The 139,089-nt window shown below is 43.4% G+C and overlaps 1 protein-coding gene across 1 annotated transcript; it reads right to left on the bottom strand.

Moving 5' to 3' along the window:
* Window positions 1–38,275: 38,275 nt before the first annotated feature.
* On the bottom strand, window positions 38,276–101,751 carry GALNT6 (polypeptide N-acetylgalactosaminyltransferase 6). The gene is made up of 11 exons (XM_066584363.1): window positions 101,587–101,751; window positions 78,462–79,048; window positions 70,433–70,605; window positions 64,599–64,748; window positions 57,880–58,114; window positions 51,242–51,359; window positions 48,953–49,153; window positions 45,591–45,722; window positions 43,850–43,951; window positions 41,922–42,080; window positions 38,276–39,885 (listed from the first exon to the last, which is right to left on the bottom strand). The coding sequence occupies exons 2-11, from the start codon at window positions 78,944–78,946 to the stop codon at window positions 39,772–39,774; spliced, it is 1,869 nt and encodes a 622-aa protein (XP_066440460.1). The 5' UTR covers window positions 78,947–79,048; window positions 101,587–101,751; the 3' UTR covers window positions 38,276–39,771.
* Between the last annotated feature and the right edge of the window lie 37,338 nt (window positions 101,752–139,089).

Raw genomic sequence — 139,089 nt, 5'->3', positions numbered from 1 at the left:
AACCGTGCCGATATACGTTCGTGGGAATGCAGCCTAAGGAAGATCCACAGTAAGTTGAAGTTTAAAAAAACTCATCAGTCGTAAACCTGGCAAGGGGTACCTAATAAAACCCCATCCACTTTTATGGGCAACTATATCCCAGGACACTGACACTCGTGTCTTATATTGTGCTGATGCACTATGCAGCTTAAATTTAGGTACTGTCCACAAAAGGCAGCAATGTAAATCAACCTACTGTACGATTTGAATGTAAGATATCAATTTCTATTTATACCGAACAAGACAGGGAGAGATTACACCGCTCAATGCTTAGCAGGTAAAAATGATTTTATTAGACATCATACTTTATAATGCCACCAAATTCTCAGAGGGATACTGAAAAAATATGGAATATTGAAAAAATCGAATATTGCTGGTGCGGGTGCCATCTCGCAGGAGGACCCGTGAAAGTTGACCCGACACCAGGAAGTAGGTGAATGATGTCACCAGCTGCTGTCCCGCGACGCGGTTGAAGCTCTATACGTGGAATGTAAGTGTATGTGTGGTCTGTGTGTGTAAGGAAGTCAGTGTGTGTTTTCCGTCAGCACTCCGCACTTCATAGTGGGTGCCAAGATGCGCTCCAGCGATAACAGCGGAGATGCTGTTATCACTGGAGCAGCGGCTCGCGGCTAAGCTGCCATTGATTTCAATGTCAGCTCTGCCATGACATATAAGGCGCGGGGTCGACATTCAGCCCCTTTTTTGTGCCCCCCAAAAATGTAGGCTTATACTATGATACTTTTCATATCTGTAAACGACAGCAGTGATAGAAACAAGCGATTTACTAATTACATTACACATACTTTAGTGCTTTTGTCCCAGTGCTATATTTTCTCTGACACACATGGCCAGAGAATGGGGGGCTTTGTTGTGGCCTGATCCTTTGGGTTGCCTGGCATATCCATGATCCTTGATACTTGTTTTTCGAGGACGCCCACTCTGCACACACCTCCTTGTTTGGAGGCACGAACGGCGTCGTGCAATGGCGGTTGGCTGCACCCCTATTTTCCCCGCCTTTTTGGATCGTCCTAAAATTGTCTCTTTGGCGCCCCCAGATTGTAAGAAAGTTAAAATGGATGATTCTGTTTGTAACTTAAAATATTTTTTGTGGAATGATCCAATAGCCGCGTGAAACTCTCTCTCATTGTTTTGTTTTCTGCTTAGTAAATCGTCAAATATTTCCTTCAACATTCTGGAGTTTTCTCCAGAATAATTGACTGTGTCAGTTTCAGGGAAATCAAGGCTGCTGTTTGCATTACTGCAGCTAGGATCTTCACACGCACAATGTTGGGCCTGTGGTTCTAACTTTCGAGGACTATCCATCCGTAAAGATCCAAACCAGCCTTCGGGAATATTTTTCTTTCCAGTTGCAACCCAGAACAGGAGTTTCTTGGTCTGAGAGTCACATGGAAGAATATTTGAACAGCAGATGTTTTGCTGCAAAGTTATTGCATGCTGGTGTTTACACGGTCCACCGTTTCTGCCAACATAGCATTCACACAGACCTAATTGTAAGTCTACAGTGCACCAGATATCACTTTCACGTGACTTAACTTTATACAGGGCATTTTCGATTTTTCCAACTATAAGATCCTTACACTGTTTCTCATTAATTTTGTACCTAGATTGCAAATATTGTTCTGATCTTCCACTAACAATATGTATAATTTTTCTTTGATAATACAGGGACAAATCAGAAACAAGGAACTGCAAAAGCTGCAGAACGCTGTATGCTCTGTTCCGGAGCAAAATATTGTCTTTTAGAACGCGGATGGCAGCTTCTGTGATATTGTTTGTGTTGTTGCCCCGACAGGGCACGGCTTTGCAAAAGCATAATGCCCAATGCTCACGACGGCGGCACAGATTTTTCCGGACCCCCGCTGGCTTCTGCGATGTGCCGATGTGGCGCGCATGCTCAGAAGGCCGGCGAGCCCGGCAAATTCAAAATCTCCCTGCACCCGGCTGTCACAGTTAGCCGAGTGCAGGGAGATATGACTGGGGACCGCTGTATGCGGTTTCCAGTCATATGATCACCGTTATCCGATGGATAACGGTGATCATATAAAGTTAAAAAGTAAAAAAAAAAAGTTAAAAGTTTATAAAGTTAAAGTTTCATCTCCCCTTACGGATCATATCCGTAAGGGGGGATGAAATTACGTACCCAAGGTCCCCGGATTTGTTCCCTGATGGGATGTTAATCCGCGGACCTTACCCCAGCTTCTGCGCATGCGCCCGTCAGCATGATGGCGGACGCATGCGCAAAAGTGAAATATTGCCCAAGAAATTTAGAATCTCCCTGCTCCTGGCTACCAAAGGTAGCCAAGAGCCTGGAGATGTCACGGGGAGCCGCGGTATACGGTTACTGGTCACGTGATCGCCGTTATCCAATGCATAATGGCGATCACGTAAAAGTTCTTTAAAAAGTGGAAGTTTCATCTCCCCTCACCGATGCGATCGGTGGGGGGAGATGAAACATCTTCTCGGAGGCTTCCGCATTTGAATCCAGATGCGATTATCCTCCATGGACCCTTCCGGCTGCTGCGCATGCGCCCGCCGGCAAAATGCCGGACACATTCGCAGGGGGTGGGGAGCCCAGGAAATTTTAAATCTCCTTGCTCCCAGTGACCAATGGTCGCCGAGAGCTTGGAGCAGTGACCGGCGGCCTCGTTGAGCGGTCCCCGGTCACGTGATAAAGTAGCGATCTAACAGTAGGCCGGTCACACATGACCGGAGAGGAATTACGGGTTCTGCATGCGCTTGATCAGCGGTAATCCACAGATCAATCGCATGCATTGGATTACACAATTCCCCCCAATTAGTGGGTCAGAATTACGGAATCAACCCGCAGAAACAGAACACGGCATGCTATATTTTACCGCGGATATCCGCGACCTAGAGCCCATTGTGCTCTATGACCGTGGATATACTCGCAGTCCATGTGCAAATACATTGTGTACGGGCTGCGGGTACCCGGGTCATCTCTAAGCGACGGCGCGGGAAATAAAAACAAACAACGGTGTACTGCGCATGACCGCCTGTGTTAGTAGACAGTTATGCGCAGTACCTTATGCGGCCATACGCAGGGTCACAGCCGGGCTCACAGCTGGAATCCGCTGCGGGCCTCCACAAGCGGATTCCACCTACGGCCGTGTGAGCCCGGCTTTATTCAGACCGCTACCTGTAATCCGTAATTTACAAGAAGCCCCTGGAATGCTCGCCTTCATGCAGTTCCAGGAGCAGCTTGTTGAGCACCTTCTGTGTGAGACCGCCGCACCTCAGCAAGATTACAAAGCCTCACAGAGCGCCACTTTTTACATCCCATACCTGCCGCTGAGGTCACGAAATGCCCCCCAAAAAACATGAGAGGAGGGGGGATACATGGTTTTCTTGCCCCATGTGCCCAACCCAACCAGCCTCCGTAATTACCCCTGTCTTCGAACATAAAACGCAGTTTATATTATTACCTTTATCTAATATTTAGGGAATGCCAAAAAATGGGGATGGGGTGGGGGATTATTTTTAGAAAGTCAATTTTTTTTCCGTATAAGTGGGCAATGGGGCCTTGAATTTATTCAGTTGTACCCTGAAATCCATCGGGCATTCGCTCCATTATGGGCCTAGCCATGTGTCCTGTAAGTAGATTAGGGCCCCAATGGGTATGTTTCTGAACACGGGACAAACGAGGGTATCCATTTTGGGGTGAAAGTCTTCATTCCTATGTACACTGTACAAAAAAAACAGTTTTTAAAATGACAGAATTACCAAAAAAATGAAAATCGTAATTTTTTTCCTTCGGCTTGGCTTAGATTCATTTAAAAACTGTGAAGTCAAAAAAGTCATTGTACCCCTAGATAAATTCGTTAAGGGGTCTACTTTTCAAAATGGGGTCACTTGTGGGCGTTCTCCATCGTTTTGGTCACTCAATGGCTCTACAAGTGTGCAATAGGGCCTAAATCTCCTTCAAGCAAAATTTCTGTTCCGAAAGCCACCGGTTGCTCCTTTAATTTTGGGCCCCATTGTGCATACAGACGTAATACTAGGGCCACAATGGGTATGTTTCTGAGCACGGGACAAACAGGCTTATCCATTCTGGGGTGCAAATCCTCATTTTCATGTGTATTATAGAAAAAATTCCTGTCTTTAAAATGACATATTTGCAAAAATATGAAATTTTTGTTTTTCTCTTCGAAATTGCATTGACTCCTAAAAAAACCTGTAGGGTTAAAACACTCATGACACCCCTCAGTGAATACGTTAAGTAGTGTAGTTTTTAAAATGGGGTCACTTGGGGGGGTATCTATCATTTTGACTCCTATATGCCTTTCCAATCTTGGCTTGGTGTAGGAAAACAAAGTGTTCCTCAAAATGCTGAAAAGTAATGTTAAATTTGTACGTCTCCTAAATGGTGAAGAAAAAGGAAACCCAAAATAAAGTAAGCGGATGGAAACATATATCTTAGCAAAAATTTCTATATTATGTTTGCACATATTTGAGATATTGCAGTTGGATATGTGAAAAAATGACGATTTTTTTTTAATTTTCCCAATTTTGTGCTTTTAATAAATAGACACAAATTCTATCAGGTTTTTTTTTCCGCCTAAATGAAGTACAGCATGTGGCGAAAAAACAATGTCTGAATCGCTTGGATATGCAAAACCTTTCTGGTGTTTTTCCATGCTAAATTGACACGTGTCAGATTTGCAAAATTTGGCCTGGTCATTAAGGCGCAAACAGGCTTGGTCACTAAGGGGTTAAGAAGATTCTGCAATTGTATCTGTCAGCGTTCCCGGACGAGTCCATGAAGCAAATACTCCCAGAACTCTCCAATGTGTGAACTCTTTCCATGATGGGTGTGCACATACTAATGCAGAAGTTGTCTGATAAATGCTGCAAGTAATCTTAATACCTTCACTTTTTAGCACTTCTACTCTGGAAACAGCTCACCTAGTGCATTACTGTTGTGGCTGCTGTGAGCAGTTTTGCACTTTTTTTTTTTATGTATATCGGGCGTGCAGGCTATAGCGTTCTCAGGCTGCAGGCTGTACTTGAGTATAGGGGCAGTATTGGTCAGGCAGGGACAGTGGTAGTGTAGAATCCTTTCTATAAGAACCCCAACGGTCCTTCTTAGGGCTACCTGTGACCTGTGCATTTAACTCCGTGGTTGCTGGGAGTTGTAGTACCTCAGTATTGCACAGCAGAGCCAGCGTGCAGCCTTCATGTAAATATTTTTCGGTCCGCAGTTAGTGTAACGTCAGTGCTGTCTGCCTCTTAGTTTACGCCAAGAAACCAGAAATTTTTAACACCGCTCTGTGTTACACGCGTGCTGTCTCAGAAGTGTACGGTGTGTCAGACGCCCATAGATTGAAAGTGCAATACACACTGCATAGCCTCAGCCTGCATAGCATAGAAAAATAAGGAAATTTAAAAAAGAAATCTTTTTTACGGCTGACGGTGACCCAGTGCATTTGCCTGCGTGGCCTGTGGGACTTCACGTCCATCCAAACATTTGTACCGCTGTGTCTCTGCTCGATTCTTAATCCACCATGCTGAGGGGTAGCGGTAGAGGACGGGGACGCGGGCGAGGACGCAGAGTTCCAAGTGAGGGTTTGGGTATAGGCCGAGTTCCTGGTCCAGGCGAATCACAGCCGGCTGCTTCGGGAGTAGGAGAGAGGACAGTTTCTGGGGTCCCCATCTTCATATCACAATTTTTGGGTCCACGTGGTAGACCTTTATTAAAAACCGAGCAGTGTGAGCAGGTCCTGTTGTGGATGGCAGAAAGTGCATCCAGCAATCTATCGACCACCCTGTCTTCTACGCCGTCCACTGCTGCAACTCTGAATCCTCTGGCTGCTCCTCCTCCTTCCTCCCAGCCTCCTCACTCCATGAAAATGACACATTCTGAGGAGCAGGCAGACTCCCAGGAACTGTTCTCGGGCCCCTGCCCAGATTGGACAACAATGGTTCCTCTACCACCGGGGAAAGTTCCCGGGGTCCGGGGGATGAGGCTGGGGACTTCCGGCAACTGTCTCAAGAGCTTTTAGTGGGTGTGGAGGATGATGACAATGAGACACAGTTGTCTATCTTTGAGGTAGTAGTAAGGGCGGTAAGTCCGAGGGAGGCGCGCACAGAGGATTCGGAGGAAGGGCCGCTGGACGATGAGGTGACTGACCCCACCTGGTGTGATAAGCCAACTGAGGACACGTCTTCAGAGGGGGAGGCAATTGCAGCCGCAGGACAGGTTGGAAGAGGCAGTGGGGTGGCCAGGGGTAGAGGCAGGGCCAGAGCAAATAATCCACCAGCTGTTTCCCAAAGCACCCCCTCGCGCCAAGCCACCGTGCAGAGGCTAAGGTGTGGCAGTTTTTCACTGAGACCGCGGACGACCGGCGAACAGTGGTGTTCAACCTTTGTCGCGCCAAGATCAGCCGGGGAGCCACCACCACCAGCCTCACCACCACCAGCATGCGCAGGCATATGATGGCCAAGCACCCCACAAGGTGGGACGAAGGCCGTTCACCGCCTCCGGCTTGCGCCACTGCCTCTCCCCCTGGGCCCCAACCGGCCACTGAGATCTAACCCACCTCTCACGACACAGGCACGACCATCTCCTGGCCTGGACCCACACCCTCACCTCCGCTCTCCTCGGCCCCATCCAGCAATGTCTCTCAGCGCAGCGTCCAGCTGTCGCTAAGAGAATCGTTGGAGCGAAAGCGCAAATACGCCGCCACACACCCGCACGCTCAAGCTTTAAATGTCCACATAGCCAAATTGATCAGCCTGGAGATGCTCCCCTACAGGCTTGTGGAAACTGAGGCTTTTAAAAACATGATGGGGGCGGCAGCCCCGCGCTACTCTGCACCCAGTCGCCACTATTTTTTACGATGTGCCGTCCCAGCCCTGCATGACCACGTCTCACGCAACATTGTACGCGCCCTCACCAACTCGGTTACTGGCAAGGTCCACTTAACAACGGACACGTGGACAAGCACAGGCAGGCAGGGCCACTATATCTCCCTGACGGCACATTGGGTGAATTTAGTGGAGGCTGGGACCGAGTCAGAGCCTGGGACCGCTCATGTCCTACCCACCCCCAGAATTGCGGGCCCCAGATCGGTGCTGGTTTCTGCGGCGGTGTATGCTTCCTCCACTAAACCTTCCTCCTCCAACGCAACCTGTACCTCGCAATCAAGACGTGTCAGCAGCAGCACGTCGCCAGCAGTCGGTGTCGTGCGGCATGGCAGCACAGCGGTGGGCAAGCGTCAGCAGGCCGTGCTGAAACTACTCAGCTTAGAAGAGAAGAGGCACACGGCCCACGAACTGCTGCACGGTCTGACAGAGCAAACCAACCGCTGGCTTTCGCCACTGAGCCTGCAACTGGGCATGGTCGTGTGTGACAACGGCCGTAACCTGGTGGCGGCTCTGCAGCTCAGCACCCTCACGCACGTGCCATGCCTGGCCCACGTCTTTAACTTGGTGGTTCAGCTGTTTCTGAAAGGCTACCCACACTTGTCAGACCTCCTTGGCAAGGTGCGCCGGGTCAGCGCACATTTCCGCAAGTCCAACACGGACGCTGCCACCCTGCGGACCCTGCAACATCGGTTTAATCTGCCAGTGCACCGACTGCTTTGCGACGTGCCCACACGATGGAACTCTACGCTACACATGTTGTCCCGACTGTATGAGCAGCGTAGAGCTATAGTGGAATACCAACTCCAACATGGGCGGTGCAGTGGGAGTCAGCCTCCTCAATTCTTTACCGAGGAGTGGGCCTAGATGGCAGATATCTGCCAGGTCCTTGGAAACTTTGAGGAGTCTACCCTGATGGTGAGCGGCGATGCTGCAGTCATTAGCGTCACCATTCCCCTGCTATGCCTGTTGAGAAGTTCCCTGCAAAGCATAAAGGCTGATGCTTTGCGGTCGGAAATGGAGGCGGGGGGAAGACAGTATGTCGCTGGATAGTCAGAGCACCCTCATGTCCATATCTCAGCGCGTTGAGGAGGAGGAGGGGGAGGAGCCTGAGGAGGAAGAGACAGCTGGGCCCACTGCAGAGGGTACCAATGCTGCTTGCCTCTCATCCATTCAGCGTGTATGGCCTGAGGAGGAGGAGGAGGAGGATCCTCAAAGTGATCTTCCTAGTGAGGACAGCTATATGGTACGTACAGGTACCCTGGCACACATGGCTGACTTTATGTTAGCATGCCTTTCTCGTGACCCTCGCGTTAGATGCATTCTGGCCACTACGGATTACTGGGTGTACACAATGCTTGACCCACGGTATAAGGATAACCTTTCCACTCTCATTCCCGAAGAGGAAAGCGGTTTGAGAGTGATGCTATACCACAGGACCCTGGCGGACAAGTTAATGGTAAAATTCCCATCCGACAGCGCTAGTGGCAGAAGGCGCAGTTCCGAGGGCCAAGTAGAAGGGGAGGCGCGGAGATCAGGCAGCATGTTCAGCGCAGGCAGGGGAACACTCTCCAAGGCCTTTGCCAGCTTTATGGCTCCCCAGCAAGACTGTGTCACACCTCCCCAGTCCAGGCTGAGTCGGAGGGAGCACTGTAAGAAGATGGTGAGGGAGTACGTAGCGGATCGTACCACCGTCCTCCGTGACGCCTCTGCTCCGTACAACTACTGGGTGTCAAATCTGGACACGTGGCCCCAACCCGCGCTGTATGCCCTGGAGGTGTTGGCTTGCCCTGCGGCTAGCGTCTTGTCAGAGAGGGTGTTTAGTGCAGCTGGAGGAATCATCACGGACAAGCGTACCCGCCTGTCCACTGACAATGCCGACAGGCTTACACTCATAAAGATGAACAAAGCCTGGATTTCTCCAGACTTCTCTTCTCCATCAGCGGACAGCTGCGCTACCTAAAGACCTTTGTCAATCTATGTATGATATTCGTCCTCCTCCTCCGGCTCCTCCTCCTGAAACCTCACGTAATCACCGCGAACGGCCAATTTTTCTGTGGGCCAAAAGGCTCATATAACTTTTCTAAATAATATTTATCTGTTTCAATTCTCATTAAAGCATTGAAACTTCCACCTGAACCAATTTTTATTTTGACTTGGCTGCCTCCAGGCCTAGTTAAAAATTAAAGGGGTGGTCTCGCGAAACAAAGTGGGGTTATACACTTCCGTATGGCCATATTAATGCACTTTGTAATATACATCGTGCATTAAATATGAGCCATACAGAAGTTATTCACTTACCTGCTCCGTTGATAGCGTCCTCGTCTCCATGGTTCCGTCTAAATTCGCCGGCAGCTTGCTTTTTTAGACGCGCTTGCGCAGTCCGGTCTTCTCCATTCAGCACGAGCCGCTTCAGTGTGCTCCACGCTACAGCTCTTCTGCGCATGCGCAGACGAGCTGTCACTGCTCGGGAGCGCGCTGGAGCGGCTATTCTGTACCTTCCTCTGTTAGAGGAAGGTGCAGAGCTGCCGAGCTGTCCGGAGAAGCCGCCCAGCTGTCCCGCCGTCCAGCTGTCCTGGTAAGTGATGGGCCGGGGGGGCTGCCGCTGCGCCGGGCTGCGCCGGGGGGGGGGCTGCCGCTGCGATGGGGGGGGCTGTCGCTAGGCCGGGGGGGCTGCCGCTGCGATGGGGGGGCTGTCGCTAGGCCGGGGGGGCTGCCGCTGCGATGGGGGGGGCTGTCGCTAGGCCGGGGGGGCTGCCGCTGCGATGGGGGAACTAGCGCTGGGCCGGGGGGGGGGGGGTTGGCTGTCGCTGGGCCGCGGGGGCTGTGATGGGGGGGGGGGCCGCTGCGCCGGTTACCTTATGCCTGGCGGTGGGTGACAGGTCGGCGGTGTTCACTCCAGGGGTCCGGTCGGCGGCTGCGGGGCGCCTGGTTGCCATGGAGACACAGCTGGTAGTGTCTCGGGAGCGCGCACGTCGGGCTACAGCAAGCGATGCGAAAAGAGCTGGCGGCCATCTTGGGAAAAAGTTTTATAAGTTGCTGAAACGCTGGAACGGTAAGTAGAAACCAGCTAGGAAAGTAATTTACAGGGGTAATTAGTAATGTATGTTTAATTAGGGGGACTGGGCAAAAAAAAAAATTCACTGCTTCCTCGAGACATCTCCTTTAAGCCACAGTACGCTAAGCGATTAATGGGTTTCACCTGCCCTCTGGGTTGGGCATGGGCAATTTTTTGTGGGGTACATTTGTATTGTCGGTACACCAATTTTTCGGGCCCTCACCTACAATGTAATCCAAGTAATTTTTTTATGGGCTTCGCCTGCACTCATGCTACACCAGTGTGTCAGGGGTTGGCCTACACTTTTGCTACAGAAATGTAACTGTTCTGCCTACCTATACTTCTGCCACAGTAATGCTACTGGGGTCTGACTATACTTCAGCAGCAGAAATGTAACTTCGGTCTGCCGATACTTCTGCTCCTGAAATGTTACCTTGGTTGGTGTATACAGTTACTACTGTAATTTTACTAATACTGGGCTCTGCCCATATTGCTTCAACGTAAATGTTACTGGGGCATGTCTATACTGCTACTACTGAAATGTTGCACATACTATGCTCTCCCTACACTGCTGCCAGGGAAATGTTTTTCTGCTGCTTTGACCATACTGCTTCTACGTAAATGTTACTGGGGCCTGTCTATACTGCTACTACTGAAATGTTGCAAATACTATGCTCTCCCTACACTGCTGCCAGGGAAAGTTTTTTCTGCTGCTTTGACCATACTGCTTCTACGTTAATGTTACTGGGGTCTGACTATAGTGCTACTACTGAAATGTTACAAATGCTGTACTCTCCCTACACAGCTGTCAGGGAATTGTGAATCTGCTGCTTTGTCCATACTGTGTCTACATTAATGTTAATGGGGTCTGAGTATACTGCTACTACTGAAATGTTAAAAAAAATATGCTCTCCCTACACTGCTGAAAGGGAAATGTGAATCTGCAGCTTTGCCCATACTGCTTCAACGTAAATGTTACTGGGGTCTGTCTATACTGTTATTACTACTGAAAAGTTCCTGCACTCTGTCAATACTGCTGCAAATGAAATGTTACTGGGCTCAGCCTACACTGCTGCAACGGAAATGTTAAAGGGGTGTGTCTATACTGTTACTACTACTGAAATGTTACTGGGGTCTGTCCGCACTGCTGGAACTGAAATGTTACTTGGGTCTGTCAATACTGCTGTAAATTAAATGTTACTGGGGTCTGTCTATACTGTTGCTACTGAAATGTTACTGGGGCCTGTCTCTAATGATACTACTGAAATGTTACTGGGGTCTGTCTGCACTGCTGGAATTGAAATGTTACTAGGGTCTGTCCGCACTGCTGGAACTGAAATGTTACTAGGGTCTGTCCGCACTTCTGGAACTGAAATGTTACTGGGGTTGTCTACACTGCTGGAACTAAAATGTTACTGGGGTCTGTCTAGACTTATACTACTGAACTGTTATTGGGGTCTGTCTATACTTATACAACTGAAATGTTACAGGGGTCTATCGATACCGTTACTACTGAAATGTAACTGATACTGTGCTCTGCCTATACTGCAGCTACTGAAATGTTACTGGGGTCCGTCTATACTGAAACTACAGAAGTGTTAATAGGGTCTCCCTAGACTTCTGCAACATAACTGTTAGTGGGGTGTGCGTATACCTTAGCTACAGGAGTAATACAGGGGTCGGTGCATACTATGGATGCACTAAGTGTTCCCATCGCAGTGTTCTATGTACATGGCCCAAAAAAAAATTACCCAGTCTGACTAGGGCATGCAGTGTGGGCCAAAGCCCACCTGTATTTAATCTGACGTTAGCTCTGCTGTCCAGAGCACTGCAATGGGATATATTTATGTACCGCCGGTGGGTTCCAGGGAGTCACCCATGCTGTGGGTCCACACAAACTTCACATTAGGGAGCTGTACCTGCCTGTGTCTACTTATAAAAAAACCCAGTCTGACTGGGGCATGCAGTGTGGGCCGAAGCCCACCTGCATTTTATCTGATGTTACCTCAGCTGTGCAGGGCAATGCAATGGGATTTATTTATGTACCGCCGGTGGCTTCCTGGGACCCACCCATGCTGTTGGTCCACACGGAGTTGTACCTGCCTGTGTCTACTTATAAAGAACCCCAGTCTGACTGGGGCATGCAGTGTGGGCCGAAGCCCACCTGTATTTAATCTGACGTTACCTCAGCTGTGCGGGGCAATGCAATGGGATTTATTTATGTACCGCCAGTGGCTTCCTGGGACCCACCCATGCTGTGGGTCCACAGGGACTTCACATAGGGGAGTTGTACCTGCCTGTGTCTATTTATAAAAAACCCCAGTCTGACTGGGGCATTCAGTGGGGGCTGAAGCCCACCTGTATTAAATCTGATGTTAGCTCTACTATCCGGGTCACTGCATTGGGACAAACTACAGGAGCAATACAGCGCTAATGAGACGTGCACAGCTACGCTAGCATTGGAGTCCACTGTAGGTCCGTGATTGCTGAGGGTTTGTGCAGAGGCCTATGTCCTGGGTGCAGTGAAAGTCCGCTTCCTGTCTAGGATTGCTGAAGCTGTGGGCCGAGGACTATGTCGTGGGCGCGGTGCAAGTCTGCCATGTTTGGCCGCTCAGATCAATTTTTTGCTCATGTCTTGGGTTTCCTAGGACCCACCTATGCTGTTGGTGCTAACTTAGTTCCCATCGCAGTGTTTGACCTGTCTGACACAAAGACACTGACTGACTTGGGTAGGGGGCAGAGCGCAGACGGCTTTCCCCTTGCAGTGTGGATTGAGCTATGCGACACCTTGACAGAATGAATACTGTGTGGCACATGGATTCCGCATTGCTATGCCCACGTTTGCAGCTCCTGACGGAGGTGGCACAGGATTGGATTTCTCATTGCTTCTGTACAGCATTGTGGGCTATCACCACGCCCCTTTTAAAGAGGGTCGCTACCTGGCCCTGCCAACCCTCTGCAGTGTGTGCCTCCAGTTCCTCCTGATCGCGGACACCCTTATAAATAGACATGAGGGTGGTGTGGCTATGCAGCCAGCGTGTGGCATGAGGGCAGCTGAAGGCTGTGCAGGGACACTTTGGTGTGCGCTGTGGACGCTGGGTCGTGCGGGGGGGTTGGGCAGCGTGTAACCCAGGAGAAGAGGCAGCGGTGTGTCCCGCAGGCAGTGCTTGTGCTTAGTTGGAGGTAGTGTGGTGCTTCGTTAAGGTGTGCCTTACTAATGAGGGTTTGTGCGAAGTAAAAATTGTTAGGGGGGGGGGCACTCTTGCCACAATTGTGGCTTAATAGTGGGACCTGGGAACCTGAAATGCAGCCCAGCATGTTGCCCCTCGCCTGCCCTATCCGTTTCTGTGTCGTTTCCATCACTTTCTTGGGTTTTGCAAATTTTCACCAATGAAAACCTTAGCGAGCATCGGCGATATACAAAAATGCACGAGTCGCCCATTGACTTCAATGGGGTTCGTTACTCGAAACGAACCCTCGAGCATCGCGGGAAGTTCGACTCGAGCAACGAGCACCCGAGCATTTTGGTGCTCGCTCATCTCTAATAATTAACCGTGCAATTAGGTTCATTCTGAGGGTGTTGCGTTGTTATTGGCTAATTAATTTCTAAACATCTATAGGCTAAATACTATACCTGCTTTGCTTTACCACTAGTTACAGACATCTTATTTGGACAATCGGTATGTTTTTCGGAAGGTTTTTTGACTTTGTGATCACTACAGTATTATGATGGCACCTGTACATTTTCTAAAAAAATAATAAAAGCAATTAGAGTATACAAAAATACAGAAAACATTTAAATACTCAAAATGTTATGTACTGTATTTTTCTGGCTATAAGACAAATTTTTAGCACAGCGCAATCGTCTCCAAAGGCGGCAGTCATGTTATACACTGGCTATTGTCTTACCCGGCAGGTGCTGCAGGCAGCTGGATAGTTCCTGATTCCGTCAGTGAGGTGTCGCGTTGACATAACCAGAAAGTGTCCGGCTGCTGCCTGCCAGTGCTGGTGAGTATGGCCTCGTGTGTGTGTGTGTGAGAGAGAGGGGGTGGCTGAGTAAGTGGGTGAGCAGGCGGGCGGCTGTGGGAGGAGCAGAGTGTCTGTCTGTGTGTGGCTGCTGGGAGTGATGGTGGCTAAGTATGAGTGGATGTGTGCTGAGAATGGGTGTGATATTGCAGGAGCAACCATCAGTCAATCGCCACAGGGGTACTCTTATACGGCGAGTATATCCCAAATTATATATTAACTGGAAAGGTTGGGGGTCATCTTATACGCATGTTTTTTTTTTTCCTATAAGAAATTTCGCAGCACCGCTATAAACAGTGTCATACACCCATCCCATTTACTTTTCTTATGACCAAATTATGCATTTAAACTAGAGATCAGCGAGCATACTCGCTAAGGGCAATTGCTCGATCAAGCATTGGTTTGCTCGGGAGCAAAGATTCGGCTGCCGGCGTGGGTGAGTGGTGAGCAGGGGGGAGAGAGGGAGAGAGAGATCTCCCCTCCGTTCCTCCCAGCTCTCCCCCGCCACTCCACGCCCGCCGCCGGTAGCCGAACCCGCCCGTTGACAATGATGCAGCATGCTGCGAATTGGCCGACTCGCGTGGGGGATCGCGGGATCGCAATACCTATCTGCCCGTGGAGAATGACGCAGCATGCTGGGGGTCGCGGGATCGCAATACCTATCCGGCCGTGGACAATGATGCAGCATATTACGAATTGGCCGCCTCGCGTGGGGGATCGCAATACCTATCTGCCCGTGGACAATGATGCAGCATGCTGGGGATTGCGGGATCGCAATACCTATCCGCCCATGGACAATGATGCAGCATGCTGCGAATTGGCCACCTCGCGTGGGGGATCGCGGGATCGCAATACCTATCCGCCAGTGAACAGTGATGCAGCATGCTGGGGATCGCGGGATCGCAGTACCTATCCGCCCGTGGACAATGATGCAGCATGCTGCGAATTGGCCACCTCGCGTGGGGGATTGCGGGATCGCAATACCTATCCGCCAGTGGACAGTGATGCAGCATGCTGGGGATCGCGGGATCGCAGTACCTATCCGCCCGTGGACAATGATGCAGCATGCTGTGAATTGGCCGCCTCTCCGCCAATGCGCTGCGGAAGTCAGATCGCAATAAATCTGCGCTTGCCACAGAGCGTGGGATTCGCAAATGTATTTTATTGATGTAGCGTGAAAAAATGGCCAGAGGCAGCAGCTTACCTCGGCGATGGTGTCCGAGCGAAGCACGAGTATTCCTTTCAAAAACGCTGCCAAATGTGAGTTCAGCACGAAATTTGCAGTAGTCCGGCGTAAAGCTTGGCCAAAACCACACAATATATCCAAAAAATGCAGCGAAATGTTCAACTCCCTGGGCACACGAGTAGTCCTGTGTAACGCGCGGGCAAAGCACAGATCACGTGACTCACGTGACCCTCGTGCACGGCAGCTTAAGTGTAGTGCACATCTGCTTAACTGTAGTATGCTGTGCACAGCAATCCGCGTGCACGCTGTGCTTCACTGTAGTATGTTGTGCACGGCAATGCGCAGGCACGCTGCGTAGACACGTGGGGCTGAAGAGCCAATCAGGTGGCTCAAATCAGCAGCGCTGCTGAGCTGTGGCTGAAATCCTAAATATGCCCCCCGATCTCACCGCAGGGGGGGCCGAGTGGGGATTTAAGTGCCGCTGTCAGAACTGACAGCGGCATTTAAAGGGTTAATAGTCTCGAACGGCCAATCTCAGCTATTGCCCGGTGGTGTCAGCTGTAATAAACAGCTGACGCCTGCGCGGGCCGACCTCTCTTCATACATACCCCAACGGAGCGGGAAAGGGTTAAGGACCAGACACTTTTTAGGGGTTTTACCCATTTGGTGGTTTTACTGCCCAGTTTTTTTTTGCCTTTAGCTACCAAAATTATTTTTGCTGCGTTTTTTTTCCGTGACATATAGGGCTATTTTTTAAATATCTTTTTCACTGACTTTTATTTCCGTTTGTTACTTTTATTGGGGGTAAAAAGCTAAAAAAAATAATTTAACATTTACAGTTATTTTTTTTTAATTAGGATATTTACGCTAAAATACAGTATGGGAACGGGTTCCTCATTTTGTTTTGATATTTTCGATATATAGTATGTATGGTTTTGGAATACAGGGCGCATATAGCGAAGGTTTTGTTTGGCATCTGCTCTGGGTTATTTTTTTTTTCTTATATTGTTGGGTATATATTGTTTTAGGCCGCCTGCACACGAGCGGAAATCCCGCCGCGGGATTTCCCGCGGGATTTCCGCCGCTGAAAGTTTGCATAGGAGTGCATTAAAATACGCACTCCTATGCAGACGGCCGCGGTTTGGCTGCGCGAAATCTCGCGCGGCAAACAAACCGCGGCATGTCCTAATTTTCTGCGGGGCACGCACTCACCCGGCTGCCGGCTCCGGTCTGCGCATGCGCCGGCTGCGCGGCAGCCGGCACATGAAAGAGCCGGGGCCGCCAGGCGCGGGTGAGTACGCGCTCGTCCCTGCAGGCGCTCGGGTCGGATCGCGCGGCGAGAATTCTCGCTGCCGGATCCGACCCGCTCGTCTGCAGGCGGCCTTATTTTGTAATTTTTTTACTTATGTATATAATTATGGTTTTGGTTTTTTTTTAATACTGTAAATTTTTATTTGAAGTTTTCAGATTTTACAATATTGTAATGAACATTTAAATGAAATACATCACAGTTTCATTGTTATATCATAGAAGCTGTTTGTAGTAGTATGGATCGGGAAAGTGAGAGAAGAGAGCACACATAGTAGGCTTGTTTGGGCAATCCTCCCTCTAGGTATCCCGGTCCAGTCAGGAGTTTAGACTGTTGGTTAACAGTAACAGAATACTAACGGCCTGGCCAGGGCCTAACCTGAGTTTTGTTTGGTGGGGGAGTAGGGGGGAAATAGGGAAAAGTAGGGGAGGGGTGACTTCTGAGTCAGAAGGAATTTTCGTTCCCATGGGGTGGATGTCGTAGAGGGCGGTCTCGGGCCTCAACAAGGCAAAGCGACATAGGTAGATCGTTGTTATTCTAGTTCTCTTATGTGCTTAGGGAGGTTAGAAATCTATTGTTTTGCGATGGGTAGGAATAATCTAGCCATGGGGACCATATTTTTAAAAATTTCTCGTGTCTGTCGGCTAGAATAGAGGTCAGCTTTTCATTTATTAGGTACCAGTCCATCCTGCGCTTAAAGGGGTTGTCTCGCGAAAGCAGGTGGGGTTATACACTTCTGTATGGCCATATTAATGCACTTTGTAATGTACATCGTGCATTAATTATGAGCCATACAGAAGTTATTCACTTACCTTCCCTGCGCTAGCGTCCCCGTCTCCATGGCTCCGTCTAACTTCAGCGTCTAATCGCCCTATTAGACGCGCTTGCGCAAAAGGGTCTTCTGCCTTCGGCTCGGTTCGGCAGCAGCGGCGTTCTGGCCGCGCCCCCTTCTACGCGTCATCGCGTAGCTCCGCCCCGTCACGTGTGCCGATTCCAGCCTCCTGATCGGGCGATTAGACGCTGAAGTTAGACGGAGCCATGAAGACGGGGATGCCAGCGCAGGGAAGGTAAGTGAATAACTTCTGTATGGCTCATATTTGATGCATGATGTATATTACAAAGTGCATTAATATGGCCATACAGAAGTGCTGAACCCCACTTGCTTTCGCGAGACAACCCCTTTAACCTCACTGAAGTCCAGGGTAGCTTTGCGCCATGAATGGGCAATAACTTGCTTTGTGGCCAGAAACAGGAAGGATATTAACTTTCTGGAGTCAGGAAGGATATTGGTTATGCGTTTATTTAATAATGCTTCCCAAGGGTCTTTGCGGATGCTGAAGCCTGTGACAGAGTATATTAGGGAGTAAATTCGAATCCATAGTCTCTTAACCCGAGGACAGGACCACCATATGTGGAGCATATCACCCGAAACTTGACATCCGCGAAAGCAGTTGGGAGAGCATCCGGGGATTGCGTGGGCTACTCTATCTGGGGTTAAATACCAGCGGAATAAAATTTTGAATGAAGTTTCTAGCATTAATATGTTCCTGGCGCTACTGTTGGTAGACTCCCATATCTGAGTCCAATCCTCATCGGATAGAGTTTTGCCTAGGTCTCTTTCCCAACGCGTTATGTACGGCATTTGAGAGCGATAGGAGGAATGAACCAAATCTGAGTAAATCTGCGAAATGAGGCCTCTTACATGTGGGTATATCTGACAATATTTTTCGAATGGGGTTAAGGTCAATGGAGAGCTTGTGTTCTTGAGGAGTGAGGCTATAAAGTGTTTTAGCTGCAGGTATCGGAATATTTCCGAAGATGGTAAGTTATATTTTTCCTGTAGTGTAGGGAAAGGGGTAAGCCCTTTTGTTGAGAGCAATTGGTATATTTTGATGAGGCCTGACTTCGTCCAGTTCTTAAACAACTGAGGCGATTCTATTCCTGGTATAAACATTGGGTTTCGCAAGAGTGGCGCGAGGGGTAGGTGAGGAGATATTAGTTTTCCTGAATATTTTATTGAGTCCCAGATATGGAGGGAATGGTTGGTAACAGGGTTGTTGACAATGGGTCTATGTTTAGGTGGTATCCATAAAATGGAATCGGTGGTAAGGGGGTGTATTTCTGATGCTTCCAGTGATACCCAGAGAGAGGTGTTAGAGAAGGAGTGTAAGATGGCCAGTTGAGCCACCTGGGCCGCTTGGTAATATATTGAGTAATTAGGAACTCCCAAGCCTCCTTTTCTTCGATGTCTATATAAGGTAGATTGTGGGACCCTGGGAATACTGCCAGCCCACACAAATCAGAGGGACATTTGCTGAAGAGTCTTCAGCATGTATCCAGGCACCCGTACCAGGAGAGCTCTAAAATAGTATAATAGTTTTGGGAGAAATGACATCTTTAAGGCGTTAGCTCTCCCAATCCAGGAGATGTGATATCGGCTCCAACTTTCCAGTAGTAACCTTGTTTTGCAAAGAAAGGGAATGTAGTTTTGACTATATAAAGATGAGTAGGAGTTAGTCAGTTGGATGCCCAGGTAGCCCAAAGAGCCCGTCGTCCACAGAAAGGGGAAGTTTGTCGGGGGCAAACCCACCGTCTCAGGTAATAGTGTGAGGTTGAATGCTTTGGATTTTGTGTGGTTAATTGTTAAGCCAGAGATTGACCCGAATCTGGATAGTTCCGCCATGAGGTTGGGTATGGTAGTGTGTGGGGATGATATAAGCAGTAGTAAATCATTAGCAAACATTGAGAGTTTGTGATGAACTGAGGCAATTTCGATTCCTTTTTATGTTAGGGTTGTTACGAATTTTAATCGCCAGGGGCTCCATGGCCAAAATGAAAAGTAGTGGGGATAGTGGACAACCTTGTCGTGTTCCTCGATGGATTGGAAATGTGTCGGAGCAAAAGCCCCTATATCGCACAAAGGCCTTAGGGTGGGCATATAGTATTCATAGCCATGTGAGGAATTCATTGGGGAATCCCCACTTGTCGAGGACGGAGAATAAGTATTCCCAACCTAATGTGTCAAACGCTTTATGTATGTCTAGGGATAGAAGCATAGCTGGGATCTTTCTGGAACTACAAAGGTGGGTGAGGTGGATTATTCTTCGAATGCTGTCAGGAGCCTAACGGCCTGGGACAAATCCTACTTGATCTTTATCAACTAGCGAGGGGAGGGCCGTATTTAATCGCGTCGCTAGGATTGTGGTGAGGAGCTTTATGTCTACATTTATTAAAGAAATGGGGCGATAGTTTTGTTTGTCTAATAAATCTCTGTCTGGCTTAGGGATCATTGATATGGAGGCTAGAAGGGCTGTCTGGCCTACCTGGTGGCCATCCCTCATTGCATTGAAGTAATCAGCCAGATAGGTGCTTAGGATTGGTGAGAATTTTTTGTAATACGGGGCTGAAAAGCCATCTGGGCCTGGTCTTTTATTAGGTTTTAGTGCTTTAATAGCATGTGTCACTTCTTCATGGGTGACTTTGGATGCAAGATTGTCGAGGAATGTTTCTCCAAGTGTTGGTAGTGAGATTTCTTGGAGATAAGAAGCGATTTCATTTCTTGGAAGAGCACATTGTTGTGAATACAATTTGGTTAGGAATTTTTGGAATTCCCACGTTATTGTGTTTGGGTTTGCTGTAACTCCATTTTGATTTGTGCGTAGTTTGTAGAAGGGGTTTGTGTTGGGGTTCGAGCGAAGTCTATGGGCTAGAGGTGTGGAAGGCTTATTGTTAAGTACATAAAAACGCTGTCGGGACCATCGTATTTTCTGTTCTATTGTATCTGTAAGGCAAAGGTCTAGCTCCGTTTTAGCTCGAGATAGCGCTTGGAGATTATTTTTAGATGGGTATTTTTTAGCTGCTTCTTCAAATTGGGAGACTTGTTGTTCTAATTTTAGTTGTTGTGACATGCGTTCCTGTTTACGCTGGGCTGCTATTTGTATTAAGTGACCTCAAATCACTACTTTATGCGCTTCCCAAAGAGAGATGGGGGAGGAGGCAGACGGGCTATTCATTTCAAAGTATTTTTCTAATTGTGGAGTTAGTATGGATATTACCCCAGGGATCGATGAGAGGGAGTCATTGAGGGTCCAAGATGTGCTTTTAGGTTTAGACATTAAGGAGTTGCAGGTAATGTATAACGGGCTATGGTCAGACCATGGTACAGATAGGATTCTAGATTGTAGTATTTGAGGTGTGAAGGTATCGGGGATTAGGATGTGGTCTATTCTTCTATATAGAGAACTAGCTTGCCCGTCGCGCGTTGCTGCGAAGACAGACAGACATACATTCATTCGTTTTTATATATCTAGATAACAACCAATCACAGCGCAGCTTTCATGTTACCTCAGCAGTAAGAGAAATAACAACCAATCACAGCGCAACTTTTATTCTGCCTCAGCCATAGAGAATTAGATTCCGTACGTAAAATTTGGACGCTAATTGTTTTGCGCTTAGAATTGAATAACGGAGTTGGGACCCATTAACTTTTCCTATTTATGGCATAATCAATGCCCGTGCCAAATTTCAAGTTTCTATGTGAGAAAATTACATTCCGTACGTAAAATTTGGACGCTAATTCTTTTGTGCATAGAATCGAATAATCGAGTTGGGACCCATTAGCGTTTCCTATTTATGACATATTCAATGCCCGTGCCAAATTTCATGTTTCTATGTGAGAAAATTACATTCCGTACGTAAAATTTGGACGCTAATTCTTTGGCGCATAGAATCGAATAATGGAGTTGGGACCCATTAGCGTTTTCTATTTATGACATATTCAGTGCCCGTGCCAAATTTAAAGGTTTCTATGTGAGAAAATTAGATTCCGTAAGTAAAATTTGGACGCTAATTCTTTTGCGCATAGAATTGAATAATCGAGTTGGGACCCATTAGCGTTTTCTATGTATGACATATTTAATGCCCGTGCCAAATTTCAAGTTTCTATGTGAGAAAATTACTTTCCGTACGTAAAAGTTGGACGCTAATTCTTTTGCGCATAGAATTGAATAATGGAGTTTGGACCCATTAGCTTTTCCTATTTATGACATAATCAATGCTCGTGCCAAATTTCAAGTTTCTATGTGAGAAAATTACTTTCCGTACGTAAAATTTGGACGCTAATTCTTTTGCGCATAGAATTGAATAATCGAGTTGGGACCCATTAGCTTTTCCTATTCATGACATAATCAATGCTCGTGCCAAATTTCACGTTTGTATGACACCGGAAAGTGAGAAAATTACATTTTGTACGTAAAATTTGGACGCTTATTCTTTTGCGCATAGAATTAAATAATGGAGTTGGGACCCATTAGCTTTTCCTATTTATGACATAATCAATGCTCGTGCCAAATTTTAAGTTTCTATGACATTGGGAAGCGAGAAAATTAGATTCCGTACGTAAAATTTGGACGCTAATTCTTTGGCGCATAGAATTGAATAATGGAGTTGGGACCCATTAGCTTTTCCTATTTATGACATAATCAATGCTCCTGCCAAATTTCACGTTTCTATTACATTGGGAAGCGAGAGAATTCGATTCCGTATGTAAAATTTGGACGCTAATTCTTTGGCGCATAGAATTGAATAATCGAGTTGGGACCGATTAGCGTTTCCTATTTATGACATATTCAATGCCCGTGCCAAATTTCACGTTTCTATGACATTGGGAAGCGAGAAAATTAGTTTCCGTACGTAAAATTTGGACGCTAATTCTTTGGCGCATAGAATTGAATAATCGAGTTGGGACCCATTAGCGTTTCCTATTTATGACATAATCAATGCTCGTGCCAAATTTCAAGTTTCTATGACATTGGGAAGCGAGAAAATTAGATTCCGTACGTAAAATTTGGACGCTAATTCTTTGGCGCTTAGAATTGAATAATCGAGTTGGGACCCATTAGCTTTTCGTATTTATGACATAATCAATACTCGTGCCAAATTTCATGTTTCTACGACATTGGGAAGTGAGAGAATTAGTGGCAGTGATGGAAATCGAACGATCTACGTGGGGGGGGGGCGTAAGTTTCGACGACGCTCGCACGAGCGCCATTTATCGTAGGATATTTGTACTATGCCTATAATCTTCCCAGGAGTGTACTTAACAACTTGCCAAAGTTTCATGGCGATCGGATGAATGGTGTAGTAGCGCATAAAGGACAAACAGACAGGCACGCATGCACGCACGCACACAGACATACATTCAATTTTATATATATAGATCAATGCTCCTGCCAAATTTCACGTTTCTATTACATTGGGAAGCGAGAGAATTCGATTCCGTACGTAAAATTTGGACGCTAATTCTTTTGCGCATAGAATTGATTAATCGAGTTGGGACCCATTAACTTTTCCTATTCATGACATAATCAATGCTCGTGCCAAATTTCACGTTTGTATGACACCGGAAAGTGAGAAAATTACATTTCGTACGTAAAATTTGGACGCTTATTCTTTTGCGCATAGAATTAAATAATGGAGTTGGGACCCATTAGCTTTTCCTATTTATGACATAATCAATGCTCGTGCCAAATTTCACGTTTCTATGACATTGGGAAGCGAGAAAATTAGATTCCGTACGTAAAATTTGGACGCTAATTCTTTGGCGCATAGAATTGAATAATGGAGTTGGGACCCATTAGCTTTTCCTATTTATGACATAATCAATGCTCCTGCCAAATTTCACGTTTCTATTACATTGGGAAGCGAGATAATTCGATTCCGTACGTAAAATTTGGACGCTAATTCTTTGGCGCATAGAATTGAATAATCGAGTTGGGACCGATTAGCGTTTCCTATTTATGACATATTCAATGCCCGTGCCAAATTTCACGTTTCTATGACATTGGGAAGCGAGAAAATTAGTTTCCGTACGTAAAATTTGGACGCTAATTCTTTGGCGCATAGAATTGAATAATCGAGTTGGGACCCATTAGCGTTTCCTATTTATGACATAATCAATGCTCGTGCCAAATTTCAAGTTTCTATGACATTGGGAAGCGAGAAAATTAGATTCTGTACGTAAAATTTGGACGCTAATTCTTTGGCGCTTAGAATTGAATAATCGAGTTGGGACCCATTAGCTTTTCGTATTTATGACATAATCAATACTCGTGCCAAATTTCATGTTTCTACGACATTGGGAAGTGAGAGAATTAGTGGCAGTGATGGAAATCGAACGATCTACGTGGGGGGGGCGTAAGTTTCGACGACGCTCGCACGCGCGCCATTTATCGTAGGATATTTGTACTATGCCTATAATCTTTCCAGGAGTGTACTTAACAACTTCCCAAAGTTTCATGGCGATCGGATGAATGGTGTAGTAGCGCATGAAGGACAAACAGACACGCACGCAGACAGACATACATTCAATTTTATATATATAGATGTAGGGCTGAATAGTGTGTATAGTCTTTAGTTGTTGGATTTATCTCCCGCCAGGCATCTACCAAATGGTATTGTTGGAGGAGGGATTTAAAGTTGTGTGTTGGGGTAATGGAGAATGGGCTGGAAGGGTGGTTGAGTTCCTATCCAGATTCGGGTCAAGAATGCAGTTTGAGTCTCCGCAAAGAATTATGGTGTCTGATTTATTAGCCTCAACTAATTCAAAAAGTTTTGTGAAAACCTGGATTTGTCTTGAGTTTGGAGTGTAGTAGGAGATGATAGTTACTGGGACATCTTGGATGGCGCCTGTCAGTATTAGGTAGCGACCTTCCGGGTCTGCAATGATGGAGACGTGTATGAAAGGGACTGATTTACTGAAGCAGATGGTGACTCCCTTTGTTTTGGTTGGAGCGTTCGCTGAAAAGAAAGTGGGGTATTGGGGGAGAGGTAGCATGGGGCAGAGTTACTGGAAAAATGGGTTTCTTGTAGGCACACTATGTCTGCGTGTCTGCTTTTATAGTATCTGAATGCTTTTGAGCGTTTTTGTGGGGAGTTGAAGCCCTGTACATTGTGGGTAATTATTTTTAAGTCCATGGGCGGAGGTAGTAATTATAATATCTGGAAACCGTCTCAGGACCTCCACCCCATGGGAGGGGAGGTTGGGGGGGGGACAAGAGGAGGGAAGGAGCAAGGAGGAGGAGGGTGTGGCCAACATATCTTTTTATTGCTAGGAGCAATGGGTGAGATTGTCTCAGTGGTGACAGGTGGTAAATTCTTCATAGTTACCAAGCTGTGCTCAAGTAGGGAGCCATTTTAGCTCTGAGTTAGGGTGGCTTATAAGTGTTTGTAGTTTAGATTGGAAAGAGGTCGGGAAGACCCCAGGAGGGGAGGGAGTGGTGAGGGGGGGATAGGGTGAGCAGAGAGGGTAGAGGAGGGGGGGCAGATCTGAGTAGAGAATATAACCCAGCATAAAACATTTCAATGCTAACTGTTACTCTTGATCAATATATCATTAGAAAATAATGATCTGTCCAGGAGGAGAGTTATTCCTATTTCCAAAAGGTCCATTGGCCGGAGAAGATTGGACATTTTTCTGTCTTTTTGTTCTTCGGGGAGAACCTTATGTTTACAGTTTTGAGGTGAATTTAATTCACGGTAATTCAAAATGTTACTCGTGACTGGTGAAAGAAAAGGTCGGCAAGAGAAACAAAACTCTAACGTCCTGCTGACTCTAACATCTTTCATAATAACGACTCCAGGGGGTTGTGGATTCGTTGAGGCGTCTTTCATTCTGGTTCCTGGTGTGGTTTTTGCAGGTGGGGGGGATGTGGGAGATGGGGCTATGGAACCCGGTTGGGGCGGCGGCAGCTGTAGGTTCAATTCCTTGAAGTAGCACTGGGCACCTTCGGGTGATAAGATGGTGTGAACTTTATCTTGGAATGTAAAAGACAGCTTAAATGTAAAGCCCCATCTGTATAGTATCTTTTCTTGTTGCAGGATGGATAGGTACGGCTTGAGAGCTCTCCTCTTGGACAATGTAGATGGTGCCAGATCGGGGAATAATTGGTAGTCGAAGCCTTGAAATGTTAGTTTACGGGAAGATCGAGCAGCACGCATCAGCTGCTCTTTGGTTCTGTGGAAGTGGAGTTTTAATACGATGTCTCTTGGAGGACCGTTTGGATTTGGTGCTCATAGGGCTTTGTGAACTCTATCGAGTTCCAGTTGATCGATTGGAATGTTCGGACAGAGTTCCTGGAACAGTGCAGTTACTGTTGATTGTAAATCTTTGATGGATTCAGGGACTCCGCGGATGCGTATGTTGTCTCGTCGTGCCCTATTTTCGACATCTTCTAGTTTATTGTGAAGAAAATGTATTTCTTCATGTAGTTGTTCTATTTCTTTTTCATGGGATTCTAGGACTATGGTTGTGTTGTCCATTCTATCTTCAAGAACGATTGTCCTCTGACTAAGCTCTCGGATTTCGTTTGAGAGTTTAGTTATTATTTCGGAGGAGGTTTTTGTTAGCTCTTTTTGTTATAATTATGTTTTTTTACTATCTATGTCCCCCATGTCGTCATATAAGACCTCCTGGGGGACATGCACATGGTTTTTTGGTTTTTTTTTGACACTTTCCCACTGTAGCTGGCGGATCCATAAGAGCAGCATCCATAGGAGCCCCAAAACATCCCCTGTAGTGATAATAGTCACTTGCAGAGCTGGCCAGGGTCTACTAAGACCGTGTAGCTCTGCTGTAGCAGGGAATCCTGGCGGTCATGTGACCCCCGGGCTTGCGTATTGGAAGAAACACTTCCTCTTTCACTTTTTAGTACATATCACTCATTAAACACTGTGTACTAAAGTAAGGAGGCGGCAGAAAGACTTAAAACCCACTTCTCCCTCCTCCTCCGGGTCATCAGTTGTGACTAACAGCTGACAACCCGTCTACCTCTGATTGATTACAGAAGCAGGAGGCTTTAATCCCTACCATAATTTTACTATATTTACCGCGCTTGGTCCTTAATGGGTTAAAATCAAGAGCTGCAGCAGCAATTATAAGCACTGGCCACTACTCAGGGCTATCTGCTTCTGCCCCATACCCTGTGTTCTGTGGCACTGACAGCTGGCACCCGAACAGCTGACTGTTTGGGGTCCCAAACAGAGAACCCCAGCCGATCAGCTCTTAATGACCTATCCTGAGGATAGGTCATCAATAACAACTACTTGGAAAGCCCCTTTAAGTTGATCTATTAGACTGTGGCAGCACATAGTCATTTTGTAACATAACAATTCCAATTTCATCTTTAAAGTTATGTAAGGACAACTTGTATGCAGCATTTTTACCCTATGTGCCATAGTACTGGCCCACTGGTAACAGGGGATCCAATGATGGGTTCAATACAACACAAAAATACCCCAAAGGTCCAGCAGAAGGAGCCAATCGCTGGGATCTATTTTATATGAAATGATTTGTCCTGTAGGTGCTATGATAACAGGTTTAGGATACAATTAAAAGTTGACATGCGGTTCTGTCTAGTTGGAGAGTATTTCAAAAGCGGTGTCGTGTCTCCTTAAGGAGAGCCCCCAAAAAGTGTTTGGAAACACCTAAGGTGTGAGTGGGTCAGGGAATGGTGTATTGTACAATTATATGGTACATTAAACAATGTTATTGAACGCAACTCATTTCACATGTGTATGTCCGTGGAAAATGAACATTTACTTCTGGGAAGACTAGGGTGACAAAATGACAACCAAATAAAATGAAAACTAGCTGTTGGGAGGTGGTCAACACAGGGAGTGATATGCAGATCACATTCTAGATATTGGTTTTCTTTTGAATATTAAAAGTGGCTTTTTGACCATACTTTTTATATACCCCATTGTCTTTGCAGGTTACTAAAATGCTTTGCTTGCCAGTGGAATCCACTAAACGACCGCAATAAATCAGCAGCTGCAGATATTTTAGGAACAAGGCCATCTACCAGGGTAGTTAAGATACTGGTGATTACATAAGACTTGTGCAACACCTGCTTGATTCATATACTATGGCTTTGGCCTGCCAACAACTAACTTGAAGATTACCAGGTTCAGCAACACTTGGATGAGCCTGAGCTGCAATACACACAGAGCGCAGATAAGGATGGTGCTGTATTTGGCAAAACTACAAAGTGGTCATTCTTCTCCGTCAAGCACCACAACCCTCTGTGCTTAAGATTGGCAGTGACACTTAGTATTTTCTACAACAGGAGTGACCAAACAATTTTAGTATAGAATCTACTTTTAAAAAGCCCAACATATCGACTGACACATTAACGACACTGCTGCAAATATTTTAGATGCTACTTTTTCAGATGCTTCAGTGTATAGATAATAGTGAAGAGCCACGGTTACTTCTAGTTCTTGCTCCATCAGACTATGCTGTCAAGCCCTTTGCTGGATTGTATAGTAGCTGTTAGGGAATGTTTAACCCCTTATAGGGGTTGTCAATAAAAAAAAAAAAAATTCAATACTTACCTATTCCTCCCCAGGTAGTCTTCTTACCAGATCTTCACATCCCCAATCTTCTCCTGGCTCCTCCAGTCCCCTGCATCCTCTCACCTCCAGCCAGCCGGATCCTCTTCTTCCTGTGACTAAGTGTACATTGCCGGCATTCTGCTTCCTGCAGGTCAGTGTACCCAGTTATTAGTGATGTAGCATCCCCTGCAGCCTGCTCTAGTGCAACTGCGCATGAGCGCCATCTCAACTCTAGTGTTTCATATACTATATGAAACACTAGCGGCGAGATATTGCACATGCGTGCTAAAGCAGGCTGCCGAGCATTCGGTATTCCCTACTAGGCAGTAAACACTAAGTCACTCGTAGCGTTCCCTGCCCTGCAGGAAGGGAACTGCATCTAATGGACGCTCCAAAACACGAAGAGGATCTGGCCGGCTGGATGTAATGTGACCCGAGAACTGGAGGAGCCAGAAACTCGGCAAGAAGAAGCTGCGGTAAGAAGGCTGCCTAGGGAGGAATAGGTAAGTATTGATTATTTTTTTTTTCTAATGACAAAACCCCTTTAAAGGACATTGCCTATTCTGGCCGTTTGTACGCTACACTTTTCAAAAGCCACAACTTTTGTATTTTTCAGCCAATATGGGAGCTTTTTTTTTTGCGTTGCAAACTGTAGTTTTTAATAGTGTTATTTTTGGGTGCATATAATGTATTGTAAATAGAGATAAGCGAGCATACTCGTCCGAGCTTAATGCTCGTTCGAGTATTAGGGTGCTCGAGAAGCTCGTTACTCGAGACGAGCACCACGCGGTACTCGTCTCGATTAAACGAGCACTGACCATTGAATTCAATGGAGCCGGCAATACAGCCGGCTCCATTGAAAGCAATGGCCTGCCGGCGAGCGCGGGATGAATTGTCGGGAAGGGCTTAAATATATAAGCCCTTCCCTGCAATTCATCCAGAAATGTGTAAAAAAAATATATATATATACTCACCTTGTCCCGGCAGAACGATGTTAGCCCATTGAATTCAATGGAGCCGGCAATACAGCCGGCTCCATTAAAAGCAATGGGCTGCCGGCGATCGCGGGATGAATTGTCGGGAAGGGGTTAAATATATAAGCCCTTCCCTGCAATTCATCCAGAAATGTGTAAAAAATATATATATACTCACCTTGTCCCGGCAGAACGATGTTAGCCCATTGAATTCAATGGAGCCGGCAATACAGCTGGCTCCATTAAAAGCAATGGGCTGCCGGCGATCGCGGGATGAATTGTCGGGAAGCGGTTAAATATATAAGCCCTTCCCTGCAATTCATCCAGAAATGTGTAAAAAAAAAAAAAAAAAAAAAATATATATATATATATATATTCCACTCACACACCCATTCATGAATTTATGAATGGGTGTGTGACTGCTGCCTCTGATTGGCTCAGCGGGACCAATCAGATGAGAGGCAGCAGTCACTCACCCATTCATAAATTCATGAATGGGTGTGTGAGTGGAATCTGCCTCTGATTGGTCAGGCTGTGACCAATTAGAGGCAGCTCATTCAGCAGGCGGGGATTTTAAATCCCCGGCTGCTGAATACTACTCACAGCTGTTCAGAGCAGTTCAGGAGGACTGCCGCTGGCCGCGCTGAACTCCGTCTGCCGGGACCAGGTGAGTATATATATATTTTTTATTTTTACACATTTCTGGATGAATTGCAGGGAAGGGCTTATATATTTAACCCCTTCCCGACAATTCATCCCGCGATTGCCGGCAGCCCATTGCTTTCAATGGAGCCAGCTGTATTGCCGGCTCCATTGAATTCAATGGGCTAACATCGTTTTGCCGGGACAAGGTGAGTATATATTTATTTTTTTTTTTTTTTTTTACACATTTCTGGATGAATTGCAGGGAAGGGCTTATATATTTAAGCCCTTCCCAACAATTCATCCCGCGATCGCCGGCAGCCCATTGCTTTCAATGGAGCCAGCTGTTTTGCCGGCTCCATTGAATTCAATGGGCTAACATTGTTCTTCTCTGCCACAGCTGTTACAGCTGTGGCAGAGGAGAACGATCTTTATGCTGACAGTGGGGGGGGGGTCTCACTCTTGCCACTATTGTGGCTTAATAGTCGGACCTGGGAACTTGAGATGCAGCCCAACATGTAGCCCCTCGCCTGCCCTATCCGTTTCTGTGTCGTTCCCATCACTTTCTTGAATTTCCCAGGTTTTCACAAATGAAAACCTTAGCGAGCATCGGCGATATACAAAAATGCTCGAGTCGCCCATTGACTTCAATGGGGTCCGTTACTCGAAACGAACTCTCGAGCATCACTGAAAGTTCGACTCGAGTAACGAGCACCCGAGCATTTTGGTGCTCGCTCTTCTCTAATTGTAAAACTTTTATTTTTTCTGTTCTTCAGAGCAGGGAGAGATAACACATCAATACTGCATGCTCCCTCTGTGAACCCTTTATATGCTGTTATCTTCATAGACCATGGCATGTAGGGGGTTAGCAGCAGGCACCACTGTTCTTACCTATCCCAGCTGTTGTATCTGTCACAGCCAGCTCCCGCCGCGGGATGGCACAGACTCTGCTTCTGATCCTGCGCCATCCACAGGACGTAAGTTTACATCTGGTTGCATTAAGTACCCCACAGCCAAGATGTAAACTTAGGTACTGTTACATTAAGGGGTTTAAAGAGCACCTGCATATTTAATTTTCTTTTAAAATGTACAGAACAAGCAATTCTAAACACTTTTGCAATAGATTTTAATCAGATTTACTCCAAGTATCTCCATTTAACCTGCCTCCCCACCCTTACTGAGGACAAGCTCACTACACTACTCTCCAAATTGCATCTCACTACTTTTGCACTTGGCCTAATCCTATGTCACCTCATCTCCAACCTGACCAACCATCTTCATCTCAGTCTTAACCGACATGAGGCCACGGAGGGGAGTGGGTAACAGCAAATGGTAGCTAGGGTGGCTCCGCTGCTCCCCATCAACCAGATGCAACCTGCGGGGAAACGCCGCAGTGTGATTGGTGTTTCTAGTTTGGTGTTGGGTGCTACCCACAAAGTCGGGGCAGGAAAAGATAGTGGTTTGACAAGTTTATGACACCAGTCCGTATGTAGGCCAAAACCCACTCCAGACAAAATTTTAAAAAATGGGAAACAAAATAAAAGGCAAACTGTCCTTTTCCTCCTGTGTGGCACCACGGTGCAGATGTTGTAGGTGGTGGGAAGAGACTCCAGGAGGCAGGATTAAACAGTAAAATAATTGGACATTGTACTGACAGAGAGAGAGATCTTCACTTTAAAGGGAGACACAGGTTGTTATGCGGCTTTGAAAACTTTGCTTTACACTCCAGCTTTGCTCTCTGGGATTAACTATAAAGATTTTTTTCATTCTTTATTCATTTTCCTGCTTGCAATTTCTTATGTCCGACTTCCCTCTCTCTCTCTTCTGCTGACTTTCTGTCCTTTCAACATAAAGGGGCTTTAATACACACACTCCTTCCACTTCCTACTGCACTGGCTCCTCTCTTCTCATCATTTCTTCCTTTTTCACTTAGATCCTGACTTCTCCCCTGGGTAGCTCTTCTCTCTCTAAACGCCACTGCCTCTCTCTTTTTATACAATCACTCTAGCCCAACCCGTGAGGGGAACTCATTTCCCAATCACAGGCCACCTTTCTTCTTGACACCCGACTAACCAGTCCCCACACTGTTGCTTGGTAACTTGAGACCCAATGGGGTTGGGGGAACTGGTCAGTAAACAAGGCATAGTAGGAGCATAAAACTTAACTTTTGACACCCACAATAATTAAACACATTTTAACCATGAACTAACCACAGAAGTGCTGTAGTGACCCTAATCCTACACATGTATCAATCATACCCATCCTGAGAAAAACAAATACCTCAATCTGTTCCCTCTGTCCAGTTATTGCCTCATGGTTCTGCTTCTTTTTGTGCCCTGCCCATCCACCTTGAACCCTCCTCCTGCTTCTCCTCCAACCTTGTTTCCAACCCCACCACTCTACTGAAAGTAGCTTAAAATCTGCTAACAGAAAAGCCTCAAAACATTACTCTTTGTACCTCCTCCTCGACCTGTCTTCTGCATTTAACACAGTAGGCCACTCCCTCAGAATCCTGGCCCTTTCCTGGATTCCTTCGTACCTTACTAACTAAACATTTGGTGATACACACACACAGACCATCTACGCCTGGTCTTCGCTGTTGGGGTCTCTGAGGGCTGAGTGCTGCTGCTCTTCTCCATGTATACCTTTGGCCTAGGACAGCTCGTAGGATCTCATAGCTTTCAATACCACTTTTACACTGATGACACTCAAAATCTACCTCAGTGCTATCCAGAATCCCAGATTGTCTATCAGCTATATCATCTTTCTCCTCTTGCTTCCTAAAACTTAATGTGGAGAAAACTGATCATCTTTCTACCACCTCACTCAACACCCCCACCAGACTTATCACAATCGAAGCCTCCACACACTCACCAGTCCTATTAGTCCGCTGTCTTTGGTGTAACATTGGACGCTGCCCTTTCTATCAAACTGTACATACAAGCCCTCGCCACCTTCAGCTCAAAAAAATCTTTTGGATACTATCTTTCCTCAACAGAGTCAACAAACCATGCTAGTGCTGGCCCTCATCATTGCCAGTCCAGACTACTGCAAAACCCTTCTCTGTGGTCTCCCCCACCCAACGCTCTTGCGCCCCTCAAATCCATCTGCAACTCTGCTGCCTGAATAATCCTTCACTCTCCACATCACTTCCCTGGGTTTCCCCTCTGCTAATCCCTTCACTGGCTGCTTTTTGTCTAAAGAATCGAGTTCAAAGTATTATCAACAACATGCAAGGCCGTCCACAACGTTGTCCTCCATACATCTCTGACCTAAGATCCTGATGCCTCCCCAGATATAACCTCTGGTCCTTGCAAGACCTCCTGCTATGCTTTTCCCTTTTGTGGTTCTCTAATAATCGTTTCCAAGATTTCTCCCATGTATCATCTATACTTTAGAACTGGCTACCCCATCAGACTCCGGCTGCTTCCACAAGGGCTACAAAATCACGCAATTTTGTAGCAACGCGACAGTGCTACAAAATACATTTATGAGAAGCCCGTGGTTTTCAAATGGGTTCTTTCACATGAGCGACGTTTTGTAGCCCGCAACACTGCTAGAATACAAAATCACTGCATTCTTTATACAGCCGCAATTTGCCATGTTTTGTAGCCCACGTTTATCTATGGAGGCTTCCTTTTAATTGCATCACACGTAAACACGGTTTTCGTGCGGTGTTACTTTTCCACTGGAAATCCCTGGCAAAAGCCCTGGCTGCAATAAAAGAAAAGGGAAAAAAATACATCACCTAACAGCCACTGCGCTCGAGAACCATTCAGAGGCAGCACTTCATGGAGGCGGAGTTTTTCAAACCCTGGACCAGGATGAATTGCCTGAAGATAAGTGCCGGGGAGCTGCGGAAAAGTGTGGCAGCGGCTGTATGTTTTTTATGGCAGCCAGGGCTTATTTTTGGAGTAGGGCTTATATTTCATGCCATCCCCTCCACCCCTGAAAATCCTGATAAGAGCGCTACAAAAATCGCGATATCGCCGCAAGAAAACATAGCAATATCACACAGAACATAGGAGATATCGCTATTTTATCGCGGCGATATCACGTTTCCTGTGTGGAAGCAGCCTCATCACTACATGGGAAAGCTTCAAAAGTAACCTGAAAACCAACCTTTTCAGAAAAACCTAAAATCTACAGTAACCCTTCTGCCCCAACCCATTGTCCCCACTACACTGTAATGCCCTTATGGACAGGGTCCACTCTCCCTCCCTCTGCATCAGTTTTTTAGTCTTAGTAGATGTTTACTGTTCCTGTCGTTTTATATATATATATATATATATATATATATAATGTGATTACATGTAGTGTAAAAGAGTCAAACTCGTTTTTTATCATTTGTACAGAAACCTGGAATTAATGTCACTATAATTATAAGACTGTATGATGCATGCTATAACAATTGGAATTATGAACAACCACAGAGACTTAATGGTTCCTGATAATGGATGTCAATATATGTGTATTTAAAATACATATATGCACAAAAAAAAATCAAGCACCTGGAAGCAGTTGTTATTTTTCTGCCAAACTCAACAAGCCGATATGCAAATGATTAGTGTTGTTGTGGCATGAGTAGATGAACGGTCTTGCCACCGGAGGCCCTAAAAGTGGTTTCCCCCATGGCCTATAAAAGGCTCTCAGAGGCTACTTATGTGTAGTGACCTCTTCTTCCGCTTGTGTAAAGCTTGACAACCACTAGACATGCCTGTATGATGTAACCGAAGAGATTTCGCCCAGTTAGAGTTTGAGAAGGGGCGCTTTATTAGAATGCGAGAAGTTGGATGGTCATATTGACAAATTGCCCACCACCTGGGCCTTTCTGACCAGACTGTTAGTAGGTGTTGGGACTATTGGAATGCGTGAGAGCAGACAGACCAAGCAACTAGTATCAGGGTGCCTTTGACAGACAACTAGTAGAGAGGATCGTCCAACAAGCACCAGCAGCTCCAACTGTTGGCTCTTGGCTAAAGAACATTTGGTCTCACAAAGCCTTTTTGACACCCACCTATTGTTGCCTTTGTTTGCAATGGTGTAATGAATGACTAAACTAGACCGCTAAGTTTGCAGTGGAATAATGCTCAGCCACAGGCAGCAAGGGTGTCACAGGAATGCCTCTACAACCATGCCACACTTTTGTGACCTGCCCAATCACCAGATTTATCACCAATAGAACATGTATTGGATCATCGGGGTCGTAAACGTTTAACAGCCTACAAGTTTGCACAATCTAGAGGCTCAGTTACAGCAAATGTGGACCAATAGTCACAGGATACCATACGGAACCTGTATAACATCTTGTATCCAAGCTAGAGGTGGCCCAACAAGGTACTAGAGCCTCCATGCTTGGCTTGCCCGTATTACATCTAGTATTCAAGCTAGAGGTGGTACAACAGGGTACTAGAGCCTCCATGTCTGCCTGTACCACATCTTGTATCCAAGCTAGAGGCGGTACAACAGGGTACTAGAGCCTCCATGCCCGCCTATATCACATCTTGTATCCAAGCTAGAGGCGGTACAACAGGGTACTAGAGCCTCCATGCCTGTCTGTATCACGTCTTGTATCCAAGCTAGAGGGGGTGCAACAGGATACTAGAGCCTCCATGCCCACCTGTATCACATCTTGTATCCAAGCTAGAGGCGGTACAACAGGGTACTAAAGCAACTATGCCTTCCTGTATCACATCTTGTTTCCAAGATACAAGCGGGACAACTGGGTACTAGAGCTTCCATGCCTGTCCATATAACATCTTGTATCCAAACTAGACGCGGTACATCCGGGTACTAGAGCCTCCATGCCCGCTCGTATCACATCTTGTATCCAAAATAGAGGCGGTACAACAGGATACTAAAGCCTCCATGCTCGTTCGTATTACATCTTGTATCCAAGCTAGAGGCGGTACAGCAGGGTACTAGAACCTCTATGCCCGTCCGTATAACATATTGTATCCAAGCTAGAGGCGGTACAACGGGGTAGTAAAGCTTCTATGCCCGCCTGTATCACATCTTGTATCCAAGCTAGAAGCGGTACAACACGGTACTAGAGTCTCCACGCCTGCCTGTACCACATCTTGCATCCAAGCTAGAGGCGGTACAACAGGGTACTAGAGCCTCCATGCCTGTCTGTATCACGTCTTGTATCCAAGCTAGAGGGGGTGCAACAGGATACTAGAGCCTCCATGCCCACCTGTATCACATCTTGTATCCATGCTAAAGGCGGTACAACAGGGTTTCCGCAGTTTTCCGCAATAAAGTATCCTTTTTATCTGATATTGTAATCACTTACTTATATCAACGTTACAGTCACACATAGAAAGTTTCATTTGATTCCACCTACTACTTCTAGGCGTTTGTGTTACCATGAGGCCGGTCAGGGACCACGAGTGGCAGTGGCGCAGTTCGCCGCGGCATTCTGGGATAGTGTTGCGCCCACGTTTGGGTTGGCAAGCCGCGTGCTGTGCTTCGGTGTACAGGCGCGGCGTGTGGCGCGCGCCTGCTATGAGAGGCGTGCACTCTACCTCAGAGTTTTTAGTGGCTGACTTGGAGCTCCAGTCAGCCAGCTTGATTGGTCTCCGCCCAAGGGGCAGAGACTCCTAAATATAGTCTGGCAGCTGCTGATAGCAGTTGCCAGTAATTGGTCCCGTTCCCTTTGTGTCTGACTTCGGTCCTGCTCCAATGAAAGTTACCCTGTCTCGATCCAGCTCTGCCTGTGTTCTGTGGTTTCCTGTCGTGTTGGTTTATTCCATCAGCCTAGCCTGTCGGTACTAGTAAGTGGTCATCTGCATAGCTATGGTGGTTCCTTCCTGTCCTGCCACTAGGCAGCGTAGGGTCAGTGTTGGTGGCCTGGACCTGTCCACCTTTGGGGCTACCTCCAGGAAGGTACATTGGCGTTGGTGAGGTTCAGGGAGTCCCGTGCCGTGCGTACCTGTGCACCCTACTAGTACTGTAACAGTTTGATTTTTTTATTCTTGACAATGAGTGTACTTTATTTCCAGTTTAACTTTTTTATATGGTTATTGCGGACATACAATCACTGGGAGGTACAGTATAAGATGATGAACATAAGCTACAATATATTAAGTGCAAGACATACACTAATGGGGAAATTACATGATCGCACAAATTTTTAGTGGGGGAGGATTGTGGGTGAAGCTCTGGTACAAGCATAATTTAGTAGTAGCTGCCACAGAGCGGCCGTAGAGGCTCAGCAAAAGATTACTTGACTTGTACAGATATAACAGTACAACACAATGTGCATCAGCAAGCAAGTCTAATCTCCTCCTCTGAGGTGCCTAAAACATAATATTGCATGTGTGGTCCAAGTAGTATTTTTATTTATTTATTTAAAATCATTATGTTCACATCATGGTTATATTTTTATATTTGAAACACCAATATTTGTAGTTGCCTTTGCAGCAGCTTCCTGGAACAGATTGTAATCACAGTTCTATCATTTAAAACAAGTTTACACTCATCATGCTTCCATAATGTTAGGATATTATTTGTCAGATTAACATTGGATATTTCTGACATGGATCTGGCACAGTAATCTGCGGCAAAAGTCTCAGACCGTACTTTAAGCCAAGGATTTGCATGCTGATCTGCACAAAGATTTAACCTCATTAAATGGGGAAAATCCACCTGCAGCAACTTGACTTGGACTCTGTGTCAAGAATTGGCATATCAATTCTTTTAGAGTGTTAGGGCAGCAGTATGCAGTCTTAAGCTCTCGCTAACGACCTGAAGGTTGCTTGTTCAATCCCCGCTGGGTTCAGGTAGCCGGCTCAAGGTTGACTCATCCTTCCGTCCTGTGTAAAATGAGTACCCAGCTTGCTGAGGGGTAATAAATAAATTACCTGAAAGCGCTGCGGAATAAGTTGGCGCTATACAAACAAGTCCCTGTCCTTTATATTCTGCAACATGGATTTTATTTGAGTTTAAGGCACACAGGCGGATTTTTGCTGCGAAATCCGGAGTGTGCATCCGTCTCCAGATTCCACAGCAATAACCCTCCATAGCATGCAATGCAAAAAAGATTGTTTATGTATGCAAGTGGAAAGCAATTGCGGTTTCCGCTTGTGGATGGAAAAAAAAAAAATCACAGCATGCTTTTTTTCCCTGCAGTTCCAGCACAGACAGCTTCCATTGAAGTCAATAAAAGCCAGATAGGCTGCGGGAAAAGCATGAGTTTAGAAGACTGCACTGCGCATGTCTGATGGCGAGCTGTTCGAACCATCCGCAGTACAGAGTATCCGGAAGGAGAGAAGTACGCACGCACGCCGCCGCCTGCACACACAGGGTCACCCGCCGCAGTCATTGCCAGATTCCGTGGGGGAATCACCACGCGGAATCCGTGTGCATGAGGCCTAAGGGAATGTAAAAATGGCATGGATTTTTATATGGATTTCGATGCAGAATCCACAACAGTAAACCTCCATGTGAATGCGGCCTTGTATAAATCTTCATTTGTTACTTGCATGCCCTGACCTTCAACTTATAAATTCCTCTGTAATAGTCCTCTGTTCTGTGTCACTCCATGGAGCAATTAGTGACATTTCTGTAACCCAACTAAACCTGTGTGGTATCCCACTAGTAACGGTGACGTAATGAGAGTATGTTCCATTTACAACCCTACTCCTACCTTTTGGAATATCATGCCATGCCTCTGAACATACAAAATTCCAAGCCCCTTTGATATTGTGCTTCATTTTAGACAAAAAGTCTTTCTTACAACACAATGAAAAACAGTATTTTATTTTAACTAACAGACTGGAGCCGTAACCAGTTGCCATAACGGTATTTAACGTTTCATACACAATGATTTCAAAATTATAAATACACAGAATCATTTAGGACATTCTGCTCTATTCGAAGGAAGCCTAATTTAGGCATAGTCCTATCATATTTAATTAATCATAGAGTCACAGTGATTCAGCCTCATTATCCCCGTAAAGAGGAAACAAAAATAGAACCCTTCATCCTAATTGATATGTAGCAATAAAAATAAAAAAAATTAAAAACAAGACATTAAAACTGGGTGAATTACGCAAAAGATGCTGCAGTTGGGATTGATCGTGTACTGTATCTTATGATAAAGGGGCTATGGTTAAGAGACCTTGTCATCTACCGGCTGGGATATAGCATCCCATAATATTCTTATCATGGCTGTAGGTCTTCATTTTTGTCTCCTGTGTATTTAAGTTGTCGACAGATGGTCTTTAAACAAATCACATACTATCCCCTTTAAAAATGTACAATAGCATCTGTCAGCTAGAAGAGCCTTTAAAAAAAGGTAAAACCAAATGGTATTGATTAAGGTTCATGTTCTGTATAAATAATTCAGGACAAGAAAAAAAAAAACTAGACTATTGAGACTTTTTAGTATGTTGGGGATCACAAGTCCTGAAGGGTTGCAACTTTCCTATAGGCTGTGTCCAAAAGAAAAACAAACAAACACACAAAAAAAAGACAGACAAGGCGGCCAAGTGCGTTGGAGATGGTAGATGTATCCAGGATCCTATTCCTAACTCCTCCTTGCTGCAGGTTAAGGTTTGAGACGGTGGACTTGCAGCTTCATTTATCTTCTGCAGAAAGGATTATACTGGTAGGATCAACATGACTACACCCCAGCAGGACTGTCTACGGGAGACCGATAAATCCAGTGTAGAAAACCATCAAGCTTGACCATATATTCACGAAGGACACTTTGATATGCTCTACAGTTATGCCATGGCTTTCACGCTGTAGTGGATGTTTGTAAACTTTTAGATCCACAACAGATGGAAACCCAGTTTCATTAAGTCTGCTTTAGGTATGGACTAAGAGTCCTAAGTAAAAAGCAGCATGTCACTTCACAGAGGAACCTCATCAGGACTACAAGCATATGATCAATTGTATAACCCACACTTGTAGTGTATAAAAAAGCAGCTAGTGCAAATCAACCTTGTTCGTATCATCCAAAAAAAGTTAAGGAGCACCCCAGCACCCACACTGTTCTGAAATGTCCCACTTATTTCAGAGATTAGCTTTATAAATGCATTTTAATGGTGTTCTATTGCTGATTGGCTCTTCTTTCAAGGCACCATTCTAAAATGTAAACATATCAGTGGAAGACAAAGTTAAAGGTTCTTTGGCTCCTGTGGTAACTTTTATCTTCAGATTCCTCAGCAGGACACAGTGGAATGAAAGGCACTGAAGAGATGGAGCCTCAACTTGCAGTTCATATCCATGAGACTTAGCTGAAGCCCCATCGTTGGTGTATATCATTGTAGTTGCATTGTGTGGTGGTGGGATGGTCTCCTCGCGAGGTTAAACACAAATTTGCGCCAACGTTTTTCAGTAATCGGTCCTGGTAAAAGAAAAAAAAAAAAGGCACAAAACATTTACCAAAAGTACTCAGTCAGGTCTTTGAAGAAAAACACAAGGCAAAACTAATGGGGTAATAATTCTTTAAGGGGTGGTCCATTTGTTAACTACTGATAGCCCACTATTAGGAGAGGCCATCAATAGTATATCAACGTGGTCTGCCACCTGGGATCCCCACTGATAAGCTGATCGCTAGGCCAATGTTCTTGTGAACCAAGCCGATTTCTGCAGGAAGCAGACAGCTCTTTACCCACTGTAGTGGTGAGGCTTGCTATTACAGGCAAAGTTCCCAATGATACGAATGGGAACTTTGCCTGCAATACCAAGCCTAGCCACTACAGTGAGAACAGAGCTGTCTGCTTCCTGCTGAAATCAGCGCAGTGCATGAACAGAGTCTCCGCAAACAGTTGAATAGTAGGGTTCCTGGGCAGCATACTCCCACCAGTCTAACTTTCATGGCCGGTCCTAAGGATAGGTCATCAATAGTTTACAACTGGACAACCCCTTTAAAGTTAATTATGTTAGGAGGCATCATAGTTCATTTAGTGGCTAAAGATACAAAGCTGCTGAATGAGATAATTGTGACATGATTCCCAAACTCATTTCTTTGGTAGGAGTCGAAATATATAGCTGTTCGACACGTCTAATACCATTTTTCTTAACTCCTTAAAAGACCAGTGTTTTGGTCCAAAAGGACCAGACACTTTAGCAATTTTATACATGTCGTGGTTTTAGGTTTTGTCTTTTTTTTCTTGGCCTACCAAACTTAATTTTGTTTTTTCTTTGTGGCACAAAAGGGCTGTTCAATACCTTTTTTCACAGAAATTTTTGTTTGCTCTACCAGCAGTAATGTGTATAAAAAGAAAAAAAAAAGTCTATAGTCATTTCAAAAAATTACTACATGAACGCTAAACGTCAAATAAAGAAAGTGGTTTCCAACTTGGTTTTGGACATTTTGATATATAAATTTGTATAGTCCAGGGTTACAGGACAGCTATAGTGACGGTTTAGGTTGGAGTTTTTCTTTTTTTATTTTTTTTTTTTATATATTTGTATTTTATTTTTTAACTTTTTGTATATATATTATTAACTCATATGTCTCCTATGACATCATACAAGACCTCTGGGAGGACATTCACAATGTCTTTGTTTAGCAGTTTTCCACTTCAACTGAGGCATCCATAGGAGTCCCAGTTACAGGTGAAAATATTCCCCTATAACAACTGAAGTCACTGGGAGAGCAGAGTTGGGTCTTATAAGTCCCAGCAGCTCTGGGGTCACCAGTGAATACATGATCGCTGGATCCAATAGAGGATACGGTACTAAGGCCTCCTCAATTCACTACATAGCTCTCAATGGGCACTATGTAGGCTGTATAAGAGAAGACAAAAGCTGTTATAAACTGCTTCTGTCCTCTTCTCAGGGTCTTCAGCTGTCTGTAGGGTGGGGCCAAATCTAACCTGTGGAGTGCTCACATACACTGATGGCAAACATTGGGTAGGGCAACCTTTATAGTCATTGTATTCATGCAACTGTCCCACCAAAATATATCATTGTAGGGTCATGCACATAGCAGTAAGAGGTCTGCCATAGACTTGCATCGACCCTCTACTGTACCACCCAATGCTCCTGATTTAATTCATAGCCTTTTCTGTAAGAATTCCTATGAATCCAATAAAGAATAAAAATGGTGACATGTTCATCAGAACTCTGGATATATGGAGGCATTTTCTCACTAAGATGTACTGCCTCTACGTTAGCCTATTACCATACACATGGTGCCCAAAAGAGCCACACCATGGAGGCCATGCAATTCTGTGCTAGGAAGTCATAAGTCTCTGTGCACATGGATCAGACCTTTGCATAAGCCCATATATGTATGCCCTAACCTGACAGTGATCTCTCCCATCGTATACAATTAGCAGCATATGGACCGGTCAGTCTAGTTTTGTTGTTGACATATGGAGCTATTCTAATGAACAGCCATTAAATAATAGAGATTCTTGAACCATACTGTACCTTTGTGAACTCCCACTCTTCATTGCCTGGTACTGTTGTTCCTTTTCCCTTGTACTGGCATTCTCTGAGCTCTATCTGGCCTGGGCCGTACTTGGAAAATAAGCAAAGTTGCTTTCCTATGTTATGGCGCAGCTCCTTTTGTGTGGTATATTCAAAGTACTGCAAAACATAAAGATGATCTTTACTAGCCAAGCAAAAGAACAAGTGGCATAAGATACATTTTATAAGAACTTCTATAAAATAGAGCCCAATTGTGGAAGTGTGTAGAGCATTGTATTCCAATAGCCTGTAGATGGCACTGTTACTATAAAGATTGGGAAACACACTAAAAAAAAAAAAATTGTATAAAACCTGTAATACAAGAAAATGTTTACAAAGATTAAGTCTCAGCTAGGTTCATACTGCATTTGGTAATATGTACAAGTTTGAACAGTGCCATTAAATATACCGTAAACTCCACATATATGCAACTGTGTGCCTAGAAAGTTGCACGTCTACAATTGATGCCCATTGTAAAGTTGTAAAATAAAAAAAGTATACAGTGCCGTATAAAAGTTTGGTTCTGACATACAATTGTATTGAAAAGTGCATCAGATTAATCTCAAAACAGTGGATAAAAAACTCGGCCTTATAGGTACACATTTATGGTAAGTTCATGAAAAGAAAAATAAAAATAAAGTGACTGTAGCAAAAGGAGGGGGGGGGGGTCTTTTACATCTAAAGTAAGAAAGTTTCCACACTAACATAAAAGGGGATTATTTACTGTAAGAGCAGTGGGACTATGGAACTCTCTGCCGGAGGATGTGGGGAGGGCAAACTCGATAAAAGTTCAAGATGGACCTTTCTTGAGCGTTACAAGATTATATGTAATAGTCACTAATTACTTCAGAAGGGTCGGTGATCCAGGAATTATTCTGATTACCAGATTGCAGTTGGGAAGGAATTTATTTTTCCTTAAATTGGGGAAATTTAGCTTTTACATCATAGAATGGTAGAGTTGGAAGGGACCTCTAGGGTCATCGGGTCCAACCCCCTGCTCAGTGCAGGATCACTAAATCATCCCAGACAGATATTTGTTCAGCCTTTGTTTGAACACTTCCATTGAAAAAAGAACTCGCCACCTCCCGTGGTAACCTGTTCCCCTCATTGATCACCCTCACTGTCAGAAACTTTTTCTAATATCTAATTTGTGTCTCCTCCCTTTCAGTTCATCCCATTGCTTCATTGATGGTTGTTTTGCCTTCCTCAAGATCAATATTGGGGGGTAATAGGCTGAACTGGATGGACATAGGTCTTTTTTTCAGCCTAACATATTATGTTACCAGGAGAAGGAAATATTTTATTGATTCATTTCCGAGTACAGATCAACCAGTTTTTCCCATGTCATGAAATTCTTCATACCATAAAACCGCATTTAGCAAATATTAATACAACATGAGATCTCAAATGACTTGTTCACTTGGTTTATTTACATTTCGATAGAACGTGTTCTAGCATGCACAACATATAACTATGCACAGCAAAATATAGAAGAGGAGGGAACTACATAGGCTGGGCTGTGACAATGACATGCCATTTGTATGACAGTCACTGAATCGGAGATGAAAGATGTATCCAGGCCAGGAAGTAATTTGCTATATATACACACACATGTCCTAATATAACCTTTAGTTTTATAATACCGCTTTATTAATACTACCAGTCAAGTTGGGCCGGTTTATTTGCATTTATTTGGCTGTACACTGGAATTACATTACGTGAACAGTGCAAAAAAAATGTATGTGGCAATTAATGAGACAATTAAAAAAAAATTAACTTTTAGAAGTTACTACTAGCTTGGGTTAAAAGCATAGTTAGTTACATAATTGTTAATAGTCTAAATAAGAACTATTTGTGCTACTTTGCCACAACTGTTTGTCTGTGCATACCTGGTTTCCTCCCATTCCATGGCAAGGGTACATGATTAAGGGCTTTCCTCCGTGGTTGTTTTCACCAACATCTAAACAGCTCTGGGATCCTTCATTTTTAATCTGGAAGAAATATTATGACATCAGCATACAATATAATAGACCGTGTATTGTAAATCACTAATTGTAATACATCTATGTGTACGAATGGAGGATGTGAAATACTCTTGTATAGAATAGACAGAAGTATTATAGAGGGGATACCTTTATTGGCCACCCAGAAAAATTATATATGCAAGCTTTAGAGACTACTTGGTCCCTTTGTCTAGCCTGATGAAGTATCACCTCTAGAACACTTTTGTCTTATTTATACAAGAGTGTTTCACGCATGTCAGAGGATCGCAAGTGTATCCTATGGATTTCAATGGGAAACATTACATCGCACTTACAGCATGCGAGTGTCATGTGATGTCTTTAAAGGTCCTATTGAAAACAATGGGTGAGGCGTTCCGAGGGAACACCAAAGGATAGAACATGCTGCAAATTCTTTTCCTTGCAACATTGCTGCAAGGGGGAAAAAATTTGCAACGTACACCCAAGTCCTGTTACCTTGAGGGACCAGAGGCCCTATGCTGCATAAGAGGTCATCATTATCAAAAGTGCAACTAAAAACATTTTAAAAAAACATTTGAGACGTGTCATAGTGATATGTTAGAAGTATTGACTGGTGGGGGTCTGGGTGCCAAAAGACCAAGCTGAGGCCTCATGTCCACAGGCCCGCATGGTTTCCCCGTGTAGAATCCTGCAGCGGATTCCAACGGACCCGCAGACATGAGGCCAAAAAAGATATAATACTCACCTGTCCGGATGCTGCGGGGCTCTCCTCCGTGGCAGCTGGATCTTCTTTCTTTTGCCAGGCGAATGCACTCGGTACGCCGGCAGCGTTCTGGGCGCTTGCGCTGTGCTTTTTAAAAAAAAAATTTCAAACTCCTGCGCTCCAGCAGCACAGACGTAGTGACAGCTGCATCTGTACCGTGGATCCGGACGGCCTCCATTGTTTCATGAGTCGTCTGTGCGGGACAACCGCACGAAAATGGAGCATGCTGCAGTTGTTTTACCGCACATGCGATCCGCTCGCCAGGGAAAAATGACATCTGCAGGTATTCAATTATCTGCAGGTGCCCAATGATTACCTATGGGCGCAGATCGCATGGGTGGGAGACCCGCATGGTTTTTAAAATTTGATTTTTGCCGTGGACATGAGGCCTGAGGGGCTCAGCTGAGGGCTGTTCCCACTTAGCTTTTATTACTATTGTTGTATGGACTCAATAGACTTTCTATGGTGTTTCCACACCACAGTGAGCAGGGATGGGAACCACAAAGCTGGCACAGTGCTCAGCTAAAGTGTAGTTACCCTTTGAACACAAAAACAGTGGTTATAACATAGGTGAAAAGTCTTTGCTGTGGATTGATTAGTTGATATTCCACAAGTTAAAAAGTAAAGTGCAATAGGCATATAAATGGAGTTTAACACAATCTCACACATAAACCATGGGGTAAAAAAAAAAAATGTAAAAATACACACCAGTTTTGAGGGCATATTATAATGGTTGTAACTTTTGTGATAGCACAGGTATTCCACAATTTTGATACAATTTTGGTAAAGGTTAGTGCATTTATGTAAAAGCCATGGATTTCAGGATTGTGAAGATTTGCTGAGGTAGAATCAATAGGAGTGTAAAACCATTTGGACATCACTTACTGCTCCATAATATGTTGGTGAGAGGTCTGGTATGAACATCTCTGGGTAGACATTCTGCAAGTACCATGAAAAGTTCTTACACTTCAAGTCTTCTTTCAGCTTCAATCTTGCAAAAAGATCTCCATAGTTTTTCTGTAATTATAAATATATGCATAAAAGTGTAAGAGTTACACATTCCCTACAAGGCAACCTAACTTATCAGTAATCCCAGAAAGTTTTCTTCATATTGATTGTAACTTTCATTGCCTAAGTCCAGACATCCTTCATCTCTGAAGACAACAAGAAATATGGGCACACCAAGAAGTTAGTCTTGCAGGTAGGAGATTATATTGAGGGCAATGTAAACTCTATGTTATAGGATGGTGGTAGTGAGTGAAGTAAATCTGAAGCATTGCATGGAGTTTTAGCAGAGCTGTCAAGTCACCCCAGTTTAGAGTGCCCTCCCCTAGTTACCCGGTTTCGTACTCTACACAAGGGCAGCAGTCAAAAAAACCCAAAAACTTGCCTCTCTTTCACTCTTCGGTCACTGTCCCCCCAGGGAGAGAAGTGGGCTAGATAAGGTCTGACGGCAGAAGGTCAGCTGATATTTCCCAGTCACATGACTAGCGGAGGTGGGCCCTAAAAAGACCAGTGTATCTGAGATCTCTGTAGAAGATGCAGCCCATGGAGGGCAGGTCTGGAGGTGCACTATGTGTTTCTCAGGCAGGGGTGATTTTAACCCCTTTCCGCCACAGGATGTAAATGTACGCACTGGCTTTGGAGGGGTTCCCGCGAATGAATGTAAACTTGCGTCCTATGTTGATCACGGCATGTAAACTGTTCACAAAGGGAGAGCACTCACTCTGGGATCTCTACTGCCCTCTACCATGTAATTGTGGAGGGCCGATGACTTGCCATGGCAAACAGATGCCAGATAATAGTGTCTGCCATGGCCTGTGATCACTATGAGAAGCGATAATGCATTGCAGTATAGAAGTAGTGCAATGTAATAATTCAATCATAGCATCATACGTTCAGTTACCCTACACAGATATAAAGAATACCACGTTTGGTACCATCGAATGCATACAATAAATTGAACACTTTTTATCCTACACCGCAAATGCTATAAAAAAATAGAGCCAAAGTGCTTCTTTTGTTCGTTTCCCCTCTCAAAACACACACAATAAAAGTGATCAAAAAAGCAATATGTACCCAGGGTGGTACCAATAAAAACTACAGCTCATCACACAATAAACAAGCTCTCTGTTACGTGTGCTGCTGGGATCCGTAGTTCTAGGCTTCCTAGCAGCACAGCTACAGGTGGTTGAGGGTTAATTGAGCTGGCTGGGTGTGGTACTTCCTGCTAGCCAATCCCCTGGGTCTGTGCTCACATATAAACCCAGCTCCTGGTCAGTCTGTCTCTGGTGTTCAGGGTAAGCAGTCATGAATCCTTGTCTGTTGCAAACTTGCTGCGTGATTTGTGTCTGGCTGGTTCATGTCCGTTTGTACGTTTAAATTCTGTCAGTTTTGTGTTAGCTTGCTGTGTGACCTGCTATCTGTGTCCTGTCTGAACTGTGTCCGGTTCTGCTGAACTCCTGGTTAGTGTAGGGACTAGCAGTATAACCAGGAGCCCTGAAGTGGCCTGCTAGCTTTCACATCGATGTTGATTATAATCCACACCATGCCCCCTGTATTAAATTATATTATACGCTATGTTCCTTGTATTTCTGGGGACACAATGTGTATTCTAGCTTGTTGCGGGACACAGATTTTTATTTCTGAGGGCACAGTGTATCATTATATATCTCTGGAGCAAAGCGGGTGCAGCGGTTTTCAGGAGATACTGTGTCTGATGCCATTTTCTGAAGAGCAAGAGAGGTTTGGCCCACAAACTTCAGAGGCAAGAATTTACTGGAGAAGTCATGAAAGTCTTGAGTAGATGGAAAAGAAAAGGAAGGAGTCCAGATAATGTCACCTGTGAGTCACTTAAAAGGGGTTGTCCTGCCATAGCAAGTGGGGTTAAGCACTTCTGTATGGCCATATTAATGCACTTTGTAATATACATCGTGCATTAAATATTGGCCATACAGAAGTTATACACTTACCCCCTCCGGTGCTGGCGTCCCCGTCTCCATGGCGCCGACCAAAGCCACCTTCTCCCTGGATTAGATGCGCTTACGCAGTCTGCCCTCTTCTGTCCGGCTCCGGCGTGCTCGCGCTACAGAGGTCTTCTGCGCATGCGCAGAAGACCTGTGCGGCGCGAGCACGCCGGAGCAGCCCCTTCAGCACAAGCGCGTCTAATCCAGGGAGAAGGCGGCTTTGGTCGGTGCCATGGAGACGGGGACGCCAGCACCGGAGGGGGTAAGTATATAACTTCTGTATGGCCAATATTTAATGCACGATGTATATTACAAAGTGCATTAATATGGCCATACAGAAGTGCTGAACCCCACTTGCTTTCGCGAGACAACCCCTTTAAGATCATTGTGTATTCAGTCTTTGAGTCATATCAGTATTTCATTCACATGTGAGGTCCACTGCATTCCAGTTTGATGCACTACATCTCTCAGCATGTCCTTACCTTTGTTAAGGTTACACTAGGAGCTGTAGTTTCACTTGGTAAAATCTATGGCACACAATCGGTTGCTAATAATACTTTTGTGTACAAAGTATACCAATGCATTATTGGCAACCCAAGTATACAACACAACTTGACCACATTGTTTATCGTTCTCGCTCATTCTCACTCTCCCTTTGGGTTCTCTCCCTCCCTCTTTTTCTCCTCTCTCTTGTTCTATCATTTTTCCTTTTCTAGGGTATCTATAACTACCTTTGTTACTATCAGAAATGTCCATCTTCCTATGAAAGGCACTGCCAGGGTAACTTCTCCATTTTAGAAGCCAAGGCAAAACATGAAGTGTACCAATACTCACCACTGTACTAAATAGCAGTGGCACAGCTATAGGCGTTCCGCAGTCGCAGTTGTGACTGGGCTCGTAATCCAAGAGGACCTACAGGCTCTCCACGAATGATCAGTTAGCTTCTGTATAACTGAGAAGGAACTGTGCAGCCGTATAGAGGTACATGGTCTGCTCTACACACTTCCTGCACTCTTGTCTATAATCAGTGTAGGGATGAAACTGAACTCTGAAAGCAGGCAGGGCAATGCTGGAGCCTGGATGGGCTGGTAACCACTAGACCCCAGGTATGCAACATCTACCCTGCAATAGGGATCTTAAAATTTACTATTTGACTGCTCTATACCACTGGGAATCCTTACATGAATACCTTTATTTTATTAGGCTAAAAGGAGTATTAACCATTTCTTTATCCAAGCCCATTGTAGGACTTCATGGAATATAGAAATTCGTTCAACTTACCTCCCGCACCATTTTGGCAGCTTGTTGGTTCCTTCGATAGTAAATCTCTTTATAGTCGTCCATCCAAACTTCAGCTAAACGCACCTGGTTTCTAGTAATCACTTGGGTACCTTTGGGGAATGAATGAGGGCTTTTTGTGCGGAACACATGGCCAACAACCGAGCAAGGTATGATCTCCAGCTGTCCACCACATTGCCAGACCTAAAATGAGAATAGATCAATGAAAACCGAATCTCCAACTAGTCAAGTAGTCGAATATAAAAGGTGTTCCAAAAGTTATAAACAAAGAAAATCTTAAATGGTCACTAATTTTTCAAACAATTTGTGTGTGAGACAGCCAATGTAATAACTAGCAAAAGTGCAAATCACTTAAATTTACATAAAATGACATTTTTGTGCTCACAAATCTTTTTTTTTTTTCAAGCGATGGCCACTAGGAGTCTCTATTCCCTATGATTTTCTGTCCACTGAAGGTTAAGGGAAGTCCAAGGAGAAAAGAAAAAGGGGGAAATGGGAAAACAGAAAGGGGAAAAAAATGGTAAAGAAGAAAGGGGGAGGGGAAGAGGGTCAGAAGCAGAGGCTCACAGAGATACGACTGCAGGTGGGCGATTCAATTTCCCTCAGCTAGTGAGATCTTCGGTATGCTAGCTCAGTACTGCAGTACATAGTCCTACGTGATGCAGTTATTTATGTGTGCACTACAGAGATGGAAAGCAGAATCTGTATTTTCTCTGTGCACAATGTATAGAACACAGCAAAACAGCAGACTCCCCCCACCAGCTTAGAGAATTGAAACAGAGATGGAGCCTGGAAAGTAGAAAACTGGTGATAAATGCAGGATTGACGTGAAAATGTAATTGGCTATTTGTAGCCCTCCATCTTATATTCAAACAGCCATGAAAGTTCAATGTATAAATTATAAGGATTATATAACTGAGTCTTATAGACTTACTGGAACCATGTTAATATCTGGACATAGAATCACCATTGTCTTGTAATTCTACCACCATTGTCTATAGAGTTGTGATTCTATTGTCTAATCTTGCAAATCTTCATTGTCTTAAAGGTCCTTTTACACGGGACGAATGTCGGGCAAACGATGCCCGATACTCGTCCCTGTGTCTCCGTGCTCCTGCACGGGAGCTAGCAGAGGAGGCTGGTTCACGGAGTAGCCAGCAGGGGCGGGGCAGTGCAGGAGATTTCTCTCCTCTCACTCCCCTGCACCCCCTCCATTGAGAGAACTCAGCGGCCGTTCACTACTGAACTGCGGCTGTTTAAACTACACGAAAAGCTTAAATCGCTGATCTTTTATGCAGCATAAAAGATCAGCAGTGAAGCTTATCGCTCATTCGTGCCGTGTAAATGGACCTTAACGTTGAACTGGGGCCTTATGTATATTTGGAGCTTAGTGTTGTCCTCGTTTTAAGAATTAGTTTTGTTTGTCTGATCTGATCCCATTTGAGGAATGGCCACTTCGGATTGTGACCTTTTTAAGGCAAACAGCTCTATGCACTGATATTTGTAATGTAAATATTCAGGCAATAGATCATAGGGAGTATAAAAGACAGGAGAAGGTTTTGGGGAGTTAGATGCATTTTGGACCTGTGATGGGGAACGCCCTCTCAGTGTGGTTCCCAAGAGACCCCCAGTTCTCTGACTTTTCACCGCTGCTACTCCGGTTGATGCACAAAGCAGATGAAGTATACCCACGGCTCTGGGTGATGTGAGGATTCATGTAACCACTTCTAAAGAACTGTTTACGAAACATATGTGCAATATCATCTATTTTATGTAACTTTGTTTTATTTTTATCATTTATTGATTTGTATTAATAAGTTGTGTTGCATCAACCCGCTTGTCCTTCTTTAAAGCTGTATCCGAACTTGTTGCCTTTCAACTTGGCAATACAAGGGTACAAGTCATAATGGCCAGACAATATACACGCTTACGTGGAAAGTCACCCAAGTTCTTCCTGAACTTCGGAAGATCATCTCTAACTAATACATAGGACAGAACTATGCATATAGATGCTGATTCCCAAGTAGAGCATCCCTGTCGCTAATCAATGCCCTTTGTAAATAAAATAAACAATTAAAAAAATAAAAAATAAAAACTTAAAAAAAATGTATTAAGCCATATTTCTTAAGACTTTTCTAAAATTAATTTCATAATTACAGTTTTACATAGCTGCATGTGTCAAAGTATGTATTAGGTATAATAGTATTACAAGGAGGACATCTATTGAGTAAAAGGTTTGTTTCCTTGTAAGGTTAAGGGCTGAGGACATACCCTAAAAGACATTTCTACATTCTCTCCTCCCCATATTTCCATCTGATCATCATAAGATCCAATATGTTCAAAGTAAGTCTTGGAGATAGAAAAGAGACCTCCAGCAAAAGTTGGTGACCTAGAGAAAAAAAAACATTTGTTTTCAGCAGTTATTACAAGTGTCTTTATAATAGCTCAAACATGAAAGCCAAAGTTGAATTCAAGCAGTGGGTCCTTCATTCTAGTGATCATTGGAGCGCTCAGCTTGTAGACTTCACTGATGCATTTTTAAGACATAGCAGAAAATAGATAAAAGGAGAACATACATTTTAAATATTACAGATCAACAATAGGACATGAAGATAGGCCAGGGGCATAACTATAAATCTGAAGTAAAGAAAATTGCCTGTATGGTGCCATTTATGCCATGTAAATTGCTTGCAATAGCCAATTGGAGCTACCTATATGTGGGCAGATCAGTTTCACACTTTTAGGCTGGATTCAGACGAACGTATATTGGCTCGGTTTTCACGCCGGCCGATATACGGCGTCTCTCTCTGCAGGGGGGGGGGGCTGGAAGAGCCAGGAGCAGTGCTCTGAGCTCCCGCCCCCTCTCTGCCTCCTCTCCGCCCCTCTGCACTATTTGCAATGAGGAGAGGCGGGGCGGATTCTCGCTGTTTAGCCCCGCCCCCGTCCTGCCTCCTTTCATTGCAAATAGTGCAGAGGGGCGGAGAGAGGGTGGAGGAGGCGGCAGAGAGGGGGCGGGAGCTCAGAGTACTGCTCCCGGCTCTTCCAGCCTCCTCCCCTTGCAGAGAGAGACGCCGTATATCGGCCGTCGTGAATATGCGGCCAATATATGGTCGTCTGAATAAGCCCTTACACTGACTTTAAATTAGGCAAACAAACTTAAAAAGGTGCAACTCTGATCTACATTTGTTAGGTTCTCTGTTCGTTTCCATCATTCTTGGAGGCCATCATAGCATAGTTGACTATATGGTCAGGTTTTACACTTTCTGTGTTTAAGAACCCAAGAAACAATAGTAGGCTTTAAATAGTTGAGTTATATGCTACACTTGTGCTTAAACAAGGAACACATGTTTAACTGGCTAGTGCACCCAGTCCCCTCAATACTTCCTATAACATACATTCACATTGTTACTATTTTGCTATAGCTACACGTCAAATGAATCTAGTTCAGTAACTGCAGTTTTCAGATTTATATTCACTATTCAAATCTTTCTTAATGGCTAGTAGCTGCATTTATAGACTTAGCAAGTCAGAGTCTCACAGTGATGTTCTAGCCAGCGAAAGCAAGGGTGTGTAAGCAATGAATCAACGTGTGTTCTCATTAGCTAAGATAACATAACTCGTTGGCAGTGCAAGTGCATACGTCATCTTAGCCACACGGCTGGACTCACCCTCTGTCACTCTGCACTAGTAATAGATCATCACTGGCTCCATTAAGTAGGTAACCCATGTACCTATTTAACACCCAACTATAGATTATCACCAGGATTATCCAGCTACACAATGTAATATACGCAATAGAGGCAGGTGGTAAGTAACACTTTCTGAAAAACATCTGTAAATGCAAAAACACACATGGATCTAGAGTATAGCTTCAAATAATAGAAGTATTCAGAGCTCCAATAGCTGGAGGGGCCTGGTTTCATAAAAGTCACTAATAGTATACTGTAAGGCCATGACCACATCATCTAATATGTGCCTAGGAGTAAAAACTTTACAGCCAAAGCTTAGCAACTTCAGCTTAAAAATACAAAAAAAACTCAACCAGCAAGACGATACGAGTATGTGGATATATTCTGAATGTAATTCTCCTTAAAGAGTGCCTGCACTTTCCCTTTGGAGCACTCCTGCTCAGACATCCCATTTTGGCTCCACCATATAGTGCTATATGGGGCCATCTTCAGCTACCGGAAGGAGCTGAAAGCAGTTGATGGAGCAGGAGCGCTCCGAAGTAAAAGTACAGGTACACTTTAAGTTACAAGTGTTGGCCAAGTGATAAAGCTCGTCACACCTCCGATCCTTCTGGCCAACCAGGCTGTGTATATTGATGAGGATTAGAGAATTGATTTATTAATTCTTTATAGCCGACAGCTAGCTATGTGAATAAAATCCTCGGAAGATCCAGCAGTGGTAAAGTTCAGAGCAGCTCTAAGCTGGAATAAGCTTAATCGCCATTTGTTAAAGTAATAGAGCGTTGAAAGGAGTAAAGGAGTGTCACCACCTTGGCAGCTGGGTTAGCCAGATAAGGTTTTAATGAAGTATGCAATTACTCCCAAGAGACTTTATAGCTGTGGAGTTATTGAATACTGTACGAAGCTGTACTGCAAACACACATATTGTAGGTTTATCCATCTTATTGTAAATGTAGTTTATGATAATGACTAGGATATAAGATGTGGATAGTGAGGGACAGATAAAGTGGAATAGGTTCCCAAAAGGGATAAGTGGCAAAGTTGCTGTTTTTCCAACTGTATGCGACATTGTACTACAAAATCTCACCAAACAACGAGTAACAGAGAAGAATTTTGAATACATAGGGTGGATGACAGAAAAGTACCCCCACCACACACTCGGGCTGGGCTTACACAAATGGGTCGGATTCCGCATGTGGATTTCCACAGCGGAAGACTTGCAATACTTCATGGAAAATAATTGTGAAGGATTGTCTGAGCAGAAGAAAGATCACCCTCTCCCCTCCAACTGGCATTAAGGCTTTTCCATCTGTTCTTCTATCACGTTGTGAGCGTTTCTGACACTCATACGCAATGTTAATTGCATATGGGCTGCAAATCACTCGAATCCATAGAGATCTATTGCGGCCGTCCACGCAGAATACACGTTAAAATGGAGCATGCTGCAGCATTTCTTCCACGCGAGGAATATGCAATACATGCATGTGAATGAAAATTAGAAAAATACATGTCTTTGAATGCGCGCATTTTACTGCAGACCTTCCGTGTGGATGGCGATTCAAATCAGTTTGTCTAAGCCCAGCCTTATGTAAATTGTCTAAGGCCTCATGTCCACGAGGACAGATCCGCCGTTGGTGTCCCGTACGCGTGATCCACGCCCCATAGGGATGCATCGGACACCCGCAGGTAGTTAAATACCTGCAGATGTCATTTTCCCCTTGAGGCGCAGATTGCGTGTGCGGGAAAACAGCCGCAGCATGCTCCATCTTAGTGCGCGTCTCCCGCGGTGACGACTACCGCAGGCTTCTATTGAAGCCTATAGAAGCCGTCCGGATCCGCGGCACACCCGCAGCTGAATTTCTGCTCTCCAGTGGGAGAGCAGGAGTTTAAAAAAAAAAATGGAGTTTCCGGCGCATGCGTGCGACACGCTGCCGGCGTGCCGAGCACATCTGCCGGGCCGAAGAAAGAAGATCCGGCCGCGACAGAGGGAAGATCTGCAGCGTCCGGACAGGTAAGTAATTCTTCTTTTTAGGCCTCATGTCCGCGGGAAAGGAGGGACCCGCTGCCTGATTCTGCATGAAGAATCCACGACGGGCCTGATTTTCCCCGTGGACATGAGCCCTTAGGGTGTGTTCACAAGTTGTGGAAATGCTATGGAAAAAACGCCACTGAAGAGTTTATTAGTAAATGGGATTAAAAGCAAATCCGGTTCACATGTACATTTTCTACTGTAACTCTAATCTGCAGTTTCCGCATAGTGTAGACGCACTATGAAAGAAAATCTGTCTTTGTTGTCTATAACGTTCAACACAGCGCAGCTTTCATTTCTTATACTACTGAGGTTAAATGAGAGCTGTGCTGTTATTGATTACTACGGGCAGCAAACAGATTTAGACAGCCGTCATAGGAAAGTGATGCTGGACTACTTTTCCGTGGTCGATCCTGTACCATCTTCAGGTAAAGGAAGTATTTCAATATGTATAAGTAGTAGCAAGAGACCCAAAGTATTAAGACCTTTCAAATGCAAAGCTAATTTATACTGCAATCCTAAATGTCTCCATTACCTTTCTATAACTATGCTTTAAGAGTAGTTATCCTATGAGGAAGAGCCTTGTGAGGCACAGAGTGTTAAGGCAGCAGAATGCAGTCTTAGGCTCTCGCTCACAACCTGATGGTTACGGGTTCAATCCCCGCTCGGTTCAGGTAGCTGGCTCATGGTTGACTCAGCCTTCCATCCTTCAGAGGTCGGTAAAAGGAGTACCCAAGCTTGCTGGGGGGTAAAGATGAAGACATCTGTGCGGAAGACAATGCCAAACCACCCCGCAAAAACAGTGTGCCTCAATGTGATGTCACCCTATGAGCCGGTCCGACTCAGTGCTTGCACCAGGGGACTTTACTTTATCCTATCAGGACAATCCCTATTCATGTGTTATATTATAGAGGCGGGGTTTTCAATGAGTGCTTAAAAGAGAAAAAACAGAGATACTACTAAAGCAGCTCCTTTTCTGGAGGACTTGTAGTGATGTATTAAATGGATGTCCATTCATTTATAAAGGGGTTGTCCAGGCCCCTTTAAATGTCTTCCAAACACAGTGCCACTTTTTTCCATTTTGTTGTATATGGTATTGCAGCTCATCTCCATTAAAATGAATGGGAGCTGAGCTGTAATACCAGATGCAACCCACGGCCAAGGGTGGCACTGTGTTTGAAAGAAAGCAGCCATGTTTTGCTAACCCTGGACAACCCCTTAAAATGAAGTCATGTAATGTTACTGCTACATTTGGCTGCCCAGGGACTTTAGCTTCCGGACCTGTGGCTGGGCTCAATAGTTCTGCATTTATAATAGAGGGTTTCCTAAAGATAGAGATATAAATCCAGATATAAATCAAGCTAAAAACTAAATATTGACTGCGCTCCTGAAGTATGTGTAGCAACAGGGTTGAGTCTCTCCTTTACGCTCAGATAGTTTTGCTAAAGAGTTCTTCAGTCATAGGTATCTGACACAAGTTGCTATTTCCTGATAGATACAATCTTAGTTTTAGTTACTTAGAAATGTAATATTTGCTTATGGGACAACTCCTTTTTTGTTACATCACACAAGATCTCAGTTGGAATAATTAAAAAAATAAAATGCTCCCATCCCTAAATATTGCAGTTACTGTACATACTTGTTACAGTGCCCCCTGGTGTTCTTTTGATTCCCTTTCAGAATGTCCACCTAATATGTCCAATGCATTGATTTTAATTGGCTGGCCTGCACAATAGCAAAAATGACTATCACGTACAGTAAGACCTGAGCACCAAGTCTGAGCATTGGTGCCCACTAGCCCTGCACGCATGGACAGTGGGCATTGACAGATAATCTAAAGAACATCAGGGGAGCCATAAAAAGTACATAGAAGTAATATCTAGACACAACACGTTTTTTTAAAGTTTCTAGCTAATGTGTTGTGATGCAACACTAAACATTTTGTCACAGTACACTGTACTTTTTTACTATGTAAGGCTTCTCTTCCTCCCGCACATCTATGTCAGTGCTACCTGGCAACCAATCTTAAAAGAGGAAGCAGTCATTTTCCCATGCCTATCACTGTGCAGATAAGTGGCTAACAAGTGTAAAGTACCATAAACAGATATGCGCAGTACACACTATTCTACCAAAAGTAATTGGACACCTGAGCAAGAATGAAAAGTAGTATTTATGTATATGTGTTAATGCTTTGTGTGGTCTCCTTTGGCCCTAATGATATTGGTTACTCTCCGTGACACACTTTCTACTAATGTCTGATATAAGTCAGCTGGTATTTCCCTCCATTCATCCTGCAAACATCTGGTGATTTCTCCCAAAGAAGATGCATTGGCCCATTTACAATGTGCAAGGAGTGTTGTTATTGGACAGTCGAGCAATGGAAGAACATTCTATGGAGTGACAAATGATGCTACTCCATCTTCAAATCAGATGTACATACCCGAGTCTAAAGGACGCCTAGGAAACACCTTTTAACCTAGTGCGTTGTGCCAACAGATAAGTATAGTGGAAGTTCTGTTATAGTCTGGGATATTTTACATGGCATGGTCTTGGTCCGTTGGTTGTAGTGGCATGAGCCATGAACACGGAGGCGTACCTTGACATTTTAGACAATGTGCTTCTGACTATGTGGTAATACTCTGGGAATGGTCAGCCATACTTGCAACAAGACAATGCATCTTGTCACAAATCCAACACGGTTTGAGGATATGGATGTTTCACGACTGGCCTGCATAGAGTCGAGTCCTGTCCTGAAACCTACTAAACATCTTTGACACGAATTGGAATGTCGGGTCTGGAAATATGAAAAATGTCCCTCTTTGAGAGAACTCGCCATATGTTTGCAGGAGGAATGGAGGGAAATACCAGCTGAAGTGAATCAGACATTGGTAGAAAGTATGCCACGGAGAGTATCCAATGTCATTAGAGCCAAAAGAGCTCCACTAAGTATTAACATATGTAAATAAACACTACTTTTGATACCTGCTCAAGTGTCCAATTACTTTTTGTAGGACAGTGTATGGTTTCAGTTGCCTGCAATATACAACTTCTGCAACTACACCTCACCTGCCATGATGTGTAGCTTCACAGTAGCTAGAGAGCACAGTCACAACTATGATATATTCATTTTATTGCAGGCCACAACAAAGTTTTTGTCCAGATATTTTATAACGCTTTACCATAACACTTACTTAATAGGGTAGGTTTCATCCTTCCTTCTTTCTTTCTCATGGGCTGGGATAGCTTCCCAACCGAATGTCAAGCTCCAGTCAAAGTTTCCTCGACTGTGGTGCTTCCCATACTGAACAGGTTTGGAAAATTCAAAACTATTGAGGTCAATAGTTGTAATATCTGGGCTCACCACGGCCGTGTGGTCTTCAGCAATTCTTGATAACAAAGGTTCCAGCCAGCCATGGAAGCATTCACCTGTTCAATAGTAAGGTACAGAGTACATCTCAACATTATTAAGAGTCACCCATCATCTCTGATCATAAAATACTATACAGGAGGATTTGCTAAATGAAATGCAAATTCTTAAAAGATCCTAAAACGGTGCAATACAATATAATTTTACAGTCGTAAACAAACAAGCCCTAGTAAAATAAGCCTAAAATAACAAATTGTCAACAGGAAGGCGCACGCTCATTATTTAGTCGGCTTTAAATGCGAGGAGGAAGCACTCTATTACATAAACAGAATGGAAATTTCTCAAAAATATATAAAGATTTACACAGAATGTTTCCATTTTTCAGCTTCAATTTGCTCTTCTGGCAGGCAACACATAATACGTTAGACTATGACAACATCTCCTAGCATTATAAATCAACTACACAGCTTTGTAAAATAGCATGGTGACGAGATAATCTAAAGGAACTACTATAAACACCGTGTAAATATCAGTTTACAGCATATTATTGAAGTGAAAGACTTTTTACTAGTTTATTCGCATGTGGAGCTGTACCCACCTGCAGCCCCTTTGCTTTGGTGTCCATAAAATTTACTGGCAAGTTTTCCGGTAGGGGTGTTATAGGGATCACGTCCGAATCTCAAAACTACCTTATATACCAATACCTAGGATGTGAACATTCATTTACATGATGATTTGGATGCACACAACACCCCTAGGACAAGGAAAAGTTGCATCCATCATCAGAAACTAGCATGTTAGGTCTTCAAGGACTACTTTGGAAGATACGCAGTTTAAACCATTGGATGTTCACTGCACCCACAAAATATACATTTCAGCAATCAGTTTGGTTGATCAGTGAGGGCGTCAACAAATCAAATTATTCATCATTAATAGAGATGAGCGAGCATACTCGATAAGGCAAACTACTCGAGCGAGTAGTGCCTTATTTGAGTACCTGCCCGCTCGTCTCTAAAGAGCTCTAAAGATTCAGGTGCCAGCAGGGGGCGGGGAGCAGCGGGGAGGAACGGAAGGGAGCTCCCCGCTCCCTGCCGCAACTCACCTGTCACCCACACTGGCAGCCGAATCTTTAGAAACGAGCGGGCAGGTACTCGAATAAGGCAGTACTCGCTCGAGTAGTTTGCCTTATCGAGTATGCTGGCTCATCTCTAATTATTGACATTTCCATTTAGAAATCTGTACATTTGCCCTGAACTTAAAAGGAGTATTCCGGTTATTGGAGGAAATTACACATTTTCACCTATCAACTGTATGGGTAAAAACTGGTAGACCTGTTGGGTATCAGACCATTGGGGCTCCCACCGATCCTATTAACAGGGGATCAGTGCCCCCCCCCCCCCATATTTCATAATGCATGATCCCTTCATAGTATTTTCGTAGTGCTGAGCAAATGGGCCACTGCCTGCACATGTGCAGCAGTGGCTCTATTCATTTCAGAACTCAGACGGAACTGCAAACTGGACTCCATACTCAGACAGACATAAACCAACAACTGACAAGCACTCAAAACACTCACCTGCATACCTGCACACATAGCCAAATGGAATAACTATAGAATGTATGAGGTATCAGTTTGCATTTTGTCCAAGATACTTAAGCACGTGAGCCCACTTGGACAGTCCTTGTTGTCTCACGGGTCCCCACTCTAACAAGACAACTAACCCCAGCCTGCATGCGGGGCAATCGTCCCAACAGGGACGACCCCGCACTGGAACCTAGGGACACCTAATCCTAGATGATAAACAATCACCAGCAAGACATAGTTCACACCATATGTACAGACACGCAGGAACATGAGATTGTTCACACCTAAACACACCGAACAAACAGGGGAGACGGCTAGAAGCCACAGCAGGAGAGCTGGTATATATGAGCGGCAGACAAGGGATATTGGCTGGCTAGAGAAATCCACACCCAGCTATCTCAACCAAGCCCACCTGTGGAGCATTACTGCTGGAAACCCATGTAGAACAACAGATCCCATCAGAACGCTCTAACACACAATTTGAGCACCTGTGTGCCAAATTACTTTATATTTTCTTATATTATTACTAGACTTGTTCTGGTGGACCGTCGGTGTATAGTACTGATCTGTGCAGACACGAGAGAGTGTCCATTGTAAAAACCTACTTCATAGTCTAAACGCAGCGTTTCTCAACTCCAGTCCTCACCCCTTCTCCAAGCAGGTCATGTTTTTAGAATTTACTCAGTATTGCACAGGTGATGTAGTTATTGTCGGTGCCTCAGACATTGCCACAGGTGTTCTCTTTATAGGATATCCTGAACACCTGACCTGTTGAGGGCGCTGAGGACTGGAGTTGGGAAAAACTGGTCTAATATACTGTTGACAACAGCATTAACGGAAAAGATGACTAGTAGAGATGAGCGAACGTACTCGGTAAGGGCGATTTCGCAAGCGAGCACCGCGATTTTCGAGTACTTCACTACTCGGGTGAAAAGTACTCGGGTGCGCCGGGGGGCGGGGGGGGGGGGGCGCGGTGGAGCGGGGGGGGGGGGGGGGGGGGTTAGCAGCGGGGAACAGGGGGGAGCCCTCTCTCTCTCCCTCCCCCCCCACTCCCCTCTGCAACCCCCCGCTCACCCCCGGCGCACCCGAGTACTTTTCACCTGAGTAGTGAAGTACTCAAAAATCACGGTGCTCGATTGCGAAATCGCCCTTACCAAGTACGTTCGCTCATCTCTAATGACTAGCCCTAGTCAAACATAAAAACGTAAAATTTTTTGTTAACAAAAGTATTATTGTACTTCACCTATTCATAGAGATTGCTAGCGATTACTAACACGTCTATGTCAGAGGAGATAAAGGTGTGTCGCAAAAGGTAGAGAGGCCATTGGGTAAGACAATAAAACAATGATGGCAATGAAAAGGCCACGTTGCCTAACAGCAACTCACCTGTATTATGGGGAATAATCAAGACAGATCTCAAATGACTAAACTCATCCTGCACTGTTTAGGCAATACAAAGAACAAGGAAACGTAATGCAAGGAAAAACAGGTTTCACTATTCAGAGTATGCAAAGAACCATTCTGTCCTTAGGCAATTCGTGAAAAGACCCCCTCCACTGCCCTTACACAAGTACTTGTAATAGTGTGGCATTCACCTTCAGATAGATATGAACTCTAATTATTAGACTGTTAACACTTAATATGCTTACAAATTTGCCAACGGCACAAAGCTAGCAGGTATAGCTAACACTAGGGAAGAGAGAGAGTATTTAAAAAGATCTAGAAAAGCTTGCACAGTGGGCAGGGACTAACAGAATGGTATTTAACAAGGAGAAATGCAAAGTCCTACATCTAGGCAAGAAAAATGAAGAAAGCACATACAGAATGGGAGAAATTGAGATAAGCAGCAGCACATGTGAAAAAGACTTGGGTATACTAATAGATCATAGACTGAACATGAGTCAACAATGTGATGCAGCAGCCAAAAAGGCAAAAGCAATAAACGCAATTCTAGGATGTATTAAGAGAAGCATAGAGTCTAGATCACGTGAGTTAATTATCGCCCTCTACTCTTCCTTATCAGACCTCATCAGGAATACTGTGTCCAGTTCTGGGTACCCCACATTAAAAAAGACAGACAAACTGGAGCAAATTCAGAGAAGAGTTACCAAGACGGTGAGCGGTCTGCAAATCATGTCCTATGAGGAACGGTTAAAGGATCTGGGAACGTTTAGCTTGCAAAAAAGAAGGCTGAGAGGAGACTTAATAGCTGTCTACCAATATTTGAAGGGCTGTCACAGTGCAGAGGGATCAGCCCTATTCTCATTTGCACAAGGAAAGACTAGAAGCAATGGGATGAAACTGAAAGGGACGAGACACAGATTAGATATTAGAAAAAACTATTTGACAGTGAGGGTGATCAATGCGTGGAACAGCTTACCACGGGAGGTGGTGAGTTCTCCTTCAATGGAAGTGTTCAAACAAAAGGCTGGACAAATATCTGTCTGAGATGATTTAGTGAATCCTGCACTGAGCAGGGGGTTGGACCCGATGACCCTGGAGGTCCCTTCCAACTCTACCATTCTATGATTATATGAGGTGAGACCCTAAGGCTGTGATGGCAAACCTATGACACGCGTGTCAGCACTGACATGTGTAGCCATAGTCGCTGACACACGGCCGCTCACCCCGTTAGTAAATATCGGCAGGGGCCGTGGCTCCCCTGCTGATTTTCACTAACCAGCACTACTAGCAGCGCTGATCCCGGCGCACACTGTAATGTCAGTGTGCAGCCGGGATCCTCCTCCCCCCATCTCCCGACGTCTCCTACCTGTTGGTTCGGCGAGAGCGTCCGGGGCAGGAGGCGTCCTGCAGCACACTGACGTCACAGTGTGCACCAGAGATCATCTCTGCTAGGGGCGTGCCGGGCACAGGAAAAGCGGAGCCTCCAGGAGGTAAGTACGTGGGTCTCGGGGGGGCACCGTCACTGCTGTGGGGCCACTGTGGGGACACTGTCACAGGTAGGGCTCATTATTACTGAGATAAGTGAGGGGGAGGCAGCGAGAGGAGAGGGCCTGTGCTATGGGTGTTTTGGATTTTTTAAATACATTTTTGTTATTTAAACTATAAATATCGCAAATTTATGTTTTTTTTCTCGAAGTGACACACCACCCGAGTTATGCTCAGTTTTTTGGCAAATTGACACACCGAGCTCAAAAGGTTGCCCATCACTGCCCTAACGACTATTCAAAATGGTTACCAAAAAAACAAAAGAAAACCTAAAATGCTCTTAATCAGAGTGAGCAAGGGCATACTAGTATACAAAGTGCATTTTATATATAGGTATATATAAATAGACCTGATAGTGATGAATTACATTAAAAGGGGTTTTCCAGGCAGCGCCCGCTGTCAGTACCGGGACACACTGGGACTAGGGCGGAAGCCACCGTGCCAATCCATGTATAGTGGCTGGCACTTGTATAATTGCAAGCGCAACTCCCATTGAATTCAGTGAAACCTCAGCCTGCAGTCACGAGCACCAGCCACTACACAGGGGTCAGAGCAATGTTTTCTGCCCAACCCCGATGTATCCCGTCAATAACAGTGGGTCCTGCTCATTCCAATTATCTGCAGTGTCTTCTCAGGGTTGTTATTCACTGAAAAAGCCAAAAATGCAATACCTGAGTCTGCAAAGCAGACACAGTCGCCATAGGCACGATCGCCATAAGGCAGGCACGATCGCCGTAGGGCAGGCGCAACCGCCATAAGCCCTAAAAATATGCAGTCAGCCAGACAATGGTGTGGAGGAGCAACTTGTTCATTGCAGGCCAATATGCAGTCACCCACTCCACCCAGCCCAGATTGGGGAGGAGCGACTGCATATGAAGATAGCCTGCACATGTGAACGATACCAAAGATGCCAGCCACAGATGGGTGGTGCCCCACCATACAGGATATCAACCCTCACTGATATAATAGCGGGTTGCCCTGTAACTCCAAAGTGGGCCACACTGGCTGACATCTTGGGCTCCTCAGGGTTGATTGCAATATTTATGTACAGTTCTCTCTGACTGTGGTTTTTATTCCAGATACCAAAATGGAAAAACAACTGAAAAGATAACCTGGAGAATAAACAAACAAAAAAACTAAATAAAAAAAGTGTTTGTTTCACAACCAGAATGCTCAGATGTTAAGGGCCGGTCCTTTGTTAGATGTTAAAGTCTCACTGCTTTTATTTTATTGATACTGTCCTCAGTTCACCCATATGGACTTTTCTTAGATACGGTCCCCAATGCTGTGACTGTGAAGTGGCCAGTCTCCACTGTTCACTGTCAATGGGCAACGTCAGACTGTCAAATCAAGTCTAACATCACCTATTACTGGGGAGTGGTGGAGCCTACCCACTTGGCAGCACTGAATCCAAGAAGACCCCGTGCAGGTGTATGGAAGCGAGTATCAAGAAAAGTTAGGCACCGATAGAGGCAACGGGACGCTGCCATGCAGCCGGCCCTGCTGATCTAAAAACAAAAAAGAAAATACAGGTCCTCTTTAAGGTAGCACTCTCACAACTAGTAGACAGTTTACTGCATGCATTTTTTACTTTAAATTACATTTTCAACGCGATTTCAGTTTTCTGTTTACTTTGGTGGCAGTGGTCACATGGATTGCTTACCCACGTCATGGCTGCAGTAAGTAGGTTGCCGGACAGGGACATCATCAGTGACGTTCCGTAAACCTGCCTAGGGTATTCTACATTATAAACCCATGTGACAGGTTTACTAGTCGAGCAACGTCACTTGTCAGATGGCGCCAGGGTGAATAGATTTTATGTAGTTTTAGGCTCAAAACCATATAAAAGCAATAACTTAGAAAATACCTTTAAGTTATAAAATTACAAAAACATTAACACATAAGCCTAAACGGTGAGATAAAAGGCATGCAGGCAAAAAGTAGGTTTATAAAAAAGGAGATGGTGTTATAATCTGACATCAATGAGTAGCTGATGCAGTCTAACTTACAATGGGCATCCAGAAAGGTCAGCACCTCACCAGTGGCAACATTGGCACCCAGCAACCGGGCAGTAATTAAGCCTTTCCTTTCTTGCTGTCGCACAACTTTTACGTTCTGTAGAGACTTTACATAGGTATCCAATTCCTCTTTCAGATATTCTGTAGATGAAAAGAAACCAAAATAGGTCAAATACAGCATACGCAAACTGACTATTAAAATGATCACTTTAGGTCCAACGACACATTTACACGTTTCCCAAGAAAATTCTGCATCTTATAAACAAGAAGCTGTCATTTTATAACCATATGAAGGAGATTTCATTAAAATTTGTCTATGTTAGACCACAGCCTATCAAGCTTTCTACTGAAGCTTCACCAGGCAAACGAGGTCTTAGCCTCACCATTGGTTGCTGTTCATTCCTGAATTTGTAAAAATTACCTCTAATTTTAAATATTTTGAGTAGAACATTAAAATAAAAGGAGTCTGTTGCCTTCTCATAAACCTCCCGCCAGCTATACCTAACAGATACCCTGTTTCCCTGAAAATAAGACAGTGTCTTATATTAATTTAGGTTTCAAAAGTTTTTACTATTTTCCATATATATCTGCCTGGACACTATTTAAATTGACTTTTTGTATTACCTGTAACTAGGGCTTATTTTTGGAGTAGGGCTTATAGTTCAAGCATCCTCAAAAAGCCTGAAAAATCATACTTCATCTTCAAAAGTCTTTAAAAAAATCATGCTAGGGCTTATTTTCAGGGTAAGTCTTACTTTCAGGGAAACAGGGTAACTAGGGGTCACCTCACAGTTTGAGAAGGGGCGTGTAAGGGTGGTTTCACACTTGCGTTGGGGATTCAGCTTTCCTGCTCCATTCAAGAAGCCGTAAAGGGGAATCCTTTGGTCGAATGGCTCCATCTGTGGACAGAACCGAAAAGAGCTGGATGGACCCCATTGGGGTCCGGCAACTTTCTGCTCAGCTACCAGGCCTTTTGACAGAAGAAAAAGCTCTGTTTGCAGTGCTTTTTCTTCTGGCATCTTGAGCAGGATCTGTGATGGAACCGTCGGCCGGAGGTTCCTGCACAGATGTGAAACCGTCCCTAGGCAATTATCCAGTGAAGCTTAGCATTTTTGTTTTCTAATTAAAACAACTGTGTCTATCCAAAGAATGCACCTTATATATAGTGTCCCCATGTTATCGTTAGCTAAACAACCTCTACCCAAGAATAAAAGTGGTAAGTTTTAAAATTAATGCCCAATATTGTAACATTCCCAAAGCACAGCCCAATCATAAAAAGCCCGTTGGTTGCATATCTTCAGTGTTAATCTTCCTTTCAATGGAATTTACAAGTTGAAAGTACTAAATAAAATTGAAATCCATCTGGAAACAGACAAAATGCTTTCTGTTCATTACATTATACAGAGAAGCAAAATTGGAAAACGTAGTCTTTTGTCACTGTCTAATTCTCGAAATACAATACCTTTAATCATCTCGGGCACATTGGCTGCTAGATAAACTAGACTTGTCAGAGAGGCCCTGGCAGACCTGGTGGAGTCATTTACTTCAGTACAAAAACGTGAGATAACCATATCTTTCGCGGACTTCTAAAACATTAAAGTTCCGACCACAAAGTAATACTAAAGTAGCAGTAATAACGCAACTTCTAGGGTAAGGGTCCTTTTACATGTGTAGATAAATATGTAAGAGCAAGCGCCGATTGGCAATATAGCAAGTTTTAACGCTCCAAAGACATTTACATGTAACAATAATTGTAGTGAGTTTTCAAGCACTTGGGAAGGGGGGGGGGGTGAAGAGAACGCTTGCCTTTCCTTTCTTCGTCTTAGTCAATGACGGATACAAGGCTGTTTCCACTGCACTTGGCCATCTACATCAGAAGTAAAGGCACATATGTGCACCATTCATGTAGGGGAGCTCGCGAACAGTTGTACTTGTGGTCCTTGGGGGTCCCAGTGGTCAAAGGTATGAACATTCCCCCCAGAGGGGTAACTTAAAGTTTCTGGGCCTCAATGCAAAACCTAATCTGGCCCCCAATTATAATGCTTGATTCATAGTACTGGGCTCCCTATATGTTGAACAGAGGTCTTATTGGCTCCCTAAGGCTCCTGGGCGCGGGTGCAACCGCATCCTCTGCATCCACTATAGTTACACCCCTGATTTCCCCCCCCCCCCCCAACGCCAGTATTACTACAATTTTGGAGAATATTAGCAGCATAATGTGCCAAGGGGGTTTTTTAGTAGAACTTCAGCAATTAAAAGAACCTTTGGTATACAGTCCACCACAAGTGCAAAACTAAAATACTGTCTGTCTACAGAATAGTCTTTTCCATATATTCATGGTTTGCTTTTTACATATTAAACACTACATTCAGGCTTTCCACAGCACTTTATTACTTTTGTCTATAATGAAACTATGCAGAACATAACACAGCAATAAGTGAAAGAGGATCTAAATTGGGGCCACAAGTTGGAATTTCATGACGACATTGCTAAATAACAGAAAATATTACATGTTTTGAGGTCCAGAAGCTGGTACCCCCAAGGCTCTCAGAACAAGGGATCACATATCAGCAGTAATAACAGAACCACTGTGCCCCTTACTTCAAGGCATTAGTCAGAGATCCCTCATACTTTCTCCCAGAAGTATATTTGCTATAAAGCAAAAAGTATCTCGTAGGAGAGATAAAAAGCCCAGGTTTTCTATAGCCATTCTACCAATGACTAAAGGAAAGGCGGCATTGCCATTTACCTTTTTGTTTTTTCATTATAATGTTAACTAGCGAAACTATTTAGGCAAGAGTTACACAGCAACCTTGCCCACGATACAACACGTGGCCAAACCTCAGAGCATCACAAGCGAGTTCAATCATGTTGCGACTTGCAGGTTTCCAAGACCCGGCAACCGTCACAAAGGAGAAAAAATAAATAAAAAATATATATATTATATATATATATATATATATATATATATATATATATATATATACACACACATACATACATACACACATACATATACATACATACGCAATCATAGCGTAGCCTTAGGCCAGGCTGACACGATTGTATGGGGAAACACTGCGTATAAAACACAACGTTTCACTGGCGTATCACCACGATTGTGTATGACACCACGTGATCTGTGTATGACAGCGTATCTCATGAATTGACTTCCTGGCTGCTTCTTTTTATTTATTTTTTCTTACTTTCCTTGTTTTGTTTCCTAGCAATATGCATATGAATTGCTGCACAGATGCATCGTAATTGTGTATGTACAGCGTTTTCATATGTACCCATAGAGAACAATAGGGCTCTATTACACATAATATGTGGTAATATAAAACATACTGCATTCATTTTATCTGACAGACATACAGATCTGATACTGTTAGAGTTAAGTGAACATACTCTGCGGAGCTTGATGCTCGTTCGAGTATTACCGTCCTCGATGGTGCTCGTTACTCGAACGAGCATTAAGCTGTGTTCGACCGCTCCCCAGTTTTTGGCTCCTCCCCGCTGTGACGTGCCTGTTTTGGCCCCTCCCCACCTCAACGCAGCGCGCCATTGGCGAGAGAGCGAGTGAACTAACCAAGAAAAAAAAAAAAAAAAAAAAGCTCGGGACCCACATACAAAAATGCTCGAGTCTCCCATTGTAGTCAATGGGGTTCGTTACTCGGGTGGAGCTCTCGAATTTTACGAAAAGCTCGACTCGAATAACGCGGACTCGATATAGCAATCATCTCACCAACATCACAGACAGGATTACACTGAGAGGTAGCGCCTATATGTAGAGAACACAGCATCGGCCATTCACAATAGGTATAAGCTGTGATCACTTCCAGGTCACAGAACATGTCAAGAACAGTCTCCCTACAGGTTAGTGGGTTCCCTCGTTGGCACTTGTGTGAATGGCCCATGAAGCTGCTGTAAAAGTATCTCTCTAAATGTTCTTAATGCTGTTAAATGTAGCTCAAAAAAGATGGCCGCCCCCATAATCATGTACAAACAGAATAAAGAATTCTACAATCAGAAAATAAAAACAGATTAGAAAATGGAATACAATTCTCTATCTGGTTTTAATTAAAAAAAACAGAATGGTGAACTAGTCCCTTTAAAAACGTAAATATGGTTTGAGACAAATTGACATACTGTCAAGCATTATTACAACTAGGTTTTTAAAAAATTTCCACCTAAGGACTGATTGATGCCATCACCACTTATGAAGATTAAATAAGTAGTTACTGCTGATCTGGACTGGCTGGAAATGTATAGTACTTGCTTTTACACTAAAAGCAAAAACTTACCTTTCGTAATGTCCAGTTATAAACGAGGCAAAATCTCGAACCACATTCGAGATTAGCCCCTCACCGTGGCTAATAAGCCACGGTGAGGGGCAAAACATCTTCAGGTATTTTCACATGTATGAGTAGTTGTTTAATGGGCGTTAGCTAATCTATAAAAACTAGTTTGAAATATAGTTTTAGATAATTGAGTGTCAATAAATGGGGAGTCCCCAATTCAACACCCGTATCTATTGGCCAGAGGGGCTAAAAAAGTTTTCATATTACATGAATAATCCAGTGAGTTCAATGGGCACCTCATTTTGCCTGTGGTGGTGTTGCAGAACCTTCTGAGCACCGGAGGTCAGCACAGTGGGACACTATAATGAGCTCTTTTTATTGGAAACCCCTTCTAAAAAGGATTGCCTTATTAACCCTTTCCAATCCAATGTCGAGCCTGCCCCGACATCATCATTTCCCTCCATAGCTCCGATGTCGGGGCAGGCCCGACACTGCAGTGCAGGAGTGCATCTGCACCCAATCATCAGACACATCGGGTGCAGATACACTCCTGCACTGATCCTCATCAAGGACCCCCGAGGAGAAGGCAGAAAGGGTTTTTAACCCTTTTTGCCTTCTCCTTTACACATTACATAGCGCTCAATTAGCGCTATGTAATGCAGATCGATTCCGGCCGGCGATCATGTAACCGCCGGTGTTACCTGACCCCCAGCGGTCACATGAACGCCGAGTCAGGAGGCCGAAGGGAGAATGCGGACGTATTACTTCCACATTCTGCCCGGCGATCATGTGACCGCTGGGTGCCACCTGACCCCAGCGGTCACATGATCGCCGAGCCGGGAAGCAGAAGGGAGAAAGCGGAAGTATTACTTCCACATCCCCCCCACGGTGCAGTGAGCACCTGCACCCTCCTGAACTCTGTCAGATCAGGAGGGTGAAGGGAAAATGTATTTTTTCTCATCCATTCTCCCCAGCTCCAATTTATTTGGAGCTGGGGAGAATGAATGAGAAAAACAAATGGATTGGAATCGGTTAATAAAACTTTGCATGTGCCCTGCAGAAATTACAGTGAGAGATTAACATTTTACATGGTCAGGTGAAGTTTTAAGATTAACGATTACCTGCAATAATCGTAAATGTATTATTAGGCAGGATAGGCACACATTGTATCCCTTGAGGAAGTTAAGAACAGTTTACACCATTTTTTTATTAGCTACAAATCAGTCACTAACCTATACTTTAAGTAATAACACATGGAAGCTTGCCAGCAATAAGATGCAGTACACATACTTGATACTTCCACTTGTATACATCATTCAGATTGGCCAAATGATATGTACAATGCAAAGCGCAAAGATTCACATCGTTCAACCAGTTGGTATGGAGGCACTTGTGCAAAGAAAAAGCTAGTGCAGATAAAGTAGTGAGTAGCAAATAATGTGTGTGATGCCCAATTACATATGGCAGTTACAGTTTTAGGAGTCTCCATGGCACCAAATGACAGATCATAGCGACTTCACTTACCGTCTGTACTAGCATCATCTACTAGAATGACCTCTTTCAGAAGAATCGCAGGTGAACTGTGTAACACGCTGTATACTGTTCGGAGGAGGGTTGACCAGGCCTCATTATGGAATACTATGATTACACTGGTGGTTGGAAGTGGAGGACAGCGCTTGAATTTCTGTTCAATGCACCTAAAATACAAGTAAAAAATATATATATTTTTAAGACTTTATTTGGTCTAAAGTTATTAAAATCAGTTCTTAACCTTCTTGAAATTCTATCCTTGACCTAAGACAACTTCTCCCAACTTCTGAAACATTATAGGGGAAAACTCCCAATGAAGGGCTTGTACTGTCCTCTGTGGGGCGGCCACACTGCACTGACTTGTTCTTAGCCTTTCAACGCCAGGGTGAATGGTTCTTTTACAGGCCACATACCTCAATCCTAACTTCAAACAAGGGAAATGTTCCACATGAGAGCTCAGGTTTTCCTGCTGCCTTCAACAGGAACAATGATGCTCCTTTTATTCCGCTTGCTGACCAGCCATGGAGACAGCTGTTACAGTTTTGAGATTTTTTTTCCCAGTTTTCGAAAGGGAAATTGCTAAAGAGGGGGTGACTTCCCCACGTCAATTTAAATTGGTTAAGGCCTTTTATTCTCTCATTTGCTTTATTGAAAGGAATTCTTGCACCCGCAGGGATCTTACTTTTTGCCTCCATTGTCACAGACACACCTGCCAAGGCAAGGACAGACACCCGCTGTGGAATATGAGCTTTCCCAAATCTTTCAGCTTCTGGAGAAAAGCTCCCACAGATACAGCAATTGTTAAATGTAGCCTGATGACCCACTGTAGCATGTAAAAGTGCAGTTATAAGATCCAAATGAAAGCCGGGTGGCAAGTTTCCTGAGTGTGTTTACTAGAGATAGGAATGCATTGACTATGGACTGACATCACAACTTTATAGTCTCAGCACGACTGTCCCAGTGCTAGACAGGGAAAAGCTGAGAAGGGTACTGTACCTACTCCAAAAAGGAGCTACACATTGAAATCAAGCCAATTCCAATAAATGAGTTGACATAAAATTGAGAGGTTTCAACCCCACCTGAAAATGGCAAAGTTGATAAGTGGGGCTCTAAAGATTTAAACAAGGTTCAGAATTTAGAGAGAGAACATATAGTGCTAGAATTTTCCAAACTGGCCAGTAAAATAATTTGCCTGACCAAGATGTCACTGTATACACACATGTCCGTACAGTGCACTAATGCACATGCTTTGTAAGTTCCACTATTCAAGGGAACCTACCTCCTCTAAACGGGACCATAAACTCAGTTATGCTTTTCGTGGGAGGTAATGGAGAGCCAAGGGATATTTATTCTCAGATATAGATAGATCTGAGGTATGCTCAATTTTATACTAAATATGCACACTGAATTCTAATACATTTAAAACATACATTCCTGCAGAATTTCCGCCCGTGCACGCTGCCATGGGATTGCATTAGAAAATTCAATCCCATGCACACAGCCGCGATTTGTCCGCGTGAAAACACGCGCAGAAAACGAGATGCAAGTCGCCAGGAGCGGGTGAGCCGCAGGTCTCTGCAGGGGCACGGGTCCGCATCCATTCTCGCAGCGGAATCCGACGTGGCCGTCTGCAGGCGGCCTAACTACCATGAACAGGGGCAATTTGTTTTCTGTCTTTTTAGACTTTGCAGGCTATATCTTTTAAAATCATCATACCAATAAATTAAAAAGAAACTAAAAAGTTGTCTTACACTAACCTTTTTCTTTTAATGTTATCGCCTGTTAATTAGACAGAGTATCACAAGTAGCCATTTGATATCTGTCATCCGCACCAATACCAAGAATGAGGAGACTCCAGGTTTACATTCTTGGTTGGAATGCAATACCCTAGATATAAATGAATACTCAAATTCAAGTTTTCTATGATTCAATTTATTTCCATGGGCTACAGATTTCAGAACAGTAATAGAGCCCCATATTCTGGGTAACTGTGTGTGGGTTCCAGAGGTCAGGTCTGGGCCTATCATTTTCATGGCTGTTTTAATTTAGACATGATTAAAAGGGGCTTTCCAGACTTTTATTATTGAGTACGTCCTATCTTCAAGATAAGTCTTCAGTAGCTGATCAGTGAAGTTCCGCTGCTCTACATCTCCACCGATCAAAATGGATTGCCAGACTGTCAGTGCGTACAGCACTAGAAGCAGATAGCGCTCCCATTGAATGCAAGGGACATTAGGTCATCAATAATAGAAGTCTATAGAACCCCTTTAAGATAAAAGTTTTATGGAACTACCACACTTAGAGAGAAATGCATGCATAGGAAAGCACCCATAGTTAGTCACATTCAATAAAAGTGGATGGAGATACATTCACACGGAAGTCTCATAAACATAACTTCTGTTCCCTAAATTTTCTGCTTACTGGAAAACAAAGTTTCCCTACTCAAATGTTTTAATAGTTAGTCCTGTGGTCATTTTCTGAAACGGTCTGCTACAAAGTTTACAAAAATCTACATGTAATATAAGAACTTTTAGGTTGAAACATACAATTGTGCCTTTCAGAAAGCTGAAAAGTAAATTATTTTGTACCCAGCCTCTATTGCTGTACATTAAAACACAATTTTACTCAAACACCTTCTAGGTATTTCTTACACAGCCGACCCACATCATAGGTCTCTCACTAGCTAAGCCAGAAGCTTACTGTACACTGATGAGGGGCAAAAACTTAGAAACAGCTGTCTGTGTATGGATTCTGGCTTGTCAGTCATTGTTATAAGGCTTGTATCAAGAGTCTTACATTGACTTGCAGGAATGCTACCTTCCAATAGTTAGCGCTGCAGAGGTATTGTTCCATCTTACTTATTAACACAATTTTAGTGATGACTAATAGTCTGCTTGGTGTGGATGCTCAAAACTTCCCCTTATAGCTAAATGCTTCAATCAATAGGATCTTTGTGTGGAAACATCTGTTAACTCAAATGGACCCGAAATAAAGCATCCAGGGAAGTACAATCTAAAAATTTGAGGGTGGCTTGCTTTAGCGGAGGCAGTGGCAGCAGTAGAATCTGGGTCAAAAAACAACTCTTGGAACCAGTTTTACAAATGGGACACGGGGAGTAACCGTGCCACCTTTATGTTCCATGTGTGCCATAAATGTTCTATGTATAGAAGATAAAAAGAGATTAATAGTACATGCCATTTGCTTTCTGTATGGTCCAACCTGCGATGGACCATGGAAGAAGCTCGAGAATACCAAAAGAGCTTCATTGACTACATCAAGGCCTTTGACTGTGTCAACCATGACAAGCTATGGCAAGCCCTACAAGACCTGGGCGTATCAGCACATCTAGTCAAGCTGATAAAATCACTTTATACCAATCAGCAAGCCACTGTTAGAACACAGTATGGGTATACAGATTGGTTTGGGATCGACAAAGGTGTCCGACAGGGCTGCATCCTCTCACACTTCTTGTTTAACCTATATGCAGAAGTGATCATGTGTTAAAGTGGACCAAGACAAAGTGGAAATCAGGGTGAAAATAGGTGGAAGAGACATCAACAATCTCCGTTATGCGGATGACATAACTCTACTTGCAGAAACAAAAGCAGGTCTGAAGTAGCTAACATGCAAGATTAAAACTGAAAGTGAAAATATGGGCTTCTACCTGAATTTAAAGAAGACTAAAATTATGACAACTGCAAAATATGGCCAAATTCAAATAAAAATTGACAATGAGGTCATAGAGTGCGTGCGAGACTTCATCTACCTTGGCTCAAAAATTGGTCAAGCTGGAGAATCTAGGCCAGAGATAAAACGTAGGATAGCATTGGGGCGTAGAGCAATGCTAAACACAGACAAAATCTGGAAAAGTAGGGATATTGGCATAGCAACTAAACGAAGGATGGTGCAAACCAACATTTTCCTAATAGCCATGTGTGGATGTGAAAGCTGGACTGCGAAAAAAGCTGATAGGAGTATGCCCTGGACGGCGAGAGTAACAATCAGAGAAGTCCTGAATCGTATAAGACCCGATATATCACTAGGGGGCAAGATGACCGGACTCAGACTCACGGATTTTGGCCATGTAATGCGAGCAGAGTCGCTAGAAAAATCTATAATGCTTGGACAGATCAGCGGCAAAAGACTTGTCCGCCAAAGGACACGATGGACGATACTGTCAAAGCTGATACTGCCATGGATATCACACAACTGAAAGAAGCAGCGCAAAATGAAGAACATGGAGGGAGCTCGCCTGTAGGGTCACGAACGACTTAACGGCTGACAACAACAACTTTTACACAGGACAAGCCCAACAGCCATCCCAATGATTAGAATTCTAGCTCCTATGCTGTCACAGAGGCACAATAGTTATTCAGGGAATAGAGGCAAAGCACGTTGGAGATCTCTTCCAGCCGTCTGCCTCTATTCAGAGTAAACAGCTAGTTGTTCATAGATGAACAACTGTCTGTTTACAGGGGCTGATAGTCACTTTGTTTTTAGGGAAGCTGGAAAATCAAACACCTCTGACAAGGGAGCAATTCTCACTCACTTGCCCTACTGGGTGCCATGCTTACGTGGAACGACAGTTGCCTATAAATCGCTCTTTTGAACAACCAATTGCGCAACTATGGTCTCGTGTAACAGTACCCCAAGTTGGGCATATGTGAGGTAATAGGAAGGGTTATAATGAACTGCTTTTCTCTGTTCTTTATTCACGGCCAAACGACTGGACTGGACCATCAAATCAGAAGCTTGGTTTCAGACTCTAGGACCTACCATTCCCGACAGCCATGAAAAATAAAAATGGAATACTAAAAAGGTAAATATTAACCCCTTAGTGACCAAGCCAAATTTGGGAAATCTGACGTGTCACTGACATAGATAACCTTAACAGAGTTATTCTAACAGTTTTTTCGCCACATATTGTACTTCATTTAGATAGTAAAAATAGACTGTTAGAATTTGTGTATACTTATTAAAAGTGCCAAAATTGGAAGCATTTATAAGATATATATTTGCATGTGCTTACTTTATTCTGGACGCATATTGGAAACTGTAGTTTTTTTTACCATTTAGGAGACGTACAAATTTAACATTAATTAACATTTTGAGGAACATTTTATTTTCCTACACCAAGTCAAGATTGCAAAGGCTCATTGGCGTCAGAATGATAGATACCCCCACAATTGACCCCATTTTAAAAACTACACCCCTTAATGTATTCACTGAGGGGGGGTCAGGAGTATTTTGACCCCACCGTTTCTTTTCAGGAGTTAATGCAATTTAGAAGAGAAAAAAAAGTAAATTTCCTATTTTTGCAAATATGCCATTTTAAAAAGGCATTTTTTTTCCAATAGTGCACACGAAAATGAGGATTTTCACCGCAAAATGGATACCCGTTTGTCCTGTGTTCAGAAACATACCAATTGTGGCCCTAATATTATGTCTGTATGCACAACAGGGCCCAAACTGAAAGGAGCAGCTGGTGGCTTTCAGACCAGACATTTTGCTTGAAGGTGTTTTAGGCTCCATTGCCCACTTGTAGAGCCCTTGAGTGGCCAAAATGATGGAGAACCCTCATAAAATGACCCCATTTTGAAAACTAGACCCCTTAAAAAATTCATCTAGGCGTGTACTACGGATTTTGACCCCAAAGTTTTTGAATGAATCTAAGCAAAGCAGAAAGAAAAAAAATTACAATTTTCATTTTTTTGGCTATTGTGTCAATTTAAAAACTGGGTTTTTTTTGTACAGCACATGTATAAATGAAGACTTGCACCCCAAAATAGATACCCGTTTGTCCCGTGTTCAGAAACATACCCACTGTAAGCCAATCTGCTTAGTTGACACATGGCTAGGTCTATAATGGAGAGAACACCCATTGGATTTCAGGGCACAACTGAATAAACTCCAGGCCCAATTGCTCACTTGTGCAGAAAAAAAAAATAGACTCCCTAAAAATGTTTACCCCCCCCCCCCCCTCCCTTTTAGGCATTCCCTAATCGGTACAGGGAATCTGCTTGCGGAGGCCCGCAGTGGATCCCAGCTGTGAGCCCGGCCGTGGCCCTGCGTACGGCCGCGTAATGTACTGCGCATAACTGCCTACTCACACAGGTGGTCATGCGCAGTAATCCTTTTTTTGTTTGCATTCTCGTGCCATCATTTAGCGATGACGCAGGTACCCGCAGCCCGTACACAATGCAGTTGCGTATGGGCTGCGGATGTATCTGCGATCATGGAGTGCAATGGGCTTTATGTTGCGGATATCAGCGGTAAAATAGTAATTCTGACCCACTAATGTGAGCTGAATTGTGCAATCCAATGCATTTGATTGATCCATGTATTACCGCAAATCAAATGCATGCAGAATCCACAATTTCTATCTGGTCGTGTGAGACCGGCCTAAGGTAGATTGCTACCTTTTCATCACGTGACCAGGGACCACTCAATGAGGCCACCGCTCACTGCTCCAGACTCTCGGTGACCATTAGTAGCCGGGGCAAGGAGATTTTAAATTTCCCAGGTCCTCCCTGGCTGCTGCGTACATGTCCGGCACTTTGCCAGCAAGCATATGCGCAGAAGCCGGGGACGGTCTGTGGAGGAGGATCACGTCGGGGTTCAAATACGGAGGTTTTATCTACTCTTACATTGATAAGGCAAGATGAAACTTCAACTTTTTTTTTTAACTTATACATGATCGCCATTATCCATTGGATAACTGCAATCATGTGACCAGGAACCACATATCGCAGCCCCTAGTGACATCTCCAGGCTCTCGGGTAGCCGAGAGATTTAAATTTTCTTGGGTAATCCTTGACTTTAGTGCATGCGTCTTCCATTTTGCTGATGGGCACATGCACCGAAGCTGGGAAAGGTCCGCGGATAAAGATCCCATTGGGGGACAAATATGGGGATTTTGGGTATTTAATTTCATCTTCCCTCACGGATATGTCACGTTTTTCATCCCTGGGGATTAAAGCCTAGTAAATTAGGATGTAAAAACACTATGGGGTGGTCACTAAGGAGTTAAAGGAGTTGACCAGTTAGCGGACAACCCCTATTTCAATAAGATTCCCATATTAAGATAATACTCACCCCTCCATGGCCACTAGGATCCAGCACAGAAGCCCTGTTGTGCTCCCAGTGATTGTTGTTTCACAGAAAAATCAGGTGACCACAGCAGCCAATTAGAGGCTGCAGAGTTACATTCCTGAACTCCTGGCATCAAGACACTGGAGAACGAGTGATGATGCTGCAGCGGTCCCCCGATTTCCTGTGACATCATCTGTCACAGCAATTACTAAGACCACAGCAGGGCTGCAGTGCTGAATCCCGGTTGCCACGGAGGGGCAAGTATAGTTCACTTTATTACTTCAATACAGTGGGTCCTATTGAGGCAGGGGGTTGTCTAGTAACCGGACAATCTCTTCAAATTAAAATCTCTTGGGATTGGCGAGACCTCAATTTTCTGCCCATAACAACCAAGCCATTTTTCTTTACTCACCATGAACAGACTGTACTTTATTATATTATGTTGGATTCATATAAATGAAGTTTTTAAACACATAATTAGTCGAAGTAGACCTGTGTGAAGCCAGGTAATTCTGCTCGTATTTTATAAAAGGCACAAACTGTAGACTTAGAGTACTAGAGTTGTCCATGTTTCCTCTAGACATCAGGGAGGGATAAGAAGGAGATTCAGCACTCGCGGGATCAGGGGTAGACAATTCAATCGGATTGTCTACCCCGGATCCAACAAGCACTGAATCTCCTTTTTATCCTTCCCTGATGTCTGGCTATGTGAAGACTCCTGGCTGCTGAAGTCTTAATTGATTAGAGCAGGCTCTCCGGTGATACACTGGATCATGGATCGGGAAGATTGTTAAATGCTACCCTGGATGCTAGGTGCTAGTGGGTCCTTATTGAAGTTTTAAACAATGGAGCGCTGTTTCAACCTGTTTTTTACCCATGTTTCCTCTAGTAATACTCCTTTAGTTTTATATTGACAGCATATATTACTTACTCTGGAGGCCGACTGTCCGGTCCCAAAGATCTGTGAAGAGAGATTTTGTCACTTGCATACGCATTGAAGCAATGTTTCGTGAAGCCATCATCTTTCTGTTTGGTCTCTTCTATTGACCACTTCTCCTTTTTAAAAGCTTTCCCATCAGCACCAGGACTGTTAGGATCTTGTGGTGGCCTTTCCATAAATGCCTTGAGCTCTGCTGGAGTGTAATAGCCGGGAAGACATGACTTGACTTTCTGTTCTGGTTCTTCTTGTTGCACCGGAGCATTAATCTGAAGTTTTGGCATAGAGTCCCTTATATTATTCACTGCGCCCATCATCATATCAAGCATCTGGTCTTTTCTTTCAACAATGTTCTTTAACCAGGGATCATCTTTGCTGCCATTGCCAACGTCTTTGTGCATAATGAATACAAATATCACAAACACAACGCCCACCATAGCAAGTTTCAGGGGCCCAGTGTGTCTCCGCAATAACCTCATTTTGGAGGATTTCTATAATCCTTTCAATTCAAATGAAAATTTGTAGATGAAGTAGCAGAATTCTTGTGTTATTCCATTAGTGAAGAGCATTCAGACAGGAGCCTAGAGAAACAAAATAGCTTAAGGTTACAATTTAATTAACCATACGAAGTTAGAAATAATTGGCTTTGTCCATTCCATTGGATGGTATAGACATCTATTTGAGGACCAGTATTATAGTTACTAAAGGTAATATACAGGTCGCCCCCTATACTATTGAGCAAAATTTCCTAGCCAGGGATCCTTGAAACCTGGTCCAGACATACCCAGATTATAGTAGCAGAATGACATTGAACTTTAAGGCTGAGGATACTCAATTTGGTTGCACAATTTGACGTCATTACTTTGGTAAAATGTTGACATGACTTGGGTGCCCCTTTTTTTTTTTTAATGGTATGGTATTGCTAAGTCACGTGTCAGATATATCTTCCATTAAAATGCTGTCACACGACTGCAACTTTATGTTTCCAATTATGCAAATTGTACAGATCAATGCATTCTTATGGAAACTTCAATCATACAATTATACTAGTGCATGACCAAAATGACTATGTAGCTTATAGAATAGACAAAAATCATTTCAGCCCAGTCGAAGATGCTTGAGAAAGCAGTCAACAAATCTCAGCCAGAATACATCAGGGGTAAAGAGAAAGAAAAATGCCTACCCTCACCCAATTCTTGAATCAGACATGATGAAGAATTCCCCAGAAAAGAGACAAATTTTCAGAGGTTCTCTGATGGAATCCAAAGAACTACATTTGGAAATCATTGCTGTAGCGTTAGGTGAAGAACCCATCTGTTAAAACCATTTCTTGTCAGAAAGATACGGTCATAGGGCTTATTCACGCAAGCATATATCGGCCAGCGTTTTCACGACCGGCCGATATACGCTACCATCTGATGCACGGGCTTGGTGTTTATGCCATCAGGCGGGGGAAGGGGGCCGAAGGCAGCTTAGCTCTGCTAAGCTCTGCTAAGCTGCCTCTCCCTTTCCTCCTCGACTCTCTGCAAGGGGAGAAGGCGGGACAGGGTGGGAGCTAGTGTGCCGAGCTCCCGTCCCATGCCATTGTTAGCAATGGGAGGGGGTGGAGAGGGGAAGAGACGCGTCCCTTCTCAAGCCACTGTCATTGTCTCCCATAGGAGTCTATGGCAGTAGCCGTAGTGTGGCCAGAAAGATAGTTCCAGGACTATCTTTCCTGCCTGGCGTAAAAGCGCCCGGCCAAGCGCTTTTACACTACAGGAATACACTGTGTGATCTGATGCATTGGAATCAGATGGTAGCGTATATCAGCCGGTCGTGAAAACGGCGGTCGATATACGCTCGTGTGAATAATCCCATAATTAGCTCCTGAAATTCTATCCAAAGAGCTCCATAATGAAGTTACTTCAGATGTGGATCTCTTCAGGACCTTTGTAATAAAATCAGGTCTGCATGGAGCGTTATCGGAGCAGCTCGAATATGTAATCCCATGAAAAATGTAAATGAAAAGCATAAGCAAATATTACATTAGTTGCTATAAAACCGTATGCATTTGTATTAGTACAGCATTAACTGGATGAAAACAGGTGTATTTATATTTTTACATGTAAGAAAGGTTCCTAAAATATCACATTAAAGGTTTTGCTCTATATGTGAAATGATCACTTTTAAACCAGTAATGAACTATTAAAATAGGCAATCTGAAGAGAGCTGAAAGCACAAAACAATAAGAGACATTCAGAGCAAGATTCTAGCAGGTGGAAGTTACCGAACAAAGGCTGAGTGAGTAGCTGGAGTTTCCTCAATACCCATGTAAAGCAGACAGAGAACTTCATAAAATATCCGGTTTAACCACTTCCCAACCAAACTAGTCATACAGATGCATTGTACCAAACACTGATGTAGAATTAGAAATCAAAAAGTTGCAATTGCTGAGATAATGTTACAATATCACTTTATGCAACATTGTATTATGATTTGTGCCCTACATGTGTTCTGGATTTTCTTCATTCTTTTCATCTTTCCCTTTAGACATTACTATACCAAAATATTAAAAATATTTTAATTAAAAAAATATATTTTTAAAAAGGGTAAAATGCTCTTGCTTGTATGTTGTTGAGGTGTTATAAAACGTCAATACTACTATGCATAACGCCTCTTTCACGCGGTCTACAAAATCTCATTACAAAACGCATGTATGTGAAGTCCATGGCTTCCAATGGGTTCTTTCACATGAAAGATGTTTTGTAGCCTGAAAGAACCCATTGAAAACCATGAGCTTCACATACATGCGTTTTGTAACGATGATTTTGTAGACCGTGTGAAAGAGGCCTAAATCACATACACAACACTTTTCACCAACAGAAGCATAAACTCCAACAACAAAGCCAGCCATTGTTCTGGGCAGTTCCAATTCACATTAGTGGGTCATCACTCAATAGTTTGGGGTGGTGTTTAAACCATATGGCCCTAGCCAATACCCTACAGTGTAACACAAGCAGGGGCAGATTGGGAACTTACAATGGCCCTGTAAAAAAAAATAAATCTAAAAATGTGGCCTCATGTTGTAGGTGGATCCAATTACTAGCAGAGGAGGCCAACACAAGCATTATCTGATGCTGATCTGTGCTTTTAGAGGTCAACAATTTGCTGCTTTTTTTCCCCTGGGCCTAGATAAGCTGAGTGCAGTGCACAATTGCACCGGCCCAGTTCTTGCTAAAAAGGAAGTAGAGGAGGTTGTTTAACTTAGAAGAGACGCTTCAGCCTTCTATACTCAAAGGACCCCCAACCGCAGCCAGCCTGCAGTTGCTTCCTAGGCCCCCTGAGTCAAGGGAGTCTGTTGCAAGTGTTCAGTCTTGCATCAAACTTAATTCAGCTGTAGCGAACCCACTGAAGTCCAGTGGATCCAGGCATCTGCCCAGGTATTGACCCCAGTTCTGCGTGACCAGACTGGCCAATGATCTGACTGTCCTACCTGGATTTCTTCCTGTAGAGCCTATGGCCAATCCACCTCTGGACACAAGTGCAGCTCAGAATAAAGTGTTAAAAGGCCAAAACTGGTGACCAGGAGTCATCAGCATTTTAATAAGTTAAAAACAGAATAAATCTGTTGGTCAAAACCTGTTGACTATACATATACACACACACATACATATACACACTACAGAATAGAGGAGTTAGTCAATGCTCAAATGTCCTGGTGATTTTCAAATTCGGAATCCGTCTCTCACAGTCAATCTGCATAATTAAAATTATTTTTATATAATATAGATATATATATATTTTTTTTCTTTAAATCTATTTTTCCCAGTTTTATAGTTCTTGTGTTTTTGAGAACAACCAATTTGCCATGCAAATGAAACTCAGGTTAGCACCCGTTACGATTTACAATTCACAGCTAAGGGGGGAAAAAAAAAAAAGAAAGACGTCATTTTCTTTTTGGCAGGTAACCTTTTGGTTTTCAACCTGACTGGAGGCCCCGCTGTTTATCCTAATGTTACTCCAGCACTAACTGCTTGCGAGTTACCAGTCCCAAGACAATCTTATCAGGAACAACGTTGCCCTTGCAAGATAAAAAGGTCAGCTCGCCTACAGCAAGTGGTGTGTTTGGCTGATCCCCATCCAGTGCGGCATCTTGCCGTTTTAAAAGGAGTGACCTACAGGTTTAGGAAAACAAAGGCGAGATTCTCTAACTCCAATAGATGGGGCCAAGCATTTCCCTTTTCACAGAGAGCATGCCAGGAAAGCTAGAATCAAGCAATGGTGTCCAATTCCACTTCAGAGCCATTTTTCAAATGCAGATGGGACACAGAGCTAGCTGATAGACTACGGCCTAACAAAGCATATGACTTTTCCATCTCATTCTGGACTCCGTTCATAATACGGGGTTAACAGTATGAACAAAGTGTACAAATTAATCCTATTTTCAAACACTATTAAAATTCTAAAACAGGAATTTAATAAAATGGTCAACAATGAGGGAGCTAACAATACCACAAGCCTTGCCTAAAAACATGTGCAAACACTTCACAGTATTAGACATGTTTATTCTTAAGCCTCATGCAGACAATGTGTGCATTTGAGTGCATAAAATCATGAACTCATAACCAAATTGTAGTTAGTTCCATTGGGTACTGGGGGCTGTATACTGCACTTTACTTTCCTCTAGACGCACCGAAAAAGTGCTTCCAGGTGTGAACATAGCCAATGAAACTGCATTCATTAGACCCATCTTGTGTTTTACAGTGGGGTGCATTTAAACTGATGACAATAGAGATCCCCAATACACCCCAGTCCTCAAAAGCAGGGGTGCACAATGCAGCTGATTAAGCCATTCTTTAAAGCCCTCTACCACTTGGACACAAAGGCTCGTCTGTTTCTGATGGCTGCTCACAATCAATCACCCTCATTCTTTCAATAGTAGGGAGTCCTGAAAGTCGAACCGGTAGCATGCCATAAATATCTCAAATGGTAATAGCTCTTTTAAGGGCGGCCCTTGGGATTAGTTCATGCTGACAATAAGGCCCTTTCATCAAAAAAGAAAGATTGTGCATCTTAAAGGACATGTAAAAATGAGTTTAGGTGTTTTTGCCCTAAACTCTCCTCACTGTGCCAGACACAAACCGTGGGCAAGTGCACACCAAATCTGGAACAAAGCAAGCCAAGTTTTACTAAGAGCCTGTTCACATTTCATTTTACACTCCATTCCTGGATTCCATCATTGTATTCAATCTGAAAAGAACATCCAGATGGAAACCTTGATGGAACCATAGGCTTCTATTGTGTAAATAGACACCTATAGGATCTCTGAGCAGCGTTCCATTCATCTCCAGAATTGGTGGCTGAGAGAATAACATAGTTGACCACGCTATTGTCTGTGGCACAAATGCCTGAAACTAACAGTAGCCTGCTTATTGGCCTTTGCTGGAGCAATGGAAACCTGAAGCTCCATCCAGGGTTCCATCTTGATGTCCTTTTTGGCAATCCAGCTCTCTGACGGAACTGGAGTGTAAAATAAATGGGTTCTGATCCTTTACAACACTGATTTTTTGGCATTAAAAGAAATGCTAAATGATGTAGTTTACCTTTCTTGATACAGCAGATTGTTTATTATTTGTTTTTAACTACATACCCAGTCTCACTAAATTGTGGGGAGCCCCTAAAAAAGCTTGCAATAGCTAGAGTTGTCATTTTCACAGTAGAGATTGGGTAGTTGTATGGAATTTGCAGGAGAAAAGAGTTCTTTTGTATTTACAGTAAGGGCCCTATTATACAAATCGATTATCAAAAAAAAAGTTGGATCATGGGAAAATGAATGATTAAATCAGTGTACAGTAAATACAGCCAAGAGTTGAACAATGAATGATAATTAGTTTATCATTTGGATGTTTATTTTATGCAGACATAAAAATCATCCTTCAGTCAATCACAATTGGTCACATGTAAAAAAAAAAAAAAAAGTTTAGTCATTCCCATTTCCTTACACAGTCCAATGATCGAGTAAATTCCCAAAAAGTTTAAATGATTATCTGCAGGTATAAACTGATGGAATTTTTAAGCAAATGTGTCATGGCTACAAAATGAATGAAGGGCTGTCACAGTGCAGAGGGATCAGCCCTATTCTCATTTGCACAAGGAAAGACTAGAAGCAAAGGGATGAAACTGAAAGGGGGGAGACATACATTAGATATTAGAAGCAACTTTCTGACAATGGGGGTGATCAATGAGTGGAACAGGTTGCCACAGGAGGTGGCGAGTTCTCATTCAATGGAAGTGTTCAAACAAAGGCTGGACAGACATCTGTCTGGGATGATTTAGTGGATGCTGCACTGATCAGGGGGTTGGACACGATGACCCTGGAGGTCCCATTCAACTCTACCATTCTTAGATTGGGAGTGATCACATAAGAGAGAAAGGAGGCTGTGGTGGAATCTAAAATGGCTGCAATTTCTCTGCAGGTCACTAGCAGACAAGATTTTGGAGTATGTGCTCCATCAAGAGGTTTTAGGGTTTTTTTTAAGTTAAAAAAAGACAATTTTGGAATCTAAATTACATGGAATAAATTCAGTGTTAATGCATCTGAATAGGCCATACATATGGAAACCTGATTGTACTCAGACAACTTTTTCATCTTAAGTTCAAGGTTTTTTTGAAGAACATGCTCCAATGGATGCTGCATGTCGGACCAAGCTCTCCTCTAGAAGTACCAATTTAAGTGCTCTTTTCAGAGGAAACCTTCAGCAAGTCCCGTGTCAAATAAACATTTGCTCAGCTTATTACACACAAAAAGTTTGCATGCACAATATGCATGCAGTGAATGGAACTCATTGATTTAGTTGGATTTCATTCACATAAGTGTATTTTGTTTGTGCAAAAAAATAAATAAATTACGCGCAATGTTCTATTTTCCTGCGTATTTGCCTGGGGAAACAGCACATATTGAACTAATTACGCTAATTGCCCATTCCAATAAATGGGAGCAAGGGTATGTGTTTTTTTGCGAGCGCAGAGGCGCACAATTTGTATGAGCAAAGTACAGTAAACCACGCCTATTGCGCAAATGTGCTTACGCACGTGTAACACCAGCCTTAAAAAGAACGAAGGCGCCCACTATAAAGCTATTAGCAAGACTCCTTGGTGTTATTACAGCACAGTTACTGTCATGGTGATAGACTTTCTTTGAGCGAAAGACTTGTCAAGTCAATTAGATGGACACAATTCACGCTATAGACACATTTTCATAGATCTCTTCTAGCAACAGCTGGGTGTGGAACTGCATTGAATAACAAGCTTACACATTGCTTCAGTCACCGATAAAAGGAACAATATTTATCCCAGGCAGCTTATTTTTCCAACTCACTGGCCACCAACAACGTGTCACCAGGACATCCTGTTCCAGTCAAACCAGTCTTCAGTATACTGGAAGGAACTGTAATATTGAAGACTGCACAGCGTAAACCCCCAATAATGTGCCTGCCAATTGGATAGGGTTTGGGGGATTTGTAGAAGCACATTTTGTCAGGACCCTTCACATGGTGCCAAGGCTATGAGGACGTTGGCAGATGTTAATGACCAACTCCCTGTAATGGCCAGCCAAATTTTGATATCATCATGCACCAGCAGATGCATCTGCCCAATTCAGCTGGATTGACTCTTGCAAGACTACAGTTATTGGGGCAACTGTGGAAGATCACTGAAGAGAACAGAAAAATCGGAAGGGATTAGGATGGATATTATTCTATTCAGTCCCCCCCCCCCTTCCCTTTATCAACCCTATGCTGTTCACCTACCAGTACATAGTTGTTAAATGTTCTACAATAGTTCTATGCTTGGAGGATTTGCCCCGGGTTGATGCTGATGATTATCTATACAATTAAAACCCTTGTTCTGCAACTTGTAATGAAACATTAATATATGGAAGTAACAATACAGAGATTATATGTAACTTTCTGAGCGGTGTAGTGACGCACAGCTCAAAGGTCTGCTTATGAAAATGCCAACAAGTTGTAAGAATTGCACCACACCCTTTTTACAATCAGAAACAGGTACAAAGGCCAAAATCTAAGTATTCTTCCCCCAACCCCTCTACTTTCATGAACTATACAGAGGTCAAGACTAGGAAGAGCATATTTTCATATAATGGACCTATACATATAATGTAACTATATTATCTGCGGTAGGCTGCTTTAATACCCGTGACAGTTTTTCTGCTCCGTTCGAGGAGCAAGAAAGGGGAATCCCCTGGCGGAACAGGATCCATGGTATAATGGTACCAAACAGCGCCAAACAGACCCCATTGACTATAATGGAGTTCATTTGGTTCCCACTCAACTGTCCGACATTTTACCGAATGAAAAAGCACTGCATGCATTTTTTTTTTCTCTGGTATTTCGTGCGGGACCAGCGACGGAATCTTCAAATGGAGGTTCCAGCACAGATGTGAAAGCGACCGTGGTGAAGGTGTTGGACTAGTCTATCCTGGGGAAAAGGATGAGAGGCAATGATACTAGCTCCCGTGTGACAGCACGGGAGCAAGGACACACAGGGACAAGTATCAGCCATCATTTGCCCGACATTCGTCCCGTCTAAATGGACCCTTAGGCTACGTTCACATATTGTATCTCTTTCCTGTAGTCAAAAAATATAAAGTTTAGCGACTACACTTATACCAAAAGCTCACTCTTGGCATATGCTAGGGGTACGGCGCACTATGACTACACTGTGTGCACAGGCCGAGAGCTTTACTAGCAAATATACCAAACTTGTTCACTTCAGATGTAAAGAGAACCCTACCATTCACTGAACTATAAGATGGCTACATGTTTAGGATTATCTGCTAGAGCTGAAAATGTAGAAGAAATTCCCTGGTATACCATTATTAGAATTACTTAATTTATCAGAAGTGTCTTAATAGGGTATGCCAGACTTTTACTATTGCTGAGCTCTCCTCGGAATAGGTCATCAATAGTTGATGGACAGCAGCAGGGCTGGACATAGTCATCGATGGTCATGACCGGAAGTGTAAATCAGTGGGAGCAATGCCTTCTATTACTCTTCCAGCCATGGCCAGCGATGACGATGTCCAGCCCTGCTGCCGTCCATCAACTATCGATGACCTATTCTGAGGAGAGTTCATCAATGTTATCATCAATAATAGTAAAAGTCTGGAATGTAACAGGGAAGTCGCTCAACAATGATTTCAATGGGAGTAAAGCCTTCTATTACATTTCCTCCCCTGACCACCAATGACAATGTCCGACCTGCTATACTGACAGCAGGCGAGAGAATCACCTGATCGACAGGCAGCCTGAGTGGGAGATCCCTACCGATCAACTGCTGCTGACCTATCCTATACTGAAAGTGGGCCAGAGGATCAGCTGATCAATGGGCATTCTGAAGGCAGATCCCTGCCGATCAACTATTGATGACCTATCCTGAGCATAGATAATCACTAGTAAAAGCCTGGAATACCCTTTTAAATGACGGAGTACAAAAGCTGTGAGAGGAGGGTGGTGGGAATTTTACGTTTTGTGTCAGCTCTGCAAGGCCATCAGCAGAACACAGGTTGCCAAAATAGAGTTTCCCTGAAGCATGTTTATCTTTAAGAACATAAAACTAGTTTGTTTAAAGGGATTACAAGAAGAAAAACATGACATCAACTCACCTTGTGGTTACAATTATCAGACGTTAACCCTCCCTCTGACATGTTGCGGTTAGGGCTCACATGGGCGTATTTTGTCTGTTTTATTATGTGCATTTTTTTAAAACACGCAATGCGCCACACATACGCATGCAACGTGTATTTACGATACTACACATTTTATGTGCCCACAGCCTATAATGCGCGTAATATGCAGCACAAAAGGACATACCATGTTTTGTTTTTTTTCCCCACACACGTGAAAAACATATATAGTTGATTTATGCAAAGATTGTCCTAATGACAGTGCCCATTCAAAGGGAGCTAGTCAGCAGTTTAGTCTGTGCAGAATTGTTGACAGTGCCACATAGGAGAGCTGAAAAGCCATTTAAAAACATACCTGTGTGTATGCTTCTAGTATCAGCAGGACTGTTCTGAGTCACTCCCATGAACTCCCACCGGGTGGTCCCTCATCCTGAAGTACTCTGCAGCACGCTACTTCACAACACCAACTCTTCAACTGACAGCTATAATGTTTCACATCTCCTATGTAGTACTGTCCGCGGTCAAAATTATTGATTGACTCACTTGAAACTAACATAACAGACATTTTAACTTTTTTCCCCTGTTTCTTCCATCAGTACTAACCTTTTTATTTTAGTTACAATAATCCGTCCAATTATGCTGAAGATAGAGAATACAGTTTATGGAAGAAAGGAATTATACTTTAGGTGAAGAGATATTCATATAGAATTTACAGAAAAATTGTAGCATGTTCCATTGGACACGTAAGCAAGTGCGATCCGTGAAAATTATTTTTCTTCTGTTTTTTGCTTTTTTTCACTTGTTTCAAACAAGTGTCATCTGCTATTTCTGTGTGTTCTAAAAAACTGAAGGTCTCCCAATTGATATTTAAAATTACCATCGAAGTCAATGGGTGAACGCAAAACAAAAAACACAATACATTTGTATGGCATACAAATTAATTCTTTTTTTTTTAATGCACCCATTAACTGGAATGGGCAGTTCTCGTCCAAGAATCAGACCAAGATGGGGCTTATGTTTTAAAATATATATAATGGGACTGCCCATCTAAGTAAAAAAAAAAAAAAAGGCAACAGAACCACAGAAATCAATGCGTTCAGTCTGGTAGTCTCATGGGAAAAAAAAAAACGCCCATGTGAATACGCCCTTACGGAGGTATTCTCCTCTGGAAGCACTACTTCTAGGTGTAATACAGGTGCGGAGTGCCAACAATTGCATATACACACACACACACACACACCTGTACCATATCCATGAACCCTAACACAAGATGGGGCACAGTATGCCCACTGCCACCCTGATTTTGCCCCTCTTTACCATCAGCACAATGCCAATAGTATTGACTTTGACGTGAACAGTTCAGCCATGTAAAATTGTGTTGAGGGCTACACCATCATACTATTTTATCCGTCTGGTCAGGCAGTACATTCTCTAGCCGCCAGGCTGCTTGGATATACACATCTTCAGCTCAGGGAAACTGCCAGTAAACATTTCCATAAGGGTGATCCTTATTGCTGCCGAAGAGCTTCCTCCCGGCCAGGCTGCAAATGTCAAGCTCTCGAAAGAGCCATACTCTAGACAGCAAAGCCTACTGCAAAATATCACAACCAGCAGCATTTGTATACAGATTGTGCCGCTGATTTGTACAATGAAGAAAAAAAATAATTCCAAATTTATCACTTAATCAACTATCTTGAGCATAATTGACCAGAATGTCACAATGATACCTGCCTACCATCAATGAGTGCATGATTCACTGTTCACTCTTAACCCCTTTAGTGGCACGCCCGGAAAATCTCCTAAAAATCAGTGTTGAAATGTGCTCAAGACTACCTAAACCTGTCACTGAAGGGGTTAAAAAAATGGGCATATATAACATACACAAATATACATATTGAAGTCATATTACCTTGTAAAGTGTATATAGAAAAAACAATATTGATTTCTACCCAACAGTGTGTTATTATTCCACAATCAATGTCACTTGTGCTTTATGTGTGCCGAGGAATTATAGTGACCCCAGGATCGTTCAACAAACAAATATTGTCCTTCCCAGGATAGAAGCAGATGTACGATCACAGCAATAAATGAACATCCGTCACTGCGGTTTGTTCTGTTGTGTATTTTGGCTGCAGGGTTAATTTTCAACCCTGTTACAGTTATGGTAATTTCATTATGAAGAGTCAGTGGTTTGTGGATTTTATGTACAGGTCATCCAGTGTCAGTTTCCTTTGTTTCTAATTAAGATAGCCATCAAATGTACCAAGAAACTCACAGGATATTAAGACTATACTTATAATATGCCTCGTCTGTAACTTTCCAATGGTACAAGTTGAGGAGTCTCCCCTACTTATCAGGTCAAGTTTCCAGCTGAGCAATACAGTTCTAAAGTGGTTATCCAACAATCTAAAAAGTCCACAGGATAGGGGATATCTTTATGATCAGTGTGGTACCACTGCTAAGACCCCAACCAATGATGAGAATGGGGGTCCTGTGTTCACCTGCTTCTCCCACCTACAAGTGAAGTCAGACTGAATGGAGCGCTGACCAAGCATGCACAGCCATTCAATCTCCTCCTCACTCTGAGAGGAAGGAGGGTGCAATAGAGAGTCCCACCGATTATAAAGTTATGCTCTGTTCTGTTAATAGGTGGTACTTTAGATCTTTGAATAACCTCTTTAAGGATCATATACGACCTCCAGTCTTTACCATGTAGGTAAAGTCAAGTCCCCCCCCTGGTGCAAGCATCGAGTCATGACATTTTCTTGACTTGGTTTGCTGCCTTAACACCCTGCACCACCCGAGGCTCCGTCTCTACCATGTACAGGAGCCATAAGCAATGCTGTTGAGTTGGAAGTCTGAATATAGAGGGGGGGGGGGGGGGCCCTTTAGGCACTTAAAGAAAATTTTTCTCACCATCAATTATCACTAGTTCTCAAAACATCAACCTGATCCCTAAATCTTCATAATGAGATACTTTACTAAAGAAACCCTATGAGCAAAAAAGGGGAGCACTTGCCCAAGAAAATCCATCAAGTTGCTGCTTTCGTGTGTAAGCCAGCTAACTAGATACTTTCATTGGTTGATTCTACTAATGTTTTAACAATTTTATTTTAAAACGATTGGACTAAAGCTTGGGTTATATGGCGACTTTGGTCGTACAACATAAAGATCGCATCCTCCATTGCAACATCACATTTATTGATGGTCCTGTGTTTTGACCTGCAACCTAATGTGCCGTGACAGTTGCAAATATCCAAACCTACTGGATTTCTGATTACAAGTTGTATATGACTTACCATCCGAGACTACAACGCAAATAACGTGCGGCTTCAAAAAGGTAGATATCTGTCAGACAATGGATTAATCACTTTCTCCCCCCCCCCCCCCCCCATTTACATCCCTTAATAGTAACTGGGAAGTAAAACAGAACCTTTTGTTGCTTCTCTGATGGAACAGCAGGACGGGCAACAAAAAAAAACCAAAACAATTATGTGAATAAGCCCCAAGTCTTATAACATCTGTACATGAGGAAGCATTAGTAACAATGTATCTGTTAGAGCTTGTTTCCATTAGCAACGAAAGTAGAAGTCTTCAAATATTCTTTACTACATGTTGCATCATGGAAAGTAATGTTGATTATGAGCTGCCCCTTTCATTTAGGAGGGTGTGTTCCCACTAGCACTAGAAATGTCTGTTTTTCAGAGCAGCAGAAAAACGGAAACCAAATGGAATTAATCATTTCTGTTTTGTTCCCCATTGATTCCAATGTTGGTGTTTTTTTGTGAAAAAAAACTAAAAATCCGTTTTCATTCCTGTCTTTCAAATGGAAGTGGAACGTAATTAAATGCAAATATTTTTGTTTTTGTAAACAAAAACGTCAACATTAAAATCAATTGGGTAACTTAAACGAAAAATGTTTAATTCTGTGTGATTTCTATTTCTCTGCTCTAAAAACGGAACAGAAGAATATAAATCTCTAGAGCTAGAGGTTATCAAAATTGGGATTATTTAGATTAGAAAAAAAAGTTGGCCAAGGGACGACCTAGTAGCTATGTATGAATATATCAGGGGACAATACAGAGATCTCTCACATGATCTGTTTATACCCAGGACTGTAACAAGGGGCATAGTCTACGTCTAGACAGAGGAAACAAGGTTTTGTACACCGACATAGAAAGGAGTTCTTTACTGTAAGAGCAGTGAAACTGTGGAACTCTCTGCCCGAGGACGTGGTGATGGCGAACTTGATAAAGAGTACAAGAGGGGCCTGGATGCCTTTCTTGAGCGCTACAATATTATATGTTATAATTAATAACTTCAGAAGGGTCAGAGTCTGAACTGTATGGCATGTATCTTTTTTCAGCCTTACATACTATGTTACTAATAGGAACAAGTCCTTAAAAATGAAGAGGGGCAGCTCATAACTGACATTCATTTCCATGATCCACAATGTAGTAAAGGATATTTGAAGATTTTTACTTCTACCGCCCACCACCGCCATACTGTACTTTCCTGGCAGGATGTGGCAGAAATTTGTACTGTCAAGGCAACAGATTGTTAAAATGATATCAAGTGTGCAGATATACTTGTGGTAAAGTAGACATCTGTCAAGTGGAAGCATTGGTGCGGTTAACAAGCAGAAATAAACTTGTGACTTCTGTGTAACAGAAGATTGCCAACCAGAATTTCTCTCTTTACTTGCTAACTTATTCTAAAAAAGCAGAGAATCTGAACGATAACATTCAGTGTAAAAGGGCCCTAACCTGTACCGTCGGCCTCAAGGTTACTGATATCAATTCTAACAGACTGTAGTGGAGTTTACCAAAAGTTTGCATCCCTGATGAGACAGATCGGAGGTATTGTGTGGAAGTCTGTTGGACAGGGATTGTGGGTTTTTTCCCCATTTTGTGGATGTGATCAGACTGACTCTTGTGTCATCAGTGGATCATTCTGATCACATTTTGCAGTTTTCATACAATTCTTTTCATGCATTTTGTCCAAAAAGAGGGTAGGGGGCATATCCTAACTGCAGAATGAAGATTTTGCGTTTTTTTAAAGGTTCCAGGAAAATGCATTAGAGTCCCTATTAAGCTGGGTCTAAGCAGCAACTGGTTCATACAACATCAAGTCTTGCAAATCTAAAAGGGTCACATATAAAGACAACCAAGTCACAGACATTGCAATCCTTGATGACACATGCGACTTACAACTTGTGATACAAGCTAAGACCAGTGAAAGCCTTAGGTTAGAGGACACCCGATCATAAGACACACAAAGAAATATGTATTAGGCACAGATAGGCAGTTTACTGAAAGCAGCATACCCACAAGAGAACAGCTCAGTGCATAGCTACAGCACCAGAACCAAGCTCTTAACAGAACTACAGCAGCAAAAGTAAGCAATTGTGTTGCACGGGCAAAGACGGGCTGACCGCATCGCCTTGAAACATCAAAAGGAGAGGAGACTGAGGCAGAAGGAAGACGACCATGTAGCTCCATAAGATGCTACCCGCACAGAGAAAGAAGATCATCTGGCTGGGTGGACCTAAAAAAAAAAAAATCAGTCATCCCCGTGATGTTCCCGCTACAAGCTGGTGGCCTGTGAGACTACACAGGTCGCACAAAGCTAAGGTCAGCCACGGCTAGGCCTGACAATGTATAAAGCCACCATCACAAGTTCTGTTTAGGTGCCCTTTTATGATGGAAGACTTGATGGGCCCAAAAGCCTCATAGGTCGTCACAGCAATGATCGTTCTTGCGCTTTTACACAGAAATGAGCATCGCCAGTGAAATGAGGCGATCAGGCCGGGGATCGTTCCACCCCACCCGCCTCCATTCATAGTAAGCAGGCAGTCGTTCATAAGTGATCGACTGCATGTTTACAGGCTCCGATCCGTTGTTCAGTTTTATTCATGCCGAAACTGAATGACGAATGAGAAGCAAATAAATTCTTGTTAATTGTTCAGTCCGGGCGTGCATTTACACTGAAGGATTTATTGGACCGTGTAAAAAGGTCCCAATTGGCAAACTCAACATTGGATTTACTTGAAGCCTTATCAGACATTGCTGAATTCTGCATTATAGGCAAAAGGACATAAACTAAATAGTGATTGAAGACCATTTAAGGGTACTTTTACACGAGATGACTGTTGGGCATTTAAAGGGGTTGTCTCACGAAAGCAAGTGGGGTTATACACTTCTGTATGGCCATATTAAACATCACGTAGCTCCGCCCCATCACGTGTGCCGATTCCAGCTAATCAGGAGGCTGGAATCAGCAATGGAACGCACAGAGCCCATGGTGCACCATGGGAGAAGACCCGCGGTGCACCATGGGAGAAAACCGCAGTGCATCCCTGGGAAAGGACCGGCGGCCATCTTGGGAGAAGAATTTTATAAGATCATCTTTCATCACATCGGTGAGTAGCAAGCGGTTTAAAAACCGCTTTAAAATGCTATTTTATGCCGGGGGGGTGACAGGGGGAATGGGCTAATTTAAAATTTTGATGTTTTGCCTCGGGACAACCCCTTTAAGTACCCGACAGTAATCCCAACAATTTTACAATTTTTGCTTTTACACAGGAGCAATAAATCGCTCACTGAATGGAGGCGGAGAACGCCGGAGATCTCTTCTACACTCCATCCAGAGTAAACAGGCAGATTTTCGTAGACGAATGACTGCCTGTTTACATGGGCGATAGTCATTTGGCTGAAAGACCAAGTGAATCGGACAAGTGAGTGATTTTTGCTCTCTTGCGCTGCCGGGTTCCGTGTTTTGAGCGAATACTTGGGCGACTGTCTGCCCGTGTAAAAGTATCCTAAGACAGAAGTGCAGAGACAATGAAATGTCATGTCAATTCAACTAGGACAAAATCACTGACTGATCTCACTATATAAATTGATTTTATGTTTTATAGCTGATATAGATCCACGATCCAATGACCTATCAGCTGGTGACTCCATATTTGATGACTACATATCATATAGGACTGAGGAGTCATGATGTACAGCAGAAAGTGGAGTCATCAACACATAGGCAATTGGCTCAGAGACCATGAACAACCACCTATGGTGTAGGGGCAAGTGCTCAGCAGCTGTTAGGCACTGAACGTTTTCTACAGGCTATTGTAAGAGACTGCAAGGTGTTTTTTCCAGTCCACAGGAACTCTTTGTTCAAATACACTTACTCTAGGTATGTGACGTGGCAGTTTGCTATCACTGGTACAATAAAAAGATAACTAGCAACCGGTCAGATTTCCACTGAGAATGCTGGAGTTTGATTAGAGGGCTGGATGCACAGTGTGTAAAGAGCCTACAACTTTTTTTTGGCTTGGACAGTCATATTAAGAAAGTTGCAAATAAGCCATGACAAGAAATACAGGTCACAGGTTTTACTGTCAAAGACAACACTACATAATTTAGAATGGAACATTATATAACAAGGAAGTATATAACAAAAAGGACATTTGAGCTCACAATTGTTGGCTTTGAGAAATGAAGCATTAAGTCCGCAGATCAGCACTCCATAGTGTTTGCAGCACTACTTATTCACTGAGCTGTGGAAGGAATGTCATGCTCATCTGCTAAAAGTTTCCTTCTGTAGCTGTATGGTACGGGTGAGCACCTATGATATTGGAACCATCGCATGATTGCTCTTTAGCTTGTTACAACCATTAAGGAGGGAAATGGGGCTATAAACTTTTGGCGATAGCCAAATCACAATCATCATTCAATGCTCAAGACTTCTGAAATTAGTGCATCTTAGCTACAGACCCCATGAAGTATAGACTGTGTAAAGAAATTTGACACAGGCTGCTTCAATACAAGAACTTATGTTGGCTTACCAATTGTTTAAATTTGCGCTGTTTGAATTATCAATGGGCCATGATTGGATCTGATGTCACAGTTGCAGTGCTATCCTAAAGCCTTGTTTTGCAGGGGACACTACTTGGAAAACAAGCATAAACAGTGCAGTCCAAGAGCAATAGGCAGGTTTTAATAAAGGATTGTTTTAAAAGGGGTGTGCTAGAACTCGGATTTTATGTTCAAAGTATATTAGACAGCCAACAGAAAATGTAATATAAGGATGTACGGTATATATTGGGCATTTAAACCAGTTTGGAAAAAAATAAGTGCTGTTACAAAAACCAGTCAACTACACCCAAACAACCCATGGTATATAGAACAAATGGGGAAGAGGAAAAAGGGGAGGCAAATAAGGAGACGTGGAGAGTATCTAGGCATACCCAACTCTTCTTAATCTATGATGGAGTATATTCATTGTAGGTCGTACGTTCCCTGACTCATCCAACTTCGAAATCTCTGAGGTTTGAATTTGCACTCGCGGCTACCAAATGGCACAGAACCCGGAGAAAGTCACCAGCTCTCATATCTCATGAGGGTGTTCAGGGTTTCTACCCATGTCGCTCTAGAGGGAGCAGTTGTGGTGCACCACAATCTGGAGATAATCTGTCTAGCTGCCAAGTCAAAGAAGCTTAGCAGACCCTTTTTTTGTTTTAGAGATGGATCCGGGGAACATCGGCAATAGGGCCACCTCTAAGTGAAATTATAGAGGAACATAGTATCTCTCCAAAGACGGGCTACCAAAAGGACACTCCCACCATATGTGAAGAATGTTGCCCACCCGGTTAAAACCACCCATTCCCCTCTCCCAAACATCTACATAACCCGGCTGGTTGTCCCCAATCTCCTGGTTTAGCAGCATTCTGTGGATCACTGAAATAGCGTGTCTTGTTGATTACAAGGCCATACACAGTACTTCAAATAGAGAGAGGGGTCTATTGAGGTTTTCCAAGGTTGCTCACAAAACTTCACAACTGAAAATATTGTAACTATGCCCCGGCGGAAGATAAAGGACTACCTGTTTTTACAAGCCAACCAATGTTTGATTTCTATGTTTGCTCAATCCGAATGACAAAGGAATTATCATTCATTGTTAAGATCGAGCAGGAATTTACACCAAATGATCATCATTCAGATTCCCGCGATCCAGCGAGAATCTCAACAATATTCGTTAAGTGTAAAAGGGCCTTTATCCATAGGATTAACCGTTAGGGTAAAGGCTGGTTGCATAAGAGTGCATTATGGCTGCATTTCTGCATTCATAACAAGGACGTGTGTCTTAACCCAACGGGAGGTGTAGTGAACCGAAGTCTGAGCATCAAACGCTAATACAGAAATGCAGCCATAGTACACTCGTATGAGACTTAGATGAGCGTATTTTTAACTCCGTATCTGGTCAGTGTTATGAAGACTGTAATATGGGGTTAATGTAAGTGTATATATCTTTTCATAAGGACGTATTTTTCACAGCAGTGTCTCAAATTTGCAGCAGGACCTATTTTTGGTCATCTTACGGACATGTTACAGTAGGCTTATCTGAAACTGGCCATAGGCTGTGTTTACACTTATGATTTTTGTGCATTTCTGAACCTCAATAGTAAACCGCTTTAACCAGTAAAAGCATTCACTTTACCTGGACCACTGGAGATTGTTGCTCTCTCCAGCAGGTCCCATTGAAGTTAAAGTGACCCTCTTGTCCTGGACAAACAAGAGATGGCCAAACCACTTTCTCTGACTACCTGATGCACTAATATGCATAGTTAATCTAAAGGCCATTTTACATGGGATGACTTGTTGGACTTAGATGCCCAACAGGGCGTCCCAGCAATGATAGTTCTAGTGCTTTTACACAGGAACGATCATCACTAGTGAATGGAGGTGGAGCGGCCGGGATTGTTCCAGCTGTCTGCCCCCTTAGTAAACAGGCAGTCGTTCATAAATGAATGGGTTTTTTTTGTATTTTTGGTTTTTTTACATGGGCCAATCCATCGTTCAGGATGCAGAAACTGAATGACAAACGAACAACAGGTTCTTGTTAGTCGTTCAGTCGGGGCATGCGTTAACGCTGAATGCGTTATCTGCCCATGAAAAAGGGCCCCAATTTGCAAACTCAACACTGGATTTGCTTGAAGCCTTATCATACATTGCCAAATCCTGAATTATAGAGAAAAGAACAAACTGAATAGTGATTGGAGACCATTAAACGGTACTTTTACACTAAACGCAGGAACCTGAACAATTTATCGGCCCATGTAAAAAGGCCCTAAGACTTTACACCTGCTTTGATTAACCAGTGCTGTCCACACGAGCAGTGCTGGTCAGTAGGAGCAGCATGTACTGGCTTAGACTACCAATGCATACACAGTGTACCTCAGGTAGTCTGAAAACCTGTTTGGCCATCTTTGTTTGTTCAGGACTGGAGGGTCACTTTAAGGCCACTTCCACATGGGCTGCAAACATCGTGCCATTTTGTTACTATGCGACAGCGCTACAAATAGCATGTATGTGGAGCCCATGCTTTCCCATGGGTTCTTCCACACGAGCGATGTTTTGTAGCCTGCGACTTTGCAAGACTACAAAATCGTGTACTGTATACAGCCACGATTTGCAATATTTTGTAGCCCATGTTTCCCTACGGAGCCTTGCTTTCCGTCACGTTGAATCATGTGAAAAATCCCCCAAAAAACACGCCTTCTCTCCGGTCCTCGTCACTTGTCTTCAGGCATCTCTTCCTGGTCAGGGATTTGAAAAACCCCACCTCCAGGAAGCTGTGCCTCCGATTGGCTGAGCACTGCAGTGCTCAAGCAATGGGACCCAGCGCTCGATGAATCAATCACAGTCTTTCATTGAATGGCTGCATTTGGTTCATTGAGCACTGGCTCTGATTAGCTCTTGAGCGCCGCTCGGCCAGTCAAAGGCGGTGCTTCCTGGAGGTGGGGGATCTTCAAATTCCTGACCCGGAAGAGATGCCTGAAGACAAGTGCCGGGGACCTGAGAGAAGATGTGGCAGAGCTGACAGCGCTTCTTAGGTGATGTATTTGCTTTTTTTAATGCAGCTAGGGCTAATTTATTTATAGGGTTTATATTTTAAGCCCCGCCGCTAAAATCCCAGCAAGACAGCGCTACAGAATCACGATATTGCTCAGACAACCGATGCAATATCGCTGCAATTTCCTTGTGTCCATATTGTTGTCACCCGTGTTGGCAGCCTAATGGAGCAGTGGTACACGTGTAGGCATCACTGTTAAATTAAGGATGCGTCGTAGGGAATATCTCAATAAACTTGCGATTTTTGTGCGATGCGATTTTAACATTAGAAAGTCCCATTGACATTCGCATTAAAAAAAAAAAAAAAAAAAAAAAAAAGGCGCAGCAATATTGCAGCGTTAAAAACAAACAAGCAAAAAAAAAAAAACACTAGTCAGTAGAAGCCCTCAAGCTACACTGGGAGTTCATTTACACATCAGGGCTTTTGCCAGAATCATCTTGTGGCAAATCTATTGTATTTTGACATAATTTCTGAATAACCTTGTCAAAGCCTGTGACAGAATCATAAGGTGTAAATAAACCCTAGAAGTTATCAGTATTTTTCTGAGCCAAAACTTGGAACTCGCCCTACAAGGAGGAGCAATAGAGCCGAAAGCTGCAGATGGCATTTCCAGTACAGATAGTTATGACCACCAGCTGTGTGAAGGAGTAGAGAGGTAGTCAGACATGTACAAGCCTTTCCATTTACTGCCACCACAGTAAGGCTGGTGTCACATGGGCATATGCATATTTCTGCGTGCATAGGCGCAGTGTTTTTTGCGGAACAATCAATTTTGTTTGCAGATACATCGCTATGTATTGGTGTACTTTTCCTGTGTGGAAGGAATTTGCTCATCGATTGAAATGGCCAATTGTCCTAATGAGTTCTTTTTCCGGCGCAATTAGTGTTTCATACATCTCCTAGCATATTTTGTGCACATTTGTACATCCTCATTGACTTCTATGGGGACTTTTGGTGAGCAAATGCAGATTTTTTTTGTTTGCACAACCAAAATGTCTAGAAAAAAATACAAGCATGTGAACGAACCCATTGAAATCAATGGGATCTACTCACTGCCTATTGCGCGTGCAAATAAGCTGCGTGACACTGGCCTAAAGGAAACAGCGAAGCAAATAAATGGAGTTATAGTTCCACATATATGAATCAAAAGTTAAATGTACCACCATCTATAATAGTGATAAAAATATAGTGATATAGTGATTAAAAATAAAAACTCACTAACATACTGCGTATAACATTGTGTGTGTCACGTTATTAGAGTTTATTTAGTTTTGCACTTCTTGGGTTACAATATTGCTGTCATTATAGATTCCACATAGAATTTGAGAGTAACCAATCACTCTTTATTCAGTGATATACTCTTCATATATTTGTATTCCGGGCTTTAGGAAACTTGGGTAACAACCATTGTGTGAGTCATAATAGCAGACAGTTTAGTTGCCCCCCAGTATTCAGTATTCCCAATGAAAGGATTAAAAAAATATATATATATGTTTTTATTTTTAAAGGGGAAATTACAATATCACGGGATGGTTACATAAAAGATCATTTCAGACCATCTACAAAAGGAGATATATAATAGACACACACACACACACACATCAGGATAGAAACTAGGCTGAAGTTCTTGAAAAACAGGTACTTACATAGGTTACCAGTGAGAAAAAAAAAAAAGTTCCACGTCAGAGAAAGACCCAATTGGGTGTGAACCAGATAACTACGTAGCACCCTTTCTAATTTCCACATAGTACATGTAAATACCAGGACAATCATTATGTAGATTCACATTTTTTCAATAGGTGTTTTCCAAGTTACTACATTCTTAAAAGAGCCACTAGATCCCAACAATTTATCATAAATATCACCAATGAGGATAAAGCTCCAGACCACACAATAATGGGAAATTCTAAGTCACACTATTTGTATGCCGTGACAACGCTCTCTGTACAATGTATGTAATATGCAGGTGTTATAAAGAGATAACAGAACTAAATGATTACAAATGTAACAAAAAGTTAGCCACCACCTCCAACAAATGTGTAAGCTTAACACACACAGTACTAAGCCATTTGTAGTTATCTGTTCACGATTCACACTAATATGGTACAAAGTCATATTGTAACAAAGTATAATGATTATTTTTCAACCTGTTTAGTATTTATTTTATAAAGCAAAACTTCTTAGACACACAACATGAAACAAGAACAAAGAAAACTATACACAAAGTGTTGCTAAGGAAACAATACAACAGATAAAGTCACACAACCTTGCTCAGGATAGCACAGAAATCTCCTTTACAACCATAATTCAAGTCTAATATGAGCACACTGCATAGAGTTAGCAAACAATATAAGAGCTAAGCACTTGTCTGTATAGGAAAAGCCATTGTATGCAGTGCATGGCTGGTTCCCTTTAAGAGATGCATGTGCACTGCACCCTGGTGTTACAAGCTATTAAGTTCAAAGTCACCAAGGAAGCAACAGCACAATGTGACTGGCACAGGGTCCTAAAGGGTCATCTTACCTTTTGTCCTGATGTGCTTTGGCACTGGGGTGCAGCACAGTGAGCCCCCAGGATGTTGGATGTGCTGAGCAGAAGAGAACTAGTGAGCTGACAGTTATGTCTAATGCTGCTGCTCTTTAACCACACTTAAATCATTCAGGAAATGATCTGCTGTTAGTAAGAAGGAGGGTGCAGCCAGCAGCAACTCAGGAGGAGTCACTAGAGGAGAGAAAGGGACTACAAGGAGGCAGGAAACAAAGCATTACCTGCACAGGAGGGAGGGGAGAGGCTGCCAAACAGGTGTATCCTAGAGGGAGGCAGGACATCTCCTCCAGGTCCTAGAGCCTCCAGGACAGGTAGTGAGCAGAAATGTGTCCCTCCACCTCGGCCGGTGTCATCATACTACCTTTTACGTATAGACACCATGGCTTAGAATTTTGCTGTACTAACTTTAATCTGTCTTCTTCTCACATTCAGGAAAAGATCAAATCAAATGAAATCCATAATGAAAAAGAATAGTTATGTTCATAGTTTTAGCCAACTTACTGGTAATAGTTTGTATATTGATGGCATAAATACACGACACTTTAACTGAAAACTTTGAAATGAAGCTTCATCTTCGAGACACTTGAGGTTGGGGCTTAGGGTGCCTTCACACTTGCAATGAAATCATGAGATGCAAGAGGGAGTGAAAATGCAGAATTATGAAACCAATGATTTTCAATGGTTTCTTTCACATTTGAGATGTTTTCACACATGTGATGTGGCGTAAAAAAAATCGCGCCTGCCCTATCTTTCTGCATTTTGTGATTTTATCTATCCCATGTTTCCCTATGGAGCCTCCTTTTTATCGCGTCGCACAAACGTGTGATTTTCGTGCAATGCGTTTTTAATAGAGATGAGCGAGCGTACTTACTAAGGCAAACTACTCGAGCGAGTAGTGCCTTATGCGAGTACCTGCCCGCTCGTCTCTAAAGATTCGGGTGCCAGCGGGGAGGAATGGAGGGAGATCTCTCTCTCACTTTCTCCCCCCCCCCCCCGCTCCCCCCTGCTCACTCCCGCAACTCACCGCTCTCCCCCGCCGGCACCCGAATCTTTTGAGACAAGCTGGCAGGTACTCGCATAAGGCACTACTCGCTCGAGTAGTTTGCCTTAGCGAGTACGCTTGCTCAGCTCTAGTTTTTAACATTAGAAAGTCCTATTGATTTTTGCACAATAAAATCGTGCACAAAAATAGCGGATGGCAGCGATGCGTGGTTTTTCACAAGTAAAGGCACCGCTGATGCTCAAAAATTGTAAAAACAAAACTGCAATTTTCTCACGGTCATATCGCAATCGCCAGTGTGAAAGAGCCCTTACATGGAGACTTTTTGTGGTGCAGCTTTCCAATTTTGAGGGCTTATTCACACAAGTCCATGTGCTGTCCATATTTCCATCTAACTGCGCATGACAGCACATTGACCCATTACAGTCCATAGGGTTATACGTACATCGATTGCACGCAGACTATTAAAGAAACACAGAAAATCAAGGTGCACATTTGCATTAAAAAAATTGGGTTACATCTGCAAAAAACTGGCATTTTTTCATACATATGAAGCTCCATGTGGCCTCCGTATTCAGTCCAAGTGTCTGTATTTTTTTTCCTTCCATTTTCCATCTGTTTTTCACATCTGTAACAAAAGAGAAACGGAAATAGACCCAATTCTTTTTTTCTATATCTCAAGAAAAACGGACAGCACACGGACGGCACAGGAACGGCATCTGAGTGATGTCTATTATTTTTTATTTCCTTATTGACTTTAATGGGCGCATCTCCTCTGTAAAACGGATTAGAAAAGTGCATGTGATGTGTTTTATCACGCAGTCTCTGTCTGAGTGAAAAAAAAGCTCGGGGGGGGGGGGGGGGGGTTTCGCACAAAAAAAAAAATGAAGGAGGCTCTACTTTTTTTTAGAATTGCAATGATCCACAAAAGAGTGCACATTTTTTCTTTTTGCACAGCCATTGACTTGAATGAGTGACTATTTGGTCCCACTTCTTGGACAATACTCACTCATTCAACAGACCCACAGCAACACTTAGGCCTGGCCCAACCGCAGGATTTATTAACTTTAAGTCCAAGTCAGGCAGTAAACCCCAAGGTCAGGCCAGGACACTCATTCACATTGTGGACGCAGAAATATGGCCATAATACGTTTATGTGAAACTGACCTTTAGAAGGTGAAAATCAGCAACTAGACTCTCAGTGGACTAATGGAGTATTGAATGGTCCCCTGGCCCAGGTAAGGACATGGTCAAATTTGAACTGAAGAGTAAAGGGGAATCTGTTATACTAACCCAGCTATCTGTTCCCACACTTGTCACCCATAGAAGTCGGTGCGCAGACATTGCAACGGACTCATCTCCCCAGGCTGTACACTCCCATTGTTATTTATGAGAGCGTGCACAGCCTGCAGAGATGTGTCTGCTGCATTGCCTGTATGTTGACTTCCATGGGTGACAGTGTGGGAATGGAAGCTAGGTGACTATAAAAAGTACACCCCTGAACTCTTTGGGACCTGGTCTATCAGCACCATAATTTAGTTTATAGCGCCCATGAGTGATGACAGGTTCCCTTTAAGATCTGCACTGTTCAAGTGTTTAGTACCATGAAGTGTGTCCTACAACCATTTAGTTTGGCGACACTATTCTTATCCGTAACCATTAAGCACTTGTGCCTTCTTGCGAAGAAGATGAGCTCCCATTCTAAAAACTGTGTTCTACTGGATACATTTGTGTTAAATAGCATTGTTTGCTACACTATTCCATCCTCTTTTTATAAACCATGTACTAACATATACTGTTCAAACAGGCTGAAAGGTCTTTAGACTAATGGATACCTATGGACATGCTTAGCGTGTACTTCAGGAGCATTCCCGTTATACATACTGAATGTGTGGCAATAAATCAATGCGAGTGCAGCTTTACACTTGTCTAATGCTAAGTGGATATGCATAGAGCCCTCTCTGCAGTATCAAGCACTCCTGAAATTAAACAAGAATGTCATCATAGCAAGAAAAATCAGTAATCAAATCAGATTCCCAGATACACAAAATGTTCAGACTTCAACACACAGTGGAAAGTCTGGCTATTGAGGCTTGTGACTCCTTATGACACACGGGTCTAAGTTTGAGGTCATGTCTCATTGTGCTTTGTAAAATTCCTACTACTCGTGAATACTGCATGTAACGTAAAACTTTACTTCTGAAGACGTGGAGAATATAATAGATTGTTGCATAAATAGCAATTCCTGATATAAATGATTTTTTAACCCCAAAAAAGATGGTAGCTGCGCAGACTAGCGGGTGCCCTGTCTAATGCGAGAGATGTCAATGAGAAGCAAGTAGAGCCGAAGTTAGTTTTTGCCTCAGGTGAAAGAACACATTCAGCACTGTGCAAAAGTTTTAGGTGGGTATGGAAAAATCCTGCAAAGTAAGAATGCTTTCAAAAATAGAAGTGTTAATAGTTTATTTTTATCAAAATGAAAAGTGAACGAATATAAGAAAATTCTAAATCAAATTCGTATTTGGTTGTGGCCACCAAAACAGCATCAATTCTAGGTACACTTTCACAAAGTCAGGGATTTTGTAGGATTATAATCAGGTATATGATTAACCATTTATACTAAACAGGTGATAATAATCATCATTTTCACATGTAGGTTGAAACAGTCATTAATGGGAACAGCAGTATAGAAAGCTTAAAAGTGGGTGAGAAACAGCCAAACTCTGCTACATAGGTAAGGTTGTGGAAGACAGTTTCATGTCACAGGTCAAACATCATGGCAAGACTGAGCACAGCAACAAGATACAAGGTAGTTATACTGCATGAACAAGATCTTTTGCCAGGCAAAGATTTCAAATCAGACTGGTGCTGTTCAAGTTCTTTTGAAGAAGCACAAAGAAGCAGCAATGTTGAGGACTGTAGATGTAATGGTTGGCCAAAGAAACTGGCTTACTACTGTTCGAAATCAGAAGATGTCCAGCGGTGCCATCAGCTCGGAACTTGCAGAAACCAGTGGGACCCAGGTACACACATCTACTGTTCGGAGAAGTCTAGCCAGAAGTTGTCTTCATAAAGGAATTGCGGCTAAAAAGCCAAACCTTCAACATAGAAACAAGGCCAAGTGACTCAATTATGCAGGAAAACATAGAAACTGGGGTGCAGGAAAAACGGCAGCAGCTGTTCTGGACTGATGAGTAATAATTTGAAATATTTGGCTGTAACAGAAGGACTGGAGAGCTGTACAATAATGAGTGTCTGCAGTTACAGTGAAGCATGGTGGAGAGCGGTACAATAATGAGTGTCTGCAGGCAGTAGTGAAGCATGGTGGAGAGAGGTACAATAATGAATGTCTGCAGGCAGCAGTGAAGCATGGTGGAGAGCGGTACAATAATGAGTGTCTGCAGGCAGCAGTGAAGCATGGTGGAGAGTGGTACAATAATGAGTGTCTGCAGTTACAGTGAAGCATGGTGGAGAGCGGTACAATAATGAGTGTCTGCAGGCAGCAGTGAAGCATGGTGGAGAGCGGTACAATAATGAGTGTCTGCAGTTACAGTGAAGCATGGTGGAGAGCAGTACAATAATGAGTGTCTGCAGTTACAGTGAAGCATGGTGGAGAGCGGTACAATAATGAGTGGCTGCAGGCAGCAGTGAAGCATGGTGGAGAGCGGTACAATAATGAGTGTCTGCAGGCAGCAGTGAAGCATGGTGGAGAGCGGTACAATAATGAGTGTCTGCAGGCAGCAGTGAAGCATGGTGGAGAGCAGTACAATAATGAGTGTCTGCAGGCAGCAGTGAAGCATGGTGGGGAGCGGTACAATAATGAGTGTCTGCAGGCGACATTAAAGCATGATGGAGGTTCCTTGCAAGTTTGGGGCTGCATTTCAGCAAATGGAGTTGGGGATTTGGTCAGAATTAATGTGTCCTCCATGCTGAAAAAGAGAGGCGAATGCTTATCCATCATGCAGTACCATCAGGGAGGCGTCTGATTGGCTTCAAAATTAATTTGCAGCAGGACAACGACTCCAAACATAAAGCCAATGTCATTAATAACTATCTTTAGCATAAAGAAGAACAGGAAGTCATGGAAGTGATATGATAAGTCATTGGCAAGCCTAAGGCTGCTCTCACACATACGCATCACATCATTACAGGTGATGAGGTGCGTTAAAAAGCCCTAAAACGTGCGACAATATAGCAGACAGTGCTTGAAAATAGAGCGTGAGAAATGCTGCGTTCAATCGCAGGTCAGTGAAGCCCCATTGAAATCAATAGAGGCATTGTAGTGCGATTAGGGTGGCATTTGAAACGCTGTGCTAATCGCAGCAAAAAGCGGGTTGCGTGCGTGCGGCCTTAGGAAATATACAATTCTAGGGAAACTTGTGATTGGAAATGATATTGGTACCTAAATGTACTGTATTTTTATGCTCTGATCATAATAGAGCCATGACAGCTTTTCTGAATTAAGGCGTTTTTGCACAGGCTGGAACCATTTCTATGCAACCAAGCACCAGTGTGAACAGAGCTGTAAGCCATTTCTCTACATCAGTCCTATCAACTGTAAAAAGTTCACAAATCATAGCAACATAAAGTCCTATATAAAAAAAAAGTGCATCAAGTAGCCAAACAAGTAAAAATATTCAGTTAATTCCATGCATATTAAAAAGGCTTGACTGCTATGATGATCATTGAGGCCCCACTGGACTACAATATATATAAATATCTCTCCTCCAAGGACACAGAGCACTTTAGGGAGGATTCACTCACAGCTTTTCTGGAAAAAAAATCACAGTTCTTGAGGCAATTTTTAATGTGTTTTTTTGAGTCAAAGACATAAGTGGATCGAGTAACATAGTATAAGCCCTTTATTTATATTTCCTATTCATTTTGAATCCACTTCTGCTTCGCTCAAAAAAAGTAATCCACCCTTATAGCATTTACATGACTGTTCTTTATGTCAAGATTTCACCGTAGAGGTGATTAAAGGCCCATTTAGACCCAATGATTCTCGCTCAGAAATCGCTCAAAGCCGTCTTTTGAGACAGAATCATTGGGTCCAACTGCATAGACATCGTGCAGTTTTTGTTAACAAGTCGCTGATCATTCTCGTTCAGCAAGCTGAAAGACAACAATGAGTCTTATCAGGACCGCCCATTGAGTTCTCAGCGGGATACAGCTGATACTATTGTTTCAGCTAGTATCCCGCTCCATGAACACAGCCGGAGTATAAAGAAGACATATGGAAAATAATACCAATGAATGCAAATACTGGAGGTAGAAACGGAGAAAAGTAGTGCGTACTTTGTATTTTAAACACACCCCATAGACTTTAACAGGGTGAAAATTTCCATAATACGCCATGTGATAGGGCATACTGCAGTTTAGCAAATACAGTCAGTGTCCAAAAAATGAACATTTGGCAAAATGCCAGATGAAGAAGCCTAGTAATCTCTGACTGTGAGGGTGATGAATGAGTGGAACAGGTTACCACGGGAGGTGGTGAGTTCTCTTTTAATGGAAATCTTCAAACAGAGGCTGGACAAATATCTGTCTGGGATGATTAATGAATACTGCACTGAGGAGGAGGTTGGACCAGATGACCCTGGAGGTCCCATCCAACTCTACCAGTCTGATTCTACAAAAGCTTGCTGTGACATTATTTCTTTTTTCAGCCATTACAATATATCATATCTACAAGATTATTTTGTTTCTCTATCCAAAAAGAATAGCATAACTAAATAAAAACTGTAAAAACAATAGAAACTGCCCAACCTCCTTTAAATTGAATCCAAGATGCTTAGAGGGTTGTGGTTGTAAGACACTAAAATGTGTCCATATTACAGCTGTGTAAAACAAGCCTTATCTTGTATTTTGTGTTAAAAACAGATAAAAGGGATGGCAAAAATGACTTCTATTGGAAAAAAAATGACTGTCCTTGGTCAATGGCTGAAGATGCTGCTAGACTTTTGAATTTTATTATTTTGGGTTCTCTTACCTGCATATTTTCTTATTTAGCTAGCGGCTGCTAGTAATTACCGGTTTCAGTCATTCCTATACTCGTACCCCAGCAGTTTATTCTGCAATAGCCTTGAATTTTGAGTATAGGTAGAAGGGTCTCAATGGCATTTAGCTATATGTCACCCATAGATATTGCTGGGCTTATCTAAACCCGCATGGTGATATACACAATTTTTTATGCAAACATTGACCCATTTGAGAACCGTTCATCCTAGCATAACATTGCCCTCACTCTATACAATTCCTTGGTCATCCCTAGGATTGTGGTGTTCTAGTATTTACTAGGCACTGTCCTCACTTGCGAGGATGCTTACCAGGTTTATTATCTCTACGGCTCATTTTTCTATCGGGCTCCTGAAGAGTCATGCTTACGACAGAAATGCGGCAAGCCATACTGAGCCATATTAGAACTGTTTCCAGTGAACCACATGACTGTGCTGAGGACTCATCCCGAATCCACATATTTTTTGTCTCACTGGGCCTATATATATTATAGAGCCCTATATCTGGCTTGATTCTCGCGCATGAAAATTTGATACTAGACCTTATATTTCTGGTCTTTTCCTTATATTTGTATCTACCTAATTGGTCCTCGCTTCTGTCTTTGAGTGGACAGGCCTATATGTTCCAAGTGACGGGCAGGCAGGCACTTTTTTAGTGGTTAGTACTGGTTAGTGGTTAGTTGGTTTTACTGGCACTTTTGTTGCTTCCTTCTAACTTTTGTCAGGACCACTTTCTTGCTATTGAGCGTCTTTGGAATTCTATGTCTCTCACACACTTAGACATAGCCAATTACCAGTAATTACACACAGTGCCTGCCAGAGTAGACCATCATTTGTGTTGTTTGTACATAAAGCCGCAATTCTCTAGTTTTTAGCATTTCTTTATTAAAGGTTATATTTTAGGGAATTTTGTCAGTGATAGCGGTTACATTTTCTTACTCCCCTGCACCTGTGATTCCTTGGTCCATAGCTGTGAAGAAAAAAAGATCACCAGTCTGGGCAAACCTAAGGGGGCAAACGGGTGGCATGTATCTGAGGTTGGCCCTACCTGTGTGTAAATCAGAGGATAACTCCATCTAAAACATTCATACCTGTTATATAATGGTCAAAGTGTCTTAACCCTTTCCAATCCAATTTGCATCCTGGTTTTCCTCTTTTTCTGCCATTATACAACAGCGCTATATGCTGTCTAAAGCCAGTACTGCATAAGGTGACACGTTGGTTGGGCTCCGACAGCAGAGGCTGGCAATACACAGTAAGAGAACCCCGACGGACGTCTTCCAACATTGGAGCTGTACAGCCTTCAGACGTCAGACAGTGGATTGGAAAGGGTTAAAAGTGAATCACAACAGAGGATATCCAGCTTTAATCGAATGTACATTTTGTTTGGATTTTTGGTGAATAACCAAAAAAAATAAGATATTTAGTAGTTAAATATTTAATAATCTGTCTGTGAATTATTCAGTAATGTGAGGATATCTGGGTGGTAATATCTGCTAAACGGTATATTAAGAGCAGAATCGCATATGATCCGCTGTCTCCAGTAGCTCTGCGTCTCTGTTTTCATAACAACATAATCCTGGCCTATACTTAAGCACAGTACATATCAGGGAAATTACTATGGTCTGCTGGTAATTATATCACATGAACAACTAAAGCCTATAATGCCTCTCAGTAATTGAAGTTTTCATGCAGGAGAAAATTGAGCATAAGACATCCTTAATTCTGATGACATTGTTTCAGTACACATCTTAGCCTCGTCTTTTCCTGTTGATAGACAAGTTTCACAGGTCTGATTTTTGCTGCCCACATGAACAGACATCTATTGCTGAGTGCACAATACAGATTAAGGTCTCATATCCACGGCACGCGCGGATTCCATGCAGGAAATCCCGCCCAGAATCCAGCACTGCCCGCGGCCAGCGAGCCCTGCTTACCTACATTTCCCCAGGAGCGCGGATCCCTTGATTTCCAGGTTCACTGTACTGCGCATGGTCCTCAATGCTCGCCGTCAGACATGCGCAGTACAGTGTCAGCTGCAGGTGTGCCGCGGATTGGACAGCTTTCATTGACTTCAATGGAAGCCATCTGTGCGGGAAATGCATAAAAATGGAGCATGCTGTGATTTGTTTTCCGGACCGAAAGGTCCGCAAATCGAATCTGCATGTTTCTAATCCATTTGCGAACGCCCATGCATCTCTATGGGCGGCTTGATTTGCAGATTTCCGTTGTGTGGTTTCCGCAGATCAAATTTGCCTGTGGACATTAATCTGACATAAATAACACAATTTATTATTTCATAAAACCAAAAGTAATAAACTAAACAGTCAGAACTACTAAAAAAATACAACTGAAAAAAAGCAAGTTATACTACCATACTTTACAGTACATTCTAGCTTTAGCTTTCGGATATTGATGAGTGAACTTTTGAAAAGTTCAGTTTGGCCGGTTAACCGAACTTTTGCCAAACGTTTGGTCTGAATTAGTGCAAAGCGAACTGGGCGTTCACCAAAACCCTTAAAACTGGTGTATAACAGTGTGCAAGACTAGTGTTGAGCAAACCAAACTTGTAGAACCCTGTTTCAGGTAGAACTTTGCTAAAATCTCAGCAAAGTTTGACTCGAAACATGGTTCTACTGGTTCGATTCGCTCAACCCTATTTTTTATATCAGTCATATTCATAGCAGCCTATCAGATTTCTTTTACATTACATGCCTGCAGACTAGAGAATGGAAGGTAGAAAATGATTAGTTGGTAGAAACACAACCCTCATTTTCCTTATAAGTGATCTCCCCCCTTCCTTATTTTTTAGAGTTCTTGTACAATTGGCTCACAATTGGTTATGGTCCAACACATAAGAAACCTTAAAGGAGATGTCCCGAGGCAGCAAGTGGGTCTATACACTTCTGTATGGCCATAATAATGCACTTTGTAATGTACATTGTGCATTAATTATGAGCCATACAGAAGTTATAAAAAGTTTTATACTTACCTGCTCCGTTGCTGGCGTCCTCGTCTCCATGGTGCCGACTAATTTTCGCCCTCCGATGGCCAAATTAGCCGCGCTTGCGCAGTCCGGGTCTTCTCCTCTTCTCTATGGGGCTCCGTGTAGCTCCGCCCCGTCACGTGCCGATTCCAGCCAATCAGGAGGCTGGAATCGGCAGTGGACCGCACAGAAGAGCTGCGGTCCACGGATGCAGAGGATCCCGGCGGCCATCTTCAGCAGGTGAGTATGAAGACGCCGGACCGCCGGGATTCAGGTAAGCGCTGTGCTGTTTGTTTTTTTAACCCCTGCATCGGGGTTGTCTCGCGCCGAACGGGGGGGGGGTTTAAAAAAAAAAAAACCCGTTTCGGCGCGGGACATCTCCTTTAAGGACTGTCACAAGTATTAAAGAGAGCCTGTCACGTCCCAAGAGCATGATAAACTCCATTTATAAGTCCCATTTACCAACAAGAATTGTCGTTTAAACGAACGAACAACTTAACTCTTTTGCTTTCAAATGCTGAGAGTTTACACGTAAAGATAATTGTTTGAAGCCCTCGCCATTTTCCTCGTTAGCTATGTAAACACTGTATATGTTGTTTGCTTAGGTGGACATGTGTATATATGAAGAATCTCTAGGCAGGAGGTTTTTAATTAGTGGCCTGATGTAGTGCAGAGTGCTAAGGCAGCAGTATGTAGTCCTAAGCTCTTCCTCACGACCTGAAGGTTGTGAGTTCAATGTCCGCATGATTCAGGTAGCCGGCTCAAGGTCGACTCAGCCTTCTATCCTTCTGAGGTCGGTAACATGAGTAACCGGCTTGCTGGGGGGGCAATAAATACATTATTTGAAAGCGCTGCGGAAGAAGTTGGCACTATACAAATAACAAGATTTATTTTATTTTATTGGTGCAAAGAAAAGCCATTGTCTTCTGCCACATGAGTCATTGTGTTTAGCTGGGCGAACAATCTCCCCTCAAGTCGTTTGAAAGACTGGAAGACTGAACGAATGCTGTTCAAACCTAACGACTATTTTTATGCAATCTAAAACTCAGCGATAAATGACAAGTTACAACGAATACTGCACGACGGCTTCGCGTTTACACTTAACCATTATCACTCCCTTTCGCTTGTTTGAACGAATTTTGAGCGATGATCGTTGCATGTAAATGGGCCTTAAGTTATGGCGTTATTAGAGAACATGACAGGGAGTCGGGTGACATATTTTTATACTAACCTGCTTCTGCAATCCAACAGTGTCCCCTTCTGATGTTGGCGAGCAGCACTAAAATTTGCCTTTTTTCAAAGTCCCGTGTGCAACACGTTTCACCCAACTTGGCGTCATCACGGGAAACAACTGATACCACCTAGTTAGGTGAAATATGTCAAGGGGGCAAGTGGTTATATCTTAGCTGATAACTAGAGATGAGCGAGCATACTCGATAACGCAAACTACTCGAGCGAGTAGTGCCTTATGCGAGTACCTGCCCGCTCGTCTCTAAAGATTCGGGTGTCGGCGGGGGAGAGCACTGAGTTGCGGGAGTGAGCAGAGAGGAGCGGGGGGAGAGAGTGAGAGAGGGATCTTCCCCCCCCCCCCCCCGTTCCTCCCCACACTTCCCCGCCGCTTCCCGGCCCCCGAATCTTTAGATACCTTACTACTGCTCCATATATACATGTGGGGGATTGTGGCTGTCTCTCACTCTCTCCATATTCTAGCTTGATAGGACTCAGCTTGGTGACTTCCCAATTTCCATACCATTATGGCGTGATTGATGATCCTTAATACTTTAGTCTATAGGAGCTACAAGAGTCTTGGCATTTTAATTTCTTCTTGGGGGTTTTATTTACTTATATGATAAAAGTTATGCTTTACTATGGTTGGGGTCATAACCAACAGACTTTTGGTTTATCTGTGGCAACTTTGTTTGTGTATTAGTTTCACAGCCTGGTGTGACCTTAGGAAACTCTTGAATTATTTGTTTCATAAAATACAAATTCTGTCATATGAGATATAATGGGTAAATATTATATAGATGTTTCTATAATCCTCAGGAAAGTGCTGAATGGAATTTGTGAGTCACATTCGAAAGTTCGAGTTGCTGGCACGTAGATTTTACATGTCAAGGCAGTTCCAGTTTGTAGAAGGGAAATACCACAACATACTAAAGCAATGAGTGTAAGAGAAATTATAGCTAATTAACAAGTATAAATAAATGTTTAACAGGGCGTAAATTATCTGTATGTGCAGAACCACATGTGAGGACCTGGCGAGTACATAATGTGTGGATGGTACAGAATTCAGATGAGAAGTTATATTATGTCAAGCGAACTTAAAAAAACTGCATAGCTTTAAGGTGTATTCTGGGACTTTTCTATCTCATTTCATTAGCATAGGGATTGGTGGTAGGGGTTTAGTAATTCTCTCCAAGATCAGGCGGTTTGAAGGGGCTGTGGCACATAGCTTCCTCGTCTATTGCATGGATGCGGTGTCTGGTATTTGCAATTCAATCCCATTCAGTTGAATGGAAGTGAGCTACAGAAAGGTCACGATATACATGATGTCACAGGCACGAAGAAAAGTTTGCAGCCAGGGGCGTATCTACAGGTTAAAAGGCTCCTGGTGCAAAAGTTCAGCATGAGGCCCTTCAACAATACTGGAGCTAAATAATATCACTGTACTGGGGCTAAATACCACCAAATCATGGCTAGTTAACACCACCATATCATAAGTGGATAACATCGCTATATCATGACTGGAAAATACCACCATATTGTAACTAGATAACACTATCATACTGAAACTAAATAATACCACCATACAGTAGCTAAATAATGCTACCATACTGTGAGTGACTAATAGCATAGTATTAGAGGGGCTGTCTGAGTTATAATTTTTTTACTGAGTTAGTGCTTGAAAATAAAAGATCCTATACTCATCTCTCCAGGTATCCTTATACTACCAGTGCCCCAATGTAGCTTCATATACTAATAGTGCCCCCAATGTGGCCCCTTATACCAACAGAAATCTCAATGTGGCCCTTTATACTAATAGCCCCCCACCCCCACCCCGGTGTGACCCCTTATACTAATAGCACCCCCTTTTGGCCACTTAGTGCCACCAATGTCACGACTTTGAGTCAGGGCTCACATGGGCATATGACCCCTGCATATTATGAACGTATTTTCTACATGCATAATACACAGTACACAGCAAATATGAATGTAACATGCGTGTTTACTGCATAGCTTAAGCACCAATAGCCTATAATAGGCGTATTGTGCACCAAAATAGGAAATGCTGTGTTTTTTGCTGTGCGGACTCCCTTCGGGGACGGCTCGGGTCTTCAAGCTGCCTTTCTGCCGCAAAAATGTTGCAGAATTTCCATGCAGTCCCTGAGGAGGACAGTGCTCTGGGACAGCAAGTACAATAGAAAGCCTAGTGGGGCAAACTGAGCCTGAGGGCCCCCCTAGCTTAGGGGCCCAGTCACAGTTGCGACCACTATGACCCCTATAGCTACACTACTGGCACTCTAGTGTCTTTACCACTTCAAACAACAGATTGGCAGGGGTGCCATGACTCGGACCCCCAATGAGCTGATATTTATGCCCTACACTCATGATAAGTCATAAATGCTTCACTTCTGGAAAACCCCTTTAATCTAATATCTAGCAGGTAACATTCTACCACCACGTAACCCAAGATTTGGGTGGTATTAGGCTCCCATTTGAAGCATGCCACCGATTGTATGCCCTGAAATATTTGTAACTTATGCTTATATAGTTGCATACACCTGCTGTTGCCTTACGTTGTATGATTCTGAGGATATTAGCGGAGATAGCTACAGCTGTTTTTGTGTATGGCATGTTTGGGGGTTGAGGGGCAGTTGACTCCTGAGCCTCTTTAAGGTATTTTCAGGGACATTAAAAAAAAAAAAGATTATACGGTCGTAACAAGGAAAAATAGACTTCTCACCTATCCTGGCGGCTCCCCGACCTGCGCTACAGCCCAATGCCCGCAGCAAGGAACCCAAAAGGAGGGGCGGACAGTCACGTGCCATTCATTCTACATGTAAACGCTCTGCCACTCACAGGCTTCAGCGGGTATTCTTCTATGGCTATTGAAGCTTGTGAGTGATTGAGCTGCTGCTGCTTATTCCAGGTGACGGGCAGCGGGCATGCAGCACTAGACAAGGAGCTGCCGAGATAGGCAAGGATTCAATTTTTCTTCATTTTAAGCTTGTATAATTTTTTTAATGTCCTGGAAAACCCCTTTAAAGCACATTTGTTCTGTTTACCAACCCCCCACAGATAGGCGACTCTATATAATCAACTGGAAATTTATAATATGAACAGAAAATGGCAACGCTGTCAAATTTGTTATAATGTTATATAAAATTTTGCTTTTTACAGTATAAGGCCGCCTGCACACTAACAAGTCGGATCCCGCAGTGGAATCAGACCCTGTGCCCTGCCGGAGACCCCGCGAACCTGCCCGGAATCTTCTTAAGCTGTACTGCGGATGGTCCGGACAGCACACATGCGCAGTACAGATTTTGCAGCACCGCTGCTAGGCGATGACACGGATCCCTCGATCTTTCTGCAATGATAATTGGGAAAGGGACGTGGGTCGGATGGCTTCCATTGACTTCAGTGGAAACTGTCTGCATGGAATCTGCCTTAAATAGAGTATGACGCAATTTATCTCCATTTGTGCGCAGGAAAAGTCGCTTTTCCATTACATACTATGGCCAGTATTTGCCGAAATGCCAATTTGCCAATTTGTGGGGAGCTATTCTTTACTACCCTGAATATAGGCATTGACTGTTTCTTCTATAGATTTGCATCAATGCAAACAAGGACCTAATGCATTCACACAGTTATGCGACTTTTGTCCTTTGCGTCACGCACAAAACTCGCATGAAAATAGAACCCATTCATTTTAATGAGTCTACTTACATGGGCAATTTTTCTCGCAGCCTGTTCTATTTTCGTGCGCGTCTCGCATGAGAATAGAACATGCAGATGTGCAATCTGCCGCAAAGCACTTGAATGGACTGGGCGATGGGAGTTGCACCTGAGAATATCGGCCATTACTTGCATCACCTGTAGGAATGCACCCTGACAGTCTGCTCTCTTATAGTTTGGCTTGAGATGATTATTGAGCTTCACAGCTTAAACAACTATGTCATTTATGCTGCAAATATTCAGTATTTGCTGTCAAGCCAACCTTTCTCATATTTTGTGCCTTTCTTGTTGTAGATCTTAACTTCTCTGGTTTTTCATTTGAAGTTCCGAGTAATCTTTTTATGTATAATAATACCGTATACTTTATTGTTACACCTCAATAGACTTTTCTGTTCTATAGAATTTTCTGCTGAATTCAGGATGTTAGGAGAACAAATATTACAAGTGTGACTTCCTCAACGAGTTCTCAACTATTTATTTAACTTGCCCAGTTTGAGTTTTATTGAATTTCTTCAACATTAACAACTCGAGCCGTACATGGAGGGTCGCTATTAGAGGAATATTCAGATTGTTGTATATATGTAAATGGTACAGTCAGTCTAAAAATATCTGGTCCTTAAAAGGTCCTAAAATAGGTAACTACAACCTCAGGTGAACAATATGACAGATTATACTGTGACAATATATATTTGTCAAAAACTAGACCCAAATGCAGAAGCAGCTTATGAAAAATTAAGTTCATCCCATGAATCAACAGCTTGTGGAAACACCTATGGCAGCAATAACTTGAAGTAATTGTTTTCTGTGTAACGTTATCAGTCTTTCTTTACAATGCTGCTTCAGTTCATTGAGGTCTGTGGGCATTTGTTTATGCACAGCTTTATTAAGGTCCCTCCATAGCATTTAATTTGAGTTGAGGTCTGCACTTTGGGCCATTGCAACACCTTGGTTCTTTCTTTTTCAGCCATTCTGATATAGATTTGCTGGTCTGCTTGGGATCAGTGTCCTCTTGCATGACCCAGTGTCTGCCAAACTTTAGCTTTCGGATAGATGGCCTCACATTTGACTCTAGAATACGTTGATATACAAAGGAGTTCATGAACAACTCAATGACTGCAAGGTGCCCAAGTGTTGTGGCTGTAAAACAAGCCTAAATCATCACCCCTCCACCACCGTGCTTGTCAGTTGTGTTGATATGTTGTGTTTGGTTTCCGACAAAAATGACACTGGTCATTATGGCCAAACATCTCCACTTTGGTCTCGCCTGTACCAGAAGTACAGAAGTCTTGTGGTTTTTTCAGATGCAACTTTGGAAACTTTAGCCTTGCTGCCATGTTCTTTTTAGAAAGAAAAGTCTTTTTCCTGGCCACCGTTCCAAACAGGGCATATATGTTCTGTCTTTTTTTTTATTATACTGCCATGAACTTGAACACTTAACATGCTGAGGCCCTTAGAGCCTGAGATGTAGCTCTTGTTTTTCTTGCAATATCTCTCAGCATTGCATGGTCTGACCTTGGTGTGAATTTGCTGGGATTGTCCACTCCTGGGAAGATTGTCAGCTGTCTTGAATGTTTTCCACTTGTAAATAATCTTTCTCACTGTAGAATTATGGATTCCAAATTGTTTGGAAATGTCCTTGTAACCCTTCTCAGATTGGTGGGCAGCAACAATTGCTTCTCTAAGATCATTGCTGATGTATTTGAAAACAAAAAAAACACGAACTGGGATGACAAAGGAGAAAGTATTTGTTAGTGGCCGCCACCTGCAATACCATTCCCTTTTTGGGGGTTGTCTTGCTGTTGCCTCTCCAGTGCACTTGTTGTCCACTTTAATTTGCACCAAAGGAAGTGAAATTGATTCACAATCACTTATGCTTCCTAACTAGACAGTTTGATATTCCTGAAGTGTAAGTGACTTGGGGTTATACTATCATGCTTCAGTATTCCCTTATTTTTTTTGACCAGTGTCTATATATATATATATATATATATATATATATATAATATATGTGTGTGTGTGTGTCTGTAGATAGACAGATAGTGTAGCAGTATGGCTACTAGGGGGGCTAAGAGTAAACTTTTCAGGTGGTCTGTGTGTGCACAAAGAATTTCTTTCTCTGCTTTGGAGAAGGCTAATTAGGCCAATTATGCTCCATCTGAGAGGACTTATTAAAGAGAAATGTGAGACTCTCAGGCATGGTTCCTGGCAGGAAAGAGAAAGGCACTTCTAAAGCCTGTAGGAGCTGGCACTCCAAGGTAAAGATGCACCTTGTGATGAGAATGGTTTTTGGGGTGTAGGCTGTAGGGCTTGACCGTGGTTTAGTGAGGGACAAACTATGTTTAGATCGTGGCCTTACAGGCCCAGGACTTTTTTTTGCTGTTGAACTGAGTTGTAAAAGCTGATGAAATTTACATTCAAACCGAAATCCACCGAAGTAGTTTGTGTGTGAGTGCCAACTGTCTTTTCAGAAAGATGGCGATCCTATTGAGATGACATCTCTCAAGTTGTCACTTTATAAAAAAAAGAGAGGTAGATATAGATATAAGGATCTGAATGACTTTGGTAAGGGCCAAATTGTGATGGCTAGATGACTGGGCCAGAGCATCTCCAAAATAGAAATTCTTGAGAGGAGTTACAAGTATATTGTGATTGTGTTCTGTACCTGCCTAAACTGGTCCAAGGAAGGATGACTGGCAATCCAGCAAAACGTTCATGGGTGGCCAAGGCTCATTGAAGTGCATGGGGAATAAAGGCTAGCCTGTCAGGTCTGATTCCACAGAAGACCCGCTGTAGCACTAATTGCTGAATGAGTTAATGTTGGCCATGACAGGAAGGAGTCAGAACACACAAGGCATCAAAATTTGCTGGACATGGTCAGGCTATCCATGTTGACACCTGTCCACTCTCAAAAGTGCCTACAATGGGCATGTGAGCATTAGATCTGGACCATTGAGCAATAAAAGGAGGTGGCCTGGTCTGATGAATCTTGTTTTTTTAACATCATGTGGATGGCCAAGTGTGTGCATCACTTGCTGAAAAAGAGATGGCACCAGGAGATGCACTATGAAAAGAAGACAAGCTGGTGAAGTGTGATGCTCTGGACAATGTTCTGTTGGTAAACGTTGGATCTTGGAATTTATGTGGATGTAACATTGCTATTCCATAGTGCAGATGAGTGTCCCAGCCCAACCGTGGGTCTATTGACTCAAACTTGCTGCATCGTAGAGATCTAAGACCCATAGTTGGGTCAGGACACTCATCTATAATACGGTGTCAAAAATTCATCTGTAATACACTTGTCCTAAACTGACCTAAGTAAACATAATTGCCTAAGTTTGAGGATTGTTTTGACTTCTGATATAAGGGCCTTTTACATAGCCCAATAATTGGGCAGGAATGTTTGACCAAACTTTCTTTGCCTGATCTCTGGGCTGTGGAAAGTGCAAACATTCAGCCAACAAAGTAGCAAAGGCTTGTTCATTGGCTAATTGGCTTGTTTATTCGAGCATAAAATAACTGCTGGCCAGCTGTTCATCTTCCATGTAAGTAGGGAGATGTGCAGCCGATTAATGACAGCTCTCTGGGGGAAGGTATATGGTGAAAAATCATATTAATGGTGTTCTAATTGTCTTATGTAAAGGCCTAGTGGATGAGGGCTGACCTTGCCCAATTTTTGACACCTGTCTACTGCTGCAAATTGCTCTATGTATGTAAAAGGATCCTTATATAAGAACAATCTTACATTTTGGGTGAGAACTTTCTATAAAATGATTTTTGATCTTAATGGGCCTATCATTCTGTGCTGTTGAGTTTCATAATAGGTCTTGTAGAAGAGCCGTACACAGAATGGCCTGTAGGGGGCTGTAAACAGGCATTCTTGTACCAGAAATGAGAGAGAACACAATGGGTGTGGCAGAAAGTAAGAGAAAAGGATGGGTTCCTGCCACACTCAGGGGGAAAGTTGGCTGAAGGCCAGAGAGAGAGAGGCAGCATCAAGAACTGGGAGCCTGAGGTCTGGTGCGGACCAGTCTGGGCTCGTAACAAAGTCTGACAAAGGAGGGCCCCCTCTAGACATCCTGAGTGGAGGATAATGATAGGAGCCCTGTGGGGTGTAAACCCTAAAAATCATCCCAGCATGTGTTTGCTGTGTATAAAATAAGACTGGTGGAAACTAGAATTTGAAGTAATTCGGTAGTCCTGAGCCTTTATACATGTGGTGCTAACGATCCTGAATGGAGAAGATGGCGATTCTAGAGAGCGAGTAACCCCCTGGTTTCCACAATTGGTGCATGATGTGCTGGAAAGGAATGGTGCACAAAAATTGCAGTAAAGAGCCAGTGTGGCTGAAGATTGTTGCAACCTGGGGGTTACTCGCTCTACTTCCTTTAAGTGATGCAAGGCGTTTTATACACAAAAAAAGAGAAATCACATTTTCCTGAGCTCGATATCGGGCCAAGTTTCACGACACAGTATCGTGCTCACCTGTGTGAAATTAGCCGAAAGCGCAACTAAAATATTAGGGTGGCTTCACTCGGGCGTATTTGCAAATACACTCACTGCAGTGCAATGTATTTACGCATGAACAAGGCTGATGAGATTGATTTACCTGTCAGCGTCAGCGCATAGTGCTGTACTTTTTACACATGTAGGGCCAATTTACGTGTATGCGACACAAAAGGCTATTGAGCCTAATGATGTGTTCTTTTCCCCACAGTTTTGCGCAGTTCGTCACCCTTCCCCTTGCGTATTTGTGCACCTCCGATAGACTGTTATGGGGGCCTTTGCTGTGCAATACGTAGAAAGATAGAGCAGGTCCTATTTTTTTTCACTCAGTAGAAATGCGCACAAAACACGCTGATGAGAATGAACCTGTTGAAATCAATGGGTTCTATTCCGTGTCTTGCACAAATATATTTTTTGTGCGCAAAAACACGTGCAAGTGCAGTCGTATGAAGCAGCTCTAACAATCAAAACAACACGATGATAAAAGGTGGAGATTCGCTTTAAGAATAATGAATGAAAGTAAAAGGGGAATAAATTGACTTTTTTGCTGCGGTTACTCTGCAGAGATATTTTGCATGATATTTAGGATATAGGTGTGCTCCTCGAAACCAAAAGTAGAGCCAACCTGCAATGTATTCCGTGAATGGAATGTAGCTAACTGAATGCAGATTGGCAGGCTCGGCGGGTTTCACTGTTTGTAGTCTATTATCTGCTGACACAACATACAAATGCTAGTTCTGAGGTGGGTTCATTGTATACATATTAGGCCCGGTGGAGCCCAGGCAGATGAGATTCAAGTAATGTCAAATGAATGATTTTGGGCAACCATCATTTGAAAAAAAAAGCAAACAATTGTTTGCAACAGCCGATAGCAAACTATGATCTGCCAAAGGTATAATCCATCTTGTTCAAAAACCTCACCGGTCATCCGCCCTAGGGCGTGAATAAAGTCAGATTTTCCATGAAGACATTGCCACCCGAGACACACTTCAACCCTAAGGGCGCCCACCCACTTGCGATTTTTTTTTCCTTTGCGTTTTGCGTTTTTTCTGAAGAGCAATTAGGATAGAATGTGTTCTTGTCCACTTGCGTTTTTTTTTTCAGTCCGTTGCAATTTTTAACATAGGAACTGTCAGTTGCATATGTGTCCTTATTTTTCTCTTAATGCACCCATGAATGTCAATGGAAATTAACGGAAAAGGCGCGAAAAAGCCGCGAAAATGCAACAAAAAAGCCGTGAAAAACGCTGCGTTTTTCACACATGAAAATCGCAAACGCCAGTGGGTAGGCGCCCTAAGGGTGACTACCCACTGCAGGTTTTTTTCACTGCCAAATTTGCAGTGTTTTTTTTTCTACAGGGGTCTGTGTAAGTGAGGGAAGCTTATTATCTCATGTTTTTGGGGGACTGACTGCAAGCAGCGCAGATGCTGTGCTTAGTGAAATAAGCGGAAGTGGAATAAAGCTGGTTCCTTTGGAACTGTAAAAACGGCACCTCGTTTGCTGCTGGCATCTATTTTTTTGTTTCTCCGTTTTGGAGTCCTTCTGGATCTGGACCGTTTGGACCAGTATGCATCACACTGCTCCACCAAGGTTGGTGATTCTTAAGAGTGCTGCTGAAACTTTCAATTCAAACTTTTCATGGGTGGTTTGTGATATGTAGGTCTACCAAAGCCACTGCAGAACTGAATTTGTTCCTAAAAAGGATTTTGTAATAGCTGATGGGTGGAGGCAGGGGAGCAGCAGCAGTTCCCACCAGTGCTCGCCACCAGTGCTCGCCACCAATCAGCGGCACATATGGGCGGCAGTGCAGAGGACAAATGAGGGCTGGAGCAAAGCCCACAGGGCTGTAGGCAGAGGCTCGGGGCATCAAGCGGTTAACAGAGAAGTGGAGTGTCAAATTGACTTAAGAAGAATAGGTGGAGCTGGCATGAGAAAAAGGTGGAGTTATTGTGAAGGACGGGGTGGAGCCAAAAAAGTGCACGAAGACGAAGAGCTGTGAAGAAAAATCCTAAGCGATGGATTTGGACACGATGATAGAGCAGTTCTGCACTGCTGCAACGGCTCTGGGCACAGCATGACTAAAGAGTACAATCGCCAAAGTCCTGGGTTCTTCCGAAGATCTGACTGTTACACCGAGGGCCCGGGAGAATCGATCGAGGAGAACGCGCGCTCCAGTGCAACTAAGTCCCAAACATTTTCCAAGGGTTCGCCGCGGCCCAGGAAACCCTTCTCGGGACCCTTCAGGTCAGCACTCTTCTGCACCACCCAGTAGGGGAGAGTCTCCGTCTGGGGCGACAGGGCTCTGCGCTGGGATCTAGGTCCGACTCCAGAAAGGGAGTGAAACCTAGATTGCGGCTCACAACAGGGAGTAGAGGAAGTACGGGGGGTACACTCGCCTGGCGATGAACCAGTCGGTGAGCGTGCCAATTGAAGTCCAAGTGCAGTCGTTCATGAGGAGGATGCCAGCAATTCATGTCTAGAGGAGCCAGGAGGCCAATATGTTCAATGTTTCTTGCCATGGTACAATGGGCGGCACATCGTTTTGGTATGCCGTTAGAACCCGATAAGACAGAGGGTTTGGCCACATGTTTGAATTTTTCGAGCATCTCTATTGATAGGGAAGTGATGTAGTGTAGGCTAACATTGGAAAAAGTGCAGCCTCTGCAGCAGGTTACGCTGAGGGAGTTGCAATCACTGTTGGGTAAGCTGAATTTCGCTTGTCGGATTATGCCCATTGGAAGAGTTTTTTCAGAAGACTGGCATCTGCAACGGCGGGAGTAAAAGCGGCACATCATTTAATTCAGCTGGGAAGAAAGTATAAGGATGATTTGGAGGTTTGGTCGTCTTTTTTACGATTGAGGAGGTGGTGGAAAATTTTGAGTGCGAGCTGTATACAGATGCAGCAGGTAAGTTGGGTTTTGGTGCTTATTTTCAAGGATGGTGTGTCAGAATTTGGCTGGACAAGTGGAAAGATGCTAACTTGGCCAGGAACCTGGTGGTACTGGCGCTGTTTCCTATTATTGTTGCGATGACTTTATGGGGTAACAGCTTAAGGAATAAGAAAGTGCGGTTTCATTGTGACAATATGGGGGTAGTACAGGTTACAATAGCCTTATTCTCCCCCAGTGGTAAGCTAGTCATGTCAATTGCTGTTACAAGCTTTGTCTTTGAACATGTGAGTGTGGTGGTGCATGTATTGAGTGTGACGAACTCAATAGCGGATGCTCTCTCTCAATTTCAGTGGTGTATAATTTTCGAGAATTGGCTCCGGAAGCAAAAGTGAAGGGGAGTACATGCTTTGGAACTTGGTCAAGAAGCAGAAGATTACCTAATTAGTGTTTCATTGGCGCCGGGTACAGTGGTGGTGTACACGGCTGTATAGCAGGAGTCCTTAGGTAACATAAGGACAGAGAAGGAGCATTATTGTATTGGTTGAGGAATACATCTATGGAGTGATATGTTCGTTAGTAAGGTGAATCGGTTCATGGCAGGACTGGTTTATGGTTTTAGACTGAGGCAGAAGAAGGATGTGACTAAAAGTTTTTTGGTGGGTGAAGCCCTAAAAGGTTTTAGGAGAGGAAACAAGGGGCAGGATAAAAGGGTGACCAGTTTCATATACATTGTTAGAACAGTTGGGAGTTGGCTTGGAAACGTTTTTTAAAGGAAGGTTTGAATTGGCTTTATTTAAAGTTGCTTTTTCATTGGCTTAATTTGGAGCATTTCGTTTGGGGAAGTTGCTTTCTGCCAGTAGAAAGAAAGGTGGTTGCTTATTGGCAGAGGATGTGAGACTGTTTTGGGGGCGAGTGGAAGTCATTATGCGCCGGTCCAAGACGGATCAGGCAGGAAAGTGAAAGAAGATTGTCATCGGTCAAGTACAGAAGTCAAGAATATTCCTTGTTCGGGGCGTGGAGAAGTATTGTGATTTTTCAAGAATGGTGGTGGGCCCTTTTTTTGCGTCATTCAGATGACTCCTTTTTGTCCAGATTCCAGTTTATTGCCTTTTTTCAGAAAGTGTTGTCGAATTTGGGTATCGATAACTATGGGTATCGATAACTATGCAGGTGGCCGAAAATTGCAATGCCGTATGAAAGAGCTCCTAATAAGTGAAAGTGAACGATCTAAACATGAGTTGTTCGGTCTAGACACGAGCCAACGACTGAACAATGAACAAAAACCATTGGCTTCTTGTTCGTCATTCAGTTTTAGCCGGCATAAAATGGCTTGTTCACTTGTCGCTGTTTTTAAACACTTATCGGTTAGTGTTTCTCATAGGAAAGAATGATTCTCAGCAATGAATCTGCCTGTCTAAACAGGCCGCACGAGCGTGAACGAGCTGGTGATGACGTCAGCATTCACTTGTGCAAATGATTTTCATTCAGAACCGTTTAGGAGCATTAGTCATACAAACCTAGGGATATAAAAGACCTATATTTTGGCTATATTAATAAAAATGTGGTTTCTATAAAACATTGAAAGTGCCTATTTCCTTTGAAGGCAGCCCGTATTTTGGCTTACGAATCTACAGGTGTTTGTCAGTTTTTAGCTGGCGGTCTGATGATCAGACGTTCCATAAAACAGCTGTCTCCTCCTGTGAAGCTTTGTAACACGGATACTGTGGTGAATGCCTCAGGAAACTCCTCATTACTGGGTAATAATACTGTCAGGACGGTGACCGCTATCATTTACGTTCTTGGTACGTATTATGACATGTCTGGCAGAGGCTGTGTTCACGTTCTCACAGATTGTGTCAGTAATTCCACAGTATTCCTCCAGTAAACAGCAGGCAATTAGAGAGCGTCTAGTCTGCCCAGTGGTGACTGCGCAAATAGTCACAGTACTGCAAAAAAAAATATTCCCTCACTTCACTGTTTATTTCATGGATTAACTTTTTTCCAGAGTTCCCATTCCAAAGGATTCGCAAGTAAAGTGGTTCTATAAGGTGTTTCTACTGTGTTTCCCTGAAAATAAGACAGTGTCTTATATTAATTTTTGTTCAAAAAGGTTTAACTTTTTTTACATGTATAGCTGCCTGGATACTATTTAAATTGACTTTTTAAATTAACTTTTAGCAGGGCTTAATTTTGGAGTAGGACTTATATTTCAAGCATCCTCAAAAAGTCTGAAAAATCATTTTGCATCCTCAAAAATTCTGGAAAATCATGCTATGTCTTATTTTCAGGGTATGTCTTATTTTCAGGGAAACAGGGTAGTTTCTACATTTCTGAATATACATTAGATCATTAACTAATAATACTTTAGCACTTGAAGGAAGTTTGGGTAAAGATAAGGTGACCAGATTTTCCCAAGATCCAAAGTGGTCCGAAGTGTGTGGTCAGGGGGCGGGGATTATCACGGCGTATGATTTTACCTCTGTAGTTATATAAAGTACAGGGACGTTTCAAAAAAGGCAAAGAGCAAATTCCGTAGCATTTCTGCATCCAAAAAAAGAGTCAAAATCTGTATTATTGGTCCGGATTTTGACTGGCAATCAGCTGCGTATCTGCAGCTGATTTCATACTATGCGGTGCTCCCCCTCACTTCCTTCAGAGGCTTCCCGCTGTCAGCGCTCTCCGACTTCCGATTCCCAGTGGCCTGTAGTGGCCTCACCTGACCAGCGGCGCCACACCTGACCAGGCCACTAGGAACCGGAAGCCAGGGAGAGCTGACACCGGGAAGCCTTTTAGGAGATGAGGGGGAAGCACCACATAGTATGAAATCAAACCCCTAAGTCCAACACGCAAGACACAGGAGCATAGGAAATAGAACTTTATTAAAACTCAAGATTACAAAAAAAATTTTTTTGAAACATAGTATGCAATGTCCATGCAAACAGACTCACACAATCTGGGATTATTAAATTTTAGCAATCCTATACATTGGCATGAAAATAATAAAAGTAGTAGTCAGTCCTTGTATATGTAATGATTCAATCACAATATGTATAAAGAAAACACGGAGGACAACAAATATACCAGTAGTGCGTTCCTCAGCCCCAACGGGCGTTTCATAACCTGCATTCTCAATCTGGTTTCTCAAGCAGGTGGTGAAACGCGCATCAGGGCTTTGGAATGCACCAACAAACCTTAAGTCAGCTTGAGGTATGATGCCACATGCAGAATGACCTTAGTAGTAATAGTGTCCACTATATCAGCCTTAGTAGTAATAGTGTTCCCCACAGTGGTCTCGGGTATAATCATGTCACCTACATCGGCCCCAGTGGTAATAGTTTCCCCCACAGTGGCTTCAGTAGTAATACTGTTCCCTATATTGTCCCCAGTAGTAATGGTGTTCCCCACAGTGGCTCCAGTAGTAATAGTGACCTCTATATTAGCCACAGTAGTAATTGTGTGCCTTATATTGTCCCCAGTAGTAATAGTGTCCCGCACAGTGGTCCCAGTAGTAATATAGTGACCTCTATATTGGCCCCACTACTAATAGTGTCTCTTATATTGGCCCCATTAGTAATAGTGACATCCACAGTGGCCTCGGTATTACTACTGGGGCTGATATAGGGGACACTATTAATAATAGTGTTCCCTATATCAGCCACAGTAGCCCCCCTGACAGCGATATACTTACCTTCTCCTGGTCTTCAGAGCACCGCTGCTTCTCTTCTCTGCACTGCTGCGGGAAGAAGTGTGTGCGTCTCAACTCTTCCTCCCTTCTCCTCTTTTCCTACGGAACCAAGGAGGAAAAATCGGGGGAGGAAGATCCCGGATGTACACACTGTCATCAGTGTGTGCGTCTCACAGCAACGCTGCAGGGTGATTACCAGCTGGGGAGCTGCGGCACCCTGGCTGGTAATATCAGTTGGGGTTTCTGCTAGGATCTGTGGTACTTCATGGGTTTCTAGCTGCTCAGGCCCACAGGTGGGGGTTGATTGAGCTGACTGGGGGTGGATTTCTCCAGCCAGCCAGTCTCCCAGGTCGTAGACTCCTGTATATTAGGTGCCAGAGGCCCTTCTTTAAGGGGGAGGTATTGTTAGGGTTGCTGCTGGGATCTGTTGTACTACATGGGCTTTCAGCAGCACAGCGTTACAGGTGGTGTTGATTGAGCAGGCTAGGTGTGGCTTGCTCCAGCCAGCCAATCCCCAAGGTCTGTTGTTCATGTATACCAGCTCCTTTGCTAGAAACTGCTGGTCTTTTGTTCAATATGGGCAGTGGCTGAACATGAAGTGTCTGTGAAGCATTCAGGATGTTCAATGTGCATGTCTGCAGTTCTCTATACATGTGGTGTGAACTGTGTCTTGCTGTAGGTCCTTTATCATCTAGGATGGGGTAGGTCCCTAGGTTCCAGCATGGGATCATCCGTATGGGGACAATCACCCTGCATGCGGGCAGGTTTCCTGGGGTTAGTTGTCTCGTTAGTGTAGGGACCAGCTAGGACCCTTCAAAGTGGGCTTACGGGCTTATGTATCTTGGCCAAAATATGAACTAATACCTCGTACATTCTATAGTTATTCCATCTAGCTATATATGCAGGTGAGTGTTTTGAGTGTTTGTTAGTCAGTGTGTTTTGTTTGTCCGTAAGTTATGTCTACTGTTTCTGAGTTTGCCTTCCAGCGAGTTTTATGTCCAGTTCGCAATTCTGCAATTCATGTGTCGGTAAGACTCTGGTAAGTGCTCATGTCCTAGTTTGACATTACAGAATGTACACAGATAAGGAGATATTTGTTCATGTCCCTGTTTGCCCCTTGTTCATGTCAATGCTTGCCTTTTAACAATATCCTTCATGATAATCACAGATGCATAATGGGACAAAACAAAACCTTTGATTTCAACGGTTTTATTTTAATTAGCAGTATTCTCACCCATTAATCTTTTTCACATAGGGCACTATTTTTTCAGATAGGACCTGCCCTATCTTTTTCACACGTAGTATTAACTACATGTGGGAGAGATCGGGCAGGACCTAAGGAGACTCTCCTAAGCACTCTCCAAAATGTTTGTCGGGTCTTCCCTGCAATTAGCTGTAAACTTTATAGGTGGCTGCGAATTTCCCACGCAAGTTCGTGGACATGTGCGCGGAAAAACGAGCAATGTGAGGGAACCCATTGTAATCAACGGATGCTATTGTATGCGTATTTCTGCACATAAAAATGAGAGCAAAATCGCTTGTATGAAGGAGACCTTAGGATGAGAAAGGGAAAATGGAAGGAAATAGACACCATGAAGAATGCTGGTCACACTCGGATTTGTCCGCACTTGCGCTCCTTTCCAATGTATTCCTAAATATAGAAAGTATCTCTATGGTGAATGGTATAAGATGCGATGATTCACTCATCTCTGACACTTCGCCAGGTGAAACACTTATTGCTTAACACTTCTAGAACAGTCATGGCCTTCGCAATGCTTTATGATTCAGCATGCGAAACCTTTAGGTCACCTGTATTACGTACATGGCAAGAATAGAAACTTGTCTACTAAGGGAAGCTGCATAATGCGGTCTATTTTGACACTACATTCCAGATTAGGATTAGAATTGCATTACATTTAATAGACCGTGGAACCAGTTCAACAACATTCCTATCAAACAGGTGAGTTGAAGGGAGGGCAGCCGGGTTTCTGAAAATAATTGGTTATGAACCGTCAACGGCACAAAGCAATTAAGAGCTAATACTACTCATGACTGCTTCATTTATTGGGCGTAATCAGGGCACGGGCTGTCTCATCTGGTGGCTGTATACTGCTGACAGCTCCTTATTATCAGATTACTACAGTTTGGAAAGGTAATTATCATGATAATAACATTGCTTATTCCTATAATGGAATCTTTAAAGTTGGGCTAATGTTGGCTATATCGTGACCAAAATACATGAAAATTGGATAGCAAATACTTCTGAAGCCGCAAAGGCTTATCTTAAAGCGGACTACAACAGGAAAAATTACATAGGATGTATGATGCAGAACACCGAAGTGCAAAAACTGCAATAGCCCCCCCACCTACCAGGTGATATAATGCTGCTGCCTTAATACGTTGCAGAGGGGCTTTATGTTCCCCTCTGACACCAGGGTCCAGGTGTAACTGCTATCTCTGCATTGCCTATAGCGTGTCTTTGGCAGTATAAGTATACTATATGTTAGGGCTCTTACACACGAGCCTATGTCGGCCGTCATTTTCACAGCCATCTGATACATTGGATTCCAATTCATCAGATCAGATGGGCGTATTCCCGCGGCGTAAAATAGCCCGGCAGGCCAATGTAGCGCCGGGCGTTTTTACACCGGCCAGGAAAGATAGTCCTGGAACTATCTTTCTGGCCGGAATACGTTTGACTGCTGCATATACTCTTATGGGAACCTATGGGAGCTGAGGGAGGTGGGAGGGATTTAACAGCGTGACTGCTAACCTTCCTCCCCCTTCTCGCCTCCTCTCCACTCCTTGTCATCTGTTTGCAATGGGAGGTGCGGGACAGGGGCAGAACTAGTTGCTTAGCACACTAGTTCCTGCCCCATCCCGCCTCCTCCCCTTGCCAAGAGCCGACGAGGGGGAGGAAAGAGGGAGACAGTTTAGCACAGCTCAGCTTATATGCGCCGGGCCCGTGCCGTCTGAACGGGCGCACAAATGAAAGCTTTGTGCACCCGTTCAGCGTTTTTACGGCGCTGACGGGCACACGTAAAAGCGCTGATGCCCATGTGAAAGAGCGCTTGAAAGGGGAATCCTGTGATTTGAAGGGCTTTGGAAGAATGCTGTGAACTCTAATGATTTCTGTAGACATCATAATAAGACCTTTTCATTTAATAATGTCACGTTAGAACTACAGTTGTCTCACTACTTGTATTTCACCCTGTGTACAATACAAACTGCACATTTCACTAGACCCATACATAGCAGAGGAGATGTAGCAATGGAACACACGTTAATATAATCACACAGGATTAGCTTGGGGGTCTAGAAAAAAATGCGTGGAAAAGCGTGTATCAGAATGGTCTTGCACTTTGTATCTACTCTGTGTAAGATTATACACCAAGAAGCCACCCCGTCTATATTAGGAGGTTGTGTGAGTGGCTCTCTCATCGGTGTCCTTCACAGGTGTAACTGGCTCCCTCATTTGGCATTTGGCTGCCTGCATGCTGAGGTGGTGCACACATCTGCCCTTCTGTATCAGTAAGTATATGGCCGTTTTCAGTGATTTGTATAATCACATTGAATTAGGTCAGGGGTCAAGAAAAAAAATGCATGGACAAAAAAAAAAAATCACATAGAAAAACGTCTGTATGAAAAAAATTCTAACCATGAAACCCACAAAATTTATAAGTTTTTTTTTTACAGTTCCCAAAATAATTAAACAAAAAGTTGCGTGTTAAAGAAACCTTAAATACATTGTCCACCTTTCAATATTGATGGCCTATCCTAAAAATAGGCCATATAAAGAAGATGATCAGGAGTCTGCTTCCCTGTTCACTGTGTCTGCTCGTGCACAGTGCTGATGTTTGCAGAAAGCAGACAGCACTGTTCTCACCGCAGTGGCCAGGCTTGGTATTACAGGCAAAGTTTCCATTGAAGTAAAGGGGAGCTCTGCCTAATAATACTAAGCTGGGCGATTGTAGTGGGCACTGAGGATATCTTGAGGATAGGTCATCAATAGTTTAAAGGTGAATTTTTGCTTTTAGTATTTTTTGGGTATTTGTGGTTTTGGAGTAGTAATCAAGCATGATGGTTTTAAAGCAACCTTTCTCAATTGTTTTGGTAGTTGGCATGTTGCAAGCATTTTTTATGAGTGACTGTCTCCTTGTCTTTTTGCTATTTTGCTTCCGCCGTAAAAGTATCTGGATAAAGCAGCTCTTCGGTTCCTGATGACACATGGAGGCACCATACATAATTAGAGCTGCCTTTGTGTGGTATGATATTACTGCCTTTATTTGCACAATCTGGTATGTGATGGAACACGCCACGAATGAATCCGCAAGAAAGAAAGATTCCTCCTTATGAAATCTTACAGGTGAACGGTGAAGTGAATAACTTTGTATATCTCATTTCAATGGCAACTAACTATACAGTATATTAGGCAGTAATTGAACATTCAGTTCTTCAAGTTGATGTGATGGAAGCAGGAACAATAGATAAGTGTAAAGATCTGATATGGGACAATTTGTGATATGCTAGATGACCTGGTCAGAGGATCTCTAAAAGGACAGATCTTGTGGAGTATTCCTGATGTTCATTAGTTAGTATCCCCCACAAGGGTGGGACAACTGGTGAGTTGGTGACAGGGTCAATGGCACCCAAGGTTCATTGATGCACATGGGGAAAAAGGGCTAGACAGTCTGATCTAATCCCACAGAACTACCTTATCACACAGAAGCTACTATGACAGTGAGACGTGAACAGCGCTCCAGAGGTTAGGTGTATTGGGGGTAAGGGGGTGAGAAAAGTTTAGAAAAAAGACTCCTCCGACGTTACCGGGCCGTATTATGGGGCACCGGTACGTCACGGTCCAGGATAGCATACAATTCCAGATAATCACTGGATGGTTCATGCTTGAGAAAGGCTCTGTGTTGAAGCCGAAACACGTCGCAGGTTATTGATCAATAAAGACTGCTTCTTAGCTACGCCTATGACATTATCTGCCATCCGGGATTCAGGGGTGCCAGGTGTCATGACACCCCTGTGAAGTAAGTACCTCATCTTGTCACCTTATCTTGTTGGTTGCATTGAAGCGCTGGTAACTTTTTTCTTATCTCTGATATCTACAGAAGCTACTATAGAACACTGAAAAAGTTACTCTTGACTATGATTGAAAGGTCTCAAAACACACAGGGCGTCACGGCTAGCTGCATATGGCATTGAATAGTTACAGAATGCCCATGCTGATCCCTGTTCACTGCCAAAAGTGAGCATCAGAACTAGACCATGGAGCAATGGAAGAAATTGGCCTGGTCTGATGAATCATGTTTTCTTTTATATCACATGGCTGGGTGTGTGCGAATCCATTACCCGGGGAAGGGATGGTAGTAGGATGCATTGATGGTGGAAGGAAAGGCAGTGTGATGCTCTGCTAGGAGACCTTGGATCCTGACATACATGTGGCATGTAACACCTGCCTAATTATTGTTGCAGACCAAGTACACCCCTATTATGGCACCAGTCATCCCTAATGGTAATGGTCTCTTTCAGCAGGATAATACATCCTGCCACACTGCAAAAAGTGTTCAGGAAAGGTTTAAGGAACAAGACAAATGGTTCAAGGTGTTGACTTGCCCTCCAAATTCCTCAGATCTCAATCCAATGTAAGATATGCTGGAAAGACAAGTCCTATACATGGAGGCCTTACAACTCACAGGATTTAAAGAGTAGCTGCAGTTAATTTTTTTCAGATGTACAGAATAGGCTATTATAAGCATTTTTGCAATAGGTTCATAGGTTTATAGGCTTATTCTGTACATTTTTCATAACAACCCCTATCCAGCTGTGCAGCTAGGTAAAAGTGGTGTTGAGTAATCCATCTCAGAACAGGGCGCTCCAGCTGTACCTGCACTGTTCTCTCTAGTGCAGGTGCAGCTGTTCGCATATAACAGTTTATTAATAAATGTTTGCTTTATATTTTATTGATTAGCAAACATTGTGGGTCCTCCTGTCCCCTGCTGCTCTGTCCCTGGTGTTATTTTTATTACTCCGCTGTCTCCTCTCCTGCTGCCGTCCCTTGGCGCTGTATAAGGAGAAGTGCTGCAGACAGCTTCTCCTTCTCACAGCGAATCCGTTCCCCGCCAGACCTGATATACTATCAGTTGTCTCAGGTGTACAGTACTGCATGTCACAACTTGATGCACAGTGCTCTGACAGTGCATCGGGTCCAGCGGGGAACGAACAGCTTCTTCTTACACAAAGACTGGGACAGTGGCATGAGACGAAAAAGGGACTAATAAAACCAGCCCCAGGACACTGGAGGACCAAGTATGTTTGATAACACAATATAAGGCAGACATTTATTAATTAACTGTTATCTGAAACAGTTGTGCTTGCACTAGAGAGAACAGCTGGAGCTCCCATTTCTGCTTTGCAGTTAGGTGAAGACAGATTTCTTAGCCCCACCTTCACCTAGCTAGATAGCAGAAGTTGGGTTTTGAAACAAAAATTTACAGAATAGGCTGATAAAACATAGTGCAAAAAAGCTTAGAATCGCCTATTCGGTACATTTGAAAAAAAGAGAAGTGCCGTTACAATTTAAATGATCTGTTGCTAATACATTAGTGCATTAGCATTAGATGCCACAGCACACCTTCCGACTTCTTGTGTAGTCCATGGCTCTAGTTAGTGCTTTTCAGCTGTATATAGTCCTCAATTCCTAAATGTCAACATTTGCACTATTCAGTGTTCTTGAGCAACAAATAAAAGTACCTTTTTAGTAGAATGACATTGCAGAAGCAGCTGCAATGACTTTCTTTTTTAGCGAGAATTAATGATCAGAGGAAAATGTCAAAATGTTGTCTTTTTTCTATTTTACACTTACTTCCTACAATCTCATAACAGTAAGCAAAACATATACAGCCCCCTCCTCTGTAAGTTCTCTTTATTTCCTTCTGAAATGGGACTTTCTGATGTAGTTTAATGGTTGAACTAACAGCTTCCCTACTGTAAGGTTTGCAGCTGGGTGGCTCTATAGTTCCCTCTTGTGGTGTTAAGCAGTAATTTCAGCTGCTGAGCTACAGGCCGTCATGTTCATTTTGTAATTATTTCAAATTATTATAAAGACAAGATATGTGTAATCCTTTCACTTTTGATGTTAAATCTTTAATCCAATAGGATGCAATATTAATTAGCTCTTAGTTTTAGCCTTAGTTTTACCCCCACTAGTACAGTAAGGACACCCACATAACATGGTTCATATTGGTCGTGACTATACATTCTGTTATAGCATTTCTTTCTTAGTTTATTTGGCTATTTTGACACTAAATCATGGACAGACAGAATTTTGACAGACGAATTACAAAAAAAAGCAGAAAGATGATAAAGTAATTTATATATAATTGACACATATATATATATATATATATATATATATATATATATATATATATATATATATATAAAATAAGTAATGTCTCTAGTTTAGATTCTAATCTAAACACCTCGGCAGAATTTTTGTTTTAAGGTGTGTTCCCAGGTATTGGCTTGCAGCTGAGACTCCACTCAGCCGCAGCTGCCAATAGCTGCACGTTCTTGCTGACCTAATTGTGATATAGAGATATTGATAAAGTGCCCCCCAACTATCCATAGCAACTTGCCGCTCAGGATACTGGGAAAGATGAATTCAATGTTTTAATCTCCCCTTCCTCCCTCACATCTGAGAGGTCACTGATCATGATGGCAATAAAATTAGCCAGTGACAGGTAGATGTTAATTGATCCCCCTGCCAGTGAGGATCGACACCTCTATTATTTCCCACAGACTGGCCGACTCCAAGGCAGATTAATGGGAAAATCTTTTAATAAAGTTTCTTGGTGGTGTGAAGGTCCCAGCCCGATATAAATTAAACGCTGAACAAAACGCACCTAGACACATTGAGCCCAGAACAACCCCGAACGGCGTATCCGAGTACCTGGTTATAATTTATAAATCCCTGCTGTCAGACTTCAGAAATATGCCTTGGCGTAAGGCTGCTCCCATTGCAAAAGTGACTCTGCATTGATCAGAACCTTGGCCGTGACAAAACCCAAATCTGGTATCTTTTGTTTATTTCTCTCCGGGTTTTATTTTAATATACTGTCCTGTAGTGTATGCCTATATTCCCGTGTAACAACCTTTTCGTATATCTTTTGTGTCTATATATATATATATATATAATATATTTGCACTGCCAGTCTTTTTCCAGAATAAATCAGTAATTTATTAGTTAAGCCTTGTCCGTTTTAAAACAAACCATAGACTCCGAAGATTGTGTTCATAATTCATAATCTGGGTCCCAGCCTCCCTGAACAGCTGGTGGTGGTAGCGTGTTTAGGTGTGCGGCATTGTAGAGTGCTGGAGTGCATTAGGCTGGATCAGTGGATGATTTGTGCTTTCGGTCTGCATGTGGCAGGTCCCCATGAAGGCTGGTTACAAATCCACTTTTAGTATGGCAACTCCACACTCGCTAGAGTGATCAATTGAGGATCTGCCGCGACACGTGGTCATAGCAGTGAGGTGCTCTGAACAGTTGATCTGTGACAAATTGGTGAAAGAAGTGGAATTGGTTAGGGTCCCCCTTCTCCCCTTCTCCCATCCATGACACATCTGCAAAATCATGCTTTCAGTAGCAGCTGTGGCTGGGCGAAATCTCAGCCACAAACTGGTACCTGTATGTGGAAACGCATCCTTGAAAATGTCTATTTTTTCCAGAAACAGTGCCATTTTTGTCTATGGACTGTGTCTAGTATGGCTCATCCCCGTTTCTAGCATTTTTTTGTTGCCAATTCTGGCATTTATTAAGAAAACAGTACAGTGCCAATTCCCCCCCCCCCCCTAAAAAAATGCTAGACAATCAAATGAACATAATGTATCAAGGGAATACTATTTGGAACTCTTTGCAGGTTAAAGGATGATTCCGGTGAGTCTTATTTTACAGGACATCACAGGCACTGCAGCCCATAACAGAGCTCCACACTTGATTGCTGAGCTCCGTTATTGGCTGCAGCGCCTGCAAGTCTCGTAAACTAGGTGGGACTGCAGGCTGTAAATAAACAAAGCAGTGGAGGACAGAGCGGTGATGGACATGGTGGGGCCGGGCAGAGGGGAGTATATGCCTGTTACTTATTTTGCTGCATGGGAAGCACTTTTTACTAAACTCACAACTTGGGAAACCCCTATAAAATATCCCCTAGCAGGCAGAATGGTATATAGTCTCTAGCTAATGTTGTGCTGATGCATTATGGGATAGATTTGAAAGTAAGATGTCTCACTCTCAAGATGGTGCCTGATAAGTATCAGAAAGAGGGCTTCACTGCACTAAAGTGGCTGTAATATACAGAGGAGACCTCCAGAGTGTGACAGGCAATCAAGTGAGGGATGCAGGAATAGAAATATGTGTTTTTGTTGAAATGTCCCTTTAATTTTTTTTCCTTGCTCTATGACGTTTTAAAGGACCACTCCAGTGAAAACACATTTTTCCATCCCTACTGCCTCACTTGATTTCCTGTCACACTCTGAACGTCTCCTATGTATACTGCAGTCACTTTCAGGCAATGCAGCCTCCTATCAGATACTTATCAGGCACTCTCTTGATGCTGAGATTTCTTCCTGCTCACTTTCTTTATACTCTCCTAATAATCCCATGATGTATCAGCATAGCCAGTAATATATCAGTACATGATCAGCTACAGCCAGTACTATATATGCCGGCTGAGAGGACCTTGCCATTACCTTCTGTATTCTATATTTACCTAAATGAAATACAGACCATAACTATATAGTTAGGAGGATGAGCTGTGATCTCCTCTATTATAACTGTGTGACAAGAGCCTCTAATCATCAGCAGTAACTGTGATAGTTGTTTTTGTTCCCTATTTGCCCCTCAAACAGTAATGGTACTCCCTTAGTTCAGCCAGTAGCAATAGTGTTCCCATACACAGTAAAAGTGACCTGTCTGCAGCGTTTGACACTGTTGACCACAAACTCCTCCTCAGTATGCTACGCTCCATTGGCCTAAAGGACACTGCCCTCTCCTGGTTCTCCTCTTACCTATCTGACCGCTCTTTCAGTGTCTCCTTTGCTGGCTCTACCTCCCCTCCTCTTCCCCTTGCTGTTGGGGTCCCCCAGGGCTCGGTCCTTGGCCCCCTTCTCTTCTCTATCTACACAGCCCCTATTGGACAAACCATCAGGAGTTTTGGCCTCCAATACCACCTGTACGCTGATGACACCCAGCTATACACCTCTGCCCGTGACATCTCTGCACCCTTCCTCCAAAACATCACTAACTGTCTGTCCGCTGTCTCTAACACCATGTCCTCTCTCTACCTAAAACTAAACCTCTCTAAAACTGACTTACTGGTATTTCCACCCTCCACTAACCGACCTCATCCTGACATCTCCATCTCAGTGTGTGGCGCCACCATAACTCCTAGACAACACGCCCGCTGCCTTGGGGTCATATTTGACTCTGATCTCTCTTTTGCCCCCTACATCCAATCTCTGGCCCGAACATGTCAGCTGCACCTCAAGAACATCGCAAGAATCCGCTCTTTTCTCACTGTGGAGACGTTAAAAACGCTTATTGTCGCCCTCATCCACTCCCAGCTCGATTACTGCAACTCGTTGCTGATCGGCCTCCCCTGCACCAGACTCTACCCTCTCTAGTCCATCCTGAATGCGGCAGCCAGGCTCATCTTCCTGTCCAGCCGCTACTCGGACGCCTCTGTCCTGTGCCGGTCACTGCACTGGCTGCCCGTTAAATACAGAATTCAATTTAAACTTGCTACCTTCATCCACAAAGCCCTCCACAGCGCAGCGCCACCCTATATCGCCTCCCTCATCTCAATCCATCAACCAGCCCGGGCTCTCCGCTCTGCTAATGAAACCAGACTGAGCGCCCCTTTCATTCGAACTTCTCATTCCCGCCTCCAAGACTTCTCCAGAGCAGCACCGGTCCTCTGGAACGCACTACCAAAGGCTACCCGAGCAATCCAGGACTCACAGAACTTCAGGTGTGCTCTAAAAACGCACCTCTTCAGGGAGGCATACCGCATTCCCTAAACAAACCTCTCTGTACTCCGCCTGATAACATGCTCCCTGACCTACTGACTGCAATCCCTGCTAGCCATCATAAACCGCTCCTGCGTTCATATCGTTTCTGCCGTCACACGGCTAAATGTCTGACCATTGTCTATGTGTAGAGCATCGCTCACTCTCCACCTCGCCATACCGTGCACATCTCCAGCCCTTTAGCCTCTGTATCACCCCATTACTTGTAGTATGTAAGCTCGTTGGAGCAGGACCCTCACCCCTATTGTTTCCATCAACTGATTACTATATGTAACCGTGGTTCTGTAATGTTTGTATTTTGTCTTTCTGTATTCCCCCCTGTCTATGTAAGCGCTGCG

The sequence above is a fragment of the Eleutherodactylus coqui genome, chromosome 1 (genome assembly GCF_035609145.1).
Source record: "Eleutherodactylus coqui strain aEleCoq1 chromosome 1, aEleCoq1.hap1, whole genome shotgun sequence".
Classification (NCBI taxonomy): domain Eukaryota; kingdom Metazoa; phylum Chordata; class Amphibia; order Anura; family Eleutherodactylidae; genus Eleutherodactylus; species Eleutherodactylus coqui.
The sequence above is the reverse complement of the archived record's forward strand: the minus strand, read 5'-3'. Positions and strand labels throughout refer to the sequence as shown.

What these genes read in the sequence shown, in the direction of transcription:
- GALNT6 (XM_066584363.1), bottom strand. Translation starts at nt 78,946, where the DNA reads ATGAGGTTATTGCGGAGACACACTGGGCCCCTGAAACTTGCTATGGTG. An exon ending in CCGGACAGTCGGCCTCCAGA is followed by an intron (nt 70,606 to 78,461) that starts GTAAGTAATATA and finishes CTTGTATTTTAG; the next exon opens with GTGCATTGAACAGAAATTCA. An exon ending in ATGGAATGGGAGGAAACCAG is followed by an intron (nt 42,081 to 43,849) that starts GTATGCACAGAC and finishes TATGTTTTGCAG; the next exon opens with TACTTTGAATATACCACACA.